The 137,317-nt window shown below is 33.0% G+C and overlaps 16 protein-coding genes and 1 long non-coding RNA gene across 34 annotated transcripts; 9 read left to right on the top strand and 8 right to left on the bottom strand.

The window, feature by feature from the left end:
• The first annotated feature begins 6,302 nt into the window (after positions 1-6,302).
• On the top strand, positions 6,303-8,758 carry LOC112705418 (transcription factor DUO1-like). The gene is made up of 3 exons (XM_025756249.1): positions 6,303-6,496; positions 6,980-7,220; positions 8,291-8,758. The coding sequence occupies exons 1-3, from the start codon at positions 6,303-6,305 to the stop codon at positions 8,756-8,758; spliced, it is 903 nt and encodes a 300-aa protein (XP_025612034.1).
• A 435-nt stretch (positions 8,759-9,193) lies between these two features.
• Positions 9,194-14,733, bottom strand: LOC112707749 (uncharacterized Rho GTPase-activating protein At5g61530). Of its 4 annotated transcripts, XM_025759680.3 has the most exons (11): positions 14,433-14,692; positions 14,002-14,123; positions 13,528-13,790; positions 12,085-12,147; positions 11,983-12,001; positions 11,644-11,742; positions 11,452-11,529; positions 11,116-11,360; positions 10,706-10,871; positions 9,557-9,705; positions 9,194-9,431 (listed from the first exon to the last, which is right to left on the bottom strand). In XM_025759680.3, exons 2-10 carry the CDS (start codon positions 14,060-14,062, stop codon positions 9,560-9,562), a joined length of 1,140 nt encoding a protein of 379 aa, XP_025615465.1. In that variant the 5' UTR covers positions 14,063-14,123; positions 14,433-14,692; the 3' UTR covers positions 9,194-9,431; positions 9,557-9,559. The 4 variants fall into 4 exon arrangements, with proteins under 4 accessions (XP_025615465.1, XP_025615464.1, XP_025615463.1 ...); XM_025759679.3 differs by having other exon boundaries at positions 9,194-9,705; positions 14,576-14,733; XM_025759678.3 differs by having other exon boundaries at positions 9,194-9,705.
• A 14,635-nt stretch (positions 14,734-29,368) lies between these two features.
• On the top strand, positions 29,369-33,252 carry LOC112707744 (cation/H(+) antiporter 1). The gene is made up of 4 exons (XM_029288763.2): positions 29,369-29,898; positions 30,748-31,236; positions 31,757-32,190; positions 32,814-33,252. The coding sequence occupies exons 1-4, from the start codon at positions 29,524-29,526 to the stop codon at positions 33,094-33,096; spliced, it is 1,581 nt and encodes a 526-aa protein (XP_029144596.2). The 5' UTR covers positions 29,369-29,523; the 3' UTR covers positions 33,097-33,252.
• A 449-nt stretch (positions 33,253-33,701) lies between these two features.
• LOC112707747 (epoxide hydrolase 2) lies at positions 33,702-37,609 on the bottom strand. Its single transcript, XM_025759677.3, has 4 exons — positions 37,373-37,609; positions 35,963-36,190; positions 34,813-35,057; positions 33,702-34,024 (listed from the first exon to the last, which is right to left on the bottom strand). Exons 1-4 carry the CDS (start codon positions 37,607-37,609, stop codon positions 33,778-33,780), a joined length of 957 nt encoding a protein of 318 aa, XP_025615462.1. The 3' UTR covers positions 33,702-33,777.
• Positions 37,610-37,696: 87 nt separating this feature from the next.
• Positions 37,697-48,194, top strand: LOC112707745 (uncharacterized). 12 transcript variants are annotated; one of them, XM_072201475.1, is made up of 17 exons: positions 37,697-38,846; positions 38,943-38,969; positions 39,458-39,503; positions 39,604-39,699; positions 39,796-39,905; positions 40,035-40,133; positions 40,334-40,393; positions 40,550-40,710; positions 41,100-41,170; positions 41,294-41,406; positions 41,500-41,827; positions 44,107-44,211; positions 45,160-45,216; positions 45,556-45,648; positions 46,089-46,527; positions 46,777-47,693; positions 47,770-48,194. In XM_072201475.1, exons 11-17 carry the CDS (start codon positions 41,803-41,805, stop codon positions 47,850-47,852), a joined length of 1,719 nt encoding a protein of 572 aa, XP_072057576.1. In that variant the 5' UTR covers positions 37,697-38,846; positions 38,943-38,969; positions 39,458-39,503; positions 39,604-39,699; positions 39,796-39,905; positions 40,035-40,133; positions 40,334-40,393; positions 40,550-40,710; positions 41,100-41,170; positions 41,294-41,406; positions 41,500-41,802; the 3' UTR covers positions 47,853-48,194. The 12 variants fall into 12 exon arrangements, with proteins under 12 accessions (XP_072057576.1, XP_029144438.1, XP_072057577.1 ...); XM_029288605.2 differs by having other exon boundaries at positions 44,077-44,211; XM_072201476.1 differs by having other exon boundaries at positions 41,500-41,832; positions 44,077-44,211.
• LOC112705417 (uncharacterized) lies at positions 47,901-50,872 on the top strand. Its single transcript, XM_025756248.3, has 2 exons — positions 47,901-48,987; positions 49,174-50,872. The coding sequence occupies exons 1-2, from the start codon at positions 47,901-47,903 to the stop codon at positions 50,835-50,837; spliced, it is 2,751 nt and encodes a 916-aa protein (XP_025612033.1). The 3' UTR covers positions 50,838-50,872.
• An 11,363-nt stretch (positions 50,873-62,235) lies between these two features.
• LOC112707743 (uncharacterized) lies at positions 62,236-68,399 on the top strand. The gene is made up of 5 exons (XM_025759659.3): positions 62,236-62,872; positions 63,227-63,368; positions 65,214-65,440; positions 66,563-66,820; positions 67,874-68,399. The coding sequence occupies exons 1-5, from the start codon at positions 62,678-62,680 to the stop codon at positions 68,177-68,179; spliced, it is 1,128 nt and encodes a 375-aa protein (XP_025615444.1). The 5' UTR covers positions 62,236-62,677; the 3' UTR covers positions 68,180-68,399.
• Positions 68,400-69,504: 1,105 nt separating this feature from the next.
• LOC112707742 (uncharacterized) lies at positions 69,505-73,198 on the top strand. Of its 2 annotated transcripts, none has more exons than XM_025759658.2 (4): positions 69,505-69,928; positions 70,769-70,910; positions 72,208-72,434; positions 72,780-73,198. In XM_025759658.2, exons 1-4 carry the CDS (start codon positions 69,887-69,889, stop codon positions 72,858-72,860), a joined length of 492 nt encoding a protein of 163 aa, XP_025615443.1. In that variant the 5' UTR covers positions 69,505-69,886; the 3' UTR covers positions 72,861-73,198. The 2 variants fall into 2 exon arrangements, with proteins under 2 accessions (XP_025615443.1, XP_025615442.1); XM_025759657.2 differs by having other exon boundaries at positions 69,538-69,928; positions 72,777-73,198.
• A 1,283-nt stretch (positions 73,199-74,481) lies between these two features.
• On the bottom strand, positions 74,482-75,435 carry LOC140174868 (uncharacterized). Its single transcript, XR_011864895.1, has 2 exons — positions 75,296-75,435; positions 74,482-74,677 (listed from the first exon to the last, which is right to left on the bottom strand). It is a non-coding gene; the product is annotated as an uncharacterized lncRNA (long non-coding RNA).
• Positions 75,436-78,764: 3,329 nt separating this feature from the next.
• LOC112707741 (inositol polyphosphate multikinase beta) lies at positions 78,765-82,931 on the top strand. 2 transcript variants are annotated; one of them, XM_025759654.3, is made up of 4 exons: positions 78,765-78,892; positions 79,174-79,240; positions 79,339-79,408; positions 81,740-82,931. In XM_025759654.3, the coding sequence occupies exon 4, from the start codon at positions 81,744-81,746 to the stop codon at positions 82,635-82,637; it is 894 nt and encodes a 297-aa protein (XP_025615439.1). In that variant the 5' UTR covers positions 78,765-78,892; positions 79,174-79,240; positions 79,339-79,408; positions 81,740-81,743; the 3' UTR covers positions 82,638-82,931. The 2 variants fall into 2 exon arrangements, with proteins under 2 accessions (XP_025615439.1, XP_029144437.1); XM_029288604.2 differs by lacking the exon at positions 78,765-78,892 and having other exon boundaries at positions 79,102-79,240.
• A 1,394-nt stretch (positions 82,932-84,325) lies between these two features.
• On the top strand, positions 84,326-86,716 carry LOC140174867 (uncharacterized). Its single transcript, XM_072201473.1, has 3 exons — positions 84,326-84,859; positions 85,370-86,359; positions 86,459-86,716. Exons 1-2 carry the CDS (start codon positions 84,457-84,459, stop codon positions 85,585-85,587), a joined length of 621 nt encoding a protein of 206 aa, XP_072057574.1. The 5' UTR covers positions 84,326-84,456; the 3' UTR covers positions 85,588-86,359; positions 86,459-86,716.
• Positions 86,717-91,878: 5,162 nt separating this feature from the next.
• On the top strand, positions 91,879-96,982 carry LOC112707740 (DExH-box ATP-dependent RNA helicase DExH18, mitochondrial). Its single transcript, XM_025759653.3, has 3 exons — positions 91,879-94,558; positions 95,648-95,709; positions 96,496-96,982. The coding sequence occupies exons 1-2, from the start codon at positions 92,073-92,075 to the stop codon at positions 95,700-95,702; spliced, it is 2,541 nt and encodes an 846-aa protein (XP_025615438.1). The 5' UTR covers positions 91,879-92,072; the 3' UTR covers positions 95,703-95,709; positions 96,496-96,982.
• Positions 96,983-99,134: 2,152 nt separating this feature from the next.
• LOC112707739 (uncharacterized) lies at positions 99,135-104,366 on the bottom strand. The gene is made up of 8 exons (XM_025759651.3): positions 103,734-104,366; positions 103,417-103,472; positions 103,277-103,322; positions 101,964-102,041; positions 101,112-101,222; positions 100,631-100,710; positions 99,704-99,837; positions 99,135-99,431 (listed from the first exon to the last, which is right to left on the bottom strand). The coding sequence occupies exons 1-7, from the start codon at positions 104,118-104,120 to the stop codon at positions 99,729-99,731; spliced, it is 867 nt and encodes a 288-aa protein (XP_025615436.1). The 5' UTR covers positions 104,121-104,366; the 3' UTR covers positions 99,135-99,431; positions 99,704-99,728.
• A 5,728-nt stretch (positions 104,367-110,094) lies between these two features.
• Positions 110,095-112,590, bottom strand: LOC112707737 (DNA topoisomerase 6 subunit A). The gene is made up of 2 exons (XM_025759650.3): positions 111,834-112,590; positions 110,095-110,928 (listed from the first exon to the last, which is right to left on the bottom strand). Exons 1-2 carry the CDS (start codon positions 112,423-112,425, stop codon positions 110,267-110,269), a joined length of 1,254 nt encoding a protein of 417 aa, XP_025615435.1. The 5' UTR covers positions 112,426-112,590; the 3' UTR covers positions 110,095-110,266.
• Positions 112,591-113,187: 597 nt separating this feature from the next.
• Positions 113,188-118,372, bottom strand: LOC112707736 (U4/U6 small nuclear ribonucleoprotein Prp31 homolog). The gene is made up of 8 exons (XM_025759649.2): positions 118,150-118,372; positions 117,962-118,027; positions 117,727-117,864; positions 116,507-117,399; positions 116,332-116,402; positions 115,432-115,534; positions 115,213-115,288; positions 113,188-113,677 (listed from the first exon to the last, which is right to left on the bottom strand). Exons 1-8 carry the CDS (start codon positions 118,150-118,152, stop codon positions 113,570-113,572), a joined length of 1,458 nt encoding a protein of 485 aa, XP_025615434.1. The 5' UTR covers positions 118,153-118,372; the 3' UTR covers positions 113,188-113,569.
• A 1,866-nt stretch (positions 118,373-120,238) lies between these two features.
• LOC112707735 (DNA-directed RNA polymerases II and V subunit 8A) lies at positions 120,239-123,720 on the bottom strand. The gene is made up of 5 exons (XM_025759648.2): positions 123,477-123,720; positions 122,868-122,940; positions 121,944-122,077; positions 120,995-121,092; positions 120,239-120,586 (listed from the first exon to the last, which is right to left on the bottom strand). The coding sequence occupies exons 2-5, from the start codon at positions 122,938-122,940 to the stop codon at positions 120,469-120,471; spliced, it is 423 nt and encodes a 140-aa protein (XP_025615433.1). The 5' UTR covers positions 123,477-123,720; the 3' UTR covers positions 120,239-120,468.
• Positions 123,721-125,064: 1,344 nt separating this feature from the next.
• LOC112707733 (protein EMSY-LIKE 3) lies at positions 125,065-130,304 on the bottom strand. 2 transcript variants are annotated; one of them, XM_025759646.3, is made up of 10 exons: positions 129,951-130,304; positions 128,861-129,072; positions 128,658-128,767; positions 128,305-128,557; positions 127,928-128,128; positions 127,772-127,840; positions 126,574-126,816; positions 126,414-126,482; positions 126,246-126,309; positions 125,065-125,585 (listed from the first exon to the last, which is right to left on the bottom strand). In XM_025759646.3, exons 1-10 carry the CDS (start codon positions 129,976-129,978, stop codon positions 125,536-125,538), a joined length of 1,299 nt encoding a protein of 432 aa, XP_025615431.1. In that variant the 5' UTR covers positions 129,979-130,304; the 3' UTR covers positions 125,065-125,535. The 2 variants fall into 2 exon arrangements, with proteins under 2 accessions (XP_025615431.1, XP_025615432.1); XM_025759647.2 differs by having other exon boundaries at positions 126,255-126,309.
• Between the last annotated feature and the right edge of the window lie 7,013 nt (positions 130,305-137,317).

Below are 137,317 nucleotides of genomic sequence, written 5' to 3'. Positions count from 1 at the left end.
ACTTGGTTAACCAAGTTTTTTAATGAGACTTTAAGGTCAAAGAAGATTTCAGATGAGTGGAGAAATAACACATTGGTACCTATCTACAAGAATAAGGGAAAAGCGCACCTTGGTACCTATCTACAAGAATAAGGAAAATATACAGAGTTGTGGAAACTATAGAGGGATTAAACTCATGAGCCATATCATTAAGTTATGGGCAAGGGTGACAGAACAGAAGTTGAGATAAGAGACACAAGTAACAGAGAACCAATTTGCTTTTACGCCAGACAAATCCACCACTGAAGCTACATACCTGTTAAGAAGAATGATGGAAAGATATTATAATAATAAAAGGAACCTACATATGGTGTTTATTGATTTAGAAAAAGCATACGATAGGGTGCCAAAGGAGATCTTATGAAAGATTTTGGAAAGAAAGAGAGTAATGATTGCATATATTCGTGCAATTAAAGATATGTATGATGGGATTACAACTAGTATAAAAACTCAAGGTGGTGCAATAGAGAAATTTTCTATTGGTATAGCATTATACTAGAGATCATCATTAAGTTCATACATTTTTACATTAGTCTTGGAAGTACTCACAGTGCATATTCAAGAGCTTGTGCCATGGTGCATGCTCTTTTTCGATGATATCATCCTTGGGGGAGAATCAATAGAAGACTTAAATGAGAAGTTGAATTTATGGAGAAAAGCTCTAGAAGTGTATGGTCTGCGCATAAGTCGTAGCAAGACAGAATATATGTAACGTAAGTGGAAAATCCTAATATAGAGGTGAAGATTAGGAAAAACATCCTACGAAAAGTTAAAAGTTTTAAGTATCTTGGGTGCATCATGTAGGATAGTGGAGAGATTAAATAGGATGTAAATTATTGGATTCAAACAGGTTAGTCAAAATGGTAGAGTGCATCTAGTTTTATATATGACAAAAAAGTGTCTTTAAAATTTAAAGGTAAATTCTATCGCACTGCTATCAAATCGGCTATGCTTTATTAAGGAACGAAGATATATATATATATATATATATATATATATATATATATATATATATATATAGAGAGAGAGAGAGAGAGAGAGAGAGAGAGAGAGAGAGAGAGAGAGAGAGAGAGAGAGAGAGAGAGAGAGAGAGAGAGAGAGAGAGAGAGAGAGAGAGAGAGAGAGAGAGAGAGAGAGAGAGAGAGAGTTGAAGTAGCATCTATTGTGAAAAAAATGATAAAATCGTATCTCAAGTGGTTTGAACATGTGAGAAGAAGACCGATCCAGTCAAGAGAGTAGATGAGATATAAGATGGACAAGGGTGAAAGATAAAGAAAGACCTAAGAAGACCATTTATGAAATGATCAAATGAAATCTACACGTAAACGGTCTCTTTATAGACATAATATATGATAGAGCTCAATAACATCGTTTGATTCATGTAACCGACTCTATCTAATAGAACAAGGCTTCGTTGTTGTTGTTGCATCATGGCACTCTTCTCGTTGTTGTTGTTGCATCATGGCACTCTTCTAAAATAGAGTGGTTAAATTTGTCTTATTTAGTTATATATGAATTGTTGTTTCAACTTACAAAAAATGAAAAGAAAAAAAATAATTCGTGATTCTAGACTAGATTTATTAACAAGACAAAAATATTTTAACTTTTAGGAGGTCAAAATTTAAGAGTTAATAATGCATAAAAAGGTAGAACCTTGCTAATTATAAATTTTTGTAAACTAATCACATAAAATAATAGTTAATGTTAGGTACATAAAAAAGTTTATTAGAATGTATTTATTATTTTCAATTGACAAAATTAAATATATTAAAATTTAAGTAAATTTAATAATTTGAAATATATATTTAACCATAATAAAAACAATTAGGGACTGACATACAAAAATAGGAATATACACAAGTAAATTAAAATTTTAAGCGGCTACTGATTTAGTAATTTTACAATGAAAATACTAGATGTTTTTGCATGTTTGATTAAAAATATATTTTTGTTTAGAGCCTCCTATAACACAGGAAAAATACCAATGTATAAAAAACAGTGTCATATGGATGAATAACTTAGAAAGCGTGGTAATTTGGTAACAAAATCGCGAAAGAGTGATAGATTGGTAATTTAATCTAGTAATGTTTATAAAATAAACTATTATTTTTATCTATAAAAATTTAAAATATTAATAAATTTATTTATGAATAAATAAAATTAATTTTATACCACATAAAATAAAAAATTATTATTTTTATCCATACAAATTAAGAATATTGATCAATTTATATATGAATAAAATATATTTTTGTCATATAAAAATTATCTTTTGTGAATATAAAATTAATTTTATTCATTTATAATTAAATTTGTTAATATTTTAAAGGTGAAAATTCAGTTGGATCGACTTCATGTGAAGTTGATATTTGAGAGTCGTTAGATGATAATCAGTTAAATCATCTAACGACTCTTAGATATCAACTTCACATGAAGTCGACTTCACCTGAGTTTTTACCTATTTTAAAATTTGTATGATTAAAAATGATAATTTATTTCTTATTAATTTATATGGATGATTAAATCATAATCTCATGACGATGTATAGTTGTTGACTTGTTGTTATTATATCAAAGATAAAAAAATAAAATACAATTGTCTAAACATAAATAAGAAATAAATGAACAACTGTGAATTAAGACTTATCATACATACAACATAAAATTAATAGAGCAAACTATTTGTGTGATTTTGTCTACCTATTTGGACGACCAAAGGACCAATAATGTCTCAAATTAATCTTATATATAGCTGTGAAAGTATATCTGACAAACCCTGGTCTTGATAAAAATTTGTCCATTCAATAAAACAAGTCAGGATAAATATGAAGAGAAATTAAGAATAATATAAATAAATAATTAAATAAAAGAAGAAAGAATTTTGGGGATATTAATTGGGGTAGGGGACAAGAAATATACTGATCTAGCCAGAGATGATATTAGTTAATAGATAGGCACAATTATAATGAAATAAAAAATACTATATGATAAATAAAATTTATTTTTTTAGTCAATATTTAATTAATATTTTAAATATTAAATATCAAATATTAAATTTTAAATTTTAAATTTTAATAATATAAAAATAAAATATTAATTTAAAATATTAAATAATATTAATAAAAAGTATTAGCATCCAACCATTTTTGTATTAGAATAGATCTATGAGAACATAATAAGACAAGGCACAAAAAATAAGACACAAAAGATAAAAATATAAAATTTTATGTTTTTATATTTTATTTGGTGATAAATTAAAACAAATTATAAAAATTTAATTTTTTTTATTCAAAAAATTTGAGAGAAAAATATAATAATAAAAAATATAATTATAAAAAATTAATAAAAATAATAAAAAAATTAGAATTTCTATGTTCTTCCTATTAAAATAGACACAAAATACATTAATTTAGTATTCTTAAACATGTTATCTCTATTCATATTTTCTTTATCAAATGCAGCCTATAAAATGGTTGAGCAGATTGAGGTTATCATTTTTGAACTAATTGTGGAGCGTTTATTGATTCTTTCGTCATATGAAAAAAGGAAAAAAAAAACTTTAAAACTGAGAATGAGACAATGAGTTGTCCCGGAAAATATCAGCAGACAAGGAAGTTGATGGGAGATGAAGCTGCAATTGACGGTTGACGGTTGGCTGGTTACAGCTGGTGATGTTTGGGAGACAGTATGAAGATCATGCAAGTTATGAGAATTTTGGTTTGTGTTTATATATATATTTTTTAGTATTTTTAATTTTTAAGATTTATTGAGAAAAAAGTGAAAAAATAATGAAAATAAAAAAATAAAATTTTACTATTATTTTTTTTTAAATTTTAAAACAGAAAATATAAAACTTAAAATATAGAATAAAAACGTAAATTAAAAGTATATAATGAAATGAATGAATAATTTTTGATATTTTGTGTGATTGTAAAATTTGAAATTTGTCATTTAAAGTATATAAAAATCTCTAAAAGGATGTCTAGAGGAGGTAATTAAAGAAGGAAAGTAATTTTAGAAAATATTTAAATTTTTTAATGATAAAATAATAACATTTTTAAATAATTTTAAAGGTTTCATTATTTTATAGATATTTTGCTGTTTCATTCAACTAATTTCATATAGTATATATATAAATATTTTCAACCAACTCCCTACTTAGCTTTCAATCATCCTTAAAAAAATATAAAAAATGGAAAAATAATAAAATAAATTAGGTGGAACAAAAAATAAAATTGTAGACACGGTTGCCAAACTACAAACACATGACAATAACTTTTATAATCATATTTTATTATTCTAAAATATGATTAATTTTTAAATTATTTAACTAATAAATTAAAATATTAAAATAATAATTAAACAATAATAAAAAATATTAAAAGTTCATCAGAATTTATTAATTTTTGTTATCACTTTTAACTATTAATTTTTTAGTTTAGTAATCCAACAACATATTTTAGTCTATACTATTAAATATTAATGGCTAACTGATAATTTTTTTAGCATTTTTTATAATAATATATGATTTAAAATTCTATTCTCTACCTAGATTTCATCTTTAAAAAGATTGAATAATTTTTTTATTGTCAATACAATTAAACATAAATCTTTCTATATGTTACTAAATAATCATTTAAAAATTCATCTTCTATATGATTACAAAGTTAACTATTTATAATATTTATAATTAAAAAAGTTACTATGGACAAAATTAAAGTTAACTTCTGAAAAAAAAAACCAATGAATAAAATAATATTCTTCAAATCTCAACTAATTGTATAATAATTTATAATGAGGTCAAATTTAATTATTAGCAGAAATAAATAAATATTATCTTTGTGTAATACTTAAAAAAATTTTAAATTGTAGTGACATTTATCTCTACAAATTTTTAAATAAATATGTCTTTATCGTTCCTATCAAATGGATATCAGGATTTTCCGGCAGGAGTGATATGTATGAGAGGAGTAGTATTTAGAGAATAAAAATTTGCTAATATTCAAAATATTCTATCTAAACTTTTTTAAAGAGTAACTTAAATGTTTATTATATTTGAGATTATAAGTATTTTTTGAAGTACAGACATATGATAAGATATGACACAGGACACATCAATTAACAAACTTTAAATTTTTGTAATATACGAAAACACATTATATATAAAAAAATATATAATTTTTTTTATATTAATTATAATAATATTTTGATATTTTATTAATTTTAAAATATAATTTTTTTATTATTTTTAATATTTTTTTATTATATAAGATATTTAAAATATTTTTTATTTTAATAAATAATAATATATATTATTTTTAAATTTATTTTAAAAACATATGTTAAGAATAATGTTTAATATGTTAAAACGTGATGACATTTAAGTGTGTTCAAACATGTTTAAAAAAAAAATTTGATTTTTTTAAGACACGTGTGTCGGACGAGTGTCAATAAATATTGTATCCGAAATGTATTTAACATACAAACACGACAACTCAACAAAATATTCATATTTCATAACAAGTATTTAACTATGGAAAACATAGAAATAATAAATTAAAAAAAAATATTATAATCCCAATACAAATTAATAATATCATTTCTAACTTAGTAATATATCGATAAAAAACTTTGATATATTAATAATGTAAAATATTTCACACAATTATTTAATTATATTTATTATTTTAAATAAATATTTAGGTAATTAATATAAAATATAATTATTTTTGTCGATATAATACCACTACAATAAAGATGCCACATGTAAAATTATTGTAATAATATCATTTCCAACTTAGTAATATATTCAATAAGAAACTTGGGGGCATTGTTACACAGCATTAGATTTAGTAATGAAGATATCTATTCCCAAGTAATTAAACACGTTTAAAAATATTTAAATTCGAAAAAAATAAAAAAACATGGCGGGGTGGATGTTGCCACTAACCGTCGAAACCGTCCGTGTAGAAGCCGCAGCAAGAATCCTCTACTCTCCCATCCACATGACTCTCAAAGAAACAACCAATAATAAAGCACCACGTCACACATCAGAAAACAGTTAGTTCCCCCCACCCAATCAAATTACAGAGTCCATCACGTATCCCATGAACCTCACCACACAATAGCACAACCATCATGCGCATGATCGAAATCAATTCAAAAATTCCATAGCACCATAAAGAACAGAGAACACTGAATGTTCAGAACACAGAAAAGGAACTGAAACATTTTCGATGCAAATTGAATTAGTAGTACAAGTAGATGGAGAGAGGGTTTGATAGAAGGTACATAAAGAAAGGACCATGGAGCAGAGAGGAAGATGAGGTGCTCCAGGAGCATGTTAACAAGTATGGTGCAAGGGATTGGAGCTCCATTCGATCCAAAGGCTTGTTGCCTCGAACTGGAAAATCTTGTCGCCTTCGATGGGTTAACAAGCTTAGACCAAACTTGAAGATGTGAGTTAATTATAATTAATTAGTTCACCTTTAATTAATCGATTTTCTTTTGGTGTAATTAATGTGCATTATTAATTTACAGTATAGTTCGAAAAAAACCGGTTTTTTCGTGCGTGTGTTTGATTGTTTTAGACACAACTAAGTAGAATGAAGGTTTCAACTTCATGCATGTTGCTACTACGATGTTTCTTGTTATATGAATGTATCATTTGATTTTTCTTTAGTTAAACCTAGAAAAGAACATTTCATGCATGTTCCTATTACATTCTATATATATGTATATAAAAATTGTTTCAAAGACACTAAAATCCGCATAAAGTAGTTTAAAATTTTCTTATTTTCTACTCTATCTGCAATTATTGTTGAAATAAATGAGTGATTTTAGTGTATATATATATAAACATTTAATTTCATGTTGTTGCCATTTTTGTAGCAATGTGCTTTGTCTGTTTGGATGTTGTGTATGATTATTGTAATTGGCAGAGGGTGCAAGTTTACGGAAGAAGAGGAGAAGTTGGTAATAGAGTTACAAGGGCAATTTGGGAACAAATGGGCAAAAATTGCTACATATTTGGAAGGAAGAACAGACAACGATGTAAAGAATTTCTGGAGCAGTAGGAGAAAGAGGATAGAGAGGATGTTGCGGAAGCCATCAATAACTTCGTCAAAGATGCAAAACAAAAACAAAGAAAAAGTCCCTCTTAGTCAAGTACAATTTGAAGAGGTAAGGTAGATGAGTATCCCTTGCATTTATGCTATGTTTAGATGAGAAGAGAAAATAGGAAGAATATATAGAAAAATAATCAAATAGAAGAGAAAAAATAATCATCATATAAAATGATATATTTACTTTCATATAATAAAATATAAATATTTTTACTTATTTTTTTAGTTGCATTTTATAAATATTAGGTAAACATTATAAATTTATACATTGATATAATTATTTATTTAATATAAGTGTATTAAAACTATTAAAACTAATTTATAATTAATGATGATGATAAGTAACTTCTTTTTCAGAAAAAAAACTTTTCGGCCAGTAGATTATCTAAGTTATAATATGAAAGTAAATTATTTAATATTTAATTTATTATAAAATATAGTTATTAATTATATAATTAATAGTGAGATTCTTGATTTGTGAGTAGTTTTAGTTTTAGATTTTTCTAGAAGCGACTTTCTGGCACATGACATAAGTTAAGACTATTTAAATGTTACCAAAAAATAACAAAGTTTAATTTCTATTCATTATTAATATAGAATCTTTTATATTAACATATAATCCAGTCTTGTTACTTAATTTTTTTTTCTATGTGATAACACCTAATTAAACATCAATATACATAGGAATTAAACTCTACCATAAAATAACCATAATAATTGTATCCGTATATATATATATATATATATATAGAGAGAGAGAGAGAGAGAGAGAGAGAGAGAGAGCTCTTTTAAAATTCTTGATTTTAAACATTGATAATCACAATATCTATGATCTATTCTCTTACTATAAATAAATGGAATTGCAAAATTTGATGTCCAATTTTTTCTATTAAAAAATGTATCTCTTTCTATCTTTTCCTTAATAGCTTCTTTTACAATTCTAATTATAAAAGTAGCAAAAGCTAACTAAATTTCCACTTTTATATTAAACTTAAGATATTATATCATTTATGCTAATAATATTTAAGATGCAAATCAACATGTATGGAAGTTTCTATTAATTAGCTAGTATCACTAATAAAAACATGAAGAATAGCAAATACAATATATTTATATGATTTCTTTCAGGATATTTCATGCAGCTCCAATAAGCCAGAGGAAAATATCCCCTGTGGAAACTACCTTCCTTATTACACTGCTCCCTACATGGGAAACACTGAAGAGTTCAAAATGGTCAACCTACCAGATTTGACAAAACCAAACCACCAAAATTTGGAAAGTGACATCAACACTTCTTCTCAGGCTTTTGAGGCCACCCCACTCCATGTGGTACCTTCTTTTGAGTCTTCAACAACAGAGTACACATTTCCTCAAATCCCAAATGAACCACAACTGGAATTTCCAGTGTTTCCAGAACCAATTGATGACCCTTACTTCTTTGATATGCTTGAGCAAAAAAGTGTTCAGAACAAGATTGGAACAACTGTTGGATTGGATGGAAAGCCTCAAAATGAAAGTGCTAAGTGCTTCTTTGAGGACATCCCAACTGAGATCTTTGAATACTTTGACCATACTCCAACTTCATCAGACCAATAAAACTCTTTTAATTTCTAACTTTTAGTTATTCTGCACTGTAATGCAAAGTAAACTATTCAGCTTCTGTTTCCAACTTACTAATCATCTTAGGAAACAGTCAATGATGAATTGCTATAGCTTTTGTCTTTACATTACAATTTGCCAGTGCATGATCTTGTTACTTCACATTTCAGAGCATTTCCCACATTTAGTCATTCCCACATTTAGTTGCATTTTATACAGATACTTTCATTTCATCAACAAGCAACATTGTTAAACAGATAACAAATTGAAAGGTGTTGGTGTTCCTCAGGACAAAAAATGTTTTTAAGAATATTACTTCTTTTTTATCTCCGGATTATTTTTTTCTTCATCTTGTTCTGTTTTATAGGAACTTGAACAAAGGAGATTTCAATGTTCCTCCAAGTCAACAACATTCTCCCATGAAAGTTATACTAAAATTCTAAACACGAAAACTTGTTGCATCCAGGGACAAGACAAGATTTACATAGTACAAAAATGACATAAATAAATATGGTTATACTATATAGACAAAGATCAAATACCATCACTCCCAGCAAAACACCAAAATAACACGTTTTGATTCTCTAAAGGAAGGATATAGCTGTACAAATCCTTCTGTTCCTTTTTTCCCAAAAAGTTTCTCCTTTCTCTTTATCAGGCAAAACGCTCACTGCACACACAACCTGATAAAAACTTAGAATATAGCTTCTGTATAGTGACTTTCTTGACAAAGATTGGAGAAAATTGTTCCCAGTTCATGATATCAAATTCAACATAGAAGGAAAGAATGAAGACCATTCATCTCCAGACTGTCTCATTTGCATCTGTGAAAATTGCATTATGATGTTCTATAAGCAACTGAACAACCTCAATTGCACCAAAGTCAACTGGTGCACCATCATCCAATGGAATAGGAGAGGATGCATCTATGGCTTCATCATCATCTGTATCACAAAAAAACAAGAAAAAGAAACGGCAATCGCCAACTTTAGTTCAATATATGTAATACTAATGAATTATGAAATTAAACTTTTGCACCCTTCAAAAATATTCGCAAGTGAAAATCTAAATGCAATCTTTTTAAATGTTTAAGCATATCCCTAAGAAAGGTGTTTAGAGGCTGAAAGCAGTTAGGTTAGGTAATAGACATGCATCTAAATTATTAATTCAACCTTCTATTAAAAAATTATTCTATCAAAGGATATTTTCTCAAACACACTCAAGAAAAACACACTCTAAGAAAATACAAAGAAAACAGTTTCTCCCTCCTAATGCATTTTCACTTTTTCAGGCCCGGTGATTACACAGACGCTGATTCGTTGAACAATTCCACATCAGTAGGGTTGCTTTAAAGCCCATTAGATAAAACATAATCCCTTGAAATTTTGTTTCTGCTTTTAAAGCACTAGATATTATAAACATGTTCACTGTTCACAATTATAAAAACAAAAATAACCATAGTATAGAAAAGTTTTCCCACTAGGTTGAGTCAGTTAAATAAATGTATTCTATAGAAACATCTAATGGAAAGGCCATTTGAATCAAGAAAACAAAATCAACGCCAGTTAAATTAATCTAGTTTTTTAACCATTTCTTGGGGGTTTCTTTGGTCTTCTTCTAGCTCTTGTTTATTTCTTTATCATCCTAATCAAATATTCTTATTTGGGCTTTTATCTGTTTTCTTCCAACATGGAGAATACAAAAGAATACAAAAGTATTTTTCAGTGAAAATTATTTGCATAGAGAAGATTTTGTTCTCAAGGTTAAGCAGGATTCTCTACCAGAATCCCTATTGCTAAAGACTAGGTAGAAGCTGAGAAACGATGCAGCGATGCTTTCATGAAAATTCTCGTATGGTCATACTTTTTGCCATAACCAGTGACAAAAGGAATAACACATTCAGCCAATGTGGGTTATTGCATGTTTTGGCATCGATTTCCTTACCAGCAAGTAAGTCCCAAGCACCATATGAACCAGCTGGTTCATCCAAGCCTTTTTTGGAAGGGCTTTTAGACACTTGGTTCCAGTATTGTTTATAAAAATCAGGTCTCTGTCCATCTTGCCACATGACAACGGGTGCCATTTCCATTGCAAGGGTCCGAGTATCCATCTGCAGAAGTTAAAAATATTGAGCAAAAACTACAGATGACAAATAATAGAAATGCATAGATTTAATTACAGGAGAGACAAAGTATATAAGATAATCAGGGAAATGTCCCACAAGACTCCATCAAACATAGCTTGTGAAACAATTAAAAAAATGAAAAGTGTAAATGTACAAGACCCAGATTTTTCCGTGCATCTTTGCTTATACTAAACAAACACATATACGCACATATTTAGAAGCCTCTTACCTTATTGAGAAGTGACTTCTGGCTAACCCGGAGCAAAAGTGCTGTTACAAACTCCAGAGTCATGTAGTTTACACTGGGAAGCTTCTTGAGGATGTTTCTCATGGAATATATATTGGATAGAGAAGCTTTTATTTCATCGTAAAGCTCAAAAGTGGTAAGAGGCTCAGGAAGGCTGGCAAGGTAACATTTTGCAAGAGCTGCCACATCAATTGGATTTGTGCCTTCTGGGATTGAAGAATTTGAATCTGTACGTACAATCATAGTGGTATTAACATCACCCAAACACTACTATAATCTATCCTCATTACTGAAAGTATGAATGAATGCATTAACTACCTAGGTTGTACAGAGAAACCAACTGCCGGATAACCTTTTTATCTCCATCAGATTTGAAGAGATATGGTGAATTCAATCCTACATCAGATTAAAAAAATAAAACCACTATTAAACAAAAATTAAGATAAATTATAGAACTCATGAAACATAGACTTATGCACAGATGTAGAGCCTTACTCTAGAAACAGCTACCTGAAACTATAAGATAATCTGCACATTTGACCAATATCTGAGGAACAGGCCTGCTGCTATCTTGTCTCTGTACAGTAACCTCAATAGGAACTCCAAACACTGGGGAATGCAACAATTTCTAAATAAAGCAGAAGTCTACTACCATAGAAACCGAGCATGCAATACCGCTTATAAATTAATAGTTAATAGTTAACTAGCAATTGTGTAGTGTAAAACTAGAATACAACTCAAGTGCCTTGTGGGAACTGCAAACAATGGAATTAGCTCTCACAGTCGGCGAAAGACTGACACATGAAAAGAATCGCTCACTTGATAAGCTATTTGGGTACAGAAACTTACCATCAGTACTTGCAACTCCCTGCAAAAGAAAATTAACGTAAGAAAACTGGAAAATGGTGTATACTAGAAATTATAGGCCACATTTAGCCCAAGGTCATTTACCTTCTGCCATCTTTCAATGTCTGTCAAGATAGTCTTGCTTTTTTGTGCTGTTTTTTTGGCCACCTGAAATAATTACCATGATGAAAACCAAACAAAGAAAGTAAAGATTCTGACCATTGAATTGGAGCAGGAAAAAATATACTCTGAAGATGACCTGGTGTATGACTAGCAGATATAAATAGATAGAACTTTTCTAATTCTTAAAAGGTTAATAACAATACCAGAATACCAACAATAAATTGTCCTATCGATAACCAAACCATAAGCTATCCATGTCCAATAAACAGAATTATATAACACACTCCTTAACCCCCCCCCCTTTTTTTTCTTGTGTGTGTGCCTCTCTCTCTTAAACCAAAACAATAACATCGGAGTATTACTTTAATGGATGAAAGCATGGTAAGTATTATCCAAATGAAATCCTGAAATAAGTAATCTATGTGAAATCAACGTTACTCAATATTCCCTGCACCTTTGGTAAACTATACTATGTAGATCAGCACACCATGCAAATGACCTCTCTTACCTTGTTAAACTTTTATTTGATAGAACCTTGCCAATACCTCTCAAAATATCTAAATTTTCCCTTAATAAATTAATTAATTAAAAAAACCAACATTTTTTTGGTGGAATTGAAAAAAAGAAAACCAACATTAAGACTGTTATAGTTTCAAATAACTCAATATCTCAAGCACACCACCAAAAGTAAACAATACTGACATTGTTACAGTAATTTTCCATGTTTAAAAATATTATATTAGTCTAGCACAGCTAGATACAGTATATAGTCTTCACACCACTTAGTGGTAGAATGTCATGAATTGATTACATATTTAATTATTCCAAGATGGCAAGATCCTTTCTTCTATTTATTAAGAGATCCAGCATCAACATTAAAAGTTGGCAGTGATACTACAAAGATCACTTGATTCAAAAGTGCTGAATGTAATCACAACCAGCAAACCTTATATTCTGTGGGTATTACAAACACATTGGAAAGGTTTAACACTTACTTAGTTGCTTATAATGTTCAAGGATTTCCAAGTCCTTTAACACCTATTACATATTACAACATGTTTTGGCTACAACACTCGAGGCTTTAGCTGTATTCCTATATCAAATGTAGTTTATTACAAAATTGTTCTGAAGCATGAACCAATGCTTGTATTTAACATCAGCATCAGAAAGGATCATGGAATCAAATTTATCATTTTTAAGTACATTGTCCTGTAATTTTTTCTTTTATTGCCTATCCAATATGGCAATAGACTCAACATGAACTTTAAGCAAGGGAAGAAACATCTTTTCAAAGTTTTTGTTGTGTTAGTTTTGGTCACAAAATGCTTAAATGATTAATCTTTCAATGGTACCCAGCCATTGCGTTTGCACATGTAAAAAAATTATGTATTACAGTCCCTAATATCATTTAGTCAAGTTCATTACCTCTTCAACCTTTGTTTTTCCCACAGCCACCTTATCTTTTGTCCCCGATATGCTTCTCCTTAGAAACGAACCAGTTGTAGCTGCAGCCGATATCAATCGATCCTGTACGGCATGTTTTGTTGACGGCTGCTGAAGAAGTGCCCACCGGCTTTTGACCATAGTTCCAACTCGCCCTGCCACTTCAGCAACATTACTCTTTGTATCCTTTGTGACCTCACCAACAAATGTTCCAGCTGATTCCCTTGCTTCTTTGAGCTTGACCCCTACAAATTAAACTAAGTTACAACAAGGCCAAACCCCCCCCCCTTTTTTTTTTCCTTTTCAAAAAACAATTAAATAAATAAACCCTACAATTCCATCCTTATAGTGGTCCTCAAAGTCTGAAAGTGGGAAGATCGTGTGAACTTTGTAATTTATCATTCTTAATGGGGTCTCAAAAGGGAACTTAAATGTGAAGTTTTAGAGAAACGATACCTGAGGAAGAAAAGAAACCAGAGGCCTTATCTTGCCACTGAGGAGAGATGATAGAAGGCATTGACTCAGAAGTCAGAAGCCACTGAACAAACAATAATCGGATGATACTTGATCGCTTAGTCCTGTACGCAAGTGAAGAAAAACATCTCACAAGTCAAAATTAATTTGATAAAATCATAAGTTCTTAAAAAACAGAATGAACTCAATAAGTATAAAATAATTAAAAAAAAAAGTAAATTTTTCCATCACTCATAAACCGATGAGAACATAAATTCTAGGTAAAGAATCTAATTTATAAAGGAAACTGAAAACAGCGCAAGCACGTTACGAGAAAGGAATTGAGAAGAACCCTATATGAATTAGCGAGAGAAAGCGATCGTAAATTAATAATTAAGGATAGTAAGGAAGATTGATTAGTGATTGGTGATTACCTAATTAAATTGATTTGGGTTAGGAAGAAGAAGCAGAAGAAGAGGAAAGTAATGAAAGGTGAAAATTCAAAGTAGACGGAAAGAGAGAAGAGAGAACAGAAGAAAGGGACTGCTGTGACGAAGTCGTTGGTACAACCAAATACCTGGCTTCCACCAAATATAACGGTACCTCCTTTTGTCTTCAACTCTTAATCTCTTGTTACTTAACACACTTTTTCAGTTTTGTTTTACTTCATGAGCTAGAGTGACTTCCGCGCATCGGCCTGGAAGGTAAATTAGCCATAGTATATCATAAATTTGTGAGAAAAACCTTAAACGATTGTGATAATTATTTGAAAAGATAATGAAGTCTTTAATAAAAAAATTTTTTTTTGGTTTTTTATTTTTATTTTTGTGGAATTAATTAATTTTTGTGTCAAAAAAAATTAATATTTTTTTTATATAAAGATTAATTAGTTTCAAAAAATAAAAATCAAAGATTGAGAATGGTATTTGTTTTTAACGATCTTGTTGTTCTTTTAAGATAATTATTAGGAATCAAGTTGGGTATTCACTTTAAATTTTAATAAGTATTATATTATTTAAAAATTAATTAAAATTTTTGTAAATTAATGTTAATTTTTATTGGTGTTTTATAAAAATATTTAAATTTAAATAGATCTAAATTAAATTATTTATCTAATCAAATTTAAATTGAAAATCGATTAAAATCGCACTAATTTAGATTTGATTGAATTTTATTTTTTGTAAATCATATAGATCGGATCAAATTTTAAATTTATTTCTCAAAATCGATCCAATCTAAATAGTACAATGTACTATAATATTATTATTTTATTATTATATTTACAACTTTATTTATAATATATTCAATTATTATATATTTTATATTATTTAATAAATATTTTATATCTAAAATGAGATTTATTTATTTATTTAACTAACCTATAATTTGATTTCTATTGTTATGTTATTGTTGGTTTTTTTAAGATATTGTTGAGACTTGTTATGTTATTATTTATTATTTAAAATTTGATGTTTAGACTTATTATATATGTTTAATTTTTTTTAATTTATAAAATCACAAATCTAATCTAATCCAAATGGCTTGAAATTGGATTGGATCGGACTTTTTTTTTACAAAAATATCTAATCCAAACTGCCTTGCAAGTAAAATTAGTATTCGAATCGGATGAATTTTTTACTCAGAACCAATCCAAATGCACTGCGAACACCCCACTATTTTATATTATTTTGTATTCGATTTTTTATCATTCTATTTTCAAAATTTATGTTGGCATAATCTTAACTTGGTATCTCCGTTACTTCTTCATATTGATCGGTCCTTTATAAGATATTATATATATTTGTTAAATTGTATAATAAAATAAATGAATTAATATTTGAGGACTTGTTAGTTATAAAATACCTATAGATAAACTCTATAAATTATTGAATTTGTGAATGGATGTATATTTTTTGTACTAAAAAATTATGCTAATCAAATAATCGCCTGAATTATTATAATTGTTTCTAGAGTTATCTGAAATGTTGATTTGGGCCTGAACGTGAGGTCTAGATCTCTTTGAGTGGTAGCGTCCAACTTGTTTGGTGTCGAAGTGCCGCCTGTCCGGGTTCCTCGCGAGGAGGTGGGGGATGGTACCTATAAGGGATTCCGATGCTTAAGTTAGCAAAGATTTTAGGCAAATTTTTAGTGGGTTAGAACTTGTCTCATACCTGAGGGGTGTCAGTGTATTTATAGTAGAGTTGATAACTACCTTTGTTGTTGTTATTCTATCTTTTCTGATAGATAATCGTTTCCTTTATCTTGAGAGTTTGTTATGATCTATCTTTTAGCGAAGATAGAGATAGTCGGGGAGATATTCAGAGGTGTTTACCTGTTTAGGCAGGTATAGTTGGTGGGCTCTTTTGTTGATGCCCAACCTCTTAAAAGAAGTCGGGTATGCTTGGGCAGACTACCTTTCTGGGTGACTTTTTGATTATTGTGTCTGGCTCTGATAGTTGGGTCATGGTATGAACAGTGTCCTTGCTGGAGTCTTGGGCTCTACAAAGGTCGGACTCAAGCATTCCGAGACTTCCGTTTTAGACGTCGGGTTCCCCCACCTTCCCAAAGGTCAGGTACTTGACGCGTTTTGAAATTTTGGATGTTGCCTCCCTTTTAAATGAGGGGCAAAGTTGGCGCGTCTATTTCCTTGATTTGTGCGCATGTCTTTAAAGAGGAGTTATTATGCCCGTTATCCTTTGTTTCTTATAAAAGCGTCGTGGCCTTTCTTCTTTCCTCTTTTTTCATTTCTGAAAAAGCTTTGGTTATCGTTTGCGAACAGAAGCTCCTTTCTTTGTTCATTTTCGCTCTTGTGATTCCTTTTTTCAATCTCTCTAAAGTTTCGTCTTTGAAGAATTCCTTGGAGAGGGTCATCCGTTGTTTTTGCTGCTTGACGTGCCCTCCTCTGGTTTGAATCAACACTAAGGTTGGTGTTTTTTGCTGAATTTATCGATGGTTTTGTTTTTCTTATGGAGCTGCTTCGTGTAATAGTGTCGATGTTGTTATACTTTGTTTTGTTGATTCTCTGCTTTAACTGTTATCGCGTTGCTTTTGCTAAGAAAGTCTTTTTATTTTCTTTCTGGGGCCGGCGTAGGGTACTAGGATTAAAAAGACTCCATTTGTTGATTTGGAAAAAAAATTTATCTTCGTAGAACTGTCTGTTTTTGTTGCCTGCTTGCATCTATATTGCCCCCAAGGGTACGGTGTCACTGTGATGTGATGATGTTGCATGAGAGGGACACCTTTCGTTGTATCTTGGAAAAATTTGAAAAGAATAGCTTTCTTTGGTTTCATTGTTTTTGTCCGTGCTTTGTATGATGTCCGGATTCTTTTTAGTGACGACCTCTTTTACTTTGCCTTTGTAGGGATAGGTTTTATGTCTTGTTCAATTGTTCTCAACATGTTGACTAAGGTTCCTTCTAGTCTTCTAGCTTGGGTAGATATCAATGTTCTGTGTTGTGTTCCTGTAGTGGATAGGGAGTATTGCGACGCCTATCGCAGACATCATAGGATCTATGAGAGTAGGAAATATGAGAAAAATTACGAGCTGATAGCACCCGACCCTGAAGAGAGCGTTTGTTTTCCTCCTTTAGATATATCGGAGCGTCCTTTCTTTTATGCTTATGACTGCTTTTTTACTAAGCTAGGCATATCCATTCCTTTTACTGATTTTGAGACTGACGTCCTCTAGTCTTGTAACATGGTCCCTTCTCAGCTTCATTCGAACTCTTGCGCCTTTCTAAAAATTTTTCATCTTCTATGTCGGAAACTGGATGTCCGACCTTCCACCGAGCTCTTTCTTTACCTATTTGTTTTTACGAAGCCCGGGACGTTAAAGGGGAAGGCTTCTTGGTTTTCCTTCCAAGCCGTTTAGGGTAGGAAGGTATTTTCCATTTTTGATGAGTTTTTTCATGATTTTAAAAATCGTTTCTTTAAGGTTCGAGCTGTGGAGGGTCCCCGACCTTTCTTTTTTGATGAAAATGACAAGCCAACCTTTTCCCTCTTATGACAAGAACACCCTATAGTGACCAAGTACACCATAAATAGTTTAAACGAAGTTGAAAAAGCCTTCGTGGACGTGTTGCAAGAGTGTTGGGACCGGGCTCCTCACTTGGACATAGAGGATTTTTAGGAGACTTCAGTCAACTCCGTTCTGAGTTAGGTAGTTCCTGACTTTAACTTTATAATTCTTTTTGAGCTGCCTTTTGTTGTTCCTGATGTTTTTTCTTCCTTGCTGAAACTATGGCTTCTAAGACCTCGTCTATGAAGTACCTTTGCAAAACCAAGAAGGAGGTGGTAGCTCAAAGTCTTCAGGGCCAAGAGACTGAGGGTGCTTCCTCCCGACTTTCTCCCCAGAAATCAGGTTCTGGAGCTACTGCTTCAAGAAAGGTTATCTCTACTCTGGCTGTTCGCTTAGCTTCTCCTAACCCGACCTTGGAGAGTTCGGGTACTCCGTCGCCTCAGGGACCTCCTCCTAAAAAATAGAAGGCCTCTAGGGGGCCAAGTATTAACAACAAAGATTTTGACGGGTTTGCTTGGAGTGGAAAGAATATGCTCCCTTACATCCAGACAGTCATGGATGACATGTCCATCCAAAATCACCTTCACCATATGACTCGTAACTGTATTCGTATGACGGGGTTGAACACTACTCTGGCCAAGGCTCTAAAAAAGACCCATGTTCACGCTACTCAGGCATTCCTTGATTCTGCCTAAGCTGAGGTGGAAAGGGTAAATGGTTTGAAGTCGAAGTTGGAGGAGGAGAATGTCAAGCTAAAGTTTGACTTGGAGATGACTCGTGCTCGAGCTATGAAGGTTGAGGCCGCGACACTGCTGGCAGAGGAGATGAAGAAAAAAGCTGAGGAGAGTTACTCTCGTACCTATGGGGAGTTGATTGATATTCGGAGGGGAGCTGAAGGCTGCCCGGGATGACTATGCCGACCTCCAGGAGCATGTGGTCGGGGAATGAACGAGATGTTCGAGAACTTGAAAGCTCAAGTTCAAGTTCTTGCCCCTGACCTAGATCTTTCTCTGTTCAGCACGGATAACATCGTCGTTGATGGGAAGATCGTGCTGGCTCCTGATGAGGATGAGGGGCCTCCCTTCAACCTGAAGACTTCCACTCCTCAGGCCGGCCAAACTTCAGAGGTCCAGAGCAAAGTTCAGCCTAAGGTCATTGTAGTAGAGACTCCTGCATCACCTACTGCTATCTCCGCTGTGCCGGTTTCCATGCACCCTCCATCTCCACTTGTCAAAGGAAAAGACGCTTCTACGGGCGAGAGCCTCAACCCGCTCTTCGGTGAAAAATCTTAATTTCTTTTTCGGTATCAGAATGACCCGACCTGTGGGTCCTTAAAACACTTAATTTTTTGTAGTAGTTGGTAGCTTTTTTGAACACTTTTACTTTTTAGTAGCTTTTACAACTTCATAAAGTAATGTTTCAAAGTTATTCTCTTTATGTCTCAGAGAACTTTTTCTGCATTTAAAATGAAGTTATGTCTTGGTATTTGAACATATTTTGGTTGACTTTTAGGTCTTAGCAACTTTGTTAAATTGTAAGTTATTAGTTTCCTTTCATATTTCTGACTTCGAGTAGTCGGCCTTTATTAAGTTACTTTTACAGCTCATTTTTTGTCTGATCTTGTTGTGGTCGATTTGTATGAGTTATTTATATAACTTCTTATATTAATTTGTACTTCATCACTTCATCTTGCCGACCATTTTTAGGTTGGAAAATAATTTTTGCGATTTTTCGAGCTTAAATTAATGCGTTCTAGGTAGGAAACTTTTGGAGAAATATGAGTGAAAGAAATAGGAATTTTATTAGTAATTAAGAAATTCCTTTACAGAATCTATGTGCTAGGGGCTGGAGTACCCTAGCCCTTGTGCTGGTGCCTCATTAAAAAATCCTAAAATCGGGGGAAAGAGTACACCTCAGCACAAGATTTGCTGTCTAGCTGTAGTACCTTCTCAGGTTACATGCGTGCCAGGACCTCAGGAGCTCTCGCCCTTGGAGGTCGGACACTCTGTAGTAACCTTTGTCTAAGACCTATACTATTTTGTAAAACCCTTTTCAATTAGCAGCCAGCTTTCCTTCTCCCGATTTTTGTACCCCGATGTCATTTCGGATTAGGATGAGGTCATTGGTGCCAAAGTTCCTCTTAATCACCTTTTGGTTATATCTTACGGTCGTCTTTTGTTTTAGAGCTTATTTCCTGATCCGAGCTCTTTCTCGAACTTTTGGGAGGAGGTCGAGCTCTTCTTTTTGTGCTTAGATGTTGGCTCCTTCATTATAGAATATTATTCTAGGTTACTCTTCGATTATTTCTATGGGAATCATGGCCTCCATTCCGTAAACAAGTCGGAAGGGTGATTTTCCTGTCGTGGAGTGTGGGGTGGTCCGATATACCCACAAGACTTGAGGCAGCTCGTCAGCCGAAGCCCCTTTTGCGTCTTGTAGTTGGCGTTTCAGCCCGGCCAGTATGACTTTTTTAGCGGCTTCGCCCTGTCTATTAGCCTGGGGATGCTCTACCGATGTGAACTGGTTTTTTATTTTTAGGTTGGCCACCAGGTTCCTAAAGGTTGAGTCAGTGAATTGAGTTCCATTGTCCGTGGTGATGGAGTGTGAAACTCCAAATCTTGTGACAATGTTCTTATATAAGAATTTCTGAGTTCTCTGGGTGGTGATGGTTGCTAAGGGTTCTGCCTTAATCCATTTAGTGAAGTAGTCAATCCCTACTATAAGGTATTTGACTTGTCCCAAAGCTTGCAGAAATGGTCCAAGTAGATCGAGACCCCATTTTGCAAATGGCCATGGCGAGATAACCCTGATGAGCTCCTCGGGTGGCGCGATGTGGAAGTTGGCGTGTTTCTCGGTGGGCACTTCGTAACGAACTCGGTTGCTTCCCTTTGTAAGGTCGGCCAAAAGAAGCCGGCCTGGATTACCTTTTTACCTAGCGATTGGGCTCCTAGGTGATTGACGCAGATGCCACTGTGTACGTCCTCTAAGACTTCTTTCATGTTAGAAGTCGGGACACACTTTAAGAGGGGTGTTAAGATCCTTCTTTTATATAGGATATTATGGACTAATATGTAATTTTGTGCTTCCTTAATGAGCCTTCTGGCTTCTTTTTTGTCATTGGGAAGGATATCAAATTTGAGGAAGTTGACTATAAGAGTCATCTATCCTCATCCTAAATTCTGGTGGATATGGTCAATGCTTTGGGGTTCGAGTTATCCTCCTCTTTTAATATTGATGATGCTTGTAGGGTCTCTTGGATAAGACTCCTATTATTACCCCCTGGCTTGGTGCTGGCTAACTTGGAGAGGGCATCAGCTCGGGCGTTGAATTCTTGTGTTATAAGTCAGATTTTGCTTGCCAAAAAGTGTGCCAGTTGTCCTCGGGCTTCTTTTAAGTATCTTTCCATAGTGGAGTCTTTGGCTTGATAGGCGCTGTTAATTTGCGAAGTTATTACCTATGCATCATTGAACACCACTGGTTTTTCAACTCCCACTTCTTTAGCCAGCGTTAAGCCAGCGAGTAAGGCCTCGTACTCTGCTTGGTTGTTGGAGGCAGGAAACTCAAATCTCAAGGAGAGTTCTATCTGAGTTCTTTGATCACTTTCTAGAATGACTCCTGCTCCACTTCGGACTTTGTTTGATTACCCATCATGTATAGACTCCATGTGGCTGGATTTCCTGAGTTTTCGGTGTATTTAGTGACGAAGTATGCAAGGTATTGTGACTTGATCGCTGTCTGAGCTTCGTACTTTAGGTCAAACTCGGACAGCTCTACTACCCAATGTAGCGTCTGTCCTACCAAGTCTGTCTTCTGTCAGATATATTTCATTGGTTGGTTAGTGCGAACTTTAATGGTGTGAGCTTGAAAGTAGGGTCGGAGTCTTCAAGATGTGAGGATAAGGGCATAGGCAAAATTCTCTATCTTTTGATAGTTCAACTTTGTCCCTTATAAGGCTTTGCTGATAAAATAGATAGGTTGTTGCCCCTTTTCCTCTTTTTGGACTAGGGCGGAGGCTATGGCCTGACTTGCCACAGTTGGGTATAACACGAGTTCTTCTCCTTTTATTGGTCGGGCAAGTATGGGCGGCTAGCCTAGGAAGGCTTTGAAATCAAGGAAGGCTTGCTCACATTCTAGAGTCCATTCGAATTGTTTCCCTTTTCTTAGGATTGAGTATAAGGGAAGTGATTTCAGGGCTGATCCGGCTAGGAACCTAGACAAGGCTGTGAGTGCAAGGAGGTTGAGGTTGACAGCATCATTCGCTTTCTTCCTTTTTTGCTACAAAACTCCATCAAATCCATCCGAATGCTACTTGAAATAAATTGAAATACACACAACTCAAAGTAGCATCCATAGTGGCTAAAAGATATTTAAATCTTGATTAAACTCAACACTTTGAATGCAAATTCACTAGTAAAAGATAGAAAAGATGCTCACGCATCAGGCTGCTAACCTTCCATTCATTTGCTGGACCTCTTTGACACAAGTCGGGATTTTCATATTTAGTATAGCCTGACATTTGTCTGGGTTTGCTTCTATGCCTCTTTGGGTTAACATGAATCCCAAGAACTTTTTGGCCTCTACTGCAAAGGTGCATTTGGAGGGGTTTAACCTCATTCCATGCTTCCTTATTGTAGAAAATACCTCACAGAGGTCGGACAATAATGTCGCGTCCTCTTTGGTTTTGACGAGCATGTTATTTACGTATACTCCATGAGTTTTTCCAAGTGAGAGGAAAATACTCTGTTCATTAGTCGTTGGTATGTAGCCCATGCGTTCTTTAATCCGAAAGGCATTACTACGTAGCAATAGTTGGCCTTTGGAGTTATGAACGATGTCTTTTCTTGATCCGGCTTGTACATCGGGATTTGATTGTATCCCGAGTAGGCGTCCATAAAAGACAAATACCGATAGTCTAAGGCTGATTCGACCAGGAAATCAATGCTGGGAAGAGGATAAGGATCCTTGAGGCAAGCTTTATTGAGGTCAATGTAATCAATGCACATCCTCCACTTCCCGTTTTATTTTTTCACCAAAACGATGTTAGCTAGCCACAATGGATATTTGACCTTTCTTATGAATCCTGCTTCCAGCAAGATTTATACTTGCTCTTCCACGACCTGTGCCCTTTCTGGTCTGAGCTTTCGACACTTTTGCTGGACAGATCGGGAGACGGGTACTGACAAACCCCAATTTGACGGTTTGTTGTGTATTGAATTTAGAGTATTTTGATAACCTTTTGTCACAATTAGCCTATGAATTAGCATGGTTTTGTTATCTCGCCCATATTTGTGCTTAAGTGTAAAAACATGCTTTTCAATCCTTATTTTGATAAATTCTAATTTCTCTTTGATTCCATAAGATGCCTTGATGTGTTTGCTAGTAATCTCAGGTTGAAATAGGCTAAACATGGATCAAAGGAAGCAAGGAAGGAAGCATACAAGTGGAGGGAAGCACAAAAAGCCAAAGAATTGATCCAGGCCATGCACGCGCACGCGCACAAGGCGCTCGCGCGCACATTGCGAAACAGGCCAAGGACGCGCACGCGTACCGTGCGCGCACGCGCCGATGATGGCACATGACCTCATTAATGTAACACGTGCCTGGCGATTTTGGAAGGTTTTCAGCAACCAACTTTGGCGCCAAAATGCATATAAGAGCCAAGGATTGAAGGGGATTGATATACATTCACATACATTCACACACATTCACACCCATAGAGGAATTAGGAGATAATTAGATAGATAGTTAGTTTTAGGAGTAGTTTTCTAGAGAGAGAAGCTCTCACTTCTCTCTAGAATTAGGATTAGGTTTAGGATAATCTTTCTTCTTAGATCTAGATTTAATTCATGCTTTGATTCAATTTTCTTTTATCAATTCTTAATCTTCTCATCTCTCTCTTCCTAGTTATATGCTTTGATAATTGTAATTCTTCATTTTGTTTTGGATATATTGTTGTTCCTTTGTTTTCTTCCAATAATGCAATTTGAGGTAATTCATGATAGTTGTGATTTCCTTGATTGTTGTTGTTAATTCTTTGCAATAATTGTAGTTATATTCTATTCTTGTTATCAATTTACTATGCTTCTCTTTTATGCCTTCCAAGTGTTTGATGAAATGCTTGGTTGGGTTTTAGTGTAGCTTTTGTTCCTCTTGGCCTAGGTAGAGTAATTAGTGACTCTTGAGTTATCTAATCCCTTTGTTGATTGATAATTAGAAGTTGCTAATTGATTTGAATACCTCTAAAGCTAGTCTTTCCTTTAGGAGTTGATTAGGACTTGAGGAATCAAATTGATTCATCCACTTGACTTTCCTCCATGGTTAGAGGTTGACTAAGTGGGAGCAATGGACAATTTGCCATCACAATTGAGGAGGATAACTAGGATAGGACTTCTAGTTCTCATATCTTGCCAAGAGCTTTGCTAGTTGTTAGTTTATTTTCTTTGCCATTTATATTTCTTGTCTAAAATCTTAAAAACCCCAAATATAACTCACAACCAATAACAAGACACTTTATTGTAAATCCTAGGGAGAACGACCCGAGGTCCAATACTTCGGTTTATAAATTCTAGGGGTTTGTACTAGTGACAAACAACTTTTTGTACGAAAGGATTATTGTTTGGTTTAGAAACTATACTTTACAACGAGATTTCATTAGTGAAATTCTAAACCGTCAAAAATCCAATCGTCAGGTACATTGTGAGTTTATGGGACATCGGGTCGAGATCTATGCCAGGCATGTCTAAGAAAGCAAGGAAGAGTGAGGATTTTATAAGATGAGAGACCCATTAACTTGACACCTTAAGGTTTTGAGTTGGATGTGGTGTCTTCTCATCTTATGTTCTCTCACTTGATTCCTCCCCGAAGTCTCTCCGGTTGTCGAGAGCTCTCCACGGTTGGCCCAACAGTATCCTAGGGGTCTTATTGGTGCATCCCCTAGGCCGAACAGGTTGTCTGGGTAGACTTTAAGTCCTTTTCTTCCTGCCCAAGCTTGTCAAAAGTAGATTTGAACAGAATGTCTACTGAACTGTCTTGGTCTATCAGGGTTCTATGGAGGTTAGCGTTTGCGAGGATCATTGTTATTACTATGGGATCGTCGTGCCCGGGGTTACCCATTCGACGTCTTCTTTAGTGACTGGGATGGTAGGTAAGTCGGGTAGTTTAGTTCCCTCCCCGACTTGGTACACCTCTTTGAGGTGCCTTTTGCATGATGATTTCGATATCCGTCCTCCAGCGAATCCCCTATTGATCATGTGTACGTGTTACTCTGGGTCTGAGGTGGACACTCTTTTCGTCCGTTCTCTTCATCCCTCCTTCTCTTACTCTGGTCATCCAATCTATTGGATACGTACCTGTCTAACTGACCTTCTCTGACCAGCTTTTCTATGACATTTTCCAGGTCGTAACATTCATTAGTGGGGTGTCCGTAGAGCTTATGGTACTCACAGTATTTTGTCCGACTTCTCGCCTTCTTATGCTTGATTGGGCGAGGAGGCGGGAGCTTCTCCGTATGATATATTTTTCTGTAGACATCTACTAAAGAAACTCTGAGAGGAGTATAATTGTGGTACTTTTGAGGCTTCTCTGTATTTTGTTCCTCCTTCTTTTTAGGCTCCCTCTCCTTCTCCCGAGCTTGATATGGCAGGCTTGCACGTGGTTTCCCTAAGTCGGGACTTTTTCTCCATATTGATGTATTTCTTTGCTCTTTCCTGAACTTCATTTAAAGAAGTCGAAAATTTTTCTTCATGTTGCTCTTTAGTTTTTTATCTTCATCATGTCCAACATCAGCCCACACAAACAATCCACACCACCACTTTTTACTTATCTAAAATAAACCAATAATTAGAAGATGTTGAAAAAATAAAGGACAATTAACAAATCAACATAGAGAATTAACTTCTTCACTCACATTATAATTGGGACAAAAAAAAATGTTTGTTTGAATTTGAATCTGTCCTAGTCCACTTCAAAACAGGACAATAGCCACAACCACACCATTCAGGCACTCATGCTGCCCTCCCACAGTTCTACATTCTCGCTGACTAGCCACCCAAATGTGACCGGACAAAGCTCCCCGCATTAGTGCTACCACCTCTCATCATGGTTTCTTAACATCAACATCAATTATCAAAGAAGAAAAAAGAGATGAAGAAGAAGAAGAAGGAGAATATGAAAAACACAAGATAAAGTGCTCTCTGCACATTTGGGATTCGGATTTTATATTAAGGAGGGCCAACTTGGGGTCAAATTAGAATGAATCCACACCACTTAGCTGTTGGGACTGTCTAGCGTGATAAAAGATGACTATATTAGTACTCCAAAAACTCACTTAACACCGGAAACGACAATAGAAACCACTATGGTGTGCGAAATTCTATTTGGGGAATTGCTATAAAAAAATTGGAATCTCAATTATCAAATCAAATAATTGTGTGAATCTAAAGGACTATTATAAAGATTTACTTGATTTTTTTAATGTGTTCGATTATTTTGCTTTATATTATAAAAAAATATATTTTACATCATTTTAATGATGGAGCCAATCATATAGAAGACAAAAATCATTTAATTATAGGCATTTTAAAAAAAAGTCATTGAAAGATTTTCAAAAGTGTTAAAAAGCAAGATTTCTAATTTTAAAATTGATGCCAAATTATTCAATTAGAAGACAAAGAGTAATTTAAATATTTGTTCTACTATACTTAATTTTACCAGGTGACAAAATAAAAGTGATCAATTGTTCGATCAATATTCTATTGAGAACTTGATAAGAAATGAGGAAGGTTTGAGGCTGAATCAGAATAGCAAATGCAGATGCTATCCAAATCAAATAAATGGCAGAAATTCAAAAAATGATTGTAGAATAAATGTGTGCAAATCATAGACATTGGATTAATAAAAAATTATTCACATTTTTTTGTGTTTTACTTCAGGTAACATCTTGTTTGGACTTGTTTACACTAAAATAGTTTATAGAACAGAATAATTTAGGTTTTTTGTTAAAGATTATTATTTAAAAAACTAGTACAAAGTATATTATATATGGACAAATTTAGAACAATGTTTATAAAATTCAATTGTTTTATAAGTTATTTTTTGAATTCTACTACTACTACTACTCCATTCTTTAATTGATATGTTACTGCAATTTAGCTTTGAAATTTTAAATTTTAAGTTTTTAACTAAACAAATTTGATTAAAATAATACCTAGTAATATTATTTCCACACACACTATTTTTGAAATTTATACTTCAGAAAAGATAATTTCTAACTTAAAATACATACTCATTAAAAAGTAAAAACATTAAAATGTTATGAAATATAATCAATTAATTTTTTTAGTTTTATTCTAAGATATTTTTACATTTAAATTATTTTAAATTAAAATTACATATTCAAAATGAACAGACCAAACATGTTTTTCCTATTTTCGGTTTTTAAAAACAAAAAACATAAAAATAAGCCAAACATATTTAAAAAAAATTAAAAATCTGAAAACAAATAAATTACCATTTTATAAGATAAAATTAAATTATATCATTTTCGATTTTATAAATTATAAATAGTAGTGAAGGAAGAAAAAGTAAAATGTCCTAATGTTTTTGTACCACCAATCTTCCACCAACAATATAGGATCTGAAATTTAAAAAACTTGGTTTTTTTTTATTCCAGAAAATTCATACAAGATTTTGATATAGCAACACTTGATTAATTCTTCCTGAACTTTGAAGTTTGAATTTTAACCTTTCTACAAAAGCACAATGGATGCCACCGGCAATATGTTCTGTGATTCTGATCTTGTTAACCCTCTTAGCTCAATGGGGATGCAAGTGGCATGCATTCTTGTTGTCTCACACTTCTTCAATGTTGTGCTAAAAACAATGGGTCAAACTGGCCCTGTTGCACAAATTCTGGTAATTAATAATAATCCAATCAACTTAGTGCAAAAATATAATTTTCTTTGTCTATCTCGCACAAAATATTTCTAATTTCTAATTTCTAATTTCCATTTTCATTATTATTAATTGTTCCACAGGCTGGTTTGGTACTAGGACCAATGTCACATATTAATTATATAAAGAAGACTTTTTTCCCTGCAAGTTCAATAAACTACTATGAAGTGGTGAGCTTCTTCTGCCGCATACTCTTCATGTTCTTGTTTGGTTTAGAGATGAACATTCATTACACACTGCGGAATTGGCGTCTAGTATGCTTGGTGGCTTGTGGTGGTGGATTAATGGGTGCCATCTTTGGTATTTCTGTCTCTTTTTATTTGTACCAAGAGTTACAATCCAATGCACCTATGCAATATTTTTGTATGATCATCATGCTTGTCATATCATACACAAGCTCCCCTATGGTCATTCGTCTGGCGGCCGAGTTGAGGTTTGGTGCGTCCGACGTCGGCCGAATCGCCGTGTCTGCTGCCGTGATCACAGAGATGGGATGCTTGGTGTTCTTCAATATAATGGTTAATTTCAATAAGAAAAGATTCTTCTATAGTTTTGCTTGCATTTCAGTCACTGGCGTAGTCATTGTTATAAACAGGTACTTATTCTTTTTCTCTTGAGATTTACAGAATTGCTAATAAAAGAATTTTATATAATGCCTAATTTGATTTATGAAATTTTGAGTGATTATCAAAATAGTATGTAAGTGAAAAAATAATTAAATTAGTCCTTAAATTTATAAAATTATTCGCTTCTAATTCAATTGCGGTTAACATGAGGTAGCATGACTAAGATTTTAGAAGAATCAAACAAGAATTTGCTAGGAAGCTAATAGAATATTTGTACAATGTATATAATGGGCTATTTATTTGACTCAATATGAGTTAAAAAATAACATCTAGAATAAAATACTATTAATTTTTCAAACACAATACACCCATATACTATCGAAAGATAATAAACATCTGTTATCCTAAATCAAACATTCCTAAACCTTCTATTATACACATTATATAGATACTCAATTGGCTTCCTATACTTTCTCATCAAATAAATACCTTAAATTGATTAGTTAGAATCATTTTTGTTAATTAATTTTATATTAGTATAAAAATAAAATAAATCTAATTAACTAATTTAAAATATATATTTGAATATATTGAAGTCTTTAAGTCATCTTACTGTTAAAAATGTTATGCTAACAGCCTAACTCTTTAATACTTTATGTAACTATTATGTTTTTACCGTGGTGAATGCTAGGTGTCTTTAATAATAAATAAATAATATTTAATAAATTTTAAATATTTTATTTTTTATTTTAAAAAATAAATTAGATAATTTAAACACCACAACAAAAAGCACCCTAAAATTCACATTTATCAATTAAAAGACTAATTTAATTATTTTTAAAAAACTGAAATTTCATTCTGAAGTTTTGGAGTACAATTTAATTTGCAAACAGGTACTTAGCCGTTTGGTTGAATGGGAGAAACCGAAACCAAAAGTACCTGAAGGCTCCTGAGCTGTTACTAATCTTGTTTTTGCTTCTAGTGAGTTCCATGGTCATAGAAATTTGGGGTTTCAACAGTATTCTTAACTGTTTCTTGATAGGCCTTGCATTTCCAAGGGAAGGCAAATCAGCTAGAACACTTCTCCATAAACTCGGCTATTCAATTTACAATTTTGTCCTTCCAGTCTACTTTGGATACTTAGGGTTACAATGCGACGTTATCAACGCTTTCTGGAACTTGAATCGCTTGACCAATGTCGCCATCTTGGTCTTGTTAGGGATTGGAAGCAAGCTCAGTGGCACTCTTCTTGTGTGCCGTTACCTTCAGTATCCAACTAGTGAAGGAATCTTCCTTGGATTTGTCTTGAACACACGAGGCTATGCTGATCTTCTCTTTATTGGTGCTTCTGCTAAGCAAGTTATTGTGAGTGTAATTCTTCTCTTGAGGTGTGTTTGGAAAATCTGCACATATTCAACTTTTAAGTCAATATCAAAAATCGGTTACTATTACCAATCTGATTTGATTATGTTGTTTTTGAAATTTGCTTATAAACATGAATGTGTTGTTTATAATAAGTTTTTTACATTGTGAGGCGATTTTGTATTCCTATATTTATTGGCTGATTTTGTGGCACACATGTAGCACTAATTCACCACTTCTTTATATAATCTTCATATAACTGAGTATTAATACAAGTATTTGAAATGTTGTGATGTAAAGTGAATTGAAGATTTTTTTTTGGTTGAATTGTATGTTATATACACATAAAAAATTAGCTACCAAATCAGTCATCATGTATTTGTGTAACATGTGGAGTTTATTTTAATACACTAAAGGCTAGTTTTAGTGGCTGATTTGGTGTACACCTAATATGGTTTATTAAAAAATATTTATGATAATGAAGTTACTAAAATTGATAAGAAATAAACATAAAAAGTAAAAAAGTGATCCGAAATAATTGTTTATATTATTTAATATTTTATATTTGAGATCAATTTAATTAAACCATGAAATCATCATTTTCTGCTTATAATCATAAACTTCAAAGTTCAAAATATTGCTTTAAGAGTATTCCCATAAAAAAAAACATCTCACATAATTGTTGAATTCAAATTATAATCTTTCACCCGAACATACTTGAAGAGAGGTTGTTATTTATTCATTTTATTTTATAAAAGCTAGGTAACCATGCTTCCCAAAGACGTTCTTGACTGAATTAATCAGAAATTGTAATGTGAATATCCATATGCTAATTCTGCTACTTATTTGTAGACTTTTGATCCAGAAGCTTACAATGTGTTGCTAGTATCAATAGTACTCAACACAGTCATATCTGGGATAACTGTGGCTTTTCTATCAAGAGGGGAAGAGAGATTGTTTGTATCAAACCATACTGCGTTGGAGCCACAGAGCTTGGAAGATGAGCTTCGAATTCTGGCTTGTGTATACGATCCTCGCCAAGTGTCTGCAGTATTATCCACAGTTCTAGCATTACATGGCAATAAGCAAACACCATCGACCACCTATTTGATGCATTTGATAGAGCTTGTTAAGAAGATCAAGACTAACGTGCTGTTTCATGAAAAGGAAACCGCCGAGATTAGCGATGACGAAGACTATGGTGGCAATGATGTGGTGGATATTAATAATGCATTAGATGCTTTCACTGCAGACACAAAGGTTTTGGTACACCAAAGAAGGGCAGTGTCTTCTTTCCCAACTCTTTATGAAGATGTTTGCAATGATGCAGAAGATCTTCAGGTATCAATCCTTTTTTTTCCCCCTCAATCGATTGTTGATTCATGTTTCGGATAAGATTGGAGAATTATTACATTGATTGAACTCAATACTCGAAAAGGCACAACATTTTTAGCAATTGGCTCATCAACACATGCAGCTACGACTTATGAAACTAAATAGTCATTTTTAAACTCTTCTATTTCTTATTTTGGCTATTGCTCTTTTTTTAGAGATATAAGCCTGTCCAAAAATGCTATGTACATACAAAAAGTCAGCTACTATGTGTTATTTAACTCATTTTCAATGTATATTTTGTATTTCAACATGTATTCTATACAAATAATTGATTTGGTGAATGATTTTGGTGTACACGTAGCATAGTCGAGTCTGTCAGAGCTTTAATAACTTTTTCATTGTCCGCATGTTAGTTTGTTTCTTTAGTATCTGCTTTGTCTTCATTTCAGTCAAATAATTTTGTTCTTGCATTTTCGCTTATTTTTGTATGAACATAGTGTTAACCTTCTTTCTTTTGTTCACATAGGTATCAATCATTATACTTCCCTTTCACAAGCACCAGCGAATTGATGGAAAACTGGAGAGTGGAAAAGAAGGGATAAGAATTACAAACCAGAAAGTTCTAAGGCATGCTCCTTGTTCTATTGGTGTGATTATTGAAAGAGGACTTGCCAGATCCCCTGGTTTCTCAAATCTAATTTCATCTGATAACATACAAAATGTTGCAACACTTTTCTTTGGCGGCGCAGATGATCGTGAGGCGATTGCTTGGAGCTTACGAATCTCCAAGCATCCGCGCGTCAATCTGACAATAATTAGATTCTTGCTGTCCTCTTCTGCTGTACAAAATGAACAGATCAAAAGTGGAGAATCCGAGGAAAAAGAGATTTTGATGTCGCTGACTGGAGAAGAGACGGTGAATGAGATTGATAACACATTCATGGTTGATTTCTATAACAGGTAAATTATGATGCAAAAGATACTTTGATTTTACTTACTATCTATGAAGCACTTGATACAGACAAAGAACACACGACACAAAATATGGACATAAATTAATCTTTTCTTAATGTTTCTATGTTTTTTAATTATAAAATCATTTTAGATATCTTTTATATTATAATTAACATAATCTAAGAATAAGATTAGATACATCAACATGTATTGTATTTGGATGTGTTCAAAAGTGTTTGGAGAAATATTTTTCATTTTTTTATTAAGATAGTCAGATGAATGTTGCATCTAAAATTTGTCTGACACTTAATTACGACAACTCAACAAAGTGTTGATACTTCATAGCCTACTATGCATGATATGTAGCTTAAAATCTACTATCTTAAATTCTATATTTGTGATTAAACTGTTAATTATATCATCACTTTGATTCCCAAAGACCTAACAATTTGGTTCTCAAAAAGCTATAGTATCTTGTGACCCTAAAAAATGTCTTTTGTTTAATTAAAGCATTCACTATAATTTCCATGGCTAGTTTAATATTTTGCTCCTAATTGCATGATAAAATTACCATGTATGTATCTTATTTAAATATTCATATTCGGATTTGTATTTATGTAACATAACAGGTATGTGACCTCAGGCCAAATTGGATATGTGGAGAAGTTTGTACATGATGGAGCAGAAACATTAGAATGTTTAAAAGAGATTGGGGATTTATACGCTTTGTTTATAGTAGGAAGGGGTGGTAGAGGGCAATGTTCATTAACAATTGGTATGAGTGATTGGGAAGAGTGTCCTGAACTTGGTACAGTTGGTGATATTTTGGCTTCTTCAGATTTTGATATTCAAGGCTCAGTTTTAGTGGTTCAACAACACAGAGATGCCAAGAAAGGCATAATAAGTGATTAGTGTTATTAAAAGTACAATTTAGTTACCCTTAGGCTTATTCTTGTACTTAGTTTTTCATGAACATATGTGTATAAATGAAATTTTTTTTGGTAGGTTATTAAGAATAGAACTAATAAGGACTAACTTATCTGCTTATTTAGAAATTTTAGACTTCCACATCCTCGGATCCTCTGAAGAAGTTTGCGCTACCAAAGTTGTCCATGAGTTTTTTATTTAGCTTATCCTTACAAACACTAAAAAAAAAAAAAAAAAAAAAAAAAAAAAAAAAACCTTACAAATTCATGAACCCTCATATCAGGTAGTGAAAAAGAGTTCCACTCAATTTGATGGTCATTTATAAACATTGATGAACTATAATAGCTGGAAAATTTTTTTTCAAAGATACTTGTCCTGTTAAATGCATTTATTTTACATTTACCGTTTCATTATTATCATTCATTGATGAGCTGGATTTAATTTATTTCCTTCAATGATAAATAATGAGTCGAGTGCTTTTGCTGGTAGCCGTAGGTAAAATTGTATACCTTCGCTTACTTGCTTTGATTAAATTAAAGGCCAGCTATTTAATAGAAAAGAAAAAAAAAATACTATAACAAACATTCTACTAACCAAATAGTAGGTGAGTAATATAATTAGGAGATAGGTGAAGATAGATTATTCAAATTCTTTGGGGAAATCGATTCAAAAAAATTTTATGAAGTCATAAATGTGATTACTGATTTCCTCAGCTGTTTCATGATTGTTGAAGTGAGCGACACCCTTTTGAATGATCACTTCCTCCAAATTTGGCACATCTTCTTTGAAACCTCCACCGTGAACATAATCTTTCATCCCCAGTGAGGTGTATACCATGTCTAACTCACCTGCAATGTATTTCACCGGCACCTTGATCTTCACTCCACTCCATGGTGCATGAAGCTCCCAATTTCTGCAAAATGTAAATGCTAGTTAGTGTCATGATAGTTTTATTTGGTGGTAAAAAGTTTAGATAAATTCGTTATTATTGGTTAAGCCTACTAAGATTAGGACATGCTTTCAGACTCAACAAGTGCTTACAGATTTATAGGTCATTTAAAAAGAGTTTTCAAAAGAATTGAAAAGATTCGAATCCACTTCTTTTCAAAATATATTGTGAGTCTTTATCACATGTGACAACTCTCTTTACCAGTTATAAATTTAAAATCTCGCTCTCGCTCACAGCTCACAGCTCACATACATTGGTTATCTTCCCATGATACCTGATGAGGACTATAGAGTTCAATAATTTTTTAAAAAAAAAAAACATACTAATTTGATCTTGAACAAATTAATTAAGACACAAAATTTACTCCTAGAAGATATTATATTCTTACGTGGTTTTTAAATGACCAATATACCAGCATATTTAGTACTAATAAAAAATTAATATTCTGATCAACTAATCCTTAAAAATTGTTTTGCTAAATAAGTTTCAACTACACTTTTTTTTTTTACTAATACTCAGAAAACTATAGAATTAATAGCTAAAAAAAAAATGGAATTGGTCATTAGGATCTATCCTATTAATAACTAATGAAACATCTTTGAGAGACATATTTGTTGGTATATTTAATTTCAATCTTTCAGGAATCAAATGATCAGATGTTCATATTGATAATAAGAAATTTAATTTTCTTACCATCTAAAACAAGATTAAACAAGCAGGAAGAATAAAATATTGCAGATCAGAGAACTTACAAGTTGAAATTCCTATAGTAATTCAATCCACCAGTGAAGCCTGTGCTTTCGAATTTGGAGACGTAATAAGCTAAATCTTGCGGTGTGAGCCAAGATGGTAATGTTTCTTTCATATCAGGATTGAAGCCAGTTCCAAACTCACCCTTGGGAAGGATTGGAGGACCCGTCTTGCGTGTGGTGAGGATGTTCTTCAACACATACTCAGTCCCAACTTCATCCATCTCTGCTTCCATTTTTCCTGGTTCCTATTGCCACCAGCAAAGAGAGTGCTATTACAGTCAGAAACCAAATAAATTTGGATCGTGAGATCACATTAAGAAACATAGTCACAGCTGACAGGTTCTATATATCTTGTAACAACTACTATGTGCAATTCAAAATCAGCTACTAATATAAAATACATATTTGAATACAAAATACGCATTAAAAATAAATTAAACATTATATATATTTATACATAATTATATAGTAGCTGGTTTGGTATAAACATAGCATTCTTTATCAATATATTTTTTTATTTTCAAAAATAATTATGTTAGGTGTATATCAAAATTAACCACTAAAATTAATCATCAATATAAAATGTATATTGAAATACAAAATACACATTATAAGTTAAACTATAACCAATTTTAGTGTGCAAATAACATTTTTGTTTAGAAGTGAATATTGTAACTTCTATTTTTTTTTTTTGTGACTTGTCACTTCTATTTTAATAACGTCACTCCTATTTTTTAAGAAATTCATGCAACCATATATGACAGTTTTACACTGTATACTGTTTACGCTGTGTAATATACAGTGTAAAAATATCATATGCAAAGTGACATTATCATAAATAAAAATGACAGTATTGTTTCCCCTCAAAACTTAAATACATAATCTCTTAATTAAATTTTAAGCTACATGTCATCTCAACTAATTATATTTTTATTATTTATACGTACAAATACGATTAATAAAAGAGTAAATCAACACGTATGTCAATAACTACTATATTAATACACTAATAATCACTCGTGTCGCATTTTATTCCTTAAAAAGGAGATTACGATATAATGGTATCTTTTCATCTATAATTTAACTTTTTGAGAGATATATGTTTTACATTTCTATACCAGTTTAACCTTTTAGATGAGAAGAGTGGAACCTGAAATCTGCAGATATAATAGTCATCTCCATAAATTGCACGCATGGCGTCAACGGTGGGAACTTTGAAGTTCCTTCGGACAAAAGGGACGCTAAGGCATACATAGGCTTTGATAATTTCAGGTCGAAACATGCAAAAGTACCAACCCATTATGGCACCCATATCATGTGCTACCAAGAACACTTGTTCAACACCCAGCCATTTTATAAGCGCAACAAGGTCACCCACCTAATATCACAATTCATACACAAATATTTCAGCTATAACCATAAACTGCTAGATTTATGATCTTTTTTTTAATGAGCAATGCTATATAATTGGTAAATATTATTATTTTTGGCCATGTTCAGCAATAATTTACACTCATACTTACAAGAGTTTTGCATACAAAAAGCATATAGTTTACACATAAATTTACCGGAATTTGCACACATAAATCAATACAATTTACACCCACATTTTTCAGAATTTGTGCGCTAGTAAAATTTATTTGTTAAAGACAATTTAGTGTCTATACAGATCAAATCATGGCCAAAAATACTGAAAATTGCTAGCTCCCAATAGTTTCTCTTTTTTTATTTTTTTTTCTCTCTTCAATATGCTTTTAAGTAAATTTTTTTTGACTTTGTAAAAACATTCCGATTTTGGATTTGGAAAATTTAAAAATGTTGGTTTTATTCTATTATTAATTTATTTCTAAAATAGTGAAGTGTTCATAATTTCATATATCAGGCATAGCTTACTTGTAAAAGATAATTAATGTTTGTTCTACTTTGTGTACATTTCTCTATATCTTTTACGGTATGAAATTAAAGACAAAATATTATCTATTAAAAAAATTAATTATTAAATCCATTACTAAATTAGGTAATATGTATTTGTTTATATTTTGTATTTTAGTAGGTATTCTATAAAAAATATGCATGATTGAGAAAATAAATTTGTTATCTTTCATCAAAGTAAAAAGTATATAAAAAATAGTGTATATAATATTTGTTTTTTATAAAAAAATAAATTATTTTATTAGTCTCTATTATTTTATCAAATCTGTAATTAAGTGTCTAGATATATTTTAAAAGTTTTTAACTAAATTTCTACACCAGCCATAAATTTAGAATCATACTCTTATCCATCCAAAAATATTTAACTTAATTATTTTCTAGTGATGCAAAATGGATAAAAACATTTTAATAACGTTTACTGTAAAAAAAATTAATTGCACATTCCAAATTAATGTAAGGATCTAATTAAAAAATTTCAAAATTTAGATATTTAATTAGAAATTTATGAACCTAATTACTTTTTTTTTTTTGAAAAACTACCTTAACTATTCAGTAACAAACTAATTTAACCTTTATAAAACTATATATAACCCTAATTATAAAGCATGGATATTGTTATGTTACCCACAATGTGAAAACTGGTGTAGCTTGTGACGGAAGGTGGAGCATCGGTGTCGCCGTAGCCGCGGAGATCGGGAGCGACGCAGCGGTAGCCTTTGGAGCTGAGATCTAGAATCTGGTGGCGCCAGGAGTACCAAAGCTCCGGGAAGCCATGGAGGAACAGCACCACAGGGCCTTCTCCTTTTTCTGCTATATGCATCTTGATGCCGTTTACTTCCACTATTCTGTGCTCTATTCCCTCCATCTTTCTCTTGATGCCTCAGTGTAGTTGAAATTGACGCATAAGATTCTTTAATTCATAAGAGAAGAGTAACTACTAATAATCTTAACACTTTTTCTTTTGCCGGGCACACACAATAATAAAGGAAATAAATCTATACATACTAGAATTCAGGAGGAAACATCACTGACGTGGAATTTTTTTGGATTTTTGAGTTTTCTTTAAAATAAAAAATAGAAAGCACATGGTCTGAGTCAAAGAAAGTGGTTTCCTTTCACATCAGTCTCAGTTCCAATCTTGTGTTTCTCTTCTTCACTTCACAAACCACTCCAGCCAAGGGTTTCCGATCAAAGAATCAAGAACCCTCCAAATATTCCGAGAATGTCAACCCTAACAGTAATACCACTCCACTTTCCAAACCCTTATCCAATCCTTGTGGTTCTTCTTCTTCTCCTTCTCCTTCACCTGTTGTGAAGAAATCGTGTTCCAAGTCACAGAAGAAGCCACAATCCTCGGCAGCAAAGGAGGGTGTTGTGAATTCCGTTCAGAAGAACAAGATCAGGCAGAGGAAGTTCGTTGTTGCAAAGAAGAATAAGAACAAGAAGTTCGAAGGGAGTGGTGGTGATGGTGATCAGGGTTCAAACTCAACGCTGTCGTTTTGTAAGTGCAAAGAGAGCAACAAGAACAACAAGTGTCTCTGTGTGGCTTACCAGAATCTCAGGAAGTCACAGGAAGAGTTCTTCAAGAACAAGCAAGCACAAGAACAAGAGCAAGATCAAGAAGATGGAGCTGCTGAGATTGAGAGAGTGATCATTGAAGAAGAACAACGACAACAACAAGAAGCCATAGGAGAGGATTGTGGTGGATAGTTCCAATTGTATTAGGTACCCAAAAATGGCATCACACTCACCAACCCGTTTCTGTTTCTCTCTCATTGTTCTCTGTGCAGTCTTCATCTTGGGAGCTAACGGAGCCTCACCGTCCCACTCGCACAACGCTGCCCCAGCCCCCGCCGTGGATTGCTCCTACCTGGTTCTAACCATGGCGGATTGCTTGTCCTTCGTCACCAATGGCAGCACCACCACCAAGCCGGAAGGTAACTGCTGCTCCGGGCTCAAATCGGTTCTGAAAACGGCGCCTCAGTGTCTGTGTGAAGCCTTCAAGAGCAGCGCTCAGTTCGGCGTCGTTCTCAATGTCACCAAGGCCCTCGCTCTCCCGGCTGCATGCAAAGTCTCCGCCCCTTCCGCTTCCAACTGTGGATGTCAGTCAAATTATAACTTCCTTCTTCCTGTTTTCGAATCTTCTCTCAGATAAAGTTTTCATTTTTATGTGACTTTTTTTTGTTTATTTTTTGCAGTGTCTGAAACACCTGCCGCCGCTCCTGGTATGTTTCTTTCTCACTTATAATCCATTTTTTATTTTAGATTCTTAGCAGCATTTTATGGAATATGGATTTGTGGGATTTAATTGAAATTTGATTCGATTTGTAAAATGAAAAGAAGTTTGGGAGGGATCACATGCTTAGACATATATAAGAGGAGCCATACCTGATTTTGTAGTTTTATTATTATTATTTTTTTTGTTGTTAATTTTTCACGGACTGTGGATAATGGAAAATTAAACGTGAATTTTTTTTCCTCTATAGTGTTTTCATTCTATATGCTCTACATGCGTTCTGATTTTTGGGTACCTAATACAATTGGAACTATCTACCAATTAAAAACAGAGAGACACTTTGGTATATCTACCAATTAAATGATATACAGATGTGTGTGCAAAATGATATATATGTATCTATGTTATACTACTTATTTAATAGTAGCATTTATCTGTTTGTGTTGATGTTTGTTATACTTTTTATTCAAACTGCAGTGTATCTAACAGGACTTCTAATGGAGGTAGAAGAAGCAGAAGAAATGTAAGTCTTCCGGATGCTTACCTTTTTTGAGAAAAAAAATGAAGATTTGATTCAAATGAGGGTTTTCTAAATTTGAATTGAATGGATTTGCTTTTTTCAGAGTTTGGAATCAACTAGCACCTTTGGGGGAAGCAGGTGGAAGAAGAAGCAGCAGCTGAGAGTCACCAGCCAAAAACCATTCAAGCTAAGAACTGAGGTAATGCCTATTCTGATGCAACAAATTGATTGATTGAATCAATTTTCCATTGATTTTTGAATTGGATAATAACATGGATACTGTAATTCAATGCAGGAAAGGGGGAAGGTGAAAGAGGAAGAATTTGTGAAGAAGATACATGAAATGATGACAGAGGAAGAGAAGCAAAGGATACTGGGCTTCCATGGACAACAGATGAACCTGAGGTGCCCATTTTGCTCTCAAAATCTTGTGTTCAGTTCACAACTCATACTTTTTCCATTTCAGTGACATGCTTGCATTTGCTGTATAGACTGTATTGAGTTACTCAACTATCTTCTGTGCTAATATTTCAGTGTTTGGTAAAGCCTCCTGTCAAAGAAATCACACAGCCGATTGACCTGCAGCTTCACAGTGATGTGCGGGCAATGGATCGTGCTGAGTTTGATCATCAGGTACCAACTCTTATTTTCATTTTGTTTAATTTTGCTTCATTAAGTGTAATATTGTGTCATGAGCAGCATCATTGTAAATTCTGGATCCATATTTCATAGATTTGTCGCTACTGCAAGCATCTTTCATTTTTAGAAAAATACAAATCGGTAGACAATAGAACACTGTTTGATAAATGTTGAACCATTCATGAATCATGTAGGTTGCAGAAAAATTGAGTTTGATAGAGCAGTACAAATTGGAGAAGGAGAGGCAACAAAAGGTACTATATTACTATATTCAGATAACTCCTGTGCTAATCTACCATTGACATCATCGCCATCCCCTACGGTGCTGCCGTTACCGACTTACCGGCGCCGCAATGGGCTTCTTCCTTTATTGTTCTGAGATCACTAATCGTTATGATCCCCACCCACAGTCCTAACCGTAGCTACTCGAATGCATCGTCTGAGAGCACAATGATGGCGACGACGCCGGTGGGATTCTGGGGACTCTGAACAAGTGACGCTCTTTGGAACCTCAAGAACCTGGTTGATACATTCTCCTCCTCCTCCGAGATCTCAACCGGCGCACCCTCATGTACGGATCTTTTCGAACCCTGCTTCTGAATTTTTTTTATCTTTTTTTAATTTAGGGTTTTCAGCTGCATTTTCTTTGGCCAGGCTTTGCACTGTTTTATTTTATAAAAGTTAACTTATATCAAGGCTAATAATTGTCAGTTGCATCCTGCTTCCATTGAATGGGTTTCGTTTCTTATGGGAGTTGCTAATTCATTTAGTTCTATTTTGTGTTTGAATCCTGTATTTCGTCATTTTTCTATTTCTTTAATAAGTTGATGTTGCGCTTTATAAACTGATAGAGTGATAGAATCATAAATGCTCTTTGCAAAACTCATCAATTTTTTTGTGGAAGGTTTTTCATTCAGCATAAAGCTGTTGAGTGATGTTTGTTATTTTATAATGCTTCAGGTATTTTTGTCTCTTTCATTTGATGAAGATCTTGGGATGTAATTGCAGTGATTCCGCACAGAAGAAGAACGGTGAATTATATATGAAGTGCTCTAATAGTTGTAATAGGAGTTGATTTTTGTCAAAGTGCTCATCAAATTATAGTTAATTCAATTTCCTATTTTATACTTCATTGATTTTTCTTTTTTGGACAGAGTTCAAGCCCAAGAGCCCAACGAAGGAAATAAAGAAATGAGGTTAGGAAGAAGAAGAGGTGAGGAAGACAGAAAAACAGCTATGGCTTCTGATTCTTCACCCATCAACAACGGTAGGTAGCTCTCTTCTTCTTCTTCTCTTTGGTCTTCTTTCCATTATGTAATATTTTGTATTTTATTTTTTATTTAAACCTTTTTGGTTTCAGGTCCTTCATCTCCAACAATTCCCCTTCAAGCTCAACCGGCAACACCTTCTCCTCCCTTGGAGATGCTTCTCGCCGCAATCATCGTCGTTGAACTCTTCCATGCCGTCCGCCTTCGATACCCCGCCAGTGCATTGTTTCCGGTTTGCCGCAGCCACTGATGCTCCACCTACTCCAATGTGATTCAGAGGCTCCTGAAGGATTATTCTCCGGTAGAGAAATTATCGATTCCGACACAGTTTCATGAGTTTTGTGAGGAGTTCTATCGGTCTGTGAAGAACAGGGGAGTGGCAAATTCGGGGATTGATGAGGCTGAAAGTTGAAGACCAAGGTATGGTGGGTTAATTCTATCATTGATTTCCTTTTATGATCTTTTCCTTTTATTCAAAATCAATATCTCTGGAGCTTTATATTTCTATACAAAAAATTAACAGAAGATAGCTAACAATTTTTTCTGGGTTAACTGCATTTTCTTTTCTCTACCAATTGAATCTAATTTGCTATGGTTATTGTGGCTTGTGTTTTGCTTTTACATAAATATTAGGAATTATGTTGGATTATTTATCAGAGGTATTACCATATGAATCATTCTTGCATGGCTTTATATCAAGAATTATGAGGAATCTATTAGTTTTCTTTCAAATGCCTTCTCTGACATTGATATCAATGTATCAATATCTATTATTAGATACTAGAGATTACAGATTAAATACAGTTGGATATAAGTTTTGTGTCTTGGAAGGCAATTTTCTTTTATTTAAGTGAAAGAGCTAAATCAGATCATGGGTTAAAGGTCATTTTATTTATTTAAATATGCTAATATATCACATTAATTGAGATAAGTATATATGAATAGTGTACTTTCCTCTTGAATGAGAATGAGAATATCATACCCAGTATCTCATCAGCTATGGCTAAGTGAATAGCCTTTTGAAATTTTTAGTGGTTGATTGCTGTGAAATTTAGGATGAAGTCATTCTTAGGGTAACTGTTTATTCTCAGTGTTCAGAAGTGTTTATGTAGAGTTGTCAACTATAGTTTAGGAGGTTAGGACAGTTAAGGTAGGTAGTTTTTCTCTATAGATACAAATTCATTTTGATAGAAAGTAACCTTGAAAATTGTGTAGTTGATGTGATTGGTTAGGTACACGTTTGTTGAATTTTATTATTGTTATGGTCTTTGGTGTGAGAGAGGATTCTGTTCATGTGATTTCAAGCATGTATGCTATTTATTAGGTTATGCAAAGTTGTTTTAGATGCATTAGGAGAATGTCTTCATTCATTCTTTTCATATTGTACTTCACTTTTCCTCTCTCTGTTTGACTGAGAAAAGAGTTTCATCCTTCTCTTCTCCTTATTTTTATAAAAATATTAAAGAAAAATGTAATATGGTTCTGTCATATTCTCCTACTGTTTTCTTTAATTTCAGCTCCCTCTTTGTAATTTTATTCAATTTCTTGAAATTTCATCATGTTTTGGTGCTTTGGGATCTGTATTCGGGAGCCATGCATAGATGACTTTGTGATTCCCACAACTTCATTGATTTATTGCTACAATCATGTGATTTTGATATGAATGTGGTTTATATGTTCATTTTCATTTATGAATAATGTAGTTCCTTCATATCATCATATGTTTTACTATCTATCTGTTCAAAATCAGTTCTTTTATATATCCTATGTTTTTCTTGATAATTATGGTTGGATTAGGATTATTGTTATAAGGTTGTTGGTTTTGCACATTGTCATGCTGATATCATTAGTATATATGTATTATGGTGTTTAGGGTATAAGCTTCTTAGTTAATTCAGTTTCTCATTTTATAGTTCATTGGTTAGTTTTGAGTGGTAATTAGACAAATTTGGTGTTCTTTTATTCTTAGTAATTTGGAACTAATAGTTGTGATGGGAGTTGGTTTTTGTCAAAGTGCTCATCAAATTATAGTTAATTCAATTTCTCATTTTATACTTCATTGATCAGTTTTGAGTGGTAACTAGACAAATTTAATGGTTCTTTTTTAGTAATTTAGATCTAATAGTTGTGATGGGAGTTGGTTTTTGTTAAAGTGCTCATCAAATCATAGTATGTATAGATTGTTTCTCAATCAGTTCTAGGGAGGTGAGGTTGTATTTTTATTATTATATGCTTCAAATTGTTGAAAATATAATGTGAATTCCATTCTTCTGAAGTTATGATGGGATGTTAGTTTGAATGATGTTATTTGTGATCTCATCTCATTCTTTTATACATGATTCTGATGTCAGTCAAAGTTGTTGCTTCCTCCTTTTATTTTGTCACTTTCGAAGTTATGATGGGATGTTGGTTTTTGAATTTTTCTTCAAAAACAAAAGATGGATTGGATGTGGTTAGGTGGGGAAAGTGATTCTCTTCCCTGTTTTTCAGTGTACCCTCACATGAAAAATCAGATTTTGGTGGTTTGGTGGGAGAAATGACATCATCTTCTATAACAAATAGTACTATCTTTTATTATTCTATCAAAAAAGTTATTTGGTTAATGAGAGTAGGTATCGTTACTTGTGACTAACTCCCCTTTGTCATTTGTTGCAAATCAATCCCATCAGCAAGTACTTTCATGGCCTCTCTGGTTATAGGTTTTCTTTCAAAAAGGAAAAACATTCCCCTTCTACAAATCACGTCAGATCTCCTGCTCTTCATTCTTCCGATGGATGATTATCTGCCTTCTGCAGATTTGATTGGTAGGTGTTGATTGCTGTCAAATTTTCGATGATGTGATGGTCATTCATATTGTTTTGCCTCATAATCAGTGCTCATCCTTCTTTCCAGCGTAGTCCTTATATATGTATATATTCCCTTAAGAAATATACCCTCCAATGAATATATCAATTCCACTTTCGATTGGTTTCAAAGTGAGTGTTATATACACAATGATCTTTTATTTTTTTCCTCCATGGTTCAAATTTTTTAATTTAAATCCTGAATTGGTTTCATTTCTCTGTCTATAAATTGGATCCTAAGTTTCACAAGTCTGCTGCATTACTTTCATGCTTTAAGAGTATTCTGAAAAGCCTTTCTACTTATTCTGATTTTATTTTCTGAAAGTCAAGGTTACAAGTGTATGCAGTGAGAAAACAAGTTATACTCATTCATTCTCATTCATTCTCTTCAAATGAACTTATGGAGGTTCTTTGATTTCTTTTTTTTTTTTTGGGTTATATATAACTCAAGTGGTGTCTAAGAAGGAAGTACTATTTTATTCGAAATACCATTATAGTGAACATTAGTTGGTTCTAAATTTCTTTAGCTTGGTTAAAATTTCATAAAATGTCTCAATCTTATGCTACTGCAAGATTATATAGAAAAAATTATTTAAAGAGAAAGAGAGGACAACAAGTTGAAGATAGAAGAGGTCAGTTTTGCTATATTCACTTTTGGATTTTTTTGAAAGAAATTAAAATTTACATCTTTTCATTACAAATGCTTTTTACTATTATAAAATCGGTGTTCAATTAATATTATTGGTTGGATTTCTATGCTTTATTGTTTGATATTGTTCCTACTTCTAATATTTCTCTTATTTTAAGTTTAAATATATTGGTACGTGGTATTTATTAACCTACCTGTTTAATTTTTTTGCTCTTCCCATAGTTTTAATTTTACGTTTAAAGTTCTTTTTTTTTCTTTAGGGGGATCAATTATTTTGCAAGATACTCCAATTATTAATGCCAATTTCATATTATCAGGTATGAGTTTATTGTTTTAAATTTTTTAATTTCTTCGTTAACTTAAAAAGTATAGTTATTATTTACATTATTTTTTCAATTATTTTAAAATATAAAAAGGACTCTTTTCTAATCATTGTTATCATGTTTATATTTTTTGTCTATTTATTTTGGTTTATATATTTCATTATTGAATTAATTTTTGTATATTTTTTTTATGTTGTTTATTATGCATTTAGTTATTAATAACTTCATACTTCATGATTGTCTGTTTAAATATTTCTTTGACGTGTATATCTTTATATTTGATTTATTTATAATAAGTTTTTTTTTTGTTTCATAATAAAAACCCAAATCAAGATGACTCTGAAATATATGATCCTACTGTAAATTCTTGGAATGAGCTTCGGTCTCCTGTTGATCATCCACTTTTTTCACAAAGTGAAGTTCAAGGTATTTCAGTATACTTATAATTGATTTATTTATGGAGTTTGCATTTTTCGTATTAATTTAGATATAATCTACTCATTCAGTATATTTAGTCACATTATGTTCCTTTTATAATTTTAATATTCTGGTCGTAATAAAATTTATATGACATTTTTTTACCAAATATAATATGAAAAAAATAGTATTCATTGATTTTAAATACTTTCAATACAAGTGTCTCAAATTTGGTTAGATTATTATTATTATCAAATATTTATATTTTCAATTTGTAGACAATGAGTATCCAGTGAATAATTTCTGAATCTTTAATTGTTTTACTGGTATATTTTCTTAAGTAAAAAAAAAATTAAGAAGCATTTAAGTCTTTATTTAATATAATTTTTTTACTTAGTTAAATTTGTAAGGATTTGTTTACTATTTAAATTTTTTATTCATTTTTGTAGGTTGTCTCGATATTGGTGACCCTGTGTATACTTGTCTATATTGTGGTGCGTCGTTTTGGTTACTAGAGCGGGTTGAAAAACAGTCAAGAATTAATCAGCCTCTTTTTACACTTTGTTGTTTTCAAGGAAAAATTCAATTACCGTATCTTCAGAAAGCTCCAGATTTATTATATAATTTGATTCATGGTCATGATAGTAAGTCTTTACAGTTTCAGAAGAAAATTCGGTATTATAATAGTATGTTTGCTTTCACTTCTCTTGGTGGTAAAGTAATAGACTCAGTGAATGATGGAACTGGCCCACCACAATTCATCATAAGTGGTCAAAATTATCATAGGATTGGAAGTTTATTACCTCAGGCTGGTCAAGTTCCGAAATTTGCCCAATTATACATATATGACATAGAACATGAGTTAACGCATAGAGAAAGAATATTTGGGTAAGGTCAATTCTTACAAAAATTTGTTATGATTGTTTGTAATTTTAATTTGTTTCTTTTATTTTCAATTTTATTTTTAGTTAGTAAGATACTAATATGGATGTAACTTTGATTATTATAATCAAAATGTTCGTATCCTATTGTTTAAATATTGTTGTTAAGATTCATTCTAATTATAAAAAATGCATGTTTCTTCATTTTAAGTAAAATTACTTAGTAATATTGTGTTATTATTTTTTTTAATTATAGGCAAAGTTCAAATATAGATAGACAGCTGATAATTGATTTGACCCAAATGATTGATCAACACAATCCCATAGCACAATCATTTAGAAGAGTGAGGGAATTCCATGAGAATCACTCGTCTCAGATGTTTTCTTTGAAATTGTTTAGTCAAAGAGAACGTGATCGAAGAGTTTATAATTATCTTTCGTGCGATGAAGTTGCTGCTTTGGTTGTTGGTGATTTTGATTCTTCTGATACTGGTCGTGATGTCATTGTTAAATCTGCAATTGGCCAACTTCAAAGAATATATGAGACACATGCTTTATACTGGCCATTGCAATATCCCTTGCTTTTTCCTTACGGGGAAGATGGTTATCAATTGGGTATTCCTTATCGAGATATTCAAGATATAAATGTTGCAGGGAGAAGGACTAGAGTATCCATGCGAGAATTTATCTGTTTTCGTTTGCAAATGAGAGAGGATGAGGATAGCATTATTCATAAGTCTAGAAGATTGTTCCAACAGTTTGTTGTTGATTCATTCTCTATGATTGAGTCACAGAGGCTTTATGAAATCAAGAAAAAACAGAGCACAATTAGAGAAGTCTTACAAGGTATTGAAGAAGCTATGCGACGCGGTGATACTGAAACATCATCAATTGGTACTCGAGTGATTTTGCCTTCTTCCTTCACTGGTGGTAAACGTTACATGTTTAATAATTGCCAAGATGCTATGGCTATTTGTAAGCATTTTGGGTATCCAGATCTATTTCTTACCCTTACTTGCAATCCTAACTGGCCTGAGTTTCAAAGATATACTAATCGTGATCAAGTTCCAATTGCTGATCGGCCAGACATTGCTTGCCGAGTCTTTCATGCTAAGATGAAGTGTCTTCTTAATGATCTTAAGAATGGTGTTTTTTTTGGTCCTCTTAATGCAGGTATATCAAATATAGACAATTCTATATTGAATTTATGCTAAATTTCTATATTTACCGATATTTTTTTACTATTTAGGTATGTATACAATTGAGTTTCAAAAAAGAGGTTTGCCACATGCACATATTCTACTTTGGCTTGATGGAAGGAATAGATTGTAGAATATTGAAATTGTTGATGAGTTGATTTGTGCGGAACTTCCTAATCCTATGAAGTTTCCACATTTGTATAGTGTGGTTAGTAAATACATGATTCATGGCCCTTGTGGTAGGGTAAGACCAACTTCTCCATGCATGAAAGATGGAAGATGCTCCAAGTTTTATCCGAAGCAGTTTGTTAATTATACGAGTTTTGATGAAGATGGTTATCCTATTTACAAGCGTCAAGATATTGGTGTTACAGTTAAAAGTCACGTTGTTGATCTTGATAATAGATTTGTTGTTCCATATAATCCATTATTGTTGATGAAGTACCAGGCTCATATTAATTTGGAATTTTGCAACAAGTCAAATGTTATAAAGTATCTTTTCAAGTACATTAACAAGGGTCCAGATCGTGTAACTGCAACTATTAGTCATTCAACTGAGACAACTCATTCTTTTGAAGTGGTTGATGAGATCAAACAGTATTATGATTGTCGGTATCTTTCACCTTGTGAATCTATGTGGAGAATTTTTGCATATGAAATTCATCATAGATGGCCACCTGTGCAAAGACTCAGATTTCATTTACCTAATCAGCAGCATGTTGTGTTCGATGATCATGATACTATTGGCTCTGTTTTAATAAGAAATAGAGATTTGATGACAATGTTTACTGCTTGGATGATGGCTAATCGAACATATGTTGAAGGACGAACACTAACATATGTTGAGTTCCCAAGTAAATTCGTTTATGATTTACAATCTCGACAGTGGAAACCAAGAAGAAGGGGATTTTCTATAGGAAGATTAAGTTTTGTTCATCCTTCAACTGGTGAGCTGTTCTATATGCGTATGCTTCTCAATGTGCAAAGAGGATGCACCAGTTTTCGAAGTATAAGGACTGTCAATTCTGTTTTATATGATACATTCCAAGAGGCATGTTCTGCCATGGGTTTTTTAATAGATGATAATGAGTTTGTCTTGGCCATTAATGAAGCGGCTGAGTTATCTTCTGGCACCCAATTGAGAAAACTTTTTGTTTCATTGTTAATATCTGGTTCTGTCTCTAGGCCCGTTTTAGTTTGGAATCAAACTTGGAAATATTTATCTGATGATATCATTTATTACAGGCGAAGTGAGCTTCATATTCCAGGTATTTACTTAATCTTTAGTTTATCTTTTTTATTTATAGGATTAAGAAAAACTCTTAACAATAAATAAATCGAAAATGATATGCAGAAAGTTTAGAATACATACATAGCATGATAGGAAAAATTTTCAAACAATACAAGTTTTTGATATCTTGATGAATTTACTAACTGAAAAAAATATATTGCAGGAATAACAATGACTGACGAAGAGTTACAAACATTTTGTCTAATAGAGATAGAGAAATTGCTACAGGCCAATGGAAAATCATTAAGAGATTTTGCTGGTATGCCGCTTCCTAATGTTAATTTGGTCTCACAATTTAGTAATTCTTTGGTGTTGCGTGAATTAGAATATGACATTTCTGTGATGCTTGAAGAACACGATTCAAATTTTCCAAAGTTGAATGAAGAACAGAAGTCAATCTATGATAGGATTATACATTGTGTTACTAACAAGGAACACGGGTTGTTTTTCATTTATGGGTTTGGTGGGACTGGAAAAACTTTTTTGTATAGACTCTTATCTGCCAAATTGCGTTCTCAAAGAAGAATTGTTATTAATGTTGCTTCAAGTGGAATTGCTTCATTATTGTTACCTGGTGGTAAGACAGCTCATTCTATGTTTGGTATCCCAATTGAATTGAATGAAGATACTATTTGTAGAATTCCGAAAGATAGTCCTAAGGCTGATTTAATTCGACTTGCTGAGCTAATTATTTGGGATGAAGCTCCAATGACTAACAAGTTGGCATTTGAAGCTTTAGACAGAAGTTTTCGAGACATAATGACGTCGATTTCAGTGTCTAACAAAGATCTACCTTTTGGAGGAAAAATCATTGTTCTTGGAGGTGATTTTCGACAGGTTTTGCCTGTTATTCCTAAAGCTTCTCGTGCTGAGATTGTTATGGCATCAATCAATTCTTCAATTCTTTGGAAGCACTTTGAAGTGTTGACGTTGACAAAAAATATGCGGTTAGAAAGTGCTACAAATCAATCAAATCTGGAAGAATTGAAAAGGTTTTCCGATTGGATTCTTCAGATTGGAGAAGGGCGTATTGGGACAATAATTAACGAAAAGCTTTTAGTTCAAATTCCAAATGAGTTTCTGATTTTTCCTTCTGATAATCCAATTGATGATATTATAAATGCAATTTATCCTGACATAGTTAGAAACTTTGATGATACTGGTTTTTTCCAAGACAGAGCCATATTAGCTCCAACAGTAGAGATTGTTGAAGAAATCAATGATCACATTGTTCAATTGCTACCTGGGACAGAAAAAGAGTATCTAAGTGCTGATTCTATATGTGGTAGTGATGCTTATTGTGACGTTGATGTTGATTGGATAAATACTGAGTTTTTGAATCAAATAAAATGTTCAGGGTTACCGAATCACTCATTGAAATTGAAGAAAGGTGTGCCTATTATTTTGTTGAGAAATATTGATCCAGCTGGTGGCTTATGCAATGGTACTCGCCTTATTGTTAGAGATCTAGGAACAAATGTGATTGGAGCTGAGATTGTCTCAGGGAGTCACATTGGAGATAAAGTTTTCATTCCTCGGATGAATTTAATTCCGAGTGACGCTGGGATGCCTTTCAAATTTCAACGGAGACAATTTCCTATAAACTTGTGCTTTGCAATGACTATCAATAAGAGTCAAGGTCAAACTCTATCCAGTGTTGGACTGTTCTTACGTCGACCGGTATTTTCTCATAGTCAACTCTATGTCGCTATTTCTCGAGTGAAGAGCAAAGATGGTTTAAGAATTTTGGTATCTAGCGAGGAAAATGATGATTCTACTTTAACTCATAATGTCGTATTTAAAGAAATATTTGATAAGATTTTATAATTTATTTTGTTTTGTTTTTATATTAATGTAATTTTATGTGGTGGTTATTTTTTGTAATGATACTGTTTTATTGTATTAAATATAAAGATAAATTAAAATGTTAACTTATTTTATATGATTCAGTTTATTCAAATACGTTTTAACAAATTATTTTTCTATTTACTAAATTGTATTTTTATGAAATTATCTTTAAAAAGTTTTTTAATTGGTAAAATATTTTTTTTAATATACTCTTAAATAATTTTTTATTTATTAAATTTTAATTTTACCAAAATTTCTTTAATAAAAATTATATTTTACTATTAATTTCCTAATATCAATGCACATTTTTTTAACATTAAATAAAATTCTTTTATCAATATTATATGTATAACAATTAATAATAATAATTAATGAACTAATAAATAATTAACAAAACAAATCCCTTCAAATCAATAACCCACTAATCCTGAAATCCTAAACCCACTCTTACATCCACATTATTGAAAAGAGAGAAGCCACTCTCCACCAATTATTATTACCGTTTTAATTTTGATTCTCTATCCGTTTCATTTTTCATTTATATTTTTGTGGTAAATTGCTAAAAGATAATTGAAAAACATTTTAGAATGTTATAGTATAATTTATTTACAATAAAAAAGATAATTATAAAAAATAGCAAATTAATGGATTACATATTTACATATAATCTTTTCACACCTTTTAAAATCGATCAAATTAAAAAAATTAAATGATTTTTGAATTTATGAAAAAAATTCATGGAATGTATATTACTAAATATACATTTTACTATTTTTCATCCTTTTCTTTTAATTTTTTTTATCTTTTTTTCTCTTTTTCTTCTTCTATATTTTAATTTTTTATTTTTTTATTTTGTTTAATATACCTTTCAATCATTATTTTTTTTAATATGTATGCATTTTGTTATATATATTTTTTTGGTTATTTATAAATGTATAAAATAATATGCGCATTCTATTTTAACTAATTATATTTACTTATTCTAATTGAAATATCAAATTATTTATTTTTCATATCATGTATAAGACCGTGCAATTGCACGGGTCTTCACACTAGTGAGGGAAACGGGCGTGGAAGGAGAAATTATAAAATCTACTTTTTCTTAATATACTAAAATGATAAAGTATAGAGAACTAATGAAATATTTGTACACTGTGTACAATAGAAATTTAGGAAATATTAGAGATATAATCATTAGTATTACTTTTTTCCATCAGCGGAAGCTTTTGGAATAAATGGTATCATAACATGGTATTAGAACTCTAGATCCGAAAGATCAATAACCCATTTTACACATTGTACACTTAAACCATTGGCTTCCTAGCAGTACTCTACTAAAACTGATTTTTTTTTTCAGTTGAATTTTTTCCAACTAATAAAAGTGAGTGTCAATTCTTCATGAATCCATTTTCCTTCCAAAATAAATACATTTAATAAAGAATACATAATTATACTAATTTAAAAAAATATCTTTATTATAATTATATAAAATTAATATTTAATACATTATTAAACTACTTATAAATTATCAATTGAAAATATTTTTAATTATTTTAATGAATAATGCATAATTATACTAATTTTAAAAAATATCTTTATTATAATTATATAAAATCAATATTTAATACATTATTAAACTAATTATCAATCGAAAATATTTTTAATCATGTTAATTATATTGATACCATTCTAATTCTTATTCATTATCCAATAATTTTATTAGTAGCAAGTTGTTACCTTAATGGTAACCATTTATAATAATAGTAATAATAATAATAATAATAATAATAATAATAATAATAATAATAATAATAATAATAATAATTATTATTATTATTATTATTATTATTATTATTATTATTAGGATAAATATCAAATTCTATTCCTAATATAAAAATACAAAATTTTATTCCTTTCATTTTTATTTTACCACTATAAAAGACCGTGTATGCTAGAAAAAAAGTATCATTTGTTTACCAATTACTCTTTTATTGGATAGCTTTTACAACAATTCTTTTTCTTCTTATGAGGCGTCGTTGTAAAAAGGCAACTAATTAAAGTCATCATTCCATTTGCTTTTACTATTGATACAATTCTAATTTTTATTCATTACCCAATAATTTTACTAGTGGTAAATTGTTAGGTTAATGGTGACCCATTTATATTGATAATAATAATAATGATAATAATAGATATCAATAATTAAATACTAAAATAATTGTCAAATATTATCTACCTAACTTCAATTAGTTAACAAAATTAATTTTAGTTGTTATACTTTATTTTCTACATAATTATATTAATTATCAATCATTATACATCAAATTAGCATTTAATATATAATTATGTTAATTGTCAATATTTTTTTATAATTATACATCAAATCAGCATTTAATACACAATTATATTAATTGTCAATAATTTTAATTTTTAATCATTATAATATAATTTTAAATTAATCATAATTTTTGACAAGTTGATATTGATATTTACCTTAAAAAATTAAAACAAAAATCTATGATTATAATCATGAGAAAAATGTATATGATATGATAATGACTTATTTAATCATGGCAAATATATGATGTATAACGTAAATAATAAAAAATTAACCCAATAATAACTAATTTATATAATTATTTTTGTTCTAATAAAGGCTATATATAGTGTTTTTTGTGGTTCGTGAGTCTAGATCTAAGAGTCCACAAATTTTTTAAATTGATTATTCTTCCTTAACTACTTCATAGAATAAGAATGTATTCTTCATTTTTCATCTAAGTTGATCCTTTTAAGGTACAATTTACATTTTTTATAGTATTTTTTATATATTCATTCTATTATATTATTCGCTTGATAATTTAATGATTGTTCTTACTCCAACTTATTCTTTTCATCTAATGTTCCAGTGCAATTGTTTTTTTGCCACAATCATTTACAATGCACCACATCCATCAAATATTATCTCAAGTTGTATTTAGTGATTCGAGTTCTAATTACATGGATGTAAGCGTCCAACGGAAGGGCCAGTAAACTCTATTTTATTGAAGGATGGTTGGATCTATTCACATATTATGACCAACCTAATAGAATACGGATAAAATTAATTTTTTTGGGAGGAGCTCAATTTTTTATTGAGAAATTGTTTCCACAGAGCTTTGTAGCCAAGTTCAAGTTCCATCCCCTCCATGCTTTCTACGTCTGCCCAGAAATCGTCATAATAAGATTGAATTCCCTCAATTTAAGTTCAGTTTTGGTAAATTCGTGCCAAACTCGAAGATGCAATTTCAACTATTGGTAATATATTCAAATTTTCTTATTTTAAACTTTTCATAATTAAAATAATTTTATAACATATTGTGATTTTTTTTTTAGAAATTACCAGCCTTCTTTTGCATCAATGTAATGCCACTGAAGGGAATAAAGGTCGGTTTAGTTTCTCGATGTGATAATTCTATACCTTGCCGCATTGCATGGATAGCGAATGATGAAACTTATTTAACAAGGAAATTGTCTGAATTTGCATGAATTCTAAATGTTCAAACTTATGATGTTGCTTTAGTTGGTTGTCGTTACGAGAATGATTCTAATCTATACATGTATAAGGACTACAATAGATTAAATATTATTTAAGTAATTTAGTTCTAATTTTGGTATTTGATTAAATTAGTTTTAGAGAAATTTAAATTGTTACATCAATTTATATATTACGACTATTCTTCTTAGATATGTTATTTAAATTTTTTAATATAAAATTTCTTTTTTTTTTGACTTTTAAGTTTATTTTCTTTCTTGGATATATGTATCACTTTTTTTTGTATTTCAGATTAGTAATGCAATTATTAAGAGAAGTGTAACTCATCAATAGATTAGAGTGATTAAAAATTTAATTATATTGTGAAGACACAAGATTGATTAATTAAGATTAAAGCGTGGTAAAAGAAAAAGAATCACAATACATAATTTTGCTTTTCTTGCTAACATACGAAAATACGTTAAAGAAAAAAAAATTAAAACATCACTATTAAAAAAAATTGTTAATCATGCGTATGAATGTGGATTAGAGAATATACATGGATATAAAAAATAAAAAATTATTGCACGATTGTAGAATACAAATAATCATATATATATATATATATATATATATATATATATATATATATATATATATATATATATATAGTAGTGAATTGTTACCATTATAATTCATTTAGAAAATTCATAATTTAGGCATAGTTTTTCTTCTATTTTTTATTCTTCATATCTAATGGCTACTAGCTGCGATTCTATCAATAGTATTACCTATGGTAGATTATGTGATGAAAAAGTTTGAAAAATAATGGTAAGAATTATAATGTTATGGAAAGTTCCATCTAAATTTGACAAGAGTAAGACGGTTTACATAGAAATGGTTCTCATAGATGATAAGGTTAGTTGATTATTTTTCATGATTCTTTCAAGTGATGCTAGGTCCAGTTTAAAAATATTTTTTGTTTGTATTTTAAGTTTATTTAATAAGTAAATTCTTGTACGAATCAAAGACAGTGCGATTTAATAATTTTATAAGTGCTAATAGCTTTTATATTTAATTTATTTTACAGTGTGATAAAATTTATTATTCAGTCAAAAATTATTTGACAAAGATGTTTGAGAATGAATTGATCGAGGGGAAGATCTATAACTTCTCAAATTTTTTGATTGAGGAATCAAGCAGAATTTATCTTCCAACTACACACATGTGTAGAATAACTTTTAAGAAGGAGTCACGTATAGTAAACAAGGTCGATGATCGGAAAATTATGTACTAACATTGATATAATATTGTTTCAGGTATATGTTTTGCAAGCATCAAAGGAAAGTGCTGAGTTAATTTTTAGTGGGTTTAAATTATTTATTATTTATTGGAGAATTTTATGCATTAGAATTATCTAATAATGTGTTGTTCATTTTGAGCTGATTTTGATATGCCCTTACTCGATGGTAAAATAACATATAAAAATTTGTTGGTGGGTTTAAGTATTAATAGGTTATTTATGGTCACATTGAGTATATATGTTTGATTTATTGAAAAAAGTAGATTACTAAAATCAATTAAATAACTATTAGAGTTAATACACTTAACACTAGATTAAGAAAAAACAAACAATACATAACATGTTACTTTTTTTTATTAATCAAATTATTATAATTCAAATTAATCTTAACAAAATGATTTAAAATTATAACTTCAATCTTATCACGTGCAGAACACGGATTATTACACTTGTAATGGAATAAAATTAAGGTTATGAGAAGCGAATTAGTAAAGTGATTGATTGAATGGTTTAATGGTCTAATAGGGATTGTCCTGTGATTGAATCAATTTAATTAAATATACAATAAAATTATAAAGAATTCAATATATAATTTTAAATATTTAAATTTAATAATTTTTAAACTAATAAAATTTAAAATTTCACAATTTTACACAATAAATTTTCTATAATTTATCATCAAAAGTTTATAAAAAACTTCAAACATCAAAATTTATAATTAAAGAAAATCAAAATGTACATAAATGACAAACACAAAATGTTCTAGCACCAAATAAAAAACATTAAACAAACAAGTTTAATACTAAACAAAGACACTACTCATCATAAATTGTAATCATTATTAAGTATTCCAACGACTCCATCATAAACAAGTAATCTAAAGCCACCATTTTTAGAAGTACCATCAAAATTAGAAATACAACAATTCAGAATCATTATAATTAACAGAATAAAAAAATTAAACTAAATTACTGAATATTGAAAAGCTCACGGCGGCAGAGAGAGACGGCAAAGAGTCCACGACTGGAGAGGAGTCCATTGCGGGAGAGAGGGATGTTCGGACTTTGCACTTTGTATTTTTCCAGTGAGCTTGACACACACAGAGATGGCTCGAAAATGGATGCTCGACGACGAGTTCGACGACAATGAGGATAGAGTGAGCTAGACAACAACAGCAATTCCGAATCAACCTTTTGATGACACGAGGAGAAGAGCAGATTCTCGAATAGCGAGGATGGCCACCGCTGATTGTCACCGCCATCGCCAATAGTGGTGGGGCTGACAGTGGGGCGTGGTTATGCTCTGTGCTTTGATAAGATTACAATCTTACAGAAATTATAATTGGATTGTTCATTTTTGTGAGAGAGAAGGGAGAATGGGACTTCTGCCTATTCTTTTTTTAGGGGATTAAAATGACGCCATTTTGATGTAAATCAGAGAACCAATTCTTCAAAAAATTAGGCTAGTTAAGTTTGGGTCACCGATTAATCACCAGTTCAATCGATTCTTTGACCAATTTTTTATAAGACAATTTTGGACGTCAACTGGATCGGCTAAAAGATCAATTTTCGATTAATCCAATCAAACTAGTCAATCTGGTCTAATTTTCAGAACCTTGAGTAAAACATTTTTTTATTAACGTTGGCTATTTTTTTTAAATTCCTAACGCTTAATTTGATCTAGTTTTCTTTTTAATATTTTTTATTCATTTAATTTTGTCCATAACGTTTTTTATTTATCTTAAATTTATTTTTATATATTTTTAATTTTATTCTTTAACGTTTTAGATGAAGTTAAATCTAGGGACAATTTTGACAAAAATAAAAAATATTAAAAATAAAATTAAATCAAATTAAATGTTAAAAGTATTTTTTAAAAATCACGAATATTAAAAAAAATATATACATTATTTTAAAATACTGTGTTAATACAATGAATTAATGAATAAACCTAACTTATAAATACTATAAAAATATAATCAATAAATGATAGAAATAGAAATAAAAATTTATATATGAGAATAAAAGAGTTGTATTAATGATATTTTCATAATATAATACTTAGTGTTTGTTTGGGTGTCATTATCTTGATAAAAAAAATATTTTTTCATGGAAAAAAGATCTTTTTTATTTTTTATTGTGTTTGACAAATTTCTAGTAGTAAAAGTAAAAGCACTAAAAAAATAAAAAAAAACATCGTTTTTGAGAAGTTGTAATTTACATCTTTTTTTAAAAGATTTTTTTAATTAAAAAAAGATATTTTTTATGTAATAAATAAATAAAAAAATATTTTTATATTATTATACCAAAACATAATTAATAAATAAAAAAATCTTTTAAAATGAGATATTCAAATATAAAATTACTTTTATTTTTTTATAAAATCTTTAAAAAAATAATTAAAAAAAATCCTTTCTTAGAATCTCATCTAAACAATCCCTAGTCATTTGTAACACAATTTCTGTCTATATATAATGGTACTTATTATATTACTCGAGAACTAATCCATCATAAGCAAAGCTTGTAGCTAATAATTTGTTCTTATGTGTATGTTGTGCAATGAAGCATTTACCATGGGGATCTATTTATAGAGGAATATTTAGGTCAAATAATGGTAAAATATTACTGACTTACCGTATTTACTATTTAGTTGAAACATATATTATGGCTAATGCGGTTTAATATTTAATTTGGTTTTTAAAAAGTTAAATTTAAATTAATTCTTAAAATTATAATTGACTCAATTTAGATCTCAAAATTTATAATAATAATTCGTGTTAACTCCTAAATTAAATTATGTCCGACGTATCGATTTTGTACTTTAACTTACCAAAATTTGGGTCCTCGTGACCTCGTCTAGGTTTCATATAACTAGGATCTATTAGACTTTCTATAAATTTGACCAGCTCTCTAACATTTTCAAAAAAATTATAATAACAAGTTCAATTAAAAAATTTGGAGCTCTAAGAATAGTAATTAAACTTCTGAAAGTTATAATAAATCTCGATCACATGAAACCTAAAGAAAAATTTAAATCTTAGCAAGTTAATGTACCAAATCAACATATTGTTAACGAAAATTAACTTAAAGGTTAATTTATGAACAAATTAAATTTGATATCAAATTTTAAAGATCAAATTAAATATTATCTCTTACTAATGCTCTATTAATGAGTAGTATACTCACCAATATTTTATATAACACTCTATTGAATGTTCTTAGGAATATGTTCATCACAAATCTTGTTAAAAAAAATACTGTGATAAAAATTTGATTAAAGAAAAAAAAATATTATATACTTAATAACTCATCTCTTTAATTTTTTATTTTTAAATAAAAAGTTAAATTCTTTTATCTTTCTAAGATTTTTAAAATAATAATATATTCAAAATTTTTCTCACTTAAATATTAAAAGAATAATAAAGATATGAATTAAATTCTTCATCATTACACATAATAGTAAATTTTTTATTCTCATATACTCGTATATAAATTTCTGGGCAAATGGCGGTATCAAGTCAGTTTGGATGAGATATTATATGATTTAACTAAACAAAAAAATGAGACATGAATCAACCAAAAGCATGTATCTATGTAATTCGAATAAATCTAACTTGAACTAAAAATAGTGGTAATTCGAATCAATGCAGTTCGAATTATGAGGGAGTATGCATGCTAGGTAGTTCGAATCATACTGATTCAAATTACGCTTGAGGAAGTTCGAATCATTCTGATTCGAATTATGCTTGAGCAGTTTGAATCACACTGATTCGAATTATATGGTGAGCAATTCCAATAGGCAGTTCGAATCTAGCTGATTCGAATTAGGAAGCCCTAGACGTGTATAAATATGGTGTGAACGTGAATTGAGTTCATTTGAGTGAGACAAAATGGCTAGTGAGAAGAGTTTTGTAGTGTTGGTATATTATAGAGGGTCAATTAAGAGAAAAATACGCTCTGGTGTGAAGTTCACTGATAAAGATCCTCTAAGTATTTTTATGAGACCTACGATGAGATTCGATGACTTCTTGAATTCTATAATACAGAAACTTGGGCTGCAAGGCGTGAAACGTGTTTAGAAGTTATTCTATCGCATTCCGATCTCAGTGCTTAGAGATGACGTGAAGTACGATTCTTTCATTATAGGGAGTGACGAGGATTTGCAGATCCTGTTCCATTGTCGTTGGCAGTTTTTCGAGGTTAAGACACCTGAGCTGTTGGCAAAGTTGGTTGATGTGATATCTAGCTCGGAAGGTTCAAACCGGAATACCTAAACTCTAGGCACAGTAGCCGGTTATAGCTCGAGGCCCATTGGTGTATCTTCGTCCGTGCTTGTGAATGCACCTCGGGACGAGCCTGTCGTATTCCCGTCGTTAGCTTCGTGTGAACGTCTCGCACTTTGTAACTCTGTTTTTTAACTTATTTCTTCATCGGGATTCTAGAATTACTATTTCTTTATTTTTCTCTCTCTCTCTCTCTCTCTCTCTCTCTCTCTCTCTCTCTTATATATATATATATATTATTGTATAAGACTTAGAATTGTCGTGACTTTTAGTTAATCTTTGCTTTACGGCATGAGGTAAAGTTTAGGGTAATTAGTGTATTACACGGGATAAAACCACCATCCCTGCATACGCACAATAACCACGACAAGGGGGATCAAACCTCATTATTCAACCAAGTCCTTGGGATATAATGGCCGGCTCACTATCATCCAATTCTCAATTCCCAAGCCTCAGCATTCCAGGGATATAGTGCCCTGCACACTATCGTTCAAAGGATATAGTGTTTGGCACACTTTCAATTTTGTTCTTAATCCTTTCCCAAGTTCTCAACTCATCGTAACCATCACCAGTATCTAATTTCTCAAATTCATCATAAGCATTCTTATTTCTCAAAATCCCTTCAACGAAATACTTCAAACCTCAACATTCACCAATTTCATCTACAAACCTTTCAAAACCTATGTCATCGGCTCTAAACGCATAACCATAATACCCTTTTTAATTCACTTATTGTATTCTCCCTTGATTCAAAGTCTAAATACTAGCAAAAAGGTTTTAAGCAAATGTCACAGAAGTTTACAAGCTTGCCGAGAAGGTAAAACGAATAAAAACAAAGTTTTTATTGAAAAATATGATTTGTGCGTGCGCACAAGTTGTGTGCTTACGCACACAACAGAAAGATTTTCTGACCTATGCGTACGCATGATGTTGTGCATACACACAACTTGATACATCTACTCTGTTCTATGCGTACGCGTAACAGTGTGCGCGGGCACACAAGGCAGGTTTTTCAATTTTCTGCAGCATCACAGAAATAATATTTTTGACCCTAACTTCCAACGTCCATAACTTTCTCTACAAAATTTCGATTTCACTTATCTTTATACTGTTTTAAAGCTCTCTCAACCCTCTTTAATTTCAAATAAAGTTCGCTCAAAACCAAGTTCCGAGAGCCAAATTATGATCCGCTAAAATTGGCTCAAAATATGCTTTTACCAAATTATCAACTTCTCAAAATTTACCACATTCCTCATCCAAAACTAATTCAATTACATTTCAACCATATCAAAACAACTCTAAACTCATACCAAATATTTCTCATATCATTATTCACTACTTTTACTAGACCATTAACTCTTTCAACATTTTTCCCTTATAAATCTCCGCCTTCACAATTCTCAACCGAAACATCCATAATATCACATTTGCACCATTTCACACCATCAAAATTATTACTCATCAACATCCAAAATTATCATAAATACTCATAGTTCTTCTTATTCATCAACAACATCATTAATCATCATCAATCATCAACAATATCAACAAACTCCCATCAACAATAATAAATCTGAACATTCATCATCAACCTCAAGCGTCATTAAAAATCAACAATCAACATCAATAATCAACTTACAACACTTTCAACTCATTCAACCTTCATCACATATCATATATCCGACATCCCAACATTTCATATCATCATCACCACCATACAACTTATCTTCAAACATCAAATTCACATACAATTAAACATACACCCAAACATTAAATTTTATCTTAGGATCACTAGCCTAAATTTCACGGAACATTACATATTACATAAAGAAAACCGAAAGTATACATTGGCCAATTCCCACGCAACTCAAAACACCAATCAAAAGCCACCAATCTCAAGACCACCAAACTCACTCCAACAAACATCAAACTTCAATCTAACATTAAATAATATACAAAATCAACAATAGGACTAACCAAAACATCAAACAACAAGGATATAAAGAGACTTAACTTGTCCGACAGTATTAGGGACAAAACCCAACAATATTCCAATACTAAATCACCCATAAACAACCAAAATCACAAAAATCTATTCAAAACCAAACCTAAAAATGCAAAGTTACTTAGGGCAGAAAACTAGAACATGAGATGCGAATTCTTACCAGCAAAGTTCGTTAGAAATGACGGGTTCGACAAGAGCTTGGCGTGGCCGCAAATGACACGTGAATCAGAGCATCGTAGCTCAAGTTATGATCGAAACAAAATAATGATGAATACTGAAATCTCAATCTCTCTTCCTCTCTTCACTTCAGCGCCCCTTTCTTCAAATTAGGATGGAAATGAGTGTTTAACCGTTTATATATGTTGGGTTTGGGTCCGGTCTAACCCGTTAGCGTCTTTAGCCCGTTTGGTCCATTTTGGGTAAAAACCTTTAAAATTAGTACCTAGTTTTCGGCTTTAGGTATTTTTCTAAGTTTTTCTAAGGTTTTTATTACTCTCATGCAGTACCGGACAGACTTAAGCCGACTAATTTATCGATACGCATTTTTATGCACTTTTCGATAGAAAAATACTTTTTCCCGCTCCAAAAAATTCACTGAATCCAAATTTCATTTTTATATTTTTCAATTAATATTTCAAATTTTCAGAACTTATTCCTTTTTGAGAAACAAAAGCCCCCTGGTTGGGCAATTTGGCAATTATTGGGAGAGAAAGGAAACATGTCATTTTCAAGGCTACTACAAGTCACACTCCAGAGCCCCCTTTTTTGTTTCTCACCCTCTTCAAATTCAACTCTTTCATTCCCCTTCTTCACCCTTCCACTTCCACCAACTCAAAAACCTCTCATTGCTAAAGCTTCATTCTCATCAAACATGGTCAAAGCTATCAGAGTTCATGAACTCGGTGGCCCTCAGGTTATGATTATGAACTATCAAAGCGACCTCATTTTACTTTTTCTTTTTTTGTTTTTCTTTTCAATTGGAACCTGAATTTTCCGTTTTCGTAATTTTAGTATGCTTTTCCTTTTACTACTGTTCTGATTTCAAGTTTGTGTTGTATATTCGCCACTTTAGTTACGTAATGTTACTGTCTCTATGATTCAGTAGTGTTACTATTCACTCTTGCATTTTTTTTAAACAAATTTTTATTTTTCGATATATTTGATTTATTGTTAAAATTATTTGAGATTAGATATGTGCTGCTTCTGTGGTCTGTGGTTTGCTTCATTATCCTGTGACCTATTTCTGTGGTTGCAAATTTGATGACAGGTTCTGAAGTGGGAGGATGTGGAAATCGGAGAGCCAAAAGAAGGCGAGGTGCGCGTGACGAACAAAGCCATTGGACTTAATTTTATCGATGTCTACTTTCGGAAAGGAGTTTACAAAGCCCCCTCATTGCCTTTCACCCCAGGTTTTTGGAGTTTATTTACCTCTTATCAATTGATCTCTCATGAAACATTTATGCCAATGCCAAAAAAATAAAAAAAAAAGAAAATGAAAAGAAGAGGTAGAGAAAAATTGTGGATTATTTAGCTTGTTTGTTATAGTGTTCAATTACTCCATGCAGCAATCCAAACTGTGGATTATTTAGCTTGTTTTAGTTCTTAGTGGTTAGTACCTGGTAGTTTCAACATAGAAGGGGATGAGGTTTCCAATGATTCACTTGCAATTGGTTCCTTTACTGGGGTCAGGTAGAATTAATGTTTAACTAGAATGTTTTATTGGTTATAAGTTATAACAAAAATTGTACACTGTATTCTTTCTATTTTACGTACTGGAACATTAGATTTCCTCCTACTTATTACCGCAAAGAACACAAGGAAATGATTGGATGTCAACGAAGTAATATTCTAGATTTTGTTGATGGCTATGATACATGGATTCTTCAAAATTAAGGATGTATTGTATTGCACTGGTATCTTTTAAAGAGTATTTGAGTCAGTTATGAAGACCTGCTTCACCATCTATTATCCGTAGAATCTGTGGATAACTGACCACTGGTTTTCAATTGCGGTTGTATTGATCCTGTTTCTGTGGTTAGGGCCTAGTGTATGATCCTTTTCAGAATGCAAAAGATCAGATTCATTACACAAGTAGAGAAATGTCAGTTTCTTTCAATCTCAAATTCCCTCAACCTTTTCCTTCACTTTCCTACATGTTCTTTCTGAAACCTAACTTCTGACGAGGAATCTAGAGCTTCAAATTTCCCTTGGGTATATCCTGATGCATCTGCTGTTCAAATCACTTGACAATTGTATCCTCAATCTGCTGCAAACTTGCCGTTGAATCTCTCAAATCCTTCAGGCTTGATTCACTCCAATTATCTGGCATCAATCATGCTTGATGGCAAAAATTTCTGGCAGTGGAGGCAGCAAGAGTTTGCAGTGATCAAAGGCCATATGATTATACTGTGAACAGCTTTTAAGATTATATAATTTTTAACTATACAACCATAAACCATTAAAGCAATAGAGAGAGAATATATATGTATGACATTTAATTTTGATGGTAATAGAGAATATTCTCTCTATGGTATATATATATGTTTGTGTGCTAGTTAACAGTATGTCTTCATTTTGGGAATTTGGAGTTTATGTATGACATTTAATTTTGATGGTAATAGAGAGGTTTGAACCATGAGGAGGCCATTAGCACAAAATGTACAAATCCAGATCATATGGAAATTATTATTTTATTTGAATTCTCCTTGCTCCCAAACTTTCACCGGTTTTGCTTGCACAGTTGGCTGTTTTGTAGAATCGAACAAATAGAAATAATGCCCCTCTTCTATCCAAAAATAATAATGACTCCTTGTTGCATATAATAAATAACATCTATCTATTCGCCATAAAAGTTTTCTTGTTTTATTTGTTTTCTTGTTTATTTTACTCCTTGTGTTTTTCCTTTTTCTAAAGAATATAATTCTGCATCATGTACTAAAAATAATTTGTCGCTACATACATAAGACTATAACTGACACCTTAGGTTTCAACATCCTTCGGTCTTCTCTTTTTCTAAGTTATGTAGTATTCTTATTCTCCGTTGACTATTGGTGATCCCTTTCTTAATGAATTGCCATTCTCTGATTTGAACGTCTTCCATTGAGAGTTTAATATAGAAAAGCAGTATGAAACTTGAAAGGAAGGAAAGGAAAATCAGCAGGATAAGCAAATTACAAATATAAAATTCCTAATATGTCAAATACTTGATGCAGAAAGTATCATATGCTGATTAGTTTTACTTTTAATGTGTTCAGGTATGGAAGCTGTTGGGATTGTCACAGCCGTTGGTTCTGGACTCACTGGTAGGAAGGTTGGAGATCTTGTTGCGTATGCAGGTCAACCAATGGGCTCATATGCTGAAGAGCAGATTCTTCCTGCTGACAAAGTAGTTCCTGTACCCTCCTCAATTGACCCAGTTGTTGGGGCATCTATCATGCTGAAGGGCATGACAGCTCAGTTCTTGGTTCGCCGTTGTTTCAAGGTAGGCTTTTATAATTTGTATTTATCGCTCTTTTTTTGTTTTCATTTGATTTTGTTATTTTTCTTGGAACACTGATATGATTGGCATTTTATACTCCTAATTTTTAAAATCACAAATTAGGGAACATCACAAAACTAGTAAGGCACTCCCTAAGATTGTTTTCTTAGGGAGAAGCTAGTTGATTCCATGTTAGAAATATTTCATTATCTGAGATAAATATTGAAGAGATTCTTAGTATTTTCTAAACATAGTCAAGCTCCACAGTTTCACCAGATAGTGTTTCTACATCTTCAAAATATAAAAGAATTCATGAAATTTGTTTTGTGACTTTAAAGGCATTATATGCATATTTCAGATAATTGATCTTCCGACATTTGTATTTGTGTTTTAAGGGAAGTTTGGTTTCCTTTATGATTTGTTTATATTGTCAACCTATGGATGCAATAAGTCAGAAAAAGAAAAGATGAACATTATTACTCCATCAGAAATTTTGTCAGATTGAACGGGATGAAATGGTAGAACCGCATTGATCCAAGGGTTTAATATCACTCATTGATCCAAGAGTTCATCAGAAATTTTCCGACTGTCTAGAATTTTCCTTTTTTTTAGAAAAGAAAAAGTATTGAAATGCTTAATTACTTTGTCTAGTTGAAATGATTTAATAGTAGATTTTGAGACAAGCAAGTTTTATCAAATAAGATTATTAGATGTTGGCCTCTATTTGGTAGTAGTTTCCGTATTGGAGTATCATGTTTGCCAATCTAAAAGCATACAAGAGGGATTTTTACTCAACGATACTGAGGATTGATACCTGGCAAGATGTGCCTGAAAAAGAGAGAATGCTACAAGTCTTTAGTGATAGTTATCAAATTAGGATATTCCTCTTCTGGGTGATAATCTCATTGTAAATTGAAGGTGTTACTGCAGAAAGATATTCCTCTTCTAGTATATACTTGAAGTAAAGCACAAAAGAAAATTTGTTGTAATTTATAACAGAAGCAAGAATTTTGCTATTACTGTAGTTGATTATAATATTTCTTGAGTTCTATGCTTTGCCTTAAAATCCTGTTATTTGTTCCCCATGTTGATGATAAACAGAAACCAATACATGTAACTTCATAGGTTGAACCTGGTCATACTGTCCTTGTACAAGCAGCAGCTGGTGGAGTTGGATCCCTATTGTGCCAGTGGGCAAATGCGCTTGGTGCAACAGTTATTGGAACTGTATCTAGTAAAGAGAAGGCAGCTCAAGCCAAGGAGGATGGCTGCCATCATACTATAATCTATACTGAAGAGGATTTTGTTGCTCGAGTCAATGAAATTACATCTGGAAATGGAGTCGAAGTAGTTTACGATTCAGTAGGAAAGGATACTTTTCAGGTAATTCTCATTCTATGCAATCATATCCAAGTGAAATTTCAATATCAAAATGCTGGGTAATTTTTGAGTGGAAAGATTTAACTGTTAATCTTGTATTTTGCATGATGATATCATCAGCATCACAGTTGCACCTTTTCTATTTCTGCACGAAATTTTTTCTGTTACGAAGGCTGAGTTTCTAGGAATGCAACTAGATTTAGGGTTCAGTTGATCCTTTGATGATCATTTTTAACTAAACCATCAACAAGCACCAGGTAAGATTGTAGATACAGAACTCTAACAGTGCATGTTCTTAATATGAATGACTTCCTGGATCTTATTAAAGAAGACTGCCTCTCTTTTCAAATTAGAAATGAACTCATTGTTCTGTATCCTATCAGCATTGTGTTTCTGTGAATTCGTAGACACAATAATATGAAAGCAGATAAAGTTTCTATATTCAATAATTGTTCTAATAAGAACCCTTTAATGGTTGAACACAGAGAGAAAAAGAATATATGCCACGGTTTGATTTACAGATTGAACTACTCTCATGTTAGTATACTATTGATGGAATTTAACAACATGATTGGTATAATGTTCTACTGATTTCTGCACGATGGACCTTTTTGTTATGAGACATATTTTAAGGGGAAAATGCAATTAACAGCCTTTAACTTTTGCTCGTATGCCCTTAACAATGTAAACTTTCAAAACTTTTGTGCGAACTTTTCTTCCAAAATTATGGTTTTTACAGACAGCATAACACCTCAATGGGAGAATAATTTTGGAAGACCTGTTTTCAGTCTATGGACAACTCCTGAAGTGTTGAATTGCGTATTTGTAAGTTTATGACCTAAGTTGCACATGAGCTAAAGTTTAGGGGAGTTAATTACATTTTTTCCAATTTTTAATTTAAACATGGAACCATGGTTTAGTATATTTGTGTCAGTAATGTTTCTTTCTATTTTTCAAGAAACTGCGAATGTAATGAGAGAAAATTCTTTTAGGTGGTATGCTATTTTTTCAGCTCTTTTTTTTTTTTATTATTTACTTATTTATATTTTTGGCTAGGGATCTTTGGCTTGTTTAAAACTTCGAGGCTACTTGGTAAATTTCGGGCAGTCATCAGGTACTCCTGATCCCGTTCCATTGTCTACCCTGGCTGCAAAATCCTTGTTCTTGACAAGGCCAAGTCTAATGCAATACAATGTCACTCGTGACGAGCTATTGGAGTCTGCTGGAGAGGTGTTTACTAATGTTGCTTCTGGTGTGTTGAAGGTGCGAGTTAACCATACTTACCCTTTGTCTGAGGCTGCAAAAGCACATGAAGATCTTGAGAATAGGAAGACCTCAGGGTCTATTGTGTTGATACCTTGATGATGCTATCAATTTGTATGTAATAAATGTTCTAAGCACCTGGTTCTTGTTCTGTCTTTTTTATTTCTCTTTGAATGGAAATGGGTTATAGATTGTAACATGTAGATAATGCTTGGTATGGTATTCGTCAGGTTCTTATGCTTAAAAGAATAATTTTGTTATCATTCTCTAAAGATGGTCTCTTTGTAGACATAATACATGATAGAGTTTAATGGCGTCATTTGATTTATGTAGTCAACTCCATTTAGTAGGGCAAAGTTTTGTTGTTGTCGTTGTTGTCTCTGAAGATGCAAGTTATGTGATGCTCTTTCTGGTTCATGTGTCTTTTTTTTGTCATATTTTGTTGCTTCACTAAATTCTAATGGGAATGTTCGGGGGCCAAATTTGTAGTAGGAAAAATTTAGAGTTAGTGTAATTCAAATACAAGATATAAATATAAGAAAAAAAAATATTAGTCACCAAATATTTCTCAGTTCTCACTTTTAATTCATGATTTCTTTTGGTGTATTTCTCCCCCCGCCCTCCCTTCTTCGGTTCTCTCTCCGGGGTTTGAGTCTTGAAATCAGCATGTTATTTTTAATTAATTTGGTATTTTTTTATATTTAAAAAGTGAACATTACATGTGTTTGAATTAATGTTTGCAATTATAAATGTTGGTATTACTGTACATTTGTAAAATTAATTTTGATCAAAATTGAATTAGTATTAATATAATTTATGTTTGAATATTTTATTTTCAATATAATTTTGAGATATTGATTGTCACTTGGATGGAAGTAGTTAAAATTGTGTTTGGAATTTGGATGTATAATTACTAAAAAGTAGAGAAATTTATAATATTATTTATATTATTTTGTAATTCATTTTTTATAATTGAATAAAATATATTAATATTATTTGAAAAAATATATATGGAAGTACAAAATAAAAAAATATTAATTTTAAGTAAAACTAGACTGAATTTGTTTTATTTTTTAGGGTACTATATACTTATTAGTTATTAGGCTAAATAAACAAAAATACATATGTAAGAATTTAGAATAAACAAAAATATATATTTAGATTCATAAATATCAATCCAAGTAATATCTCAAAAAATTATTTTCAATCGATAAAAATGTACACAAAAAATCGTAAATATCAAATCTTTATTAATAGTGTAATAATTTTGTTTATAAAAAACAATCTTTAAAATATACTTTTGTATTTATAAATCTTTGGTGCGTAATTTTATTCATTTATTTTAATTATTATGACACAACTAAGATATATAAATAATAAAGAGAACTGATATTAATTTAAACTTTTTTCTCCAATTAACTTGGGTCGATTAAGTATTCATTTCAATTGTTCACAACAAATGTGAGAGTTTGAAGTTTGAACCCGGTCAACCCATTGACTAGAAGCAAACCGACTGAAATATCCGATAAATAAACTTTAGTGCTAACAAAATAAATTAATTTAAATTCCAGAACTTGAGAAGTTGAGATATTTCCTTTACCTTCCGCTTCTGCAAGAACTTCTTTTGCAGCAGTATAGAAAGAAAGTTGTTGCATGTACCCTCGTCATTTGCCAACAACGCTTCACTCTCACTCCCTTTCAACTTTGAATTTGCCATCAACAGAGACTCTGAACCACAAATAACACACACTCCATTAATGAACTCTCTCACAACACCTCTAGCTTCGTTCTCATCATCAAATTAACATGGTCAAAGCTATCAGAGTTCATCAAATTGGTGCCCCTCAGGTCTCTCTCTCTCTTAATTCTTGTTTTCATTTTATCTACTTTACAATCATTAACTCATTTTATTACTTAAAATCTCATGATACAATTATTATTATCTTCAGTTACTTTTTAAATAATGACATTATGATTTATAATTATCAACTATGAACATGCGTCCTTTGGTTTAGAATCAGCTCAATCAAGTAGGTTAAATCTAAGTCTTGCAGTTTAGTTAGGTTTACTCAATTTTAGGGTGTGATTGGTAACACTGAAAAATTAAACTTATTTGGATAATTCTTATTTGTATAATCACGCTTTTATAATAATCGATTATGTGACAGTCAATTTATGTTTGGGATGACAAGTGATTTTATGATAACTATTGTGTTTGAAATGTATGAAGAAGCTGATTCTAAGTAGTATAATTTGCTTTTGCTTATAATCATAAGCTTCAAAATATTATATACACTTATAAGAAATTTTTTAACTATTTTATAGGTTCCCAAAGATGGTCTTAATATATGATATCAAAGCATATATTGTGTTTGTTTGTTTTCTTGTCGAGTGGTTTCCATGGTTATCCATGGCCAAACACATTGACCAATCCCTTCGCCATGAATCATCCACTTAAGGGCAAACAGTTGTCCACAGGATGCTTATATCATTATCTCAAACTCGCTCTCAAAAAAGTGATGCTTTTTGTTTCTATGATTCCTTAATGCAAGTCATGCACAAATAGATTGAAAGTCGTCATATTTAATCTTGATTATGAATTGTTGAATTATTGAAGATTAGGATGGTGCTTCTGAGGTTTGTTTCATGGTTCTGTTAAGTACTTTTGTTGTTACCGATTGATTACAGGTTCTGAAGTGGGAGGATGTGGAAATTGGAGAGCCTAAAGAAGGTGAGGTTCGTGTGAAACACAAAGCAATTGGGGTTAACTTCATTGATGTGTACTTTCGCACAGGAGTTTATGAAGCCCCTTCTTTCCCCTACACTCCGGGTTAGTTAATTTGATTTACTTTTACCAAATTATTCTATGTGGTGATATTTTTTCTGTTGTAGCGCAATGCACACACCTTCAATGACAAATTTTCTAACGAGCATGTTTTATGGAATGAAAAATATTCTATAATAATGATTTCAATCAAGCGAGGTCTCTTGCTATATATTGGAGTTATTTGCATTTGAGTGCTGAGTGACATATGAGCAGTGTTTTGCTAAATGGGCGTTTTTGTTGGAGGCTTGTTATTTGTAGGTGGTGGCATGATTCTAGGAGGTTTTTAACTTTTTATTATGATATTTTCTAGTGCTGTGTTTTTTGAGGTATTGGTAAACATTGTTGTAATGATGGTGAGTGTTGGAGGTTTTGTTTTGTGGGTTTCTTTAGGTTCCTTCTGTTCTAGGTTGGATCTTTATGTTCTCTTTTTTTTTTTTTTCTGTTTTTTTGTCTCCTCACTTTCGTTCCCTTTCAAGGTTATAACGTGAGTTACCCATTGACAACAGAAAGAAAGGAAAAACAAAACTTAATCCTTAAATTCTTGGTCTGCTATGCTGTGGTTTGTTCCCTTGTCAGAAGGCTAAGGATTTTGAACACTTCCTGTCCAATGCTGGATGTTGATTCTGGATACCATACACTAATGCTATACAATCCTGTACAAGCAAGTCTATGCTAACGCTACTATACACTCTATTAGGTCTAAGCAATTCGGGAATGCCAAGTCTATACATTTTGGAAAAACCCTTGATGGCTGAATCTTTCTAACAATAAACTCTTTGAGCTGATATGGTTAGTGTTATTCTTCTAGGGGATTTACTAATATGATTGTATTATAAATACAGCCATATAACTAGCTTGTCACATATATGTTACTCAATTGTTCCCTGTGCTTATTTTCTTTTACTTTTCTATTGAGCTTATCACTAAAATAGTGAAAAGAAAAAGGGAAAAAACACATGAACCTCCTCTCCTGCATGGACGGTGATGGTCATTCCGTGTTCTGTATTTTGTCCTATCAAATATTCTTTTATTTATAAATTGACTTTTAATAATAATACCTAAATTGAAGCCGTCGAACCCAGCAGGATGACTACTTTTGGGGTGCTTTTGTTTTAGTGCGACATTACATTTACCGACTATCCAATTTGAAATCATTAACTACTTTTTCTCCTCCAATTTGTTTTTGGAGCTAAAGAATTTCAATAGCAATATATGCATTTATGATAAGTTTCTAATTTCCAACATTTAACTGAAAGCTGTGTTGAACTCGGAGGTATCATTTTCCTATTTAATGTGTCAGGTGTGGAGGCTGTTGGGGTTGTCATAGCTGTCGGTGCTGGAGTCACTAGTGCAAAGGTTGGAGATCTGGTAGGTTATGCAGGTCGACCATTAGGCTCATATACTGAAGAGCGAATTCTACCTGCAGAAAAAGTAGTCCCTATCCCTCCTTCAATTGACCCAGCTATTGGGGCATCCGTCATGTCAAAGGGCATGACAGCTCTTTTTCTGATTCGACATTGTTTCAAGGTGTGTTTCTATATTGGGTTGCCATTACATCTGAAGGAAATCTTTTTTGTTTTCATATTAGAAAAATAGAAATAGAATAAATAACTAAGTTAATGTAGTCATTTTATATTTTTTTTAATTCTTAAAAGAAATGATTTTAGGAATAAGGGAGTTAGTGTAATGTTTTTCAAATAAAGTAATAGAGGCATATGCAGTGTTGAAAACTAGAGGGAATATGATAGCTGACTATGTTATCTATTAAGTACTAAAATCAAGCTTCATCCTAAAACCAACACATTTTTAATTTTGCTTCAGCATGGTGATAAACACAGACTAATATAAACACAATTCTCGTTCATGCAGCAGCTGGTGGAATTGGATCTTTGTTATGCCAGTGGGCTAATGCTCTCGGTGCAACTGTTATTGGAACCGTATCCAATAAAGTGAAAGCGGCCCAAGCTAGGGAGGAGTTGTCATCATGTTATAATCTATACAGAAGAGGATTATGTTGCTCGTGTCAACGAGATAACATCAGGCAACGGAGTTGAAGTAGTCTATGATTCTGTAGGAAAGGATACATTTCAGGTAAACCTATTCTGTGCTATATTGAAATTTCAAAATTAGATGGTTGAGTACGAGAGAGATAGAATTACTTTATATTGCATTCCTTCCCTCTCTTCTTTTTATTTTTCCTCCTTGTACATACTTGGATTTTGTATCCAAGGATGTACCACAAAGTGACAGTGACAAAGATCAAAGCCATTAATTTCATTAGGAGTTTATTACTTTGTATTCTTTCTTTTTTGATCATTGATTATCCAGAAATGGCAGTAGATTAATGCATCAAATCATCCATTTTTATTTTTATTTTTTTTAAAATTTAACAAATAACAAGGAGATCCTAGATATCAAGTATGTAGTGATTATTATGCCAAATCTTCAAATAAATTCCAAGATCATATTGATGAAGGCCACCTTATTTTCTAATTTAGGTATGGATTCATAATTATATGAAAGCCACCTGATTTGCAAAACATGATTACTTGAAAATAGATATTTATATTTCACGACTGATTACATTAAATTCATTAGGAATTTTCCTTCCACATTTAACCACTATATAATGTTAAGTACAGTACAATAAATAATGAACATTTACATTATAAATGAGTTGTTTTAGTACATAATTTTATAATCAACTCTTGATTTTTTGTTCTTTAATCAGCATGTAAATGACTAAACTTTCCGATATCAATTTACTGTAATAAATGCAGCATTTTGGAAGATTATATTTCTTTACATATAAAAAGTACCAGTAATGCGATTTTGTGTTTATGTAAATAGTCAGATCTTTATAAATTTGGGACGTTACTTGAGTGATATTGAGTTGCTTATCATTTTAACGGAAGTATATTTTTATCGAATTTGAATTTGTCCTTTTTTTTTTTTTGCAGTCTGAACGGTTAAAGATAATTTGGTCTCGTATCATAATTTAATTTAAGAATTTGTTGTTTGTCAAAGAATTGTTATATATAAAAATCAAGATTTGAATAATGAACACTTATTTAAACAAATAAGGGAGTTAATCACTTGATAAACTGAAAATGATTTGAGTTTGTCATTTTTAATCCAATATCATTTTCGTATTGAATTTAAACTGTGCTTCGAGTCGAGTGAATTTGGCCAGAAGTTATATTATAAAACTAAAATACAGATTTTATATATGTTTTTTAATTTTTAATTAATATTTTATATTATAAATATCATTTTATTTTTAAAATAATTTATTTTTTACATAAATTTATATAATATTTATCAAATTTAATTTTAAAAAATTGTTTTATTTAGTATATAAATTTACAGAAATACGTACTAATTATATTTTATATAAATATTGATTCAATATAACTTAATTTATTTTAGATTGATATAGAGTCGAATTATTCTTAACATAGATCTAATAAAATATTAAAAATGAATCCGAATCTACTCAAGTATCCATTCCAACGGCTTGTTCCATGTAGGGAATGAATCTTCTCAAATGTTAAAAAAAAATTGAGAAGGTAAATTGTAATCTTTAACCCTTCATTGTTCTTATTTATATTTATTTTTAGTCTCATTTATAAAACTAATAATAAAAAATTACACTTTACTCCTTCAATTATTAAAAAAAATTGAGAAAATCCATTCCCTTCTATGCACACCCCTGTTCCTTCCTCACGTGCGCTCCCACTGCGATGCCATAGGAGATGCCCATCTTACCCCTATTGAGTATTAAGTGGAAAAAAAATACTTATTATGAATTATTGGAAAAAAACAGCTCTGATAATTATTTTAAAAGATAATTAAATTCTCAATAAAAAATAATTTTTTTGATTTTTAATTTTTATTTTTATGAGATTGATTAGTTTTTTTGTTAATAATTTTTATTGGTATTAATGAAATAATCCTACTTAACATATTAAACTATTGATTTATCTATTAAAAATTAAAATTAATAATTTTTTTTATTAAAAATTCGTTGTCTTTTAAAAATAATTATCAATGTCATTTAATTTTTATTTTTATTTTTTTATTATCTTTTTTAAATATATTAATTAATTTATTATGTACAAGTAAAACTAAAAAATATTTATAATTTTTAAATTATTTTTATTTTTAAAAGTTAAATAAAAAAATATATTAATAATTAATATTTTATATAAATATATTTTAAAAAAAATCATTGATACAGAAATTAATTATTCTCGTAAAATTAAATATCAAAAATTAAAATAATATTTTTTTTAAAAACCTTGTATTCCTTCAAAAAAAATTTAACGGGACCGGTTGGGTATTCCTCCAATTATTATGAAGTAAAGTGTTTCTTTGGAAGCACTCACCACCACTCACGGCTTCGGGTTTGGAAGCTCTCACCGTCGCGTGGTCTCTCACCGGATCTCCGGGTCTCTCTGTTGCTCTCACCTCCTTGCCACCAGCCCGTTGCCGCCGCCGACCACCAGCTCGTCGTCGTTGAGTGTTGCCAGCAACCCATCAGCCTCAATTGGTTGCTAATCTTGACGGAAAGGCTTTAAATTAAAATGAAATTTGGCATCCAGACATGTGTGTTCCCCTCGATATCCTGCATCTCAATTCAACTGACACTTTTCTTTTTACTACGCAACAGTGTTGACCGTTGAGGTTCTCTAAGAGTGTGGTGTTCATATTCTAAATTATAAAATTGAGAGCAGTGGGTCAAGTATGGGGATAGAAACACTAAATTCTTTCATCTTCAGACTTTGGTGCGTAAAAACCATAATAGAGTACATGGATTATATGTTAGAGATGGGTCTTGGTCTACTGATCCAAATATTCTCCAGGAAGAAGCCCTCTCTTTTTACAAGAATCTCTTTGGTACAACGGAAGAGGTTGAGGTTGATTGTTTAGGGGATGTTCCGATGCCCACTCTAAGCACTGAGGCTTGTGCTAGGTTAATTGACCATGTCTCTTTTGCGGAAGTCAAGTCAGCAGTATTCAGTATGAGCCCTTTTAAGGCTCCTGGTCCAGATGGCTTTCAAGCTTATTTTTTTAAAGAATATTGGGAGATAGTAGGCACTGAAATTTGGAATATTGTCCGGAGCGCTTTTTTGGGAGAGTTCTTAAATCCTAGCATCATGGAAACTCTAATTGTGCTTATTCCTAAAATTGATAATCCTACCTTTATGAAAGATTTCAGGCCTATTAGCTTGTGTAATGTTTATAAAATTATCACCAAAGTATTGACTAACCGATTTCGGCCTTTTCTTCCAGATATTGTTAGTCCTTTACAAGAAGGTTTTATTCCGGGTTGTGGTGCTCCTGATAATATTATTGTGGCCCAAGAAATTTTGAATTTCATGAAGCACACAAAATCCAAGAAAGGTACTCTTGCTTTTAAAATTGATCTTGAAAAAGCTTATGATAGGGTGGATTGGAGGTTTTTGGAGAGTACTCTCATTGCTTTTGGTTTTCCTATCATCACTGTTAATTTGATTATGACTTGTGTCCGTGCATCCTCTCTTTCTATTATGTGGAATGGGAATAGATTGGATAGTTTTGCTCCTAGAAGGGGGCTTAGACAGGGCGATCCAATGTCTCCTTACTTATTTGTGCTTTGTATGGAAAGACTTGCCTGCTATATATCTCATAAGGTGGTCGAGGGTGTGTGGAAACCAGTTTCTGTCACTAGGGGTGGCCCAAAATTTTCTCATTTGATGTTTGCAGATGATCTCTTACTCTTCTGCCAGGCTACAAAAAGTCAGGTCCAAATGGTCATGCATTCTCTTAATATTTTTTGCAAGGCATCTGGCATGAAAGTGAATCTTGAAAAGTCTAAAGCTTTTTGTTCTAAAAATGTGACTGCTCGTAGAAGAGATATTTTTACTAGTGTTTCTTCAATACGTTTTGCTATGGACTTAGGAAGATATCTTGGAGTTAACCTTAATCATTCCCGTACCAGTAGGGCTTCTTTTCATTCGGTGATTGAAAAGGTGAGGGGAAGATTAGCTAATTGGAAAGGAAGGCTTCTAAATAAAGCAGGGAGACTTTGCCTGATCAATTCTGTTGCAGCATCCATTCCTGTCTATCATATGCAGGTATCCTTTTTTCCAAATTGGGTTTGCGATAAATTATCTTCTATGATGAGACAGTTCCTTTGGAAGGGTCAAGTTGATGGTAGAGGTCTTTCTCTTGTTAATTGGAGGACCGTGATCACTCCAAAAAAATTTGGTGGCCTGGGTGTTAGAGACCCTGCGTGTGTTAATATATCTTTACTTGGTAAATTGGTGTGGCAACTTTTTCATTGTCAGGACAAGTCTTGGGTTGCTCTATTGAGGGCGAAGTATCTGAGGAATGAGAGAGTTTTAGATGGCCCTGTCCCTTGCAATGCTTCTCATGTTTGGAAGAGTATCTCAAAGGCTTTTGGTGCTCTTAAGGATGCCTTCTCTTGGTGCATTGGGTCACTTGATCAATCTTTTTGGTTTGACAATTGGAGTATTGAGGGCCCAATTGCTCAAGATGTCTCTTTTGTACATATATCTGACTCTGATTTAACTATTAGAGACGTTTGGAAAGATGGTCAATGGAATCTCCATGATATTTTCTCTATCATTCCAGAAGATGTCAAACAGCGTTTGAATGCTTATAATCCGGATTTGAATGCTGGAGAGAGTTCGGGTTGGTCGTGGGGTGTGGCATCTTCTAGACTCTACTCAGCTAGGAGTGGGTACAGTTGGCTAGCCAAAAGAAAGTTTGACTGGAATGAGCATGATAATTGGTTGTGGGTATGGCGTCTGCATATTCCTGAGAAGTATAAGTTCTTGATTTGGCTCAGTCTCCATAATGCTATTCCTACAGCAGAGTTTCGTTTGGGTCGTGGTTTAGCTTTATCTAGCACCTGTCATCGGTGTCAGAATGGTTCTGAATCCACTCTTCATTGTCTTCGGGAGTGCCCTAGTGCCAAGGAGGTCTGGACCCTTTTAGACTTGTATTCAGATAACTCGAATTTACATGATTGGCTCTACAGAGGTGCAAGGAGTGGAGGTGCTTTTCTTTTCTTTTCGACTATCTGGTGGATTTGGAGAAGCAGAAATCATGACTTATTTAATATAGATGATTCATGGAGTGCTAGTAAAGTGGTGAGTTTGATTCGTAGTTCAGTAAGGGAGTTTCACACTATTTTTGCTATGCATCAATCTCTGTCTCCTCCTTCACTTTGTTTGCATTGGGTTCCACCTCCAGTTCATTCTGTTAAATTGAATTGTGATGCTAGTTGGTTTGCTCCTTCTGGCTATGCTGGTTTTGGTTGTATTATTCGCAATCCTGATGGATGTTGGTTGAAAGGTTGCACTGGAAAAGTCGAAGTGTGCAGTGTTCTTTTTGCTGAATTGTATGCAATTTGGAGAGGTTTACTTCTTGCTTGGGAGAGTGGATTTCGTGAGGTTATTTGTGAAACAGACTGTTTAGAAGCTCTTTTCTTGGTAAACCAAAGAATGCTTAGTAAGGATATTCCGGAATGGGATTTGGCAAAGCATATTCAGGAGGTTATGAATTGGAATTGGAGAGTCTCTATTCTTTTAATTCAGAGGACTGCAAATAGTGTTGCAGATTGTATGGCTAAAGCAGCTGCTTCTGTCGCGGACATTCACTCGAATTGGAGCCAACCATGGAGTGAGCTTCAACATCTAATAGATTTAGATATGACCCTAGCCAATTAATTTGGTTTTGTCTCTTTTTTCTTTCTTTTCTATTTAGTCACAAAAAAAAAATTATAAAATTGAGAGGCCAACGTTTGACTCAGACCAAACAACAAAAGGTGGATGCGTGAAATCCCCATTTTGCCCTTGGCGTGTTTTCGGCTTTTGGCTTTATACCGACGCATCTCGCACCTTTCACAGTCACGTTGTCATTCTCATTCTTAGTTTCTCTGTGACGGAGAACTTTCTCCCTCTGCAATTTTTGCCGTAATCACTTTCTACTTAATCTTCATTACCTCTGCGATCTTTCTTTTTCTCTTTTTGCATTAACATTCAGGCACTCATTACTAGCATTGTTTTTTCTTGCATTTCTACGCGTAAATCAGAAAATAATCGAAAAAGAAGAAAAGGAAAAACAAAATGCATGTAGCTCCTTCGCTGCATATTGGACTATGATCTTAGATTCAAATGCTTGTTACTTGATAAATGATAGCAATACGATTCAATCATTAACTATGATCCTCTTTTGTGATTTCAACGAAGAGAAGTATTCAACATTGCAACCTCCGTCAACAAATTTTCTAAGGCAATGCGGTAAAGAGCCTTCTGATTCAGGTAATTGGGCTAAGTAGCTCAGGTTTTGAAACTTTCTATTTTTTATTCTCTGGTGAGCTGATTTCAGTGTGTGTGTTTATTTATTTATTTATTTGCAGATTTCTGCTTAGATTTTTTCTAAAATTCACAGAGATAGTCACCTGGGGATCTGTCTCTCTTAATTTTAAGGTGAGTTTTGTCTATATACTTTCCCTAATGTGGGTTTCTAACAGAAAAGGAGAAAGATTAATGTGTTTTTATGGTTTCTTCTGGGAAGATTTTAATTAACGAATCCTATGTATAAGCTCAAAGGATGGCTAGAAAAGAAACATTTCAAAATTAGGGTTTTGTGCTTCACAATTGAAGCTTGTGCTGCATATTATGCTGTATAAACCTGAAATCTTTATTTCCTGAATACCATGTGATAAAGGTGTTACAGCGAAAATGCTGTAGCTTGGAAAGAACTTGAAGATCACTCTTCATTCATTCTGATGCCACTAATTTATTTATTAGTTTGGTTATTGAAAAAATTGTCAGAAAATTTTTGTTCGGTATTTTTGTTATTAATTGATAAATTGAACGATTAGTATGTAGCAGTCTGTTCTAACTAATGCATGGATAGAGTAAAATCCTTTCTTTTAAGTGTACCAAAAGATATATGTTTCTATCTTTTTTAAGTAAGAAATAGTAACCAAAACAATGTGAAGCTCCTGTGTTATGACAAGTTTGGTACAAGAATATAATGAATTAGTTGGATTATCACAAAATAAATAAGTGAAAAAACAAGTCTGACATTTTAGAAAGATTTTGCTTAAGATTTGAGGCAAGTTAGTTTTAGAAATTTATTGTTTCTGAAGTTATTCATTTTGAAGGATCTATGTGATGCCTCATTTTTCTTTTATCATATCATCCTCAGTAGTAACATCCGACATGCCTGCCTGCATAATTTGCTTTACTTTGATGTTTGCTTCTTGCATAGTTTGGTATTTCCAAATAGAGTCATGACTTGTGATAATAATAATATTAATTTTCCACTGATTCATGATTTGATGTAATGTTATCTCCTTGGCTTGTGTGCATCAGATTCAAACACCAGTACATGGTGGCTTGCTTTTTTTTATTGGATGTTGTTTGTATGTAAATTACGAACCTATTGACTTAAATCCCCACTTCTATCAGGTATTTCTTGAGAGTGACTTACATTCACTTTGCCTCAGTTTTACCACCAGAATATATTAAAAAGAAAAAAGTATGGATAATGGTTAAACTCTACATGATCTGATTGGAGGTCTATTTGTTAACATGGTTGATGATATTGAACCCCTCTTTACATTGCTTTCTCTGTATATTTTATATTTTTTCCACCCTTTTTAATTTTTTTCCCATTCGCTATGCATCTAAATCGTTCTATCTGTAGCTTTTCCTTTCTAATCTCCCCCCTTCAAAATATATAAGAGGTCCCATTGTGTGTGTGTGTGTGTGTGTGTGTGTGCTGCAATTATTCCTTTCTAATCATATTTTGTTTCTTTTATGTTTCTCAAATTTACATATATTAAGATGTCTCATTTTGTGTTTCTCTGTGTTTCCTCCCTTTTTATTCCCTTTCTAATAATAAAATGGCAAGCATTTCATGCTTTAATGCCTCTGTGAAAACTAGTTTCTCTAATAAAGCTTCTTTCTTAAAGGCAGTGAAGACTATTTTCAGAAACTAAATGTCTATCACAAATGTTGCATGAAAATTATTCTCTGTATAAATATTGAGACAGTTCAAGGGTAGTTCCTGAATACGAGTGCTCTTATTCTCAGTATCTAGAGAAACTAGAACAAAAACAAAAATAGAATGATAAAGCAAACTTCTAGCATCTGGGGAATAATATTTTTATCAGTCCCCAGCAACAGAAGGATTTGCTTTAAGCACTTTGTCATGTTCCCAAATATATTCTCCTCCAAGTTGTACATGTTTGCTTCGTCTTCCTTGCACCCTATGCTAAGCTTGATTTTCATTAGTTTTTTCCAAGGCAACCGTATATTACAGCCGTGATATTCTGATTATTCTCATAGATCTTGGGACTAAGGAATTAAGGATAATTGAATACTAGTTGTCGTTGATGCTGATTGCACTTGCTAGTGAACTGCATCAATAAACAGTATTTTGATGCTTCTGTTCTCTATGTCATTTTGATGGACAAGCTTGCATTAGCATGCTTGGGATGGGATGGGAAAGTGTCGGCCCATTTCATAGGTTGTTATATTGATTAATTTGAGATTTACCAAGTTTATGGTTTCTATTTATTTATATATATAAATGATCATCATGCTACCTAATGAGCAATACTTTGTTGTTGCTAACTCTACCACATGTCCCTATGGGATTTTTTAAGATGGTGGGGTTTTCTGGTCCCACTCTCATTGTCTAGGATTGTGTCATAATGAGAACTTTGTTTATGAAACAATTGCTGCTTGGAAATCGCATGTTAATGTTTTGTGATTGTATCTGAGGTTTGTTACCATTATCAACAGGAAAATGTTTAAGATCCCAGAGCACCAAGTTGCTGGTCATCAAGCCAAAGATGGTGTCCTTGGCCCCCTAATAGACGATTCTGGAAACTTCTACAAGCCTCTTCAAAATGATGAACGTGGTTCCAAAGAAATTGCATTTTATACCTCCCTGTCTTCTGATCCCAGGGTCCCCGACAACATTCGCAGATACTTCCCCATTTTTCGTGGTAGTAAGGCTATCAATGCATCTGATGGCTCTGGCTTACAACCCCATCTTGTTTTGGAAGATGTTGTCTCCAGTTACCAGAGCCCGTCTGTAATGGATATCAAAATTGGTTCTAGGACTTGGGATCCGCAAGCTTCTGAGTCCTACATTGAAAAGTGTTTAAAAAAGGATAGAGAATCCTCTAGCCTGACATTGGGTTTTAGAATATCAGGATTGAAGTTAGTGACCTCCTCCAAAGATGCATCGGTCTGGCAGCCGGGCAGGAAGTTTCTTCAAAACCTAGCTGCCAACGATGCCAAATTGGTATTGAGTAGGTTTGTTTCTTCCAACGTGTCTTCAAATGATAACATACACCCAGATTGTTCTTTTGCGTCTAAGGTTTTTGGTGGACCTTCTGGAATTTTGGAACAGCTACTGGAACTTAAGAAATGGTTTGAGGTTCAAACTATTTTTCATTTCTATTCTTGTTCTGTCCTCATGGTATATGAAAGGGAATCTCTGATGAAAGGAAGTAGTAGTTCAGGTGCTCTTGTTAAACTTGTTGACTTTGCACATGTGGCGGATGCAAAAGGTGCCATTGATCACAACTTCTTGGGAGGGCTTTGTTCTTTAATTAAGTTCATTTCAGATGTATTGGAGGCACCTGTTGAAAACGGCTTTTGTAACAATTACTGTTCTAAAGATGAACACTGAGCCTGCTTTGCTTCCAGGGACAATTTTGGGATTTCCAAACAAATTCTGACTTTGTTGACAGTCAAATCAAGTAAACTACTTGCATTACTTTCTACACTGCCTCTGTTATCCTATATTCTCCGCATTATATTTCTTGCAAGTCAATTGTGAAATGAAAAATGTGCAAGTCAATGTTACTATGTTGCATATCATGTGGCAGATGGATGGTGCACATGAACTCAAATTTCCTGCTAATTAATTCAAGCATCAGTTGTCTTTGTCAGATGAGATGAAGAAATCTAATTATCTTTCAAATATTGTTGTACCATTTAGATTTTTGTTGAGATACTCTTTGAGCTATACTTATTAGGACAATGTTACCATGCATCAAGTTGAACTTGGTTTATGATGTGGTTGGCAAATTTAAAGATGAAATTGTGAGATGTATATTTTCTTCAGATTGAACATCTCTCATTTCATCTCATCTTTAGATTTGCTCAATGTATCTGCACCAAGTTTTACCTAATTCACCATTCATTATTATCCGTTTTAATTAGAAAAAAAAATGATTTATCATATTGACAAATAAGAGTAATACCATAAATGGTTAATTAAGAAAGTTGGGCTTTTTTAGGCTTTATGTTTATTTAATAATTTTCTAAAGAGAGACTAAAGAGCCAAAGTTTTCCTGTTAGTGTGTTGAGAATATTTTTAGGCGTATTTGTTAGCATGAATTATCCTTTAGTTGTGGATTTGGTATTTTACTTTTCACATGTTCTCATGTTGGTGACTGTCGAAGAAGTAACGGGAACATGTCCAAACACCCTTTAGTGCGTGTACTGATTTATATTTAGAACTCCAGAATCATTGATTTACGAGTTAATAAGTAAAATAATTTCTGAAAGATATCTCGATTTTCATTTTTGTCCAAAAAAAAAATGAATTAATCAAATATGTCATTAAAAGATAACGTTAGTCTTTCTGTTATTTTTCTTATTTATTAACGGCGCTAACAGAAAATTATGTGGTACGTTAAGTTACTTTTTTTCCTGTTTTGGTCAAGGCTTGGAGCAAAGGGCTCAATTTTATGGAAATGGAGCCTATATGTGCGCTTTTCATCGAAATGGAATCAAGGGGGGCTAGACATGTATGTGGGGCAGAGTTTTCGCAGCTTTTGGGAGAAGAACACGGACCGTCCAAGTTCTTCGTTATTGAATTTTTCTCCCCGAAATCGGATGGTCCGATTTGGGATGATGGAGGAAAAAATTTTTGGTGCATATAAATCGGACCTTCCGATATGCTTGAGTTGGAAGATGAAGTCGAACGGTCCGAGTTGCATGTTGAGAGTTTGAGTTGAAGAAGACTGAAGTCGGACCGTCCGTTTTGGCTAGGAATGGCGAACCGGGAAATGAAAACGCATGGTCCGATTTGGTTGTTGGATATATTTTTGAATGAAGTTAACCTAGTCCAAGGGTCCGAGTTGAGTATAGAGGGCTATATAAAAGTGTGTAGCGAGTTAGTGCTAGGTTACCCATCTTCTTCCCCTTCTTCAGCGGCTGCTTCCTCTGTTTCGTTTCTTTGGGTCACTTTCATACTTATTTTGATTCAGAGAAGTTAATAGTTAAGGTTAAGATTTTTTTTTGTCATTGAGAGAAATGAGTGACAGAGTATTAATTAAAGTGTATTATTTTGGTCAGATCTTGTTACAAACGTCTAAAGGAGTAAAGTTTATTTGTGAAAATTCATAGATGTTGTTATTCCTTTTATCATCTCATTTGAAGAGCTCAAGGGTGTGATCTGTGAGAAGATTGATTCTGAGAGGGCCAAAAAGATATCATGTATGCTATACAGATATCCCATACCGGTATTTGGTGGGTTCGTTCAATTTCAAACCAGATATGTGACGGACGAAGCGAGCATGCAGGAGATGTTTTCAATGTATATTGAAAACCGGGCTCAGATCTCGTTCATCGAGTTGTATGTAGAGTTTGAACAATCCGAGGCCGACCGGAATATTCTACAGGAAGATTATAATAGTGACAGTGAAGAAGACTTCGAAAGCAACTATGAATTTGTTGTTCCAGACGGTGATGAAGATCAAGGTGACAGAACCATGTGCCCAGATGTGACAGAAGTGGCAAATGCACTTGCAAACGAAGTACCGTTTGAGGAGCCATCATTCATGCGAGTTTTAGACTTGGAAACCATGCATGTTCCTGAATTTCCGGAATATATGACTGCAGGTACGTAATCGTGGTATAAGTGTTTTTGTAGTTAGACATTGATTGAGTTATGAAGATTTTACCCTTTTTTTAGCATTATTTAATCATGCGTTCTGTGTCGTAGTTGTCAGGATCTAACCGGTCCTCAACCCGTTAAGGAATTTATTTTTTTCTGTTATATGCTTCATGTGTTTATTAGGAAATAATATTTATGTTGTTAAGATATGGTTGTAGCAAATTGCATGAGTTTGTAACAATTATGTGCACAGGTTCGATGTATTGTATGGTTCAAATGCCATGAACCGGACAGGACCGTCACGGTTCGTTTGGTTTTTCGGTCGAACCGGCCGGTTCGGTCTGATTTTTTACATTTGCTGCTGATGTGCTTATGTTGTTTAGTGTGACATCATAACATGTTCAAGGTTTTGATTTATAGGATACTGGATGCAGTGAAATTTGATTTACCTTTAGAGTCGGTTTTGAAATATTTGCGTATTAATGAAATTTATCTTATGGCATTTGTCCCAGCAGAAATTCCTATGGTCGCAGATGGTGAATTCGCCGTTGGGATGGAGTTCAGTTCCAGAGAAGCTGTTATTAAGGCGGTTAAGGAGTATACCATACGACGAAGCGTAGACTACCGGGTATATGAGTCTGAGCCGGTGACATTTTATACCAAGTGTACACAGTATGGGTCAGGGTGTGATTGGCTTATCAGGGTTAGCTTGATCAGCAGGAAGTACTGTTGAGTTATAAGGATGTATAATGGTAGCCACACCTGTACCACCGCCACCATTTCACAGGATCATTCGAAGCTGGATTCTATCACAATTGCAGAAGCAATAAAGCCACTGGTTGAAGTTGACCCATCCTTAAAGGTAAAATCGGTTATAGCAGAAGTGCAATCGAAATTCAACTACACCGTCAGTTACCAGAAAGCATGGTTGGCTAAGCAGAGGGCAGTAGAAAAAATATTTGGAGGTTGGAAAGCATCGTATGAAGCCTTGCCTATATGGTTTGAGGCCATGTGTCACAAGGAGCCATCAGCTGTTGTCCATTTTGAGACTATGCCTGCATATCAAGGCGATGACTTGGTGGGTGATATTCGTGTATTGCATCGTGTATTTTAGAGTTATTACCCTTGTATTAGGGCATTCAGACATTGTAAGCCAGTTGTCCAGGTGGATGGGACTCACTTGTACGGAAAGTATAAGGATTGTCTGCTTGTGGCAGTTTCACAGGATGGCAACAACAATATAGTCCCAATTGCGTTTGCTATTGTTGAGGGAGAGACTTCTGATGCATGGCATTTTTTCCTAAGTAACCTCCGTCAACATGTTACTCGGGATGGAGTGGGTCTAATATCTGACAGGCACGAGTCCATCAATGCAGCTGTGGAACGTAGTAACGGAGCTTGGTCACCTCCTAGAGCTTTTCATATGTTTTGCATCAGACATATAGAGTCGAATTTTCTGAGAAAGTTCAAGGCACCGTACCTCCAAAAATTGGTCGTTAACATTGGTAAACATTTACTAAATTTAAGCAAATTATTAATAGATGTGCCTTAAATAAATCTATTGATCTCAATTACTTTGCTTTCTATATGCTTTGATCTGCTAGGATATTCCAGGACGGTGCGGGAGTACGAAGTGCGTTACCAGCGGTTAAGGGACAGAAGAGGTGAAACGATTAGCACTCCGACGTGGCAGATCAATCCTCAGATTGTAACCTTTGACGTTGTCATCTGGACTACGTGCCTGACCTGTAAACAATTTTGAATAAACAAGTATGTGCAGCACATTACATATTCAAATACCAACATAAATACCACAAATCAAGAAGCAAAATCAAATAAGAGATGCCATTTATGCAAAGAAAGTAAATAAGTCATCGAATATGTAAAGCAAAATAGTTAACATAATACCATCATTACGAGATTCTTCATCCTCGTCGTCATCGCCCTCTTCATCCGGGTCATCTACTATATATGCATCGGTTTCTTGTTCGAGTGCGTTAGTATTTTCTTCAATGAGTCCCATGTTACATTGGTTAGGATTTTGACTATTCAGAACCCCTCGTCCACCCTCACTCCTACTAGAGTCGACAGATACGAAGCCTCCAGATGCAACGGATGAGGTATGGCCTGGATACCTTGCATCCAACGAATACCTGCCAGGCATGAACTCCGGCTGATGGCCATATTGTGAATGTGCTGCATCTGCAGACATGAACCCAAGCAACTGGCTAAAAGAAGTTCCATCACCTATTTCAAACTGTGACATACCCCAATATTGTTGTTGTACTGGAAATGATGGGGTGAACTGTGCCTGAGGTAGATACTGAGTTTGAGGACTGAGGTTGTTCTTGTGGAGGCGAAATTAGAGGTGATATATGTTGCTCCTGCTCTTCATTGTCCTCATCCATATCCTGAACACCCTCATTGGTATCTTCATTACCCTCATACATATCCTCATTGCCCACATCCAGATCCTGGTTACCTTCATCATTCTCTTCACCCACAAGATTCGACAAGGCTAAGTGGTCTCCATATTTTGATCGGTACCAGTTCAGGTAGGTATCCAACGGATGCTGTGAAGGCATGGGAAGTTCAGAAAGAACGTAGTGATACCTGTTTGTCCAATGCATAACCCAATTTGAATGAGTCGGTGTCGTGGCCCAGTTAAGGTTTTTAGGTCCAGTCAGAATCTCTCCATGAGCCTTATCCAAATTCTGTTCCTGAGAAGGTACTCCCTGAACAAAACCGAACTGTCGCCTGACCCTATCGGTGGCATGCCACTCGATACATTCAAATAACACCAATGGAACTGTAGCGCTCCAGACAACCGATTGCATGTATATTTCAGCAGGAATTATGTTTGGATCCACACGATCCACATCATATGCAACCCAGACAAACTGAAAAAATAAAGAAAACTCATGATTACAACCCACAATTCAAATATCTAACACAATGACTGATAGTTTTGTTGAAGCCGAATATTCCCAAAAGTTAATACTTCTTTAATTAAAACACACTTGGCCTTCCTGAAGTTCATCAAAGGCCTTCCTAAAGTGAGCTAGCTTCAGATATCTATATCGTCGGTCACCACGCTCCCAGTTACGCCACCTAATACGATGTCCTCAATTAGCTCAACTGAATCTTAAATATCAAGAAATGGATACATTGTAACATAATATTACCTGTTTGCTAGTGGAAAACTGCGGGGTTCTCTAGGAAGCGGCGATAGATATGGCAATCGGATCCAAGCCCAACCGAGTAGAAGTGTTAATGGACCATCTATTTCCTTACAGTTATAACGAGATGCCCTGCATAACGCCCTGTAAAGGTGTGCTAGGCATGCCGAACCCCAACTATACTGTCCAATATTGACAAAATCACGAAGCAAGGGTAGAAATTTCCAGTGCACACCTGCCCCAGACTTATCCCCAAACAGTATCGTCCCAATCAGCAACATAATGTGACACCTCACATACCTAGTAATTAATGACAATCTAGTATTATAACATCTCTGTAGCATTATATAATACGATGGTTAATACATTAATAGAAAAATATCTAATGTAGCATATTAGTCTATTATGAGACAACATTACATAGTCCACATGGCTAATACATTAATAAGTTCAGCAACATAATATGACACGTCACATACCTCTGTATACTGATTTCATCATTCAATTCTAAATTCTCTTTTAGATTCCGGAGCCATGTCAGTTTTATGCAGCTTGATCTATAGTCCTCTCTATGAGGTGCAACCCCAAATTGAAGCAGACACTCCGCCTCCATAGCTTCAAAACTACTCATTGTCATCCCTGTGATTGGATGACCATCTGTGGGAAGACCAAGTATAGAGACACATCTTCAAGAGTCACGGAACATTCACCAATGGGAAGGTGAAACGTATGTGTGTCTGGGTGCCAACGTTCGATTAGAGCATTTACCAATGCTTTCTGACACTGAACTATCCCAATCTGAGACACATGATAGAATCCAGTAATTCGTAAATGCTCCTCCACCATATCGTTGTACCAATCCGGAGGAACTGGGTGGTTACATGTCAACATTCTTAATTTCTACAAAAAAACATAACAAATTACTAGTCATATAATTAACAGTTACTAACTTACCATCATCAATCATTTCACTAAATCCTTATATAACTAATTCTTTTAACTTCTAAAATTATTTAATTAATCCTTAAAATTATTCATAATTACAAATAAAATTCATGACCTATACATTTATTCTTAATGAATATTCTCAACAATATTACAACAATTTAAATATTATCTAATACTAATTACTCATTTGTTAAACACATTTTTTTCTCAATAATAAAAATTATTAACAATCAGTATATGCCATCATGAACAATTCTACAAAATATTAACATTCATATTCTAAAAACTATAAACATTGTCATAATAAAAAAGATAACATGGCTTAATTAAAATAATCCTATTAATCATTGAACATTAACATTTTCTCACTCACAATAACAATAACAATAACATTAATATTTAAATTCTTCTATAACATTTTCTCACTCACAATAACATTTAATTTGGTTATATTTATTTTAAATAATAATTATAATACAAAATATTAAAAAATCCCAAAAAAAAATTCCGTCCTCTATTAAACTAGATACCTAACAGTCATCCATTTACATTTTAAAATGTAGCAACCAACAAAATAATAATAATTATATTATTAACAATAATATTTACCACTAAAAATTAATTATAAAAAATCTAAAAAATTTAAAAATGTCATATAAATACGGGAGAATACTAATAATCAGCATTTTATTTATATATCTAATTTGCACTTCTAATAATAATAACAATAAGAAGTAAATAGTTTACCATATAAAATATTAAAAAATTCCACAAAAAATTAACATCCTCTATTAAACTAAAAACCTAACAATAGCAACAGTCATCTGTTTACATTTTAAATTTACCATCTAACAAAATAATAACAATTCTACCACTAAAAATAACTTAAAAATGGTCTAAAAAATTTTAAAAAATTCTAATAAATCCTAGACAATACTAATATTTATTTTATTTATATTTCTAACTTGCACTTCTAATAATAACAACCAAAAGAAGTAAATAGTTTACAATAATAATTTTAAGTATAAAAAATTTAAAAATATTTAAAAAAAAGCTTACATAATCAGAATGACTGAGATAATGCATAATATGAAACTCAGGTCGATCAATATCCTTAATTTTATTTTTCTTTGGCATGCTTTTAATTCTTCTACCATGCAAAGCTGAGAAGTGGGAGAGGAAGAAGAAGGGGGCTCCAAGCTGAAAATGAAATGTGGGAGAGTGATATTCTCGGATAGTGAGAGGGGTGAATGAGTAAGTGTCTTGTTTCAGGGACCGTTTGGGGGAGCTGTTGCAACGCGATGCGTGTCCTTCCCTTCAGTAATTGGACCGTGCGTGTGCTCTCCACCAAAATCGGACGGTCCGTGTGGTTTGTTGAACTCGGACGGTCCGAGTTGTAACACCCCTGACACCACAGCCTCGTCCAGCCCCTCCCTCCCCCATAATGCCGTCCAACTCCACTCGAGCTCCAATAACGAAAATAAAAAGCGGGAGCAAAGTAGGTCCAAACTTGGAAAAACCAATCATATTTTATTTCCTTGATTAATAAAAATATTATAAAACGTTGATTTGTGAAAAAAATCTATTTTTTATTTTAGTGTTAATCTTTTAATGGTATTTTTAAACAATGTGGATACTTGATGTATTTTTTTATGTGGAGACCTCAAATCTGAGGATCAAATATGTAAGTTTTATTTTTATGTGGAGATCAAATCTGAGGATCAAATATGTAAGTTTTAAAAAAATATAAATTTAAAAGTTAGATCTGTGTTTAAATGTATAAATCGAACTCTAAGTTTGATATCCCAAATAAAGTTGAGTCTCTAATTTGTTCATCACCTTCACCACATCACAAATCAAACCCCAAGGTTTGTATTAAAGCCAAAATTGAGCCTTCAATTTACAAATTCTAATTAAAAAAAAATTCACCTCAATATCCATAAAAAATATGCTATAGCTCTATAACAGTGTATAAAATGTATTAAATCTCTGTTGCTAAAAAAAGTAGCTAAAAAGATCACAAATATTTGAAGAGACTATTTTAAAATTTTAAAAGTTTTTTAGGAACTATTTTGAGATTTTTTTAATTTTTTGAGAACTGTTTTGTATTTTACTCTAGGGACTGATTTGTTCAGTTTCCGCACGTAGACACTTAACAATCACGTGTGCGAGTTAACATTCTATGTTATTGTTAGTGGCTAATAGAAGGAGACTGTATTGTTAGATAAAAATAAAAGTTGGGAACTGTTTTGTGTATTTTAAAACCTGAAAGATTAAAATATTCGAATTTAAAATTTGTAAAAACTAATTTGAGTAATTACTCTATATAAAATTTTTAAATTTATATATACTAATTTTACATTGAGTCGATCCAATTTATTTCAAGTCACTTTTTGGTCGAATTAAAATTAATCCAATAACCTTTTAGATCTAATTAGATCCGGCCCTGACTCCTAACATGAGTATCGACTAGGGATTTGAATTCTCTAAAATTTGAATTTCACTTTAAAGAGTAAAATATGATCTTCTATCCTTGAATATTTTTTTTATATTTATTATTGGTCCCACTTATGAAATTAATGGTGAAAGACCACACTTTACTTTTTAAAGTAAAATTCAAACTTTAGAGAATCTAAATCCATCGATTAGTGTCTTCTATCAATTCTCTCATACTATAAAAAAGCAGACATTAATAAAATAAAAAGTAAATTCTATGATATTTATAATTTGATGTCTAATTTTTTTATTTAATTTATTTTTTATGATAAATTTTAAATATTTAATAATTATTTATTTTTATATTTTTAAAATTAAATATTAATTTTTAACTCTTTTTTCTAAGTTTTGTAAACATTTTTAGACATAATACTAATCAACAAAATAAAAATAGAGGAGAGAAAGAGAGAGTTTCGTTTAACCCTAACATTTTGTCCCAAAAAAAGAAAGAAAATAAATAAATAAATAAAAGAAAAACCCTTTGACCAGACGTTTCCCTCTATTCACTTTCCTTCACCAGTTCTCATTTCTCTAAAACCTCCGCAACCCATTCTTTCCCGTACCTTGTCTGAATTGATTGTTCTTCAGTTCTTCCATGGCAACAACTCTCTTCAACTTGTGCACACGCAGGAGAACCATTCACAGGCTCAAGGTTCTCCTTCTTTCCAACACCCACCATTTTAGCGCCGCTTCTACTTCACAATTTCGAAATTTTGATGCTCCAATTCGAAGTTTCTCGACCCACTTCAGGAACCCTCGTTTTCCCTTGCGTTTCCTCCAAAGTTGGAATCTTTCCGGTGGAACAACCCTCCCCATGAGGCAGTTTTCAGACGACGCCGGCGATGGTGGCGGCGAGAAGGACACCGCCGCGGAATCGGATTGCGAATTTGGTAAGAGTGTTAGTTTTGAGCCTGAAAATGAAGTTAATGGTGTTTCTTCCTTATCTGGTAGCGTGGTTGTTGAAAATGATGATACTAATGAATGCAATTCGGAGGTAGATGATGATTCTATAGAATGCAATAGTAGTAGTAGTAGTAGTATTGGTAGGGATGAATTAGAGAATAATAATAATAATAATAATAATAATAATAATAATAATAATAATAATAATAATCAGAATAGTGAGGAATTTGCAAGTGTCGCATTGCGAGATCCTGTTGAATTGTACCGTGCCCTTTGCGATGCCAAAAAGGGTGCAAAGCTCGAGAGATCAGAGGGGGAAGTGCTGCTGGAAGTGTTCAATTACTTTGCCAAGTCAGGTTGGGCCTCAAACCAGGCTCTGGCCATTTACATTGGTTTGTCTTTTTTCCCCACAGCCGCGAGCAAGTTCCACCACTTTTTTAGGAAGAAATGCCCTGCTGATGTTGCTCGGTACCTGGTGTCACTAGGGCCGAGTGATTCTGCTGTGAAGTTCTTGTTTCCTATATTTGTTGAGTTTTGTTTGGATAATTTCCCGGATGAGATCAAGAGGTTCAGGGGTATGGTTGCGATGGCGGACCTCACGAAGCCTCACACTTGGTTCCCATTTGCGCGGGCCATGAAACGGAAGATAATTTATCATTGTGGGCCGACTAATAGTGGTAAAACATATAATGCTCTGCAACGGTTTATGGATGCGAAAAAGGGCATTTATTGTAGTCCTCTCAGGTTGTTGGCTATGGAAGTTTTTGATAAGGTTAATGCAAAAGGCATTTATTGCAGTCTACTAACGGGGCAAGAAAAGAAGCACGTCCCATTTTCGAATCATGTTGCATGTACTGTGGAAATGGTGTCAATGCAAGAATTGTACGATGTGGCCATTATTGATGAGATTCAGATGATGTCAGATCCATATAGGGGGTATGCATGGACAAGGGCACTCTTGGGGTTGAAGGCTGATGAGATACATTTGTGTGGCGATCCTAGTGTTTTGGATATTGTTCGAAAGATCTGCCAAGACACTGGAGATGAGTTGTATGAGCAACATTATGAGAGGTTCAAACCACTGGTGGTTGAAGCAAAGACCTTACTTGGTAATCTTCAAAATATTCGATCAGGGGATTGTGTAGTTGCCTTCTCAAGGAGAGAGATATTTGAGGTTAAGTTGGCCATCGAGAAACAGACCAAACATCGTTGTTGTGTTATATATGGTGCCTTGCCACCAGAAACTCGTAGACACCAGGCTACTTTGTTCAATGATCAAAGTAATGAATATGATGTTCTAGTAGCTAGTGATGCAGTGGGAATGGGCCTGAACCTTAACATTAGAAGGGTAATTTTTAATAACCTCTCGAAATACAATGGTGACAAAATGGTCCCCGTCCCAGCATCACAGGTTAAGCAAATTGCAGGAAGAGCTGGTAGGAGAGGATGCCTTTATCCCGATGGTCTCGCCACGACCATGCATTTAGATGATTTGGATTACTTGATCGAGTGTTTGAAACAACCTTTTGACGAGGTTAAGAAAGTGGGGTTGTTTCCTTTCTTTGAGCAGGTTGAATTATTTGCCAGTCAACTTCCTAATCTGACGTTCTGCCAGCTACTAGAAAAGTTTGGTGAAAGTTGCCGTTTGGATGGATCATACTTCTTGTGTCTATATGATCACATAAAGAAGATTGCAAATATGCTGGAGAGGGTCCAGGGACTGTCTTTAGAAGATCGTTTTAACTTCTGTTTTGCCCCAGTTAATATTAGAGACCCGAAAGCTATGTACCACTTACTCAGATTTGCTATGACGTTCAGTCAGAATATGCCTGTCAATATAGCTATGGGCTTGCCGAGAAGCTCTGCCCGGAATGATTCAGAACTCCTGGACCTTGAGACTAGGCATCAAGTGTTGTCTATGTATTTATGGTTGTCAAACCACTTCAAGCAGGAAAGATTTCCATATGTGAAGAAAGCTGAGGCAATGGCCACAGACATAGCTGATCTACTGGCTCATTCTCTTACCAATGCTAATTGGAAGCCGTTATCAAGGGGAACAAGAGGGAAACCTAAAGCCAAAAAAGGTGAAGGGCAACCTGAATCCGGGAATGCAGTTGTATTGAAAACTGGAAAACATAGTTATTTAAGGCCACAGGCACTTTCTAAATTATATGACAGGTAAGTTCTTGCAGACGTATACATTACCTAAGTGTTAGTTTAATTTTATTTATGCGGAATAACAACATTTGTGTTTTTTATTAAAGCAAATGTCAGTTATTTCTCTCTTATTATTATAATTTTTTTTTTAATATTTCCAGTGTCTATGTTTGTTGTCTGATAATCTAAGTGAAAGGCACCTGGTTGTTTTTGGAGTTTATCATCAGTTGGGATTATTAACTGCGATTTTTGAAAGAACTACACTGATATGAAAAGAGAGTGAAGAAAATACTCTTTATATTTGGAGATATATTGTAGACTGTAGAGAAATTCCTAACGAGACTAGGATTTTTAAACAGAAGATATTTGAGAAAGCACTAAAATAAAGTGAATGACACACTTCCCTGTATATTGATAATAAAATGGTAAAGGTCTTATTTTTAACAATAATACGGAACTTAAAATAGCGTGAGATACTGAACTAAAACTAGTACATTGTCCAATGAAAAGAACTTCTTTACTGGGCTTATGACTTAGACTACTCCAATAAGCTCATTCTGCAATGCTATTAGGTTTCTTTGTAAAACAAATGAATAATGCTGCTTCAGTAAGAGTGATCATCTCTGGTAGTTTTGCATCTTTGGCTAGGATCGATTATCGCTTTCTCATTTCTTCTCTGAGGCAAGTCTTGGAATTAAAATGATTGATTCACAATGTTTTGTATGTATGGAACTAAATTTATCATACACATATGTAGTATACTCTGGCATTTGTAAAATTGCAGAGAAAGTATATTCCTTGATTATTTGCTAAGGTTATGATTCAAAACACAGCATATCAATAAACTGAATGTGAAGTTTGAAGGGCATTCGGAACTGAACATGGTTGGGATTGAACGATGGTAATAAAACATACATTTAGAGCAGTGCTGATGTATGTTTTATAACTTAGTTATACTAGCTCTTAATGTTATTGACTGTGACTTTTTTGAGATATAATATGTAGCTTTATATTACACGTCTTCTGATTTTCTTACGATATTAGTTAATGAAATGACCTCTGCATACTTCTTTAGTTTCTGATTTCAAATCATATTTTCTGTTTTTTTAGGAGATGGCAGGATAAGCCCTTGCAGGTTGATCAGTCAAAGAAAGTAGCTGCATAATAATATGGTAATTTTGTTAACAGTGATCAATAATCAATATTCACCTAATTTGATGAATGCTTACATATAGTTCCCCAAAATTCATATGAAATTTGTAATTATTTTGTGCTTCATTGTTAAACTATGAGAAATAGTTTTTCGGTAGTTATTTTATACATATACATTGATAGTAGTTGTGGCCTCAAAAATTCTTTTTCTTGGGGAGATGTGTGCTATTAGGGTATGGCTTCTTGTTCAGTTCTTAGAAGCTTTGCTTTATTATTTCTTAGGTTGCTTAATTCAATTTTTTTTTCTTTTTCCTTATGTGCAAAATTTAACTATATTATTTCTGTCTCTGTAAATTTTTGGTTTAATTACTCTGTTGGTCTCCATAGTTTCACTAAATTTTCAATTTGGTCCCTATACTTTTTTTCCTTTCAATTGGGTCCCTACACTGCTTTTAATTTTATAATTAGGTCCTTCATAGTGTAAAAAATGAGAGTTAAGTGAATATTTCGTTGCAAATTGAAAATATTCATAATTAAAAACCTAACTAGATCTTTGACTACATGTATTTTGAGAGAAATATTTTGTTAATTTTAACGTTTTTTATATGAAAATGATCTAATTACAAAATTAAAAGCAGTGTAGGAACCCAATTGAAAAAAAAAAGTATAGGACCTAATTGAAAATTTGATGAAACTATAAGGACTAATAGAGTAATTAAATCTAAATTTTTGTTCCCTCTACCTCTACCATAACTTTTGTTGTTTCCTTTTGTTTTTTGGTGGGGTGTGTGTGTATGTCTGTGCAGGTAATTGCAATATGACAAATTATAACAGGGATTTGCATGAATTCATTGAACTGCTTTTTATCCAAAACTCTTGATGGATCAAGTTGGGAATGGATTGAAGGGAAGGGAAAAGAATTAAACGGAGAAAAAGAATAGAGAGAAAAGCGAGGTGGCAACACTGGCATGCTGTTTGATTTCGTAGGTAAACCATGAGTGCATTTTTGTGGTGCTGCAAGTGTTCTGTTTTTGTATCCTAATGTAAGCGTAGACTAGAAATTTCGTTGAATTTAGATATCTATATTTCTAAAAGGATCCATATACCTTTTCTCTGTGGTGATCCTTTGAAATAGAGATGAAAGCTTTTCAAGATTTTTCATTTTTCTGATGTTTTAAGTACTAAGGAGGCTTTGTAGAAATAGGGAATAGGATCACATAATAAGGTTATTAATCTCCTTGGACATTTTCATGTATACCACCATTTCTTAACGAATAACTAGTGCTTTTCTTAGATTAAGTGTACTGAACTTGGCATGTTTTTTCTTAATATTTATTTTTTTCGTTTTCATGGTTGCTATTGCATGTGTTAGAAGAATCTTTGTCATGTTTGTATAAATCAGAGATTAGTAATTCAAAGTTCAATGTAATTCATCTGTTACTGACACTAAATACAATGAATAACCAAGCTTCAAACAGACTTTGAAAATAAAAGAATACCGAAGACATTCAAGTTAACAAACACATTTAATGCAAAAAAATTGCATAATATGTTACAAATTAAGGATATATTTTAATTAAAGTTTAATTAAATAATATTATTTGAATTAAAAAAGTTGATTAAAGACTGAATTTTAAAGGACACATCTATTGTTTTTATTCAAGTGTTGCACTTACTTTCCTGAATTCACATTCTCTAAAAAACTTTTTCTAGCCACTTATGATTTGGGAACCGAAATCCTCTACGTCTTCTACCTAACCAATTATCATCTCTCTTTCTCGAATTCTAGTCCATGATAGTAATTTCCATCCTCCATCACCTCCATGCTCCGATCCAACAAACACAAGCAAGAGCATATTTATTCCAAATAGTACTTAAGCAACTCAAACAAATGCACATCATGATGCTTATCCTACTGATATCAGTTCAATGTCGGTTACGCCTCATCATAAAGCATTTGACTGTATTCGTCACTGTCAGGCCATGACTCGAGGTTAAAGTTATAGGATTCCGCAGACTCGCCAAATGCAACCAACCTTCACGTTGAAATTAGTTTAGTTCTATTCAGTTTAAAATTAAATTTTTAAAAGTTTAAGATCTTATTTTAGGAATATTTGTATTTGTCAAAATTAATTATAAGAGTATTTTAATATTTACTGAAATTTAAAATTTTGTTTTTTAATTTATTTAAGCAACTCTAACTTAAAACTATTTAAACATACAATGAAAAATCATGTGCAATATAAAAGGTGACATTATAAAAAAGAATCCCAAAATTTCAAAGGCCGGTCTTAAGTTCAGTTTGGATAAACAGCTTAATTAAATTCTTTTTGAAAAAATAGCTTAAATAATAAATAATTATATTAAAAATAACTTATAAATAAGTTATTTTGTATTTAAATTTTTAGTTCTAAAAATGTTTATTTTATGGAAAATGTGATAAAAAGTAGTAGTATTATGAAAAAAATCTTTTTTATTTTAACTTCTCTATAAACTCCTAAATAGCTTCTTAAAATACTGCAATTTGATTTTGAAAATTACACCAAACATTAATACTACTACTTTTTATAAGCCAAAAACTCAAAAAAGTTACTTTTAAAGCTTTCCAAACGAACCTTTAGATAGCATTTGTTTTGAGGTACTGGGATGAAGACTGGGAGACTGAAACTCGGTATCATGTTTGTTGGTCCAGAGACTGGTACTAAAATTTCAGTCTCTGTCTCTAAAATTTCAATATTTTAGTACCTCCAAAAAGTGGAGACACGGGAAACTAAAATTTCAATAACATTTTATACCTAAAATACCCTCATTTCAATTAACTAATTCTAACTTTACCCTTTGTACAAATTAAATTAAAACTTTATTTTTATCTAAGTCTCTATCTCCCACTTTACACCAAACACAATATTGAGACTTATTTCAGTATAGTCTTTCTTCCAAACACTACCTTAGTGATATGCCTATATTTCCTCTCTAATCTCCCTTCATGTGTGTAGGGACAATAGGGATGATAGAAAGTACCATGATCTGCTAGAAAGGAAGTAAAGGATTTAGGCATCAATTCTGTAGGTGGGTGGACCTCAAATATCAACAAAAACCAATTTAAGGGAGTTGGAAAAGGACAATTGATTTAGGAGGCATGGTGCCACGAGAGGAAGGTATCTAACACTGAGACATGACAAATTGAACAGTTTGATGGCACTATATGTCTATAGCCCAACCTTTTATGCCAGAACTCAACAGCATTGTTTCTTTGCTTCTGTGTCAAGAAAGCTAAAGGTGGGCTACTATTGTCATTGATCTTTGGTTGTTAAGAATAAAAGAAAGGAGAAGAATAAGGGAGAAGGTTAATCTGAGAGAAATGTTAATCAGAATTGATTTGTGAGTATGGTGTTCAAGCTTAGAATGATAAATATGTTATTATCACACAAGGTAACACTATTAGTTCCAGAAATTAAAGGGTGTGTTATTCATAGGATTCAAACTATTCACAGAATCATCAAAAGAAGCAAAAATGTTCGATGTCTTACACAAAAAACTATCAAATGGTACATTGGAATCTAGAGAACTACAAGAAAAGGAACTACACATAGCAGTAGGGGCATGTGACTTATCAGTAGAAAGATTCAAAGGTAGAATTAAAAGAAACACGCTTAGGAGGCGTAGCGTGGGGAACAAGTAAATGATCAAAAGAGTAAATTCCTCCTCTAGCTATGTCCTTGGGGAGAAGATCCCTGGTAACCTGGTCATGAATTAAACAAAATTTAGACCAAAACTCAATAAACATGATTATCCTCAGCAAAGTTAGATACACTAAAGAGATTATGAGTTACTTGTGGAACATGCAAAAGATTGGTGAGTTTAAAACATATATTGCTATTGTTGCCATACAATAGAGAAGAGCCATGATGATTAATAGGAATACCTTGACCATTACCAACAAAGAGCTAACCCAAACCTTATCAAATATTTTAAATCTAAATTAATATCAAACCTTATAGAATTAATACAAACCTTGATGTCTCTAGAGTCTGTAAGGTCAGTTCCCAGCAGCGGTGTCATTTTTTAAGTGTTCAACTTGTGGTGGAATCAAAAGCTGAAGTCTACTTCTGTACCTTGAGATACGGTGTAACCGTTCTTCCCTTAATCTGCAAGAAGCAGAAGACAATAAGTATGGCAAATTGGTATTAACATTCATTCAAGAATTGTTATTTGAAAATATAATGTGACACCATGTTGACTCATACTATTCACTATTCGTCTATTTGATGAGATATGAAGCCCATATTCCATTTAATGGTAAATAGTGAGTGAGCATGTATCTCACAGATCTTATGTACACAACATTTTTCTTCATTAAATCTTGAATTATGATCTCTCCAAAGTCTCTATGTGTCATAGAACTTCAATGTTACAAGATTCACTGATACAAACATCCCTGGCACACCATTCTTTTGTTATATACACTCTACCCGAAGGTATAAATTGGTAGCCATTACTCCAATGGAGGATCAAATGAAGCAATTTGGAAAGTCCCCCTGTACCTTCCACTATTTTTTTAGGGGGTCAAAATTGAGTGAAACTTTTCACGGATCTATTATAATTTGCATCCATGTTTGTCCCTTAACAAGCATACCCTTACTGGCAGAAATAAAAATACAAAAATTATTCCTCAAACGAAACTTAGACATTTACGTCGAGGGCAATAATAAAAAAATAAGTTATGCATACAGGTTAGTCAGCTTCAAATAAGTAATGATGTGATTATTAGTCACAAAATTTGAATTATTAATTGCACAATAAAATATTCTGCAGTGAAATTTATGATGACAGCAAAATGTGACCATAATTATGCAATGTACAAATGACCAAAAAGGCAGAACTCATAAGATGTGTTAAAGCAAAACCGAGTCGAAAAGATATAATACAGAAAACACTTACCTTGCTCTAACCTTTTTAGCACTTTTAATATGTCTCTTCAATATATCTGGTGCTGATAGATGCTCAACAGACTCCTCCTTCTGAAAGCAGAAATGTGTATAAAATCAACAGATAAGGATTTAATAAGATCACTCTCTCGGCGAAGAATTGAAGAACTCTGTTTTAACATAAGCTTTGAAAAATACTAGACAAGAGCTGTCACTCGTTATATATAAAATTCATGAGCTTTCAAGTTTCACCATATAGCTTAAAGGAAAAGTGGGCACTAACATAATATCAAAACCTTTATGACCAAGCAGTTTGGAATTTCTAAATATTCACTCAATATATAGCTAATATTTTTTGTTCAAGAAAGTTGGCCTCATATTGTGTAATCAACAATATAAATGTTGTTAAGAAATTGTATTTGACATGTAAACAAAGCTTTCTGCTTCCATTAATCATTTTTCTTAAATATACTTAGCTAACTAGAAAGTCAAACCTCTTCGTGTTCATCATTGTCTTTTTCTTCTTTCTTGTTTGACGTATAACCAGTCACTGCAGATGCAGGCAATGGTTTCGGAAGTGCCCTCATTACATCATTTTGTTGTGGCTGCCAGGTCAATGAAATATAAGATGACAAATTGATAAGTTCATCAAAATAAACAGACTCTTACAGAAAGTAAAATAAAAAAAATATCACAAACAAGAATGTCTTTGCTCAGAACCCCTATCAACAGTGCAATATGATGAAGTTACATAGAAGCTACAGAACACAAAACAGATTTAACAAGGCTTTTCATTTTTATAGTACCCTTTATACTTGCCTAGTTACCTATCCTATACTTAAATTTTATTAAGATTAAGGGCTTACTAAAGGGTAAATTACATTCACCTCTCGAGGTTCGTTGAGATTACACCCGACACCCCTTAATTTATATGCTATATTAACCTCCCTAAGGCAGACGTAAGTTTAATGTTTAAAATGGGTATCAAGTGTATAATATCACCCAAACTTCATGGGAGGATAGGGCATCTTTTAAAAAATCAAGGGGTGCCTTATACAGTATTGTCTGACCTCATGGAGGCTCTTTCAAAAAACCTACACTCTGAAAATTAGAAGCTAACTTGTATTTTGTACCCTAACCACTAGTTAATCTGATCATTTTTAGCTAATTAGAGAGCTAACATTGATATTCTAACAAAAACAACTGAAATGAATGTCAAACAAACATTTTGGTAAAGCTGATTGATCCTGTTTTAACAAAACGTTAAAGCTAATAATCTAATATTGTGACAGTTAAACATGATTTCCTCAGATGTCAAACTATGAAAAGAGAGATATTACTCAGACCTGGTTTTCTTCATGTACACCATTCCTCAGCCATGATCTACAAAGTGCATAGAGGGAAGCATCCTCTGTTATCCTGACCTAAATTATGAATAATAATGTAACAACTATCAGAATGAAAAAATCCAATGAGAAGCTTTTAGCAAGAAAAATGTTCCTGAAGGTTAAAAAATAAAAAAATCTATGATTTTTAATTAGCTGCGAAGTAATGAATTTGAAAGTGATTGAAGAATATATTAAATCTTACACTTTAGCTACCAGTAGCAAATAGTGAGAAGACAAGGCATGAAATTTGACTTTATTCAACCATAAAATAAATGGAGTTTGGCAAAATAAATAAACCAAAATACAAGCCACTTTATTGTGAAATGTTTCAATATTATTTTGTACCCCAATTTATGTCTAGGCTTGAATAGCATGTTATTATAGCTTGGTTAATATACTTTCCCTTTTACTTCTGTATAAACCCATTCCTACATCATAATTCTCATAGATGTATCTGTGATATGACTTCCAACAATGATGTAAAGCTTGCTCATTCCACAAACCTGAATTCATGAAGGACTTAGTATCTATACATTTAACACCAAGAGAAAAAATATACAAACTTCCACCGTCTGTTAAAATCAGCCAAAGCCATTTCTAAATGCAAAGTAAATATAATTTATCTTTCTAGTTGCAACATCCATGAAACAAGTGAACTATCTCAACTTCCTTACTTCACATGTCGTCTCAGAGCACTCTTTCCAAATCAGAACAAGGATGAAACACAACAAAAGCAAGAGTTCAAGAACTCACTCCTGAATAACTAGAGTTGGAGTATGCATGACCACTGGAATATCTGAATATGTACAAAATCAAAGAATACCAGTAACAACAACATCAATTATGCTTTACGCAACATGTGAGAACACACCCATTTGTAGAACTCAGTTTAAATCACATAATATCAAGGTATGGAAGGGAAAGTAAGAGGAATCAAAAGGAACATAGGAAACCATCAATTTATTGGAAGGACCCTCACAATCAGAGTTTACATGTATAATTGTAATAAGGAAGAAATTAAGAATCAATAAGAAAGATAAATTAGGATCAAAAGGCAGAACAATTGACAAGGATATAACATGCAAGAGAGAGAGATTAGCCGATTTGGCACATTTCAAGATGAATTTAAACACACACTCCAAAAAAGGAAGAGTATCCTATTGTCACAAATTTAACGCATACAATTTATTATGATATCAACATCACTATGGTCTTTCTAACACAAGAACTTTACAATTAATTTCATGCAAAATAAGCAAATGTAGACTCACTTTTCTATCTCTGACCACGATATACTGATCATCTCTGCTTCTCTCCCTAAGAAACAAACCAAACATATTAAAATCGATTCCAACACAGCAAACGAATATATATAACATATCGTTTAAACATAAAAAATAAAAATAACAACCTTGTGCTTGTATCTTTATAGCCATTGCTATCAGTAACAGCAGACCGAGGTGTAGCCTACATACAAACCCCACAGTGAAAAATTAATTTAAATAATTAGAGCAAAAATCATCAAATATCAGTTTATAAGAAGCACAATGACACAGCCAGAACCTAAAGCTTCAACAAACAATCAACAATTAGTTAAATTAGAGTATAAAATTAACGCCACAAACCAAATGCCACAAAAGCATTAACTTTCGGAATGATTATTATCACAGAAATTAAACAATAGCACAATAATAAAACTAGAAGAATTGAATTTCTATTACAAGATACCTTGTGTTGTTGAGGTGAGAGAGGAAGAGCCTTAATAGTGGGACCTAGTTGCTGATGCCTAGTGATGTGGCTAAGATACTCAAGGTGAGCATGAACGCCACGAGCGTAAGCTAGCGAAGGCGACACGTGGCGCGCGTCGGCACCACCACCACGGGCAAAGGGATTCGTAATCCCCGGGATGAAGCCGCGGCCAGAAGAAGAAACTGGATACAGAAAAGGCTGATTCTGATTCTGAGATTGGTCGTTGTGGTTATTGTTAGGTTTCGATAATTGCGGGTTTGGGCGAACTTGTGGTGATATAGGTATTGCTGGTGCAGCGGTGGTGGTGGTGGCAGTAGCGGTGGTGGTGGCGGTGGCGGCTGCTGTGAAATTGGGATCCAAGGACATGGTTGGTGGGAGGGAACAAGGTTTAAAACTTCAAATTATTTCTCTATCTCTCTCTCTTGAATTGATACTCTAATAAGTAAAAATAATAAAGTGTGTTTATGAATTTTCAATTTTCTGTGCGTTGTTTTTTCATATTTGGAAGAATCAAGATTTGCAGATCGCTGTGACCACAACACACGCACTCACGCAGACGCTGATATGACTGCGAGCTTTGGTTGTTTTAAGTTTTTAACTTTTAGATGGAACAAAAAGGAGGGAAGTCCAAATTTTTTTATTTTTTATTTTTTATTTTGAGTAAACCAGCAAAACTGCACTACAATTATCAATTTACTGGAAATTACACTCCAAATTTGTGAAGTGTTCATGATAAAAAAAAATTTTAAAATATTTTTAAATATAATAAAAGTATTTAACTGTTAAATATATTTTTATAAAAAAATGTTTACATATCGAATTTTGATGTAATATTTTGTAAACATAAATTTAAAATTTAATGATTTTACGGTAAGTAATATTTTTTACATATTTTTAAAATAATTTGAATTATGTTTGAAAATATAAATAAATTTTAAAAAGAGTTGTTTACTATGATTCATTGCTAGTCGTACAACAGGTAAACGACAACTTTTAGGTAAGAGATCCCTTTTTGGAACAATATTTGAACAATGTTAAAAGTCTAATTCAATTTTTTCAAACTTTTGAGATCAATCATATACCTCGGGAGGATAATAATAGGGCAGGTGTTTTATCCAAATTAGCAACTTCCAAAGTTACAAACACTATACCAGTTTTGTCACAATTAATGCTTGGGGAACTAAGTATATGTAGTATCCATATCTTCTCTTTGTCACACGAAACAGATTGGAGGACACCCTGCATGCATTATTTGAAAATAGGAAAGGTCCCGACGACAGAAGAAAACCCAAAGTTGTTTAAGAAGAAAGCGAGTCATTTCACTATGATTAGTGACGATCTATACAAAAGAGGGTTTTCCATACCACTGTTAAAGTATATCAGAACGGAGGAATCCCGCCTCACCATGGCAGAAGCACATGAAGGAATCTGCAGAACACATATCGGAGGGCACAACCTAGCTTCGAAACTCCTGCGCACAAGCTATTATTGGCCAACACTCAAGAATGATTGCATGAGGAAAGTATGACATTGCGACAATTTTCAGAGGTGTGCATCAACTATTCATACTCTAGCCAATATGTTACACACCTCCGAGGTAGGATGTCCTTTTCACAAGTGGGGGCTTGATATTCTCGGACCTTTTCCGATATCCAGAGATCATGTAAAACTTTTACTAGTTGCAATTGATTACTTCACAAAATGGATAGAGGTTCAGCCGCTAGCCAAGATAACTTCGAATAAGGTACAATCTTTCATATGAAAATTCATCATATGTAGATATGACTTGCCAGGGGATATTGTTACTGATCATGGCAGACAATTTACTGATAAAAGCATAGCATCTTTTCTAAATAACCTTAATATCAAACATAATTTTTCTTTTGTTGAGCACCAACAAACTAATGGTCTCGCCGAGGGTGCTAACAAAGTTATCTTGTAGTCCCTAGGAAAAAAGTTAGCCAATGCCAAAGGACTGGGCCGAGCTAATCCCAAAAATCTTATAGAGCCATAATACTACACCATAATCAACAACTAAAGAAACACCATTCTGACTAGTATATGGAGCAGACTCAATGATCCTAGTAAAAATTTCACAAAGATCACTAAGAACTGAACTAACGACTACCGAGGCCAATGACCAGATAAGGCAAGCCGAGTCAAGTTGGACAATTTAGATGAAGAACGCACCTCGGCCAGACTAAGGCAACAGACAATGTAGATTGTCATAAGACAAAAATAACAAACGGGTGCGACTGAGAACATTGCAACATGGAGACCTTGTTCTAAGGAAAGTAGAAGATGTTCGCAAACCTCCTGGCTAGGGAAAGCTCGCCGCCACATCGGACGGACCATTTCGAGTATCAAAAGTACATGGAGGAAGGGCATATTCTCTACAAATACTGGTAGTAACCGAGCTCCCAAACACATGAAACATATCTTCCTTGCATTTTTATTACATGAAAAAGTTGAAGTCAAAAGGTACTATTTTTTCTACTATCGAAGTTTTTCCCAATAAAAGCACATGGGTTTTTCTTGAAAAGGTTTTAACGAGACTAATCACTTTGCACCTTCCACATTGGAAAGTATTGTCAATCCTCCATTTCAATAAAGTACTATTTTTTCTATATGAAAGCTTGCAAAAATTACACGCACAATATGCAAACATGCATTCATCAAGCAAATAGACAAGTTTTTCAAAATAATGGTGTACAAAACACCATGTCAATCATTCAAAATATACAAACCAAGAGGCCATTGTCAAAAGAGCTACTAAACAAGCCACATTATACAAAAACAAAAAAGTTTATGTCAATTATCCTTTTGAGATCCCCCATTGTCACCTTCTGCCTCCTCACCAGTTTCATCATCTACCAGCTTTCATCTTCGCCGTAGCCTCATAACAACCTCATCTCTCTTTTAATAATTTCTCCAAATCCAGAATTTTACTTGCATCTTTCCTTTCCTCCGCTCCGGCTATTTCAGTGGTTCGACCTAGGCATAGCTTCCTGGCACCAATGACCTAAGAAGTAGCCACAAGGTTTTGTAAATAACCACATTACTAATTACATTGAAATAATTTAAAAGGTTCATCATCATCTGCATGTACTGGCCAATTGCCTCCTTCAGCATCGCTACAAACAGAACGAGCACTCACACCCCTAGAAAAGCCATGAAGACGCAGTTGCTTTTCCAAGTCAGAAGCTGAGAGAACCTCCAGAGAGATGTCTCTAAATCCGGTTTTTTCCTTTTTAACGGACGAGCACTTGACTGCAGCATCCACCTATGTACCCTTCCCAACAACTGCGGCAGGAGTTTCTTTATCATTCTTCTTCTTTTGATCCAAAAACGATCTCATCCATGCAGAAGATAAGCTCGGAACCTTTCCACCTGAAACAAACGACATAGCATCAGAATCCAAGAAACAACCAGCTTTTTTCGAACTTTGGGAATAGATTGAATGAGAATGGATTTGTAGTTAGCAAACTAGCAGGTGAAATTGAAGGCAGACATAATGAGTTGTTAAATGCAGAGAAATAAGTATTTGTGATACACATATAGTAAATATTCATATTTTAAGAAAAAGGAATATATGCTTTTAAGAGAATTTTAATTACTTGTGAGCTGTGATTGTTAACCTTAGCAAATTCTTTTCATTAAAAGCACAATAGTAGGTAAAAGGTTGCTAAAGTGCTAAATGATAAACTGTTTGTTATTTCTCCATTTTTTTCAATGAAAGAATGGCTTCTGACTATTTAAGGTTGATTAAGATACAATTTTCAAACACAAACTTGACTGTTAAGGTTGATTAAGTGAGTACATGAATCTAAATGTGATTCGGAGAGAAGCAATGAAATATTATTTTAATGAAGCATCAGTTTTTTTTGTTATTTTTATGCAAAGTTATCATAAATCATTAGTATACAGCTAGCTAACTAGAAGACGCTAGACAAATTGCTAGAAGTTTTGAATGGTCCATGCTTAGTCAGAGTTAGTATTTGCATTCTTTTTATGACTTGATTATTTGAGCATCACTTCATTTTCCCTTTATTTAAATTACTCTGTCAAATCCAAAATGAATCTCACTTTGATCAAAGTTATAAGTTTAAGAGGCCATGGGTAGGTCTGGAAGTGAGTGTAGCTAGACTAAAAGTTCGACTCACAAAAATTAAGTTTGGTTCACGGCTCGACTCATTAACAATCGAGTCTATTTCGTAAGCTCAAGTTCGACTCAACGAAAGCTTAAAAGCTGGCTCGAACTCACGAGCTGGCTCAAATAAATTATAACTTATATATATTAAAAAATATTAAAAAAAGATAAATTTTATATATTGTCTACCTATCAATTATAAATTTTTTATTTATGTCCTACATTAAAATTTTATATAAAGAATTATTATAAAATTTTAAATAATTAAAAACATTAATATATATGTAAAATTATATATTAATATATATATATATTAAATTATTAATATGTATATTATATATGCATTTAATCTATACTTTTAATATTATATATATAATCGACTCACAAATTAATGAGCTGAGCTTATCTAAACTCAAGTTCGGCTCATTTAATTTATAGCTCAATTCCAAACTCAAACTCGACTCACTAGCTCACAAGTTCAGCTTATCGAGCTATTAACGAGTCGAGCTTGAACTGTTTCATGAGCTGACTTAACTCACTTACAACCCTAGCTATGGGGACCATATTAAACAGCTTAGCACTTAAAATTTATTCCCTTTTAGAACTTGCATTGCTGTTCTATTGTGATAGCAGACGAAAAAAAACAAGAAACTCTTCTATGAATCTGCAATTTCTCCTATGATCACTGTTGTGGTGTCTACATTTCTTTGTGTTTATTACCAAAACAGACAAGGAAGGCGTATCAATTGCAAGTACCATGATAATAATGTTAATTGGGTATACATATATTTCCTCTAAAGTTGAAAACAAAACTTAATCATAGTATTTATATGCTACTTCATCAGATGAAACATATTAAGAGTGGTGCGAACCCATCATCTGCTAATGAAAACTTTTTCGGTGGAAAATATGTAGCCCCTGTGGTGTTAGAGTTGGTGTTGTATCTGCCATGGTTGCCCTTATGGTAAGAAAATTATAAAGCTGATTCCTCAATCCACATAACATTTTATTTTATGTCTAACATAAGACATTTCTAGAGCAGGCATTAAATTTGCTACGAACTTATGTTGCATTATTTAATTAAATTATTTCCGAAAACTGTAGTAATTGGCAGAACTTTTGCTCTAATAACAGACTATTCACTGAACGGTAACAAAGAAATGGTAGCAATGGGGAACAATGAACATTATTGTTGGTTCTGATTGTTTGTTTTATGATGCTTTTTAACTACTGATTACCATTAACTAACTTTTATGTCCAAACAATATTATAGTCTATTTCTCTCTTTTTTATCATAAATTATTTTATCTTCATTTTATTTAGTTTTCTCATCATTTTTTATTTGCAACGTTTTTTTCTAAAATTAATTACAAAATAAAATACTTTAGGTAATAAAAAAAGCGGTAAGCTATAACATATAGTCAAATTTTTTAAACAAATCTATTGTTTGTAGTGACAAAAATGGTTTGAACGAACATGAAAAAAAAAACCTAAATAGTTCTATTGATAAATAATTTGGAAGAAAGATTAATTAGATGTTTTGATTTATTATATATGGATTCACAATAATGTTTGGTAACACAAAAAAATAGCCAAAAAGTCATAACTTATATTATTTAGTATTTATTAATTATTTGTCTTATTTAACATTCATTCATTGTTGTAATAATCAATAAATATTAAATAAGATAAATTCTTTTTTTTTCTCCCTATCATTATTTATGCATTCATATCGTGAATTAGAAGTATCACCATTGCAAGGGCCATGCACCTTTTTTCCTTCATAGAAGTAGTATTATAAAGATGACTTGAAAGACACAATGTTGAGTATTGATTTATACTGCCACCAGATCTGTAGCATATTTTGGTCAAGCATGTAATATTGGCAGATAATGCTTCTAAGCACTTGATTAAGCAAAAACAACAAAAAAAAGGAGTTGATTACGCAACCGCATAAATCTAAATGTTGTTCAAGTAGAAGCAATCATATATTATTATAATGAAGCATCACTTATTTAATTCAGTTGTCATGGAAATTTACCGTAAAAATTGTATTATTAAACTCATTTTATTTGTTTCTATGTAGTATTTTTCCAGTTGCATGTCTTTTTAACCTTTTCAATATCTTGAAGTTGCATTAGTACTCATTTTTACAGTCCTACAAAACAATATGATGCTTTCAGTTCAGGATTAACCAAGATAAAGAGGAACTCTAGCAATTCAAATGCTTTGAAGTCGGGAGATCAAAGGCAGAAGTATAAACAAAGTCAATCTAAAAATCAGAGCATTAATAAATAGTACTGCATCACTAAACTGTTGGAACAATCTTAGACAATAAACATTGCTCTTAGGTTGTGAAAGGTCATAGCCAATCCTTCTGCTGCAATTTCAAGGGCAAATAAACCTCAGATAGATACTGAAAGCCGAAGGTGCTCAGGGCCTGAATTTCAGCCTTCTGCTTAGTTTTCACCATTAATGTCAATTCCTCAACCCAACCTGGATTTTTCTTCACAAAATCCTCCTCCAACATGTCCTTTCCAGTCTTAATATCCTGCTCAGTCATCGGCAACCTACACTGCTCAGGTATCTTGTACTTGTCCAAATCACTAGGCCTAACCCCGAGCCACTTTATGTCAGGGGTTGTCAGGTTGGCACTGTCGTAGGACATATTCTTTGACCCACATCCATAGACAGAGAGAATCTTCAACCCATATGGATCACTGTCCACAAGTGCAAGCACTGGCAGCTTCAACTCCATCTTCATCTTCTTCAGGAACAGCCTTGTAGCAACATCGGGTTGCCCTTTGGCAGTCACGATTATACAAGGAAACCGGTTGTAGAATCTATCCTCGGCCAATCTCATATAAGCAGCATCCTTCTCCACCAACAGAATAAACAAAGCATCACTCTGCATATCCCCAACTCGATCAATATTTGGTGGAATGGCCTTCCCACCCATACCCATCTTCGTGCAATCAATCATGTCTCCATTGTCACTAAAGATCAGCCTCCCGACAACAACACCTATGGTTGATAAACATCACAAGAAACAAGTGAAAATAATTGGAAAAATTTTACTAGGCAATGAAATGTGCATATAACAAGTCATTTATACAAACATCAGTAGTAAATCACACATGCATCTATATCTAAGCCTAATAATCAAATCACCCAGAGGTAAATAATCGCTAGCTAATCACATGAACTAATCTGATTACATGGGAGCAACCAATCACTTAGTCAGGTGCATTTTGTAACTAACTAGAAGAGTCAACTAAAATTGCCAGAGTAACTACCTAACTACTCACAAAGGATCAATCAAGATGATAAACAACCAAGATTCCAGCATAATGAGTTTGAATGTATAAAAAGTGATATAAATTTACATACTGCATGAAATCTAGAAATTAAGGTGGCCAGAAGGAGCCCAAAATATGGAACATGCCTTTAAACGAGGAGCAAGCCTAACACCACATCTTAAACTAAGACTCTTAAGATAATTTCAAATATATAGTCCCTTGCACCAAGTCCATACAACAACGTTAAACTTCGTCAATAAAATTTAAACGTCTAACTTTACACTCCCCAAGTCATACAAAACGAGATGCAGATGCAACATTGCAATCACAACCACCACAATTGACATGTGACTCTCAATTACACAATTACATTAGCGTGGCAACAGTTTCTATTTCAAGTTTCATACACAAAATTTCATGCCTTGCAACTGGAAAATTTACTCAACCATTTCGAATTTAGATTTTTATCAACGATTGACAAGTTGACTCCTACCAAATAAATAAAAATACACACTTCACATAGTCAATTGCGCTTTATAATTGAGAGTATCCACATTGCAACCACCAAAATTTCTACAACGAACAGCAACCGCAACTGCAATTTAAGACACTGATCTATTAAGGCAATACCTTTCTCGGCTGCAACCACATTGAGGCTGGACCGTGTGCATCCGAGCATACAGGACACGTCATCAAGAACCATATCGGACTGGATCTGATCCTGAAACAACTTAACATCCGTGTAGAACAGATCACGCTTCGTGACATGAATCCCCTTATTGCAAAGCTGGTGAACCAGCTGCAATATGCGGGCAGTTATTGCGGACTTCCTAACCGTCGAGATATTCGCAAAAGGACGAAGTGAACTCTTGTCCTTGAGGACAATTCGGTCAAGCTCCGGGACGTAAAACTGGTTGGTGGCGGCACGGGAGGGGACGTCGAAGGCAAAGCCGTTGCCGGAGAGGATGGAGTGGGCGATGCGGAGGACGAGGGACTCGATGTTGGACTGAACGGAAGAAAGGCTGAGATCGGAGACTTCACGGCAGGAGAAGGGGAGGGAGAGGTCTTGGAGGGTTAGGGTTTTGGAGGAAGAGGAAGAGGAGGAGAAAGAGGTGGAGAAGTCTTTCAGGGTTTGGAGGATGGCGGAGTCTGGTTTAAGCTTGTTCTTGAAAGGGAGGTCGTCGGTGTTGGTTCGGCGACGCTTCTTGCTGCTCTCTGCCATGGACGGGAGGCGGGCAGTGATGGTGCAAAGTGTGGGCGTGAAATGGAAGTGGATGACTACACTGATTTTGACTCTGGCTGTGGACAGTATTTGCGCGGAACTGCGGATGGAAAATAACACAACTCGGTCCTAGGACTGAATTATTGGTTCAATTGATAAGTCATTAATTCATTCAGTTGTTTAATTATAACTAAATAAAAATATAAAATTATAAAAATAAAATTAAAATCAAAAGTATATGTCTTCACAAACATAATAACAATAACAATCAAATATTAATTCTTAGACATAATTAAAGTACAAAAAGAGATAATTAACTACTCACTAGTATAAAATATTTTCTTAATTTAAAAAACAAGAGAGAACAAACTATAACACAACTATAACACAATCACTAACCATTAATCAAATCCAGGGGTGATCTGAAATTCGACATCTGTATCTTCATAGGATAAACTTAAACCAACATTTCCTTTATTTTGATTTGCATTTATATCTACATTTGTATATCTTTCACAAATAAAAACCAAGAATAATTCATAATAATACAAACAAAAAGTATGGAAACAACAATTTAACTGAGCAATTTTATTCTAAATTGCAAAGAACATAAACTTCATTTTCAACGACAAATTCAACTATAATCATTTTCAGCAACAAATGATTTAGTTACACTGCTACTTGATAGATGATAAAAAAGAAGTATTTGAAAATTCAACGTTAAAGTTTTACGTTTAAATATATTTGTCAATCAAACCCATCTTTTATAGATACAATATTAGTTTTATTTTTTCATAAATAATTTTATCAGCATTCTAAATCTTTATAGGTAATAAACAAATATCATTTTGGGGGGAAATGTACATCAAATTAAAAATATTACAAAACTAAGACGCTTCCCATAATGTACTTCAGAGACCTAATGCTACTCTAGTGATGACCTTCCAAACCCAAAACTGAAGCAACATCCTTAGGCATGGGAGAAAAATTCAAAGTTCCCGTATTTAGCCAAATTCCATCTCATATTTATGGTAACTCTCCCAACTGGGGTTGGACATAACATCCATCAGGATCAACAAGTTCCTAGTTAGGTGTAGCAGCAACAATTTAGAGACACAGCAAGAGTTTGTAATTGTGCAAGGTTTCAAGTCCTCTTGATCTTCGAGAAGACTCCGATTTCAGAGAAGTAAGTGCTCTGAGTTCCACTACCAAGTTGGTGTGCGTGAGCCTGTGGATTTGTCAGCTCAATCCCCTGCAAATAATATTGAACATGAATTTAAAACTTCAATAAACGTCAATGAAAGAAAGACTAATGAACTATACTCGAGTTATTCTGCTTAAGAAGCTGATTAAGATCAAATAGTCCATCATCCATATGCTAAATAGTGGCCAGATATATATAAATATACTATTTCTTTCAAGCAGGAGACCTAACAAGAGTGCAGTACTCAGACTCAATTTTACAGAGATTAGGTGTGTTATTTATTTGCATGTGTCTAAGAATCCTTCATTTCAACCAACATCAAATAGATGCATGATAATAGAATATGCTAATAATGAAGGCAAAACAAAATCACATAATGGCCTCATTACTCAAATCTTTCAGGATATTCTCAAAAAAAAAAAAAAAAAGCTAGGCAACCATAAATGAAACTCAAAAGGACAACTGTCCTGACACTTTTGCTAAAGTTCATTGACCAAACTACCACAAAATCTATTCAAAACCAATATATTAGGTATTAACAAGAAAAGAATAACCTAAAGAGTAACAACTGCAGCAATACCAAGAGAATACTTGTTGACAGGCAAACTCAATTATTACTACTAAGTAGACTTTATTCTGCTGGATATAACTTTCCGTGTCCATTTCATTCAATTTACAATGTTCCAGCTAGTTATGAAAAAAAAGGATAAAATCAGCAGGAACAGTGATAAGTGATGCTAAGTATTCTATAGGAAAATAAGCTGATTGGTTTGTGAAATATTTTCTATTTTTATTTGCTATTTTCATTTTCTGAAAATCATTTTCATTTTCAGATTCTTAGATTTTTGAAAATGCAATTGGCGGCTAAAATGAATTTTATTTCCAAATAGAAAAATAGTGAAATATGTTTGATTGATCTTTTTTATTATTAAAATTAGAAATTATATTTATTACTAAAGAAAAAAAGATTTTCAGTTAATGTATTATATTTTTATTAAGTGTACAATTTAGTTAATCAATTTATTTTTTTAAGTTAACAACTAATTTTATAAAATGTCTATTTTTTCTAATTGATGAATGAGGACTAAATTGTCAATTAGAAATTTTTTTTAAGACAATGAGCAGTGGATAAGTCCCTCAAATAAAAACAAAGTAAAGGTTGAAAATATGCCTGATGAAAAAAAAGAGGGATTTGACATTTTATGAGAGAATAGAGAACGTAGTACAGAGGGATTAAAAAAATGAAAAAAGGAACACCTATGCAGTAATGAAAGTTCAAACAGTGCACATGATCATTGAAAGAATGAAATCACCTCCTTTCGAGTTGAAAACATTTTCAACTCTTATAACAGAAAATTCCAGAAACAAGAAAATGCCATTTTCAGTTGTGTTCCATTTTTCAAAATATTTTTAAAATATGTAACCAATCATATTTTCATGCTTTATTTTCATTTTTATTGAAAATAGAAATGAAAATGATCAAACCAATTGACCCCAAAATGTTTTGTTTTGATATCTTAAGGAGATTAGAAATACTTGTCTCATGCAATAAGTTTACCTCTATATTTTTCTAAATCACTAACCTGAACTGGTGTAAAGGCCAAACTTGAGGTCAAACCAGATGTAGCACCACTGCTGCCATAATTCTTTTCCTTGAATCTAATAAATAAAAAAAAGTCCATCAGAAACATAGTTGATCAGTCAAATAAATAGAATGATGATCCAGTGTCTAGTGACAAAAAGCAATCAAATAACTAAAACATAACTACATGCATAAAATTGAAGGATCTATCAGGGCTAACCTCTTAGCAACTTTTGCAGCAAGTTTGCTAGGCCCAACTGACACACGAAGCTTGCCACTGCCAGCCTGACCAAGCATTCCGTAACCCTCACCTAGACCATCCCCTATAATGCAAAAGCAACAAATCATTTTTAAAACGTCAAAATACTTGGAGAACAAAATAAACAGACAATACTAAATTTCCAGAGACTTCTATACTACATTCTGTACTATATATGTATATATAGGTAACACTTCTAATAATTGTAGCTTAAAAAGTGTTACCATTAAAAATAGCAATGTGGCAGATTCTGCACCACAAAATCACCTCTCTGCATTCTAGTCACCCAAAAGGCCTCTTCACCATAGTATTATGGTGGATATGGTGGCTATAAAAAATTTAACTACTCTTAAAAAGTGTAGCTAAAATTAAATTACACTTTTTTACTATTTGGCAACACTTTTTAATTTGATCATGACATTTACCTTTTTCTTTATTTTAAAATTAGAAGTGTTGCCAAATGGTAAAAAATACAACCTTAATAAGCCATCATAGAATTAAGTGTTGCCAAAATTTCCACCACAACCGCCATAATAATAGCCATCATAGAATTCACTACATATATACATGTATATGGTAATTATGCTTAATTGGTTAAGGTTGGGTTAGTAATTAACTAATTATGGCTCTTGTCACATTCCCTGGGCTATTTGGCTAGAGCAGTATTCATTTCAAGCTTTTACTATACTTGGAATTAAACCTGGGTTAATTCTCTTTTTATTCTCTCTGTTCAATCACTATAAAAACATTATACAGCATAATAGACAGACATATTCATCAAATAACAAATATACTGCATTGCAAAAACATCATATCGGGATTACTGTGCTGTCTGTGTATGTAAAATTTTGTTAAAATTACCTAAAGAACTCTCTTCAGGAACACCAAACTGCATCCTGTTGGCCAACTTTCTCATGTCTGTTACTGCATACCTGTCATAAGAATTGTATGGTCATGAATCCAACATAAAAGGGAAAAAAAATTAAAACATAGCAACCTGAAAATTCAGTATAGGCAAGTTTATAACTATGATAACCTTTCTTTCATCTTCCTAAGGCGGCGACCACCTCTCTTCTTTTTAGGCTCGGAATCAGGAACAGGAAGTGGTTTGGGTTGCTTGGCAGGAGGGGGCTCCTGCCACTTCTCAATTTTTTTGTGGATCTCGTCCTTGAAAAGCCTCCCAGTTTTCCCAGATGGGTCCCCACGGATTGAATCTACTCGTGCTGCAAGTGTAGACTTTGCAGCCAGGAGTCGGCACGCTCGCATCCTAAGAGGAGGAGGAGTAGTCTGAAATATTTCTGTTTGCTCAATGTATCCTATGCGAAACTGAGATGTTGCAGTGGAAAACCCAGCAAGATTCTTTTTCTTGGCACCTAGAAGCTGAACGTTGCAGGCAGGCATCTTTGCTAGAGCTACTAGACCACCAGCTGTCCCCATGAGTTTAGCTGCAACAGCACTCCCAACTATAGTAGAAAGATTAGGTGCAATATACCCCATTCTACTCTCGACAAAGTCAAGAACTTTTTTCTTTGCTGAATCAAGAGCAAGAGCTCGATCACATGCTTCAATTGTCTTACTGAGGACATCTTCTGGTAGAGGCTTGCCAGTTGTAGTTGATGCTGTAACTGAGACAACCATGATAATTGCGGAAGGCAACAGCCCTTCTAGATCAACAAGAGTAAGATCCATTTCATTTCCTATCTTCTTAACAACACGAGCATAGTCAATTGGGTGATGAACCAGTGACTCAAGCTCTGGAAATTTCAAGCGATACTTATCACGAATAAAATTGTGGATAATCACAATTTCATTCTCAATGTCAACCGACAGGGCATTGCATTCAACAATCAATTGGTATTCAGGATCATCTTCTAGATCTACTCCTTGAATTGACACATCTGTACCCTTTTGAAGGGCTTCTTCCACTTTCTGCAATAATGTTAACCCTAGTTACAACCCTTATATACTTAATCAAGGGGAAAAACTAAGATGATGGTGTAAAGTAATAGGCACGGAAGGATAGGAGGCCAAAACGGAGAGGGAAAAAACAACAATATTGGGGGGTGGGGGGAGTATGAAGTCAATAGCTTCAGCTGCAATTAGCAAAAAGCTTAGAAGCATCAAGAATTCAATGTCAACTATATAAAGATAGCAACGTATATCCCAATTCTGGCAAGTCGCCAACTGCAGAATAACAGAAACTATTGAATACAAACTAACCTGCATAATATCAGAAACTATTGAATACAAACTAACCTGCATAATATCAATGTATCTCTGGGTTTTCTGCAACTTGGAAACACTATCCAAGTCATCATAGTTGAGATTCTCTAGGTCAGCCAGGTCCCCATCGATATCTTCTTCCATATCTCCTGCATCGACCTCATTATCCTCCTGAAAGAAGAGGCACCACATAGTTCATCAATCCTTAAATTTTAAAAATAAAAAGAAAATTATTTCAGATATATAAGAAATAGAATATTGTATTCACCGGAATTTCAGCCTCGTTATCAGAGAGTTCATCGAGGTCAGCAAGAAAAGAATCGGCAAGGGTAGCCTGCAACCAATTGAAAAAGGAAAAACCTAAATTTGCCATCTTAGTGCTGTGTTCAAAGTATAAACAAACAAAAAAAACACTAAATTGCTTTAGAAAAAGGAACAGAAAAGAAGGGAACAAACCATTGTGGTTGGAAGCAGCAACGGATGAACACAGTCTTGTTTCTGTAGCTTCCTTCAATGGAGAATTTGAATTGCTAGAAATGATCTGGTTTTTTATAATAAGCAAGTCTCTCCTCTTGAAGCTGTCGCAGTTTCCTCAGCTCTCCGATTCAAGAATTTTCTTGATGAGGGCTACTTAGGTTCGGTTCTTTTGCTTTTTGATCTTCTTACGATTAAAATGTTTAGTTTTCAACCGGTAAAGTATATTTTTTTGTCCTCAAATTTGACAAAAATTAAAAAAAAAATTATTTTATTTTATTTTAGTTTTATCTCAAAAAAATTTTGATTTGTATTTTTTGACCGTCAATTTTTTAAAAAATTTAAGGCTAATTTAATAATAATTTCATAAAAACAATTCTCAGCACAAGCAAATTAAGTATAGTCTTTATATATTATTATTACATTGGTCTTAAATTTTTTGAAAATTTAGCCGTAGAAGGTATATTTGATACAAATAAAAAATTTATGGAACAAAATTGAAATAAAATAAAACTTAAAAATATTTTTAAAAATTTTACCAAACTTTAGAAACAAAAAGTATATTTTACCTATTTTAAATAATATATATTTATAAAATAAAAAATACTATTTATTATTATTTAAAAAGTAAAAGTACTTAAAAGTTAAGAATAAGTCTGATATGATGACATTTAGGTGTGTCTAAATGTGCTAGAAAATTTTTTTTATCTTTTATTAAGACACGTTTTGGACATAAAAAACACGCATATCGAACGAGTGTGGTGTCCGAAATGTGTCCATATTTCATTTATACAATAAACTCTTAACATATTAGGCAACTTCTAATATTATTACATAAATATTTTAACAAAATTGCCATTTTATAATTTTTTCTATCATCATATTACTTTTTATTTTTCTTATGTAGTGTTTAGTTTTACCTGTTAATATCTTTTATTCTTTATTTTTATGTAGGTTATTCTATGTCTTTAGTAATAATATTATTTTTTTTAATAAATATAAATAAAATCTTATTCATTCTCCTTTTTTATTTTCACTTCTATTCATATTTACTATATATATCAACATTCGTTTCACACATCTTATTTATCTCCTCTAATATAATCTTATGTCTCTCACTTTTTCTCTTTTATCTGTACAAATATTTTGCACAACTATTTAAAAATTTAGTTCATGGCTATAACTTTTTATTGTAATTTGCTAAACAATTTATTTACTATATATTGAGTGATAAATTTCTAAAATACTATAACATATAATATTCTTATAAATGTTTTTAAGTTTTCTTTTTTTATTTTTGATGTATTTATGTTTATCAATTAGTTATTATTTGTCACTTATATATCACTTTTGTTTTTAACAATTTATATTTTCAATATTATTTAGCTATAATAATTAGAAAATACATAATATCATAATTTATGAAAAAACGGATGTTATTTTTAATTATTGAAACATTATATTTATATTTGCATTTTATTCTTGCACAATAATATATAAGTTTATTAAACATATGTATTAAGCAATGAATTTTTCAAACACTAAAATGTATAATATATTTACAATTATTTAGATTTAAGATTAATTTTTAAGATTCTTTTATTAAATAACATTTTATATATAAAATTAAATCATTATAGGGACAAATTTAAATCTAATTTATAATCTGATTATGAGGTTTTCTTGTGACTTAAATAAACAGAAAAAATAAGAAAAATAAAAAAACTTGTTAAATAGAGAGACAATCCTGTTTAAAATTACTCTTAAACTCTTCCCAAAGAGAAAAACTCCACTTAATGAAGTTGTAACCTTATTGCCATCTTTACCATGGCATCTATCACTGTTTGCATCAATCATAATCAAACGAAACATGCCAATTCCAATGCATGTTATCCTTATTTTGAGTACCGACGGATCAATAAATCCAAAATTATCTTGGTGATTAGTAACAAAATTAAACACTTTCACACAATCTATCTCACAAATGAGGTTTTGAATTCAAGTATTAGAAATAAAAAATATATTAATTATATATAGTAAAAAATATTTTAAGCAAGAAAGTTATACTCCAGGTCACCAACCCTTCTCGTACTTCCATTAGATATAATAGATTCGATAAAAACCTCAAGAACTTCAAAATAAATTTGCTTTTGAAGCAACTCAAAATCACTTAGAGATAAAACATTCCAAGCACAAAAGTTACAAAACCCAACCTCTAACTATTCCTTTGAAATAAATTCCTACGAGAAAAACCGCAACAAAATTGTATCTTTTCATCCCTGATCAAATTCATCACGAGTTTCAACTTTCAATCTTCCTGATTAGTATAAACAATTTCTGATCAACTGCAAACTTGACGCAATGTGAAGCATGACCTGTTAGCATCATCTGCAGCCCACCAAAAGAAGCATATACCTCCCTGAATTAAGTCAAAAGCAAATCAGTTAGATCCAACCAACTAAAAGGAAAAGGCCACTGAGTTCAAAAGATTCCAAAAAGAAACTCAACAACAACAACAAAAGTTTGAAATTTAAAGAAAAACAATTTAACACCAATACCCTAAACCCTAAACCTTAATCCATTTTACATTTCAGACCCTTCCCTTCAGTTCCTTTTCCCCCGAAATTGAAACTCACAAGCATACCCTTATATTCTCATATAGTTTATTGAAATATTTAGCAAAACAATAGTATACTAGCATATGTATAAATTACTAGTGCAGAAGCTCAACTTTGACAATAGAACTCAATTTGAGTTAACACTATGCAATATTTACATGGGGACAAGAAGGCACAAGAAGTAAAAATGTAAGTGAAAATTTGCATACACTTCAAGGTCTGCCTCTGAACTTCCATCATTGGTAATGTTATACAGCCTTCCATGCATGATGTACTCAAACTTGTCTTGAATTGGCACTGGACCATCCTTGAGAAAAAATCAATTGAATGGAAAGGCAAAATTAGATACTTTCAAGACAAATGAAAGTCACTCTACCGAGAACCAATTACTTAGTCACTCATTTTTGCAAAAGAATAAAGATGATTTTGATATATGACTATTGTTAACAATACTGGATCAAGCTATATTCCATTTTTCTATCGCTCCATAAATTAATGGACCATAAAATCCTTCAATAACCATGAAGATTAGATCACAGTGGTTCCATGATTAATCTCCCCTTCAACGGAGCAGTTCTGATTTTCTTTCCCCGAATCATGCAGAAGAAATATGGAAGGCAGAAGGCGAATGTCTTTTTCTTTTTAGGCTTTCATCTATACCACCAAAAGAGTTTACTAGATACATCCTTGAATCAATAATCAATATATTGCTAACAAGAAGTTACCAAGACAAATAGAAGAGAACTGGACAAATATCTCGTGGTTCTGATGTTTTCAATTTAACTATTTGAATTACCTTAGTTAGGCATCTAAGGCCATGGTGCTAACCACACAATGAAAAAAAAAAAAACAAACTTTCAGAAAGAGTTATTTAATCTAATTTACAAATCCAATAACACCAATACCAAGATAAAGACATGATAGCTAGCACCAACTGAAGAAAGCTCCATAGATTATGTTCAACCGCAAGTCTGTTTTCTTTAGGCTCAACTTACGACAAAGTTTCATTGTGTGAAAGACTGAGAACTTGATGAATTATTAAGTAAATAACAAAGTTGTGCTTATATTGTCTGTAAAGCAAAAAATAGAGAACCATAAAGTGAGAAGAGATCGAAGCCTACCTTGGTATTTAAAACAAGAGGAGGAGACAAAGCCTACCTTGGTGTTTAAAACAAGAGAAGGAGACAGAGCCATCAAGAATCTTTCATTTTTGTTCATTGGATAGATCTCTGTATTCACATCTAAAAGCATGTGCATGTCACGCTTCTCACTCTGTGCTACAATCCGAGAAACTACAATACAAGACAACAGCAAGAGAAAATGAAACTGCAAAGCTCAGACCAACTAAATTACACAAATGATACTAAAAACTTTAGGGTTAAATAAATTGGCTCCGCCAGAAAAGAGGGGGAAAAGGGGGGGGGGGGGGGGAGGGGGGGCACAGAGATACAAGGCAAAAACACATATGACACCATGCTGGCTAGATTATAAGAAATGTGTTATCTATTCATTCATCATCATACACCAATTCAATACACATGCCTCCACCATTAGATCGAGCATGGAGCACATCCCACATAGGTTCCGCATTCCATCTAATGATATAAAAGTAATGTGTGGGTGTTGGCTTAGAGTACAAGGCAAAAATAAGTACAAATAACATATCTCCTAAAATACAATTCAACAAAGATCATAAACACAAACACAACACATGTAAAACGACATTTAAGAATAGAATTATTATGTAATGTGACTTGTATCCATGAGAGGTTTCACCTAACATCTTTTGGGTAAGTTCAGCCAACAAATTATTTTAAACCTACAATTTTTTTACCAACAATTTTACTCAGCTGATAATCTGATACCGGCACATAAAGTGAAGAACTTAAACCTTCATAAATAAATCCCAAATATCCAAGTCAAAGCAATCAGACCCCAAAATTATGAAAAATCAACTAAGAAAGCCACAATAATGATAGATGATGCTACAATAAACAACCATGGTGTTGTGCACTTGTGCTACAAACAAGTGATTGAATGTAAGTTTATGATATACAAAAAGGAAGGAAAGAAGAGGACTACCTTTGTCATACTTTTTACCGTCAGGGTCTATGTTCTCTACCTTGAAAACATCATCAAAGAGAAGCTCGCTCATCTTTGAAAGAAAAAATAACAGGAAGTTATAACACAGTTCAAACTTAGAACTACTGAAGAATAGGTTCCAAAAACTGGATGTCAAGCTAAAGGTTCATTGGTCCAACCGAGTGAATCAACCTAAAGCCGGATTCTAATAAAATAATATATATAATTTAAGGTAAAAGACACCACAATAGATCACAAATAAGGACACAACCTTACTTGGCATTCTAAATTCAATAACCTATTCAGTATTTACTATTGTAGCTAAAATCAGGAGTAAGGAAATGATAAACACTTCGAACTTCAACAAATTAAAATCATATCATATCTATTTTTCAAGCAAGCTGAGCACACCCCAGAATTCAAGTAAGTTAGAATTACCAAGTATAGGATTAGACTATTTTAGAATAGAAGACCTATCAGCAATCAGAAATCTGGTAAAACAACTTGCTAAATGCTTAAATTAACTATCATGTATCATCTATCAGCAATTAAATGCCTGGATCAACTAATTAAAAAAAATCAATTAGAGAAAAAAGAAAAAGAGTTTACCTGCGGTGACAAAGAAGCACGAGCAGAGCAGAACAGCGGCGAAGCAGAGGCGAGCAGTGGTAGACGGCGACGGCGACGGCGAGGAGTGACGAGGCTGAGACTGACGAGGGTAGGGTTAGTTGTCACTTGTCATCAGGGTTTTTCTAACAAAAGAGGTTAAAGTGTTAAACTAACAGAAATGCTCTAAAACTCAAACTAAAGAGAAAAAACCTCAAACGGATACCGAGTTGCTGAACAAAAAACTATTATTTTTGGTCTTTGATATTTATTTTTATGAGATTAATTAATTTTTTAATAATATTTTTTTTATTTATATGACATATCAATTTATTAATTTATTTATTAAAAATTAATTAAAATTAACAAATTTTTTTTATTAAAAATTTTATTGTCTTTTAAAAATAATTGTTAAAGATATTTAATTTATATTTTTATTTTTTTATTATTTTTTTAAATATATTAGCTAAATTTATTGTATAAAACTAAAAAATATTAGTAAATTTTAAATTATTTTTATTTATAAAAATTAAATGAATGATATATTAATAATTAACGTATCACATAAGTATATTTTAAAGAGAAATCAATAACAAAAAAAACTAACTAATTTCACAAAGTTAAATATCAAAAATCAAAAAGATATTTTTTTTATTTAAAAGCCTCATAGTTATTCGAAAAAATTATCAAAAATTAAATTACTCTCCTAACAAATTTTTATTAGGTACAAGTTATTGAGAATTACTATCCTAATACCATCTCAAAAAAGAGAAAGATGAGAAAAAAGGAGGATAAGAAGAAGAAGTAGCAACAACAATAGGGTGAAGAAGAAGAAGAAAATGCAGTAGCAACATGGATGATGCAGCAAACGTGAATTTAGAACTCTTGATAATAATTTGGTTAGACTTGGTTAAGTATTTACTTGGTTGTAGAACCTTATTCTTTAAGTATTAGAAGTATAATTAAAAAGATAAATCAGGACTTCTAATTATCACTCAAAATAATATTTTTTTCATTATTTTTGTCATATTTTAAAATATTTTGAGTATATTTTTCTCGTTATAAAAAATAGATTACTTTTGTTGACATGTTCAAAAATTAAAGTAATTTTAGTAGTTTGTTTATTTTTTTAAAGAATAAACCATTAAAAATATCCTCGAATTAATCAATAACAAAAATACCATTGTTTTATGATAATAAGCACAAAAAGTAGCTTCAAAATATTTAAAATGCACTAAAAATACCCTAATATAAATATTAACGAAAATGACCAACGTCCTAAACCAAACTCTTGTTATTCAATGAATGAACATCCAACTCGACCTCGGACGCAGATCGGTCCATACACTGAACTGACTAACGAGAAGTGCCTACATGTAAAGTTAAATGACGCGTTGTCAACCTAGAACTGGACCGAGACCTATCTTTATATTCATTAATATTAATACAATAATTTAGTTAAGAATAAATTTAACATGCTAAAATGGTTTATATTTTAATAATTAATCCTACTTTTTTAACCTTACATGAATATTAATACAAATGGAAGGAACTCTGTCATCGTTCATGTTTTATGATGGAAGATACATCCTTTTGTCTTATAACTTTGAAATTGACATTAATTTGATCTTACACAAAATAAAAGATTCATCATAATATGAAAGCTAATAAATGAATGTTATTTTTCACAGTAAGATCCACAGGTCAGGTTTGACGGTTGGAGAGAGCCAGTGAACACTAACTTGACGCATTAAAACAAGAATTTAAGCACTAACACAGACTAATCACTGAAGCAATGGTATAATACAATTTATCACAGCTGGTCCTAATTTAATCTGCCATATCCCAAAAAGAAAAAGAAATAGACAACCCCCATAAATAATTATTACCCAACTACATTAATTGTCACCCTCCATAACCTAACCCACAAGAACCCATGCCTAAAGCTATGAACTGTTAGATGAAAAATAATCTTATATGCATAATACAAAAGAGTACAGCCATTCTGTGGAAGCATTCTTCCCCTGATAATTCTACAAACTGGAAAAAGATCCCTTTTTCATTAGTCTCTATCCATTGATTGAGTATGAGAGAAATGGTGACCACCACCATCTGCATGATTAATAATAACATCAAGGTTGGTTAAAAGTAAGTGATATTAGAACTGATCACTCAGTTTATTATGAAAGGAAAATAATGAATCTAGAAACACAAGCTCATTTACATTTCAAACCCACAAAATCTATGGCCACACCAACATTGCTGAAGCAAGTTTCGCAATGTGAGTCATTTTATTTTCATTACCTATCTTCATTTCAATATTATTTATTGTTAAAATTTTGTAAAGAAAAAAATGAAAAGAAATAAAAGACGAGAAAAGAAAACGGGATTTCAATCTTTTCACCTTTTTTTGTAGAGTTTTGAAAACAGAAAATAGTCAAAACACTGTAAAATTAAACCGGAAATTAAATATAATTCCACTCCCCTTTACTTATTTCACCTGTCCAGTCAACGTGTAGAAGCTAACAAGTTAAAATCATTAACAGTTCAGAGAAAACCATACTAGGCAAACATTTCTATTAAAAAAAAAATCAAATCATGTTGCATGTTCAGAAATTTTATATTGTACCTTCCAATTTATTTATTTAATGATTGTGCACTAAATAGATCTACTCAGAACCAAAATATCTCACGACCATTTAATCTAGAGGATTACTTTTGGATAACAGAATTCACAAAGCACTGCAATTAGCTATGAAAATTGAGAATTACCACTCTCACCATCAGAAAGATCTTCAAGTCTTGCAATGGCATCAATAAGAGCTTGCTCATGATCCTGCATTGAATTAAATACAAATCAGGCATGTATACATACAGAAAAGGAAAAAAGAACGGTAGATATAAGTACATAACAGCAGAGAAATGTTACTGTCGCCTTACATTCAATACTTTCTTTGCTTTGTCAACTTCAGAGGGATCAGGACGATTCACACTGAATACTCTCTCCACCTGTCAAGTTCAACAGAAGCTTAAGCATATATTAGAAAAAGACCAAACAATCTCAATGAATTAACATTCATATAGAACTGTTGTCATTTACCTCCTTGATTAGTGTGTCTGTGTGAAGTATTTGTATATCATCTGGAGCTTTCTTTCCTATGCCGTTCTGTGATGACAAGATATCTTTCCTGGATTGCCCCTTTGGAATTCCCCTACCTCTTCCGGCCCCTGGAACACTATCACGTCCGACAGGCCTATTCATCCCATGCCCAGGACCCGCTATACCCCCACGAAGATTGATTCCAGGATCCTCACCCACCCATTGAATATCTTCAGGAGATATCTGCAGTTAACATACTGTATCTGAATTAGCAAAACAACATATAAATAGCAAGACAATCGTTTTCGAAAACATCTAGACATTATCAAGCAATCCCATACATGGGAAGAACAAAGCAAAGCATCTAAGTACGTGCAACCAAAATCAAATTATCACCACAATCAGGAAATGAAAACAAACCAAAATATTGTTAATTACAGAGTAACATGGCAATAGTTCAAGTAGTCATGTTGGTCAAGTATTAAGAATGAGTCTAGTGCATGCAAGAGATAAGAGCAATATTGGCCACTTTGCTGAATGAGAGGGTGCTTTAAAGAAGAATGACGGGGTAAAAACTAAGAATTTTAGCTTTTTGACAGTGCAGATTTCTTGGATTATCTTTTATTAAAAAACAAATAAATAAAGGGGAAAGAGAATAGAGTTGAACAGTGATTTGGTAAACAAAGGAGAAAGAGAAGAGGAATATTTTTTATATTTTTGGTATTTCATGTCAAAATGGGTAAAATATGGGAGGTGAGTGTATATGTCAGCACCTTTTTTGCACAGTGAAGAGAAGGTGAACAAATCAAAATATTGTGCGAAATTATGTTACTGCCTTATTTCCATTTAGGGTGTGTGTGGTTCAAGTATTACTTTGTTACAAAGATTCCATTCCCATGGGAATTAAAGATACCCAAGGGGAAGGTGGGAATTGAAATGATGGTATTTTGATTCCCGGGAATCAAACTTACTTAGGAATAGCTTTTCAAACTTTGAACCAAACATGGGAATATGATATTCCCATCTTAAAATTCCTAGGAACTATTATATAATTCCTCCAACCACACACACCCTTAAGGTTGTTAAAACAATACCCAGGAGTTATTACTAGAGATAAATTAGTACAGAAAAAATGTGTTAATTACAAGATATATGCAAGAATTCAACAACAGGAATTAGAATAAAGCATCAGATATACCTCTGAAAGATTAACCCATTCCCATGTCTCATTTGCACTTCCCATGTCATAGACCAGATTATGTAGGCCCTGAAAGGATAAGAGGAAGTAAAAACACTGATACATTTCAATGGAAAATGAATCCCAACTCCCGAAGTAAATTGGTGCAGAAAATACATTAGCCGGATTGAAGTCTGCGATAACAGCTTCATAGAAGTTATTGTCATCGGGCCATTTTGTCCGCACTCTCCTACCAATCAATGAATCAAATGATGCTCCCTCAGCTAGGTCACCCACCCTATTATTAGGCACTTGATTCCTTCCACCTCGTCCTGATGGAAATTGCTTCATTGAAGATGCACCAGGTGGCATTTGACCCTGCAAATACAGAAATAAAAACAGAATAATGTTACTGAAGTATAATCTATCTCTATCAATGTTCTCTCCAATTTCTCATAAACAAATATCCTCTAACTATCAAAAGGCCAAACCAAGCTATGTAAGGTATAAACAAGAAAAGGCATGCTACAAACTAATCTATATTGCCTACTTACAGGTTTTTGCTTCTTTGCCTTTGATCCAGGAACAGATCCTCGTTTGGGTCCCGAAGAAGATGGCTGGTGGGGCGTAGTCAGTGGTTGGGGATGAAATGAAGAAGAAGGCACACCTAAAGACCGTGTTGCTCCAGATGGCGTTATCTTGGCCTTTTTGTGAGGTGCAGAGACTGTTGGGCTGGGATTAGAATCATGAAGTGCTGGACCAGTATTTCCGACGCCTGGCTGATGGCCACCTGCCTGTCTCCATTCTCTAATGGCATCATGCAACATGTTAATTAACATATTCAACCATAAATATCACTTCTAAAGCATAGGTCACAAAAGAACCTCGTATCAAAATTTTATCAGACCTTATCCTTCGAATCACGTCATCTGCATTAACCCGACTTAGAAGTTCTCTGTGTTCCTCATTTGACAATCTCAGTTCTTTTCTCAGTTCTGTAATCAAACTTTCTTTCTCCTGAACAAAATACATGACATGTAGCAATCACTTAAACCTGACCAAACAAATTTAAGGATATTAGGTTTGTGGGAACAAAATTATAAAATATACCCAAGTAATGGCATCAGCTTGAGCTTTAAAGGCTCGTAGAACTGAACTGTATGCTTCCTGCTCAAGTTGGTGAATTTGTGCTTCCATATCAACATCACCATACATCCTGGGGTATGGAATTGAACCCACAGCAGATCTACCATTCCCAGCAAGACGACCTCCACCCCTGGGAATCCTATTTTGGTGTGCTGGTGGAAGATCATCATCGGTTCCTGCAGTCATAACAATCAAATTAATGAATATAACAAGTGAGACTGGATCAGTAATCCACAAAGCAAATATCAACCATATTTTTCAATGTTATACAAATATTTTAAAAAACTCTATCCCATACATAAGGCAAGCATTATAACAAATAGTTCAACACAAACAGAGTTGCATTACTAACTAAAACATGAGGACAGAAGAAAACCAACAGGCAGAACAATTGAGTTAGATTTTGCAAGACATTAAAATGCAAGCATTAGATGATACGGTTTATTTTGCTAAAATACAAAGTTTTTAATGTTCTACAGAACCACCTAATTCATATCTGAGTATCTTAACTGCATAAGCATAGTTCAAGTTTCAGTTTAATATGCCGAATATTCTCAGATTTTACATGAAAATTCTAGGCTAAAGCTTAGTTCCAAGTCAAAATCTTGCTCAAGACCAAGAACAGCACGAAGCAAGCATTATCCCGCTGGCAAAAGCTGTTTACACGGTTAACTTCTCCGTGAAAAAAAAACTAAATCACAAGAAACAAGAAAGAGTACAGAAATAAATAAACCCTACTAAGCTCAACCCCAATTCTCCTAAGCAAGTAAAGATAAATCAGTAACTAAAAACCTAACTCATGGAATTAATGGCCTCCTTACGCTCCAACTTCTCGTCTTACACAGCTTCAGAAATTCATAGTTTCACACAAGTAACACTTCTAATTGCCCTAAAAACCCTAGAGACGGCACACAAAAAAAGATTGAAAATTGAAAGCGAAACCCTAACCTTAATCCCCCAAAAGGCACACACAGTTGAAACTTGGGAGAAAATAAGAACTAAAAAGTAAATAAATAAAGGAAGGAACTTTGAATAGAAGGAAGATGAAGCTCACCACTACTATCGAAGGGTTCGTAGTCCATAGCCAGTTTGCGATGAAAGTTGAGCTACGCAGATCCCACACAAAAGAGAAACGCTCTTCGAAACGACGCCGCGTTAAGAGCTGGAATCAAGTGAGGGCGGTGCAGGAACAAGAATTGTGGTCGCTATCAAAGAAGAAGATCAAGAAGAAGAAGGATGAGACGGGGTTTCGGAAGGATTGAGAGAGAAAGATATCGCGGCGGGTCAGATCGGACTCGGACTCGGACTCGGACTCGGACTCGGACACGGACACCGAGTTTTGGGTGCCACCGCGTGGGGCTGCTGAAAATTGATCGGCCCTTTATTTTATTAGTTGAAGTCTATTATTTTTGTTCAAATGTATATCATATATATATAGGGGTGCACATGGGTTGGGTGAAACTGGGTTTAATGGACTCAGATCTGATTTGAAATATACATCAAGTTTATTTATTAGACCCGAACTAATCTTAAACCCGATGAAACTAATACACTTTCGGGCCACAATTATACCGGGTAAAAATCGGGCCGTTAGCATTACATTACGTTGATACCTTCTTGTAAGATAGCATATAAAAATATCTAAATTTCTAAGACTCCAACCATTATTTAACATAGTAAAATTCACTTAGAAAAATATAACAATAATCAACCCTTCTTTAAAATTAAAGCATAACCACAATCAATACTAAAGCAAAACCACAATCAATACTAATATTGTCTAATAATACCAAATATTTAAATCAATACAAATAACACAATATTATGCGTTAGTCTAAAGTCTTATGCATTCTAAACATAAAAACATTAACTTATAGTCTTATAATGACTAATAACACAAAATATTAAGTTTTATTAGTCTAAAGTCTTATACATTCTAAACATAAAACATTAACTTATAGTCTTATAATGACTAATAACACAAAATATTAAGCTTTATTATACTTAAATTCCACATAAGAATAGTCATGATCCATCACTAATAACACAAAATATTAATTGAGTATAATGAACGGGCCACTGGGCCGACTTCGAGTGACCCGAACTATGGTCCGGACCCGACCAGGTCTATTTTTGAGACCCTTACCCAATCCTAAACCCAATAAAATCACACAAAATTAACTCTTAAAATATTCGGAACCGGGCACACACACATATATATATATATATATATATATATATATATATGGGTGTGTTCTTCATGTAATTTGAGTACATTTTATTTTAATTTCAAATTCAATCTAATTTTTAATCTAATGTCATCACATCCAAATTATTATAGTTTGAATTGAATCAATCAATTCAAAGTTTCAAACTTTAACAAATAAAATTTTAAGACTTTATTTATTCAAAAAAAAATTTTAGAATGATAAAATAAATAAATAAATAAATAAATCTCATTTATATTTATAAAATATTTACAAAATAATATATGAATGAAATAAAAATATATAATAAATTAATATATTATAGATAAAATTTAAATTTAATAATAAAATAATACTATTATATAACATCTGTAATTTAAATTTGATGAATTCGTGTTACAAAATAAATATAAAATATAATTTAATTTATACAATTTGCTAAAAAATAAAATTTAATCTAATTTAAATCGATATGATTTCAATCAAATTTCTATTTGAATTGAATTAAATAACTAATTTTATTTAGGTTAATTTAAATTTAAATATTTTAATATATAAATAAATAAAAGATTTTAGTGTATACAACTTTTTCATGTAATAGATATTAAAGAATTTTAGTGTATAAACTTTTATTTTTAAAATCTCTTCGTCATATGTTTTCATAAAATAAAACATTTTGTAATTTTTAAAGATTAGATTCAAATTATTTTACTTATAATATAGTTTCCTACTGGAATATGCCTGCATGTATACACAGAAATGTAAATATCAATAACAATTCGCTAAAGGAATGTTTTATTAATTACATAAAACCATTAGTATTATAATAAAAAAACAGGGAAAAGGATAAATAAATTTTTGATTTTTTTTTCAGTTATTTTCGTTTTCAAAGATTAAAAATTATATATTTATGTTTTTGATTCTTTGAAGATGTGGATAAATTTATCTTTTCGTTGTACTTGAGAAAAAAGTCTGACATGACTCCATGATGCCAACCTAGGTCATTACGGAAACACACGTGTCATGTAATTTTTTAAATAGGATAGTCCTCCCATGTCAAAACAACGCCGTAAGTATCTTCTTCCTCACTCTTGTAAATCAACTAAAATTACATACCTTTTTAAGTGTGGATAAGAAAATGAGTGATTTTTAATAAAATGGAAAGAGTACACAAAGAGTACACAAAAATAATAAAATTGTGAAAGAATAATGAAAGAAAAGAAAAGATAAAAAATTTTATTGATTGTTGATTGATTAAAATTGTAAACTATGAAGGTAAAACTAAGTATATATAGAACATTGGTTTATGAAAGATAAAGACTAAAATTATAATTGAATTTGTGTATTTTATTGGGTTGAATTTGTAGGCCATGAGACGTCTTTATTGTTGTTATAGACTAAGGTAGAAGAATGGTTTAATAATTTTTAATTTTGGGTTGTGGGAGAAATTAAATTTGGGAATTTTAGTTTATGCACAGTGTTTGCATACCTTTTTTGCTCCATTAATTAATTTTTTTTCTTTAATTTGTTTCAACTATGTCATTTGCAATGTAGGGTTTGTGATTGTGAAAAAAAAATTGTTTAATTTTTTGAATTTGACTGTTTAAGATTAAGTCCAAATTCTTCATTATTAACATTGTCAAATATTACAAACTAATAATTGTTACTATTGTTATAAGATATATTAAGTCATAAACAGATTAAGTAATCAAATTAAGTGATCTTAGCATTGTCTTGTCATTATAGACTTATTGTTACATTATCTTAAGAATAAATACCATAGCAAATTCATAAGGTCTTGTATGAGAAAACAAACATAAAAAGAAGGCTACACAAAAAAAAGAGCTCATACAACTTTTAAATTATATATAATCACAATGTTTAATATGGTACTTCATTTGTCCTGTACAAAAATTATAAAATATAAAGTAGCCCCATACAAAAGAAAAGTCAACCAAAACACATTTATAACTAATCAAATTTTTGGAGCAATGTCATGTTCAACAGGGATGATGGTTTCAGTGGCTAAGAGAACGAGGGGTTGAATCTTAGCCCCTTTTTCACTTAATAACACTTGCTGGTCTTTGAGACATCTTCTAGAGACTTTTTTATTTTTGTCTCATACCCAGTCACGAGACTTTTTCTTTTTATCTTGTGACCCGGCATGAGATATTTTTCAGTTTTATCTCCTGTGCAGCAGAAACAGAAATTGAGTAGAAGAGAGAGAAAATTACACCCAGATATATCCTGATTCAGCTGCTAAGTATAGTGCAGCCTACATCCAGTCTCCATCACAACAATGATGGAATTTCACTATAATCATCTTTGATTACAAACACCAATTCTTCCTAGGAACTACCCTTCCTATCTGGGACAAGTCCAGAATCTAAATCCCAATCTTGAACTTGACTTGGTTACTGCCAAGCTTTCAACTGCTAAGTGCTAACCCAACTTGTAAGGGGATTCCCATAGAATCATGAAACACAACACAGATGTACAAATGAACTCTAAGGACATCTACGCCTTTTTTTCTTTTAATTTTGCACTCTCTACCTTTTTCTGCTCTATGATTTTTTCATACAAACCTCACTATTTGCTTTTTTTCCATGAGACTTAAGACAGACAAAATTAAACAAAAAAATACAAAACAGAATATATTGAAGGGAAAGAACATATGTTAGCTTAGGTAGCTCTAAGAACTCTGTGCCTTGCACTCTCACTCCTTGCTCCTTACTTCAAGCCCTAGCTGTTCTCCATTTTTATAGAGGGAGAATCCTCCACGGTTGAAATCAAAAGAACCAAGCTAATCTTCTTCTTCTTCATGCAAACCGGTTCGGCCAAAGAGAGAGGAGAAGTAACCGAATGCAATAACCAACGTGCAATTACCTCTGGTTCTTCCTTGGTCACCAATAATCCTCAATCCAAGCCTTCCATCTCGCCTTGCACTTCAAGATGAACTCCTAGCCCTTGATTCTTCATGATAATGACAGCTTCATCTGCTTCATTCTCTGCCTCTTTCATCACGTAGCCACTGTAGCTACCTCCTGTGGTGGTTGAGCAGAATCAGAGACAAGTCATCCCTCCAAAGATCTTCCTCCTCTAACCGAGATCTTCTCTTCCATTTTTGGTATAGAGAAGCTGAGATCTCTTCACCAAATCTTACCTTTTTTGGTTGAAGATCTTAGTCACAACATATTTTTTTTATTTTTCTTGCTATCATTACAATGGTCTTGTAACTTGCTTCTCCTTCTTTTCAGTGTCTAGGCATAACTTCCATGCTTTTTCTGTGAAGTGACCGAATGAAGAAGAGAAGTGAGAGAGAAGAAAGAGATATTATGAACCATAATCAATGCAACAAAGAAAGAGAATAAGAGTAAATTAATTTTTTCACTCCCTTTGCTTTAGGTAGCGTGTAGCACTTAGTGCTATCTAATCAATCTCCTTTTCTCTTTCCTATTTTCAATGTCTGCATTAACTTCACTTGATAAAATTTGAATTCCAACACATGGTAAGAATGAGATCTGTTGGAAGCATGCATCATAATTAAAGGAATGAGTTTCATTAAATTAAAGAAATGCATTGTCCCCTATCTCCTTTAGTTTCGGACCAACCTCTTTGTTGGGATTTTAATTTGATTTTCTGGCCCAATAACAAAGGTCCAGGCCCAAATAAAAGGCCTAGTCCAAAGGATTCAGCCTTCGGAAGTACCGACCTTCACGTAAGAAGTCGGTATCAACCACGACTTGCTCTAAAGAAGTCGGGCATGAGATTAGCTGGCAGATAAACACTCATTCAAATGGGTAACCGCCCCTAAAATCTCTCTAACCGCTTCGTAAAGCCATATCTTAACCTCCCCAAGATAATGGGACGGTTAACATCCTAAAGATACGGCACTACTCCAGCGGTGGTTATTGGCTCACCACTATAAATACACTGACATCCCTCAGGTATCTCTAAGCCCAATACTCTCTAGACCTGCTCACACTCTCGCTAACTTAGGCATCGGAGTGTCTTTGCAGGTACCACCCCCCATTCACTTACGAGCACAAGTCGGACGGAGCCTCGCAAGTCGCACACTCACACTGAATCCTCCTCCTTCACATATTTGGGCCAGCCAATGCCATCCATTCAGACAATCTTCGGTTACCCACCGTAACATTGGCGCCGTTACCGGGGATTCGAGATCATCCATTGATGGCGGACAGATCCCACGAAGAAGGCCATGTGGAAACAGATTCCGAACAAGAGAATCTGGACATGAGTAATAATGATGCGGATCTAGCCCTACACCAGGAAGTTAACAATCAACACAGAGAGGGTACCTCCGGGGTAAAAAACCCAAAGGTAAATTCCTCAGATGGGCGCGAATCAGAAAAAGGTGGACCATCCCACGTAGCTGAACTAATGGGATTAGTCCACAGCCGCCTGGAACAATTAGAGCAAGAGCGGAAGAAACAAAAGGAAACTGAAAAGTACCTTAAAGAGGAGATGAAGCGGCAAAAAGAGTTAGAAAGAAAACTCTTAAAGCTAGAATCTTCCCTCAAGAATCACAGCTCCCGCGACGAACAGGAAGAACAACTCTCGGGCGGAGAGGATCCTTTCAGCGAGGACATAATGAGGGCAAAAGTTATGAGAAACTTCAAAAGCCCGGACATGGACCTCTATGATGGAACCACGGATCCTAAGCATCATCTGAGCAACTTCAAAAGTCGGATGTACCTAGCTGATGCCTCCGACGCGACGCGATGCAAAGCTTTCCCGACCACTTTGTCGAAAGCAGCAATGAAGTGGTTCGATGGCCTTCCCCCGAGATCGATCACCAGCTTTGAAGACCTCTCAAGGAAGTTCTTGATGAGGTTCTCAATTCAGAAAGACAAGGTAAAACATGCACCGAGCCTCCTTGGAATAAAACAGGAGGTCGGAGAGTCTTTACGAGCCTATATGGAAAGGTTCAACAAAGCATGTCTGGAGATCCAAGACTTGCCCACAGAGGCAGTTATAATGGGGTTAGTCAATGGACTTAGATAAGGTCCCTTCTCACAGTCCATATCTAAAAGACACCCCGTTTCTCTAAGTGATGTACAAGAAAGGGGTGAAAAGTACATCAATATGGAAGAGAATGCCAGATTAAGGGACCCGAGTTGGCGACCTGGACCCCCTCCCTCAACTAAAGAGAGGGAAAGGGAAGCCAAGAAAAAGGAAGAACTCGGTCTCGAGAGGCCCAGAAAATATCACTCTTATACTCCTCTAAAAGCTTCTATAGTGGATGTATACAGAGAGATTTGCCACACTGAAAGACTGCCACCCCCCTAGACCCATTAAAAATAAAAAAGGGGGGAGCCGCAGCGATTATTGCGAGTACCATAAAATATATGGTCACTCCACTAACGACTGTTACGACCTCAAGAACGTGATAGAAAAGCTGGCTAGAGAAGGTCGGCTTGATAGATATCTCATGGAAAGGTCGGACAGTCACGGAAAGAGAAAGCGAGATGATATGGATAGAAGAGACCCACCGCCGCAGACTCCAGAGAGACATATCCATATGATCTCAGGAGGATTTGCGGGAGGGGGGCTCACTAAATCCTCTCGCAAAAGACATCTCAAAAGAGTCTATCAAGTCGGGGAAGAGTCACCCGACCTCCCCACTATTTCGTTCACAAAAGAAGATGGGCAAGGGATAATCCCCGGGCACGACGATCCAGTGGTGATAACTATGATCCTAGCCAATGCCCATCTCCACAGAACCCTAGTAGACCAAGGAAGCTCGGCGGACATCCTTTTCAAGCCCGCTTTCGACAAGCTAGGGTTAGATGAAAAAGAGTTAAGAGCCTACCCCGATACCCTATACGGATTAGGGGACACGCCAATAAAACCACTGGGATTTTTGCCCCTTCACACCACTTTTGGAAAAGGGGAAAGATCAAGGACTCTGAGTATAGACTTCATAGTCATTGATGAAGGGTCAGCCTATAATGCCTTAATTGGTAGGACTACCCTTAATCGCCTCGGAGCAGTGGTATCCACTCCACACCTTTGCATGAAATTCCCGACCTCAGCGGGAATAGCAACGGTAAGAGGAGATCAAAAACTGCCGAGGAAATGCTACAATGAAAGCCTAAATCTGAGAGGAAAGGGCAAAGAAGTACACACCATAGAGCTCGGCGGCACAAGGGCCAGAGAAGAGCTGCGACCACAACCGGGAGGAAAAACT

Source organism: Arachis hypogaea, chromosome 8 (assembly GCF_003086295.3).
Source record: "Arachis hypogaea cultivar Tifrunner chromosome 8, arahy.Tifrunner.gnm2.J5K5, whole genome shotgun sequence".
NCBI lineage: Eukaryota > Viridiplantae > Streptophyta > Magnoliopsida > Fabales > Fabaceae > Arachis > Arachis hypogaea.
This window is presented reverse-complemented; position numbering and strand designations above follow the sequence as displayed.

Bases quoted from the DNA above. Each gene is read 5' to 3' on its own strand.
- LOC112705418 (XM_025756249.1), top strand. From the start codon at position 6,303: ATGGAGAGAGGGTTTGATAGAAGGTACATAAAGAAAGGACCATGGAGC. The intron at 6,497-6,979 runs GTGAGTTAATTA...TGTAATTGGCAG, and splicing joins CTTAGACCAAACTTGAAGAT to AGGGTGCAAGTTTACGGAAG. The intron at 7,221-8,290 runs GTAAGGTAGATG...GATTTCTTTCAG, and splicing joins GTCAAGTACAATTTGAAGAG to GATATTTCATGCAGCTCCAA.
- LOC112707749 (XM_025759679.3), bottom strand. From the start codon at position 14,062: ATGCCTTCTATCATCTCTCCTCAGTGGCAAGATAAGGCCTCTGGTTTC. The intron at 13,791-14,001 runs GTATCGTTTCTC...TTTAATTTGTAG, and splicing joins TGGTTTCTTTTCTTCCTCAG to GGGTCAAGCTCAAAGAAGCA. The intron at 12,148-13,527 runs GTAATGAACTTG...TAATTATTTCAG, and splicing joins GAAAAACAAAGGTTGAAGAG to GTGGCCAAAAAAACAGCACA.
- LOC112707744 (XM_029288763.2), top strand. From the start codon at position 29,524: ATGGTCATAGAAATTTGGGGTTTCAACAGTATTCTTAACTGTTTCTTG. The intron at 29,899-30,747 runs GTGAGTGTAATT...ACTTATTTGTAG, and splicing joins CTTCTGCTAAGCAAGTTATT to ACTTTTGATCCAGAAGCTTA. The intron at 32,191-32,813 runs GTAAATTATGAT...GTAACATAACAG, and splicing joins ATGGTTGATTTCTATAACAG to GTATGTGACCTCAGGCCAAA.
- LOC112707747 (XM_025759677.3), bottom strand. From the start codon at position 37,609: ATGGAGGGAATAGAGCACAGAATAGTGGAAGTAAACGGCATCAAGATG. The intron at 36,191-37,372 runs GTGGGTAACATA...TTGTGATATTAG, and splicing joins GCTACACCAGTTTTCACATT to GTGGGTGACCTTGTTGCGCT. The intron at 35,058-35,962 runs GTTCCACTCTTC...TGGTGGCAATAG, and splicing joins ATTATATCTGCAGATTTCAG to GAACCAGGAAAAATGGAAGC.
- LOC112707745 (XM_029288608.2), top strand. From the start codon at position 41,803: ATGAGGCTGAAAGTTGAAGACCAAG. The intron at 41,828-44,076 runs GTATGGTGGGTT...CAATCCCATCAG, and splicing joins GCTGAAAGTTGAAGACCAAG to CAAGTACTTTCATGGCCTCT. The intron at 44,212-45,159 runs GTAGGTGTTGAT...TTTTTTCTTTAG, and splicing joins GCCTTCTGCAGATTTGATTG to GGGGATCAATTATTTTGCAA.
- LOC112705417 (XM_025756248.3), top strand. From the start codon at position 47,901: ATGAAGTTTCCACATTTGTATAGTGTGGTTAGTAAATACATGATTCAT. The intron at 48,988-49,173 runs GTATTTACTTAA...AATATATTGCAG, and splicing joins AAGTGAGCTTCATATTCCAG to GAATAACAATGACTGACGAA.
- LOC112707743 (XM_025759659.3), top strand. From the start codon at position 62,678: ATGTCATTTTCAAGGCTACTACAAGTCACACTCCAGAGCCCCCTTTTT. The intron at 62,873-63,226 runs GTTATGATTATG...ATTTGATGACAG, and splicing joins ATGAACTCGGTGGCCCTCAG to GTTCTGAAGTGGGAGGATGT. The intron at 65,441-66,562 runs GTAGGCTTTTAT...GTAACTTCATAG, and splicing joins TGGTTCGCCGTTGTTTCAAG to GTTGAACCTGGTCATACTGT.
- LOC112707742 (XM_025759657.2), top strand. From the start codon at position 69,887: ATGGTCAAAGCTATCAGAGTTCATCAAATTGGTGCCCCTCAG. The intron at 69,929-70,768 runs GTCTCTCTCTCT...GATTGATTACAG, and splicing joins ATCAAATTGGTGCCCCTCAG to GTTCTGAAGTGGGAGGATGT. The intron at 70,911-72,207 runs GTTAGTTAATTT...TTAATGTGTCAG, and splicing joins TTCTTTCCCCTACACTCCGG to GTGTGGAGGCTGTTGGGGTT.
- LOC112707741 (XM_025759654.3), top strand. From the start codon at position 81,744: ATGTTTAAGATCCCAGAGCACCAAGTTGCTGGTCATCAAGCCAAAGAT.
- LOC140174867 (XM_072201473.1), top strand. From the start codon at position 84,457: ATGCTATACAGATATCCCATACCGGTATTTGGTGGGTTCGTTCAATTT. The intron at 84,860-85,369 runs GTACGTAATCGT...TTGTCCCAGCAG, and splicing joins TCCGGAATATATGACTGCAG to AAATTCCTATGGTCGCAGAT.
- LOC112707740 (XM_025759653.3), top strand. From the start codon at position 92,073: ATGGCAACAACTCTCTTCAACTTGTGCACACGCAGGAGAACCATTCAC. The intron at 94,559-95,647 runs GTAAGTTCTTGC...CTGTTTTTTTAG, and splicing joins CTTTCTAAATTATATGACAG to GAGATGGCAGGATAAGCCCT.
- LOC112707739 (XM_025759651.3), bottom strand. From the start codon at position 104,120: ATGTCCTTGGATCCCAATTTCACAGCAGCCGCCACCGCCACCACCACC. The intron at 102,042-103,276 runs GTGAGTCTACAT...TTCATAATTTAG, and splicing joins TCGTGGTCAGAGATAGAAAA to GTCAGGATAACAGAGGATGC. The intron at 99,838-100,630 runs GTAAGTGTTTTC...TGCTTCTTGCAG, and splicing joins GCTAAAAAGGTTAGAGCAAG to ATTAAGGGAAGAACGGTTAC.
- LOC112707737 (XM_025759650.3), bottom strand. From the start codon at position 112,425: ATGGCAGAGAGCAGCAAGAAGCGTCGCCGAACCAACACCGACGACCTC. The intron at 110,929-111,833 runs GTATTGCCTTAA...TATCAACCATAG, and splicing joins TGTGGTTGCAGCCGAGAAAG to GTGTTGTTGTCGGGAGGCTG.
- LOC112707736 (XM_025759649.2), bottom strand. The intron at 117,865-117,961 runs GTGAATACAATA...CTCTTCTTTCAG, and splicing joins ATAACGAGGCTGAAATTCCG to GAGGATAATGAGGTCGATGC. The intron at 115,289-115,431 runs GTTAGCCCTGAT...TTTATTTATTAG, and splicing joins GCTGCAAAAGTTGCTAAGAG to ATTCAAGGAAAAGAATTATG.
- LOC112707735 (XM_025759648.2), bottom strand. From the start codon at position 122,940: ATGAGCGAGCTTCTCTTTGATGATGTTTTCAAGGTAGAGAACATAGAC. The intron at 122,078-122,867 runs GTAGTCCTCTTC...CTTGTATTGTAG, and splicing joins CGGTAAAAAGTATGACAAAG to TTTCTCGGATTGTAGCACAG. The intron at 120,587-120,994 runs GTATGCAAATTT...GACTTAATTCAG, and splicing joins TCAGAGGCAGACCTTGAAGT to GGAGGTATATGCTTCTTTTG.
- LOC112707733 (XM_025759646.3), bottom strand. From the start codon at position 129,978: ATGGACTACGAACCCTTCGATAGTAGTG. The intron at 129,073-129,950 runs GTGAGCTTCATC...TTATGACTGCAG, and splicing joins CGAACCCTTCGATAGTAGTG to GAACCGATGATGATCTTCCA. The intron at 126,310-126,413 runs GTAAGGCGACAG...AATTCAATGCAG, and splicing joins AAGCAAAGAAAGTATTGAAT to GATCATGAGCAAGCTCTTAT.